This window comes from Mauremys mutica, chromosome 7 (genome assembly GCF_020497125.1).
Source record: "Mauremys mutica isolate MM-2020 ecotype Southern chromosome 7, ASM2049712v1, whole genome shotgun sequence".
Taxonomy (NCBI): domain Eukaryota; kingdom Metazoa; phylum Chordata; order Testudines; family Geoemydidae; genus Mauremys; species Mauremys mutica.
The window spans coordinates 117691250-117835428 of NC_059078.1; the positions used below are offsets into that span (position 1 = coordinate 117691250).

At 43.1% G+C, this 144179-nt stretch overlaps 2 protein-coding genes across 4 annotated transcripts in view; one reads left to right on the plus strand and one right to left on the minus strand.

Moving 5' to 3' along the window:
* Nucleotides 1–10105: 10105 nt before the first annotated feature.
* Nucleotides 10106–69546, minus strand: TDRD1 (tudor domain containing 1). 2 transcript variants are annotated; one of them, XM_045025325.1, is made up of 26 exons: nucleotides 69445–69546; nucleotides 68145–68495; nucleotides 66734–66804; nucleotides 65921–65944; nucleotides 61762–61909; nucleotides 60981–61086; nucleotides 58734–58797; nucleotides 52908–53012; nucleotides 52327–52509; nucleotides 51233–51376; nucleotides 44728–44902; nucleotides 41947–42033; nucleotides 41527–41706; nucleotides 29863–29970; nucleotides 28394–28564; nucleotides 26172–26423; nucleotides 25838–25963; nucleotides 24821–24931; nucleotides 23910–24080; nucleotides 21964–22218; nucleotides 21304–21420; nucleotides 20655–20768; nucleotides 17535–17702; nucleotides 16911–17126; nucleotides 16683–16729; nucleotides 10106–14905 (listed from the first exon to the last, which is right to left on the minus strand). In XM_045025325.1, the coding sequence occupies exons 2-26, from the start codon at nucleotides 68461–68463 to the stop codon at nucleotides 14813–14815; spliced, it is 3555 nt and encodes a 1184-aa protein (XP_044881260.1). In that variant the 5' UTR covers nucleotides 68464–68495; nucleotides 69445–69546; the 3' UTR covers nucleotides 10106–14812. The 2 variants fall into 2 exon arrangements, with proteins under 2 accessions (XP_044881260.1, XP_044881262.1); XM_045025327.1 differs by lacking the exons at nucleotides 20655–20768; nucleotides 21304–21420; nucleotides 21964–22218; nucleotides 23910–24080 and having other exon boundaries at nucleotides 10111–14905.
* A 26465-nt stretch (nucleotides 69547–96011) lies between these two features.
* The window catches only part of CCDC186 (coiled-coil domain containing 186), a 57308-nt gene continuing 9140 nt past the window's right edge, over nucleotides 96012–144179 (plus strand). Inside the window, exons 1-13 of one of the 2 annotated variants that reach the window (XM_045024644.1) lie at nucleotides 96012–96139; nucleotides 118317–119031; nucleotides 121806–121932; nucleotides 125979–126107; nucleotides 127107–127319; nucleotides 129543–129662; nucleotides 130996–131121; nucleotides 131481–131579; nucleotides 132897–132983; nucleotides 133660–133802; nucleotides 140930–141185; nucleotides 142310–142499; nucleotides 144027–144107. In XM_045024644.1, the coding sequence (XP_044880579.1) occupies nucleotides 118334–119031; nucleotides 121806–121932; nucleotides 125979–126107; nucleotides 127107–127319; nucleotides 129543–129662; nucleotides 130996–131121; nucleotides 131481–131579; nucleotides 132897–132983; nucleotides 133660–133802; nucleotides 140930–141185; nucleotides 142310–142499; nucleotides 144027–144107 (2269 nt within the window). In that variant the 5' untranslated portion in view covers nucleotides 96012–96139; nucleotides 118317–118333. The remainder of the gene's footprint in view (nucleotides 96140–118316; nucleotides 119032–121805; nucleotides 121933–125978; nucleotides 126108–127106; nucleotides 127320–129542; nucleotides 129663–130995; nucleotides 131122–131480; nucleotides 131580–132896; nucleotides 132984–133659; nucleotides 133803–140929; nucleotides 141186–142309; nucleotides 142500–144026; nucleotides 144108–144179) is intronic. The other variant, XM_045024645.1, reaches the window with a different exon arrangement.

The following is a 144179-nucleotide window of genomic DNA, read 5'->3' on the forward strand; positions in this document are numbered from 1 at the left end:
AGCAGTCAGCTGTGTCAAAGCAGACTGAGACTACAGCAAAAGCAGCAAAGAGTCCTGTGGCACCTGAGAATACAGCATCGATCCGACGAGCAGTATTTCCCCCTTGGGCACTGAGTTGCCCCATTTACCCAGTTGAACCTGCAACCTCTGCAGCTCAGGGACACTATGTCAGATGAAGAGGGCATACTGAAGGGATAAGGAAATTTAGAGCATGACAGCACAGAAAGAAACAGATGGGGTACGAAAGAAAGTATGTTACCTCACATTAATAAAAAAAAGGAGTCCTGCTACAGCGAGGATGAATTCCAGTATCAAAATAAAGGCAAGATGTCATCTAGAGAAGAAATAACGCACTGTCCTGGGAGTCAGAAAATCCCTGAATGAAATTTTTTGGATAAAACTTGGCCAAAAATGCAGTGTCAGGTCAACTGGAACATTTGGCAACTTTGTACTGAATTCACAACCGTTTTGGTCAAAACAAAATCAGAATACTCAAAAGGTTTAATTTTTCCAATTCCTATCTGTGAAGGGGATTTGTATATTATATGGAGATATACGTATCTCATAGAACAGGAAGGGACTTTGAAAGGTCATCGAGTCCAGTCCCCTGCCTTCACAGCAGGACCAAGTACCATCCCTGACAAATTTTTGCTCCAGATCTCTAAATGGCCCCCTCAAGGATTGAACTCACAACCCTGGGTTTAGCAGGCCAATGCTCAAACTTTTCATTTACTTTGTTTTATATAAAAAAGGCAAAGAAATAACCTAAAAAATTCAACAAAACTTTTTTTTAACCCAAAACAATTGTAAAATTATTTTTGGTTTGGCCACTGAACAGAAAAATTGGTTATTCGCATACCCTTAGTCCAGGTTCTTTTGCTAAACTATGCTACTCACTTGTTTTGTGGCTTTGACCAAGTCACTTCATCTCATCCTCATTTTGTCTATGGGTTAAAATGGGGTTAACACCTACGTAGTAAACAAAGAAACTATGTGGATTCATTAGTTAATATCTGCAGAGCACAGTAAGCCCATCTAAAGTGCTCTTATTGTTCCATTGGGTAACAATGAATCAAGAAAGAACCAAAGGATGTGCATTATATAAAGCTTTTTCACTATCACAAATGTCTTCCTTTTAAGTGTCCCACAGTCTAGTATGGCCTGACTGCAAAATGTATTGAGAAGATGTAGCAATGTTAATTCTTGTGTTCCAGAGCTGTTGAAATTGAGTGAGACTTGGCTGTGCTCTTCTTTACATTCACAAGCAACGTACAATCTACTTTTTAACAGGAGTTTGTTTGCTTCACGTAGGAACAGTTAACTATTCTACTTCTAGCTGCCAATTCTCACTTTAATAAAATACCCAAAGGAAAATGCTCCAAAATAGAGCTGATTGGACAAAAGTGTATTTTCCATGAACATTTTCAAATGAAATCAAAGTCTTAATCTGTTGGATTTTAGTGGAGTTTTTCAGCTTATTAACAAAAGATGAATAATTCTCTATTTTCTCCTCTCTTCTCTCTCCCCTCTTCATTCCCCTGCAAAAAAAAAAAAGAGGAAGAGAAGGGAGAGAAAATATTTTTTGTTTTCTATAATTAAAACTGAAAATTGACCAAAATGGCAGTTTCAGTTGAAAAGCTACTTTTCATCCAGAGCCGGCTCTAGGCACCAGCAAAGCAAGCACATGCTTGGGGCGGCACAATTCCAGGGCGGCATTTCAGGAACTTTTGCTTTTTTTTTTCTTTTGCTTGGACAGTTGCACTCTTGGAGCCGGCCCTGTTTTCATCAATAAATAAATAAATAAAAACACATTTCAAATAAAATTTCAACCAACACTACTCTAGAAATCAGATCAGATCTAGAGTCTGTATTTAAAGCTTTCACATCCCTGCAAAGGGTGCTTCATTTGATGAAGGGTAGTGTGTCTACTCCCACAAGTAATTTCAGACAATCACCATGCCCATCTCTTTAATAATGGAGGTCTGATTATAGCTTCTCCTGGACAATATGCCGCTGCTCTTGGATCAGCCGATTGTGGTCACCAATAGTAGACTGTTTTTAATTGACTTAATTCAAACGATTGATTACTTTTCACCTCCTGGATCTATTTAATACCTTACCCTACACAGGCTGCATCTTTGGAGTTACTTTTATTGCAGTAATACCTACAGGACCGGGTGCCTATTGTGCTAGACAATGTCCCCGCCTCAAAGAGCTTACAATCTAAACATGAAATAACAGATGGATACAACCACAGACAGGGAAAGCACAAGGAAACAGTGACATGATCAGTGCAATAACCAGTAGTCCCAGCACACCAGTTGCTAACCCAGTGTTAAGCAGTTTGTAGGCAACATGGCATACATGAGTTAAGATTTGAAGTATAGTGTAATAACTAGTTCAGGGGTAGGCACAGGGCCACCCAGAGGATTCTGGGGGCCTGGGGTCTTCGGTGGCGGGGGGCCCCCGCTTCGGCGGTAATTCGGCAGCAGGGGGTCCTTCCATTTCAGGACCCACTGCCAAAGTGCCCTGAAGACCCACGGCGGGGACCCCCCGCAACCGAATTACCACCGAAGCGGGACCCACCGCCAAAGTGCAGCCAGGTCTTCGGCAGTAATTCGGAGGCAGGGGGCCCCCCGCCGCTGGTCGTCAGGGCACTTCAGCGGTGGGTTCCAGAATGGAAGGGCTCCCCGCCGCCGAATTACCGCCAAAGACCCAGCTGCACTGGGACCCCGCTCCAGGGGCCCCGAAAAACTCTTGTGGGGGCCCCTGCGGGGCCCGGGGCAAATTGCTCCTCTTGCCCCCCCTCTGGGCAGCCATGGGTAGGCAACCTATGGCACGGGTGCTGAAGGCGGCACATGAGCTGATTTTCAGTGTCACTCACACTGCCCGGGTCCTGGCCACCAGTCCAGGGGGCTCTGCATTTTAATTTAATTTTAAATGAAGCTTCTTAAACATTCTGAAACCTTATTTACTTTACATACAACTATAGTTTAGTTATATATTATAGACTTATAGAAAGAGACCTTCTAAAAAGGTTAAAATGTACCAGTATTACTGGCACGCAAAACCTTAAATTAGAGTGAATAAATGCAGACTCGGCACACCACAACTGAAATGTTGTTGACCCCTGGACTAGTCTCTCCTGTCCCACTTCCCCCAAAGAATTTTCTCCCATGGATAAGGGGTATCAGTTTACATCAACCTAATTATGTCAGTGTACACACTACAGCCTTGTCCCACCGATGTAAGTGTCCTGCTACACCAACATAACTCCACCCTCACAAGAGGCATAGGGCTTATGTTGGTGTAGTTAGGGTGATGCAGTATCTATGTAGACACTGCCTTACTTCCTTTGGCTGATGGCTGTCTTGTCAATGTCAGGGCTCTATGTTGGAGCAGTGAAATTGTCAAGAAAGCCGGGCAGCTAAAACCAGGCTAGCCACCCAGCTTCCAACTCCCTGCAGGGAGGTGAGAAGGCCAAATGGCTGGCCCCACTCCCTGCAAGCTGGTAAGAAGCCTGAATGGCTGCCGAGAGACTTGGCTCCTGGCAGAGAGCTACACGGAGCTGAGAGCCCTGGGTCTCAGCCCCCAACACTGCTCCTCTTCAGTCAGATGTACACTCAATTAGATCAGAAGTTCTGTATAGAAAAACTCATCTCACAGTGGAGGGAAACTGATTTTAGTTTTAGGAATAGGTTTCAGTGCTCACTGTATTCTTTGTTTAGGAGAAAGGGGAAAAAAAGGGGACGAGAGGAGGAGTTTAATAAAGAATTAAGTTTATTGCAAAAGGAAAAAAACCCTTAGTGAACAACCAGACACTACAAAAATAATGCACAAGAAAATAATGAAAAGAAAAGAAAACAGATTGTTTAAGGGAGGAAGAAACTGGAGAGGAAGAAAATATGGAGGCAAGATAAAAAGGCTTAAGAAAAGCTGTGCGACATTTAAACAAAAACTGTGAAGCAAATAACACTTAAGGGCCACTCCATTAACTGCTGAAATGCAATTACTTCAGTTGCAACTGTTTGACAGTACACAATACTGCGCAGTTTAGAATTGAAGCAGTGACTATCTTCCTCCATTTGAATTAGGAGGGGAAAATACACATAAGTGGAAAGCAATTACCTGAGTTATTTGCCCCAAACACTAGAGTTAACATCCGTGCTTTTCAAAAGAAGATATTGCTATGGAAACTCTAGTAAGCACAAGTGTCCAGGACCTTGGTTTTGAGTCTAACAGGGCACATACTTCCACAGTGCCCCAGTGGTAAGAATGTAGATGGCACCTTCCCCTAAGTCACAAGTGAAGTAACACCACTTATTGGTGACAGGTTTCAGACGGGTAGCCATGTTAGTTTGTATCAGCAAAAACAATGAGGAGTCCTTGTGGCACATTAGAGACTAACAAATTTATTTGAGCATAAGCTTTCGTGGGCTATTGTATTTTCCACTCCATGCATCTGATGAAGTAGGTTATAGCCCATAAAAGCTTATGCCCAAATAAATTTGTTAGTCTCTAAGGTGCTGCAAAGATGCCTCGTTTTTACCATTTATTGGAAATTTCCTATTCAGATATTGACATGACACTGGTCTGGTTGCAAGATCCAATGAAAACAGCACAAGGTGTCACAGCGCAGGCAAGGTTTAAGACAAGAAAAGTAAAAGCCTGTTGAAAGAAAATATGGTCTCATGATTTTTGTTTAAGACACTTGACTGGGACTCGGGTGTCCACAACTGTTACTTAAAACATTGGCATCTTCTCTGATTTTAGATGGAGACTCTGCTAGCTAGCTTAATAGAAATTTGAAGATTGTATTGCCCTTTTTTCTCCTCCTCCGCAGTAGAACTGGTTTTATTTTTGTTTTCTAATGAGTCTGATATTGTTCACCTGTGTATTAAAGGTAGAAACTTATAAATGCATAAATAGTAATAACATACGATTGGATACATTATGCCTTGCAACATCAAGATAACAACTCACTCCAATTCCACAAATGTACGAGACAGCCTAACATTTTCAAATACTGTACAGTAGGAAACATTAACTTTTACAAAAAACACCACAGCATACAGTTTACCTCAGTCATTGCCTAACAACCAAATGCCATCCATGAGTTGCTTATTGATAGCCTACCAGTTGACCAAAATCAAAGTCATGGAATCTGTGACCTGTGATACCCCACATTTTTCTCACTTTCTGGAAACAGGCATTGTTTGGTATCTGGAGTTCATACAATAATACCAGGAGCAGGGCCGGCTTTAGGAAGTGCGGGGCCCAATTCGAACATTTTCGTCGGGGCCCCGGCAGGGATGACTAAAAAATAAAAAAAAAACGTAAAAAAAAGCCTTTCATTTCTTAGCAACCGGTTCCCTGTAAAAAGTTCTCCTTTAAGGGATGTGCCACAGTATGTATTTTTTGTACCAATAGGGTTACCATACGTCCGTATTTTTAAAAATTCCTCCCGGATGGCGATTTAAGAAGCAAAAAGCTGGACATGTCTGGGAAAATACGGATGTACGTTAACCCTACCTAAAGTTCTTTTTTAAAAAAATGAGCCTGAACTAGAAATGAGCTCTGTTTCACATGTGTGGGTCCCCACCACTCCCTGGGGGTGTGCTAGAGTGACCAGATGTCCAGATTTTATAGGGACAGTCCCGATTTGGGGGTCTTTTTCTTATATAGGATCCTACTACCCCCCACCCCTGTTCCAATTTTTCACACTTGCTGTCTGGTCACCCTAGGGTGTGCACAGGTGTGGGTCCAAGCTGTTCCCTGCCCCTCTCATTGAAGCAGGTGTGCAGGATTACTGCCCTGGGAACTGCAGGGCACCAGTGGACATGGGGCTGGCTGGAGGCAGAGCAGGGGCTGACTGGAGGTAGGGTCTGGCTGCAAGCAGGGCAAGGGGTGTGGGGCTGGCTGGAGACAGGGGGATGTGGGGTGGGCTGGCTGGCTTCAGGCAGGGCCGCAGGGGGGTGCGGCAAGGGTTGGCAGGCCTGGAGACAGAGGAGTGCTGGACTGGCTGGCTTCAGGCAGGGGGGTGCAGCAGGGGTTGTCTGGAGACAGGGCAGGAGGTGCGGGGCTGGTGCGGGCAGGGGCGGGCTGCAGGCAGGGCAGGGAGTGCGGGGCTGGCTGCAGGCAGGGGGTGTGGGTACAGGGGGTACAGCCCACCCTGTACGGTGAGTGCCTCCTCCTCCTTCCTCCCCCACCTGGGTAGCAGCAGCAGCCCGGGGCTCGAGGGTTATTTAAAGGGCCCGTGGCTCCCCTGCTTCCACCGCCCCAGCCCTTTAAATAGCCATGGGAGCCCTGGGGAAGCGGCAGGGCTCCGGGGGCTATTTAAAGGACCGGGGCAGCAGAGGCAGCTGGAGCCCCCCGCTACCCCAGGACTCTGGGGGTTATTTAAAGGGCCTGGGGCTCCCCTGCTTCTACCACCCCGGCCCTTTAAATAGCCACAGGAGCCCTGGGGAAGCAGCGGGGTTCCAGGGGCTATTTAAAGGGCCGGGTCTGTAGAAGCAAGGGGAGCCCCAGACTTTTTAAATAGCCCCCAGGGCTCCAGCAGTGGGGCTCTGGTGGCAATTTAAAGGGCCTGAGACTCCAGTCCCGGGAGCCCCAGGCCCTTTAAATTGCCCCTGGGGAAGCTGGGCCACCCCGGGTACAGCGCACTGGCAGGGTTTGGGTGCGAGGCCCTCTTAGGCGCGGGGCCCGATTCGGGGGAATTGGTTGAATTGGCCTAAAGCCGGCCCTGACCAGGAGACTTTAGATTGTAACTACTGCAACTCAACAGCAGCTCAACTTTGATCTCCCATTTTATTTGGTAACTATCCTTGTGGGTGTTTTCATATTGTTGCGTTGGACAATACATTAGTACCCAGAGGGAGACAGAGGTCCATTTGTGATTCACTACTCTGTCATTAACTTTTGTCAGGCCTGACGTGCTACTGCACCTAACACACTCTTGTCATGATATATGTCATGTAGCATATCACTGAAAAACCAACACTACACTGGTCTCTAATATTCTTGCATGGTGTATGTACGAAGTGTGTACAAAAGAGCTATGGATATATTCTTAATATGTTTGGCAAGCAATGCATAACCACAGGGCAGGTCTACACTACAGCGGGGATTGACCCTCTGAGACTGATCCATCCACCGGTGGTCGATTTAGTGGGTTTAGTAAAGACCTGCCAAATCGACTGCAGATCTCTCTCCAGTCGACCCCTGTACTCTACCCCCGATGACAAGAGTAAGGTAAGTCAACAAGAGATTTTCTCCTGTCAACCCCCTGTGGTGTAGACCCCACGGTAACTTGTAGCATAGGTCGACTTACCACAGTAGTGTAGACATAGCCACAGTCTGCTCTAGACAAAGAAATGTATTTGTTAATCTGTACAACATGGTCGGCAGGAAGACATAATGAAGGTCTATTTATATATAAGATAAGCAAAGCTATCAAGCTAATAATCAGGGGAGATGACAACATGGTGTCAACACCCTAGCAGGAAAGGGTAACTTTATTTGGGCTATAAAGACGAGGGTCTGGAATTCAAATACAATAATATTGCATACAATTGGTTGTATTATAAAAGTGCATCAAGTAAGGTCTATTATGAAAGACTCACACACTGGTGATTATCATCACTGTGAAATGTATGCACTAAGACTACCTGAGAAATGATGAATACTCACTAATATTATGGTTTGAAGTCTGTGAATGAAAAGTATTTGAACCATGCAGGTCACGTGTAGTAGATATACAGGTACTATCCCAGACAGAGGGAAGGCAGTTATCTGTCTCCAACAAAATTCAGCAAGGTGACAAAAAACAGAAAACCTATTTACATATGAATCAGCAAGAGGATGGGTTCACAGGAAGGGAAGAACAGCATGGGATGATCTTGAGTCTAGGGACAAAGCAGTGAATTAAGGGAAATATAAAGAGAGAGAAGCAGCCATCTTGGCATCCATCACTGGACAGACACAAGGGGCCAGAGCTTTCGCAAGCTGAGAAAGATGGGTCCTTCAGCCAAGGGGGTTGTAGTTTCTGGGTACTGAATATGGGTGAGAAATCTGCTGATGCAAAGATCTTTCACTTAGGAAGACAAGGGAAAGTAGTACCTTGCATTTCTGTGGAATGTCCAGACAGAGAAAGTCAGTATGGCTGTAAAAAGAAAGACTGGTAAGAAATCTACCGCCATCTACCTTGAACCAAGGCCGTATCTTGATAAGTCTTAGCAACTAGCAAGCGTATTTTTACTTTTGTTGGTTTGTAACCCATTTTAACTTTATTCCTTCCATTTAGGTTAAGTGAGACTACGTCCTTTGTTAATTAACCTGTTTTATTTCTTACAATCAACAACCTCAGTGCTGTGCTTGAAGGGAAGGGTGCATTTACCCCAGTTAAGTTAATAAGCTGTCATATGCTTTTGTCTCTTTAGAAGAACAAACCATCCTTATTAATCTTCTGAATGTTTCTGGAGAGGGCTGGACATTTTCAGGCAGACAGTTTTGAGGAAATTCAGGACAGGTGGGGTGCACTGGGGTCGCTTGCTTAATAGTAACCAAAGCTGGTGGAGACAAAAGTGTTGCAGTGGTGTTGTAAGCGGGCTGCTGGATTCAGAGTTGCTGAAGGGAGAGACAGACACTCAGTGCCTGCTTGCATGTTGGTTGGGAGTGTCCAGCTTGGGAGCTACAGCAGCAGAGCATTTTAAAGCACTCAGGGTTATAGGACAAGTGGCGACAACTTCTCATTGGGCTGGGTCACCCTCAAAATGTGACACCCATATTTGTAGCACACACACGGTATTAACTTAAAAAAATAAAATAGATTTACACTTATTTTAAATCTCCTGAGTCTTTCTATACTGTGCCATCAGCAATACTGAACTTAGATGAGCCTGGGTGATCACAACATGAAAGCAGCAGAGTCCTGTGGCACCTTATTGACTAACAGATGTATTGGAGCATGAGCTTTGGTGGGTGAATACCCACTTCGTCGGATGTATCTGACGAAGTGGGTATTCACCCATGAAAGCTCATGCTCCAATACGTCTGTTAGTCTATAAGGTGCCACAGGACTCTTTGCCGCTTTTACAGATCCAGACTTACACGGCTACCCCTCTGATACTTCACAACATGAAAGTATCACAATCTGCTATTAACTGAGGTCCTATTTTGTGACAAGCCCTTTCTACACAGCAGCTTGCACCAGCAGTTTAACAAATATTTTTTAAAGTCAGTTTTGTTAAACGCATGCAAACCCCTATGTGGATACATTTAAACTGAGTTACAACTGACTTATGGTCAATTTAGCTTTTATCAATAAGTCAACTGATTATGTCCACACAGGAGTTTGCATCTGTAACTAAAATTACTTAAAATAATTTTGGCTAAACATATACAACTTGTGTTTAGATAAGGCCTTCAATTTTGGAACTTATGCTGTTCTGCCAGTATACTGTGTTTTAGCTATATAGCTTAATTCAGTCTCCAAGGGACAGAGATAACATCTTCCTTTATAATATGTCTAGTACCGAGCACATTGATAGCTCAAATAATTTTGGGGATTCCATTACAAACACTACCATGGGATTATATTAAAACCTGACATCTATACATAAATGAAATTTTAGAGATTGCAACAGAAACCTATTGATTTCTTTTCTATATTAATATTCTTAGCAATCACTAATAGGGTTCTCTTTTCCCAGAAAAGGGAAAATAGGGGCTTTTCAGCATTTCAACATGGAACCCGGAATATAAAAGCCACAACCTCTTCATTTCGCTTCAGACAATATGGTAAAATTCAGATAGATACAAATCTAAAAATTGAAGATGGACAGTTTCAAATTTTGAAGGAGACATAGGCTGCATTTAAAAGACAAAATGATAGTTGTAATATACTCTCAACAATGGCATTCGGGTTAACTCCATTCTGTCTCAATTTCCAAACAACCCATTTGTGATATGAAAATTTGTTGGCAAAAATAAAAATAAAAATAAAGAATTCAGAGACACTTTGGATGTGTGCATATAAATTCCTATGGACTTCAAAGAGAATTGCATATATGCATTCAATGGCAAAATTTAGCCCTTAATGATGTAAACATCAATTTTGGAGAGAAAAAGGAAAGGCCTTAATTTTTAACAGATTAACTCAATGCAAATGAAAAGAAATTTAGACCGTGAAATAGCTTTATTACTCCTGGTAACATACAGAGTATATACAGCATTTCAAAATTGGTCTTTGAAATACAACAAAAATAGCATCCTCAAATTTAAAGCTGAATAAAGTTTAAATAAGGTTACAACTGTTTGAAATTTACAATTCTTTCACACCATGCTTACATACTACCTGCATCCAGCAGCTCAATAAATGCAAAATCATGTGAAGAACAAGCTTAAGTTTGCACTGGTGCCACAAAATCGTGAAAGGGGCAAACAGACTGTTTTTAACCTTTGAAAAGCCTTCATGGATAAAACTATGATGCTTCAGCAAATGAGATTTTACATAAAAAAGCACTAGAACAGAACCATTTACTAGGAAAGACTAATTCAAAACTTTCATATTCAGTATTATTTGTACCATCTCTCTGTATGCAGCCCCATACATTTCAAAATGAACTTGCAATTATCTTTGTACGGTACAAAAGAGAAATAGAAAAACAAACTTCAGTGCCAGAGGGACCTCACAGTACTGGAGAGTCTATAACGTGCTTGAGAAAATGTGAACTAACAGATATTCGGATTGTTAAACGAACAAAAAGGATGGAGAGAGTGAGCACTGTAAATCTGAACCGAATGGTCTACCATGTCTTCAATCTGTTGTAGGAGGGAAGTAGTGGTTAGAACACAACTATGAGTCAGGAGACCTGGATTCTAGCCCTAATTTTGCCCCAGACTAGCTGTGTGATCTTGGGCAAGTTACAATCTCTCTAAGTATCAGTTTCCCATCTAGAAAATGGAAATAGTGCCTATCCCCCACCTTTGTAAAGTCATTTAATATCATTGGATGAAAAGTGCTATATAAGTGCAAAGTATTTTCTGAAGTTAGCTGAAGTTTTATTCACTTCTGAGAAGATGTTAAAACTCATGTGCCCACTTTAATCTTTATGCAAGTGGGTCTTTGCCCAGCTAGTTGGTAAAAAGGGACATTGCCCATTTAAAGGCTCCATTGCAGCAGATAGGGAAGTGTACAGGGATAGATCGGAAGGGCGGGAAGCCATTGGAGCTAGGTTAGAGTGAGCATTGACCTGGTCCTTTCTGCTGACTGCAAAAAAGTGAGGTTTCATGGGGTATTTATACCCCATACAGCCATGGAGAGTTACCTCTTTACCAGCTGGGCTGGCAGCATCAGCAACCTCTTCATTTGCAACCAGCCAGCTCTGTGTAATAGAAGGGGCGCCAGAGGGAAGAGGATTCCCTCTTTCCCAGCATGTTGGGCCCAATCGAGAGGGGGAGAAAGTGGGGCACACATCTGTGCTCCTGTGGGCAGCATGGGGGATGAAGTGGGTGGGAGGAATCATTTGGGGATCCTTTCCTCCCATGAGTAGCCGGGGGGGATGGGGGGGACACTGCTGGTGCTGGGCAACAAGCATTGAAGACTGGGGAAGCAGCCAAGAATTAATTGAAGCTACGCATACTGTTGTGGCAGAAGCTCTTTCTGTAGCAATTCTGAAGTTACAGGGTGCTTACAGAACAAGTAGAACCAGACTAAGGGGATGAACAACCTCTAGGACCAAAGAAGCAGAGCATTATAACCGCAAGAGACAGAGTCATTGTTGGTGAGTTGGACTGACACCAAGAGATGGTTGAAGGGTAGGAAAATTTGAGGGAGAGAAGCTTAATGGGCATGGCTGGGGACAGCAGGGTGCTGCACCCAGGGACTGGGCCTTCCAGTGTGTGGGGGGGGGACGCAATATGGGATTGGTAATTTTAACCACTTCTCCTACAATGCTGCATTTGGGGATCTTAGCGGGGAGAGTGGCACAGCACATGGATATGGCCTACTGCTTCCTACTGAGGCTAAAAACAAGACGCAGGGGAGCGGCCACTTTCTGCAGCACCCCAAGGCTTTAGCTACTGAAACTTGTGCGGCAACAGATTTACCCACACACAGCTTGAGAAGGTGGTGGGGGACACATGGGGACCTACGGTATTGGGGGAGGGTCCGGAGTTGCTGGGTTAGCTCAGTGGCCTCAGAGATCAACAGCTTTTTATATCTGTCACAGGCTAACTTACAACTGTTTAATAGGTTGGGTGCTTACCTCAGAGGGAGGTCTAGCAAAACCCCACATTGGGATACAAGAGATAACCAGATGGTACAGATGCCACTCACTGAAGTGGGAGTCATTAACACAGGGTGATGGGGGAGACAGGGAATGTTAATTCATGGGATAGGGACTGTGGGCTCTCTCAGGACATTGAGGTTAGTTAAGAATATGGTCATGTTTCTGAGAAGATGTTAAAACTGAAGATCTTAACACATTAAGAAAATTGTTTCCTACTTTACTTATCCACCAAGATTTAAAAACAACTTCAGCGTACACATGCATACACCACTTCCTATTGCCATAAATGGGAACCATGTAGAGAGACAGAATTTGTCCTTAATGCCATACAGGAACTGTTGCTCCCTTCTGTTTTTGTTATTGGTGAGGTCAGTAACTGTTGCCGCAAAAAATATGGGAAGCTAACTTGTATCTTGGCTGTAAAAAAGCCTTTTAGTTCCTCTCCAAATACTTAGGTTGAACTCCTTCAAAGCTGAACTTTTTATTGACTATTAATAGTTCAACTGTAACACATTTGGTTCTGAATGTTTGTAAAGTGCTTTGAAAATATGAAAGAGCTATACAAGTGCTACATACAAAAAATTCCTTTGGAAGCCAAGGTTAGCAAGACTATATTGTATTATCTTCTTATTCGTCTGAACGCCCATAGCATATTATTTTCTTGCCATTTTTGGATTTTGCAGGGCATATCATACTCAGAGTCTCATAACCAGAAGCCAAATGTTTTTAAAGGAAGAGAGGGGAGCTGGAAGTGATAACAGTAACATGCAAAAATGCACTTATTCCTTGATAATGCGTAAGTTAATGCCATTAAAATAGGGTCCAGTTCTGTCTGCTAGTCCATATAAGTATTTCACACAAAAAAAACTACAGAGAGGGGGATAACCTAGGGTATGTTTTCCATATCTGACATCCAGCAAAGGAGAATGCTATAAAGCAGTTTCAAATCAAAGCCAACTGTCTGTCTGGATATGACAAGTGTTCAAATGGAATTTCGGAGTGAAAGATTCACCCTGTGCTTAGGGAAAAACACAAACTTGTGAACATTGCTGATTCACCATTTAGTGAAACACTGGAAGTTCCCAACCGTCTGTATAACTACTTATACACACCAAGAGTTTTTATATCATTGAGGTGTGTTAAAGGATCAGGTTTCTGATAGTGTAGTCCAATTCCATCCAGTCTGATTCTTTCAAGGGTAAGGAATAGTTTACCACCATACACAAAGTGGTAAAAAAAATCCCCTATTTTAAGGCAATCAAAACTTTGCTCAAAGTTTATCATCAAGAGGAATGAAAACTAAGTCTGGTAGCACAAGCAAAAGTAACAGTTTAAAAATTCCAACTCCTTCAAGTTAGCTGTAGTGCTCCTGAAAAGTATCAAATTGGCAGCACTATAAACTGAAGTCTTATGTCTCTACAAAACAGATGCACATGACCAATGGAAATATACATTTCCATCCAAACATGGAAACTAGTTCTAAAGTTGAGAGCAATTCAATCTCCATGTCTATGGACCCCTTGATTTGTCTACTGAGACTGTCAATAAAGGTGCCAAATTGTGAATGTGATGTATGCTTTCAAATGAAAGAGGTAAATACTATGCACTGATACAGCATTTGAGCATATACAGGAACTTTATCCATTAATAAAATAAGGATGCATAAACAGATGGAGAGGTTAAGGTACTTGTCTAAATTTAGCAGCAAAGTCTGATGGGGAACCCAAGAGTTCTGAGAGCCCATTCCTTGCTCTAACCATTAAACAATGCCTAGCAGAACTGCTGAATAACTGTCTGAAAAAAGGGATGATTTTGCAGATACCTTACATGCAATTAAAAATCAAGTTTGGCTGTTCACATTACCTCACGCAGCTGGAGGAAACAGTAAGGAAAAATAAAAGGCTGAAAATATGGTTTTAAACAAATCTAACCGTAAGTTAGACACAGAACATTAAGCAGACCAAATGAAAAAAGTAGTATCTGTACTGTTATTCTTCATGACAGATCATTTACCTAAAACTTCACATGAACTTTTATTTCAAACTTAAATTTTATGTTTGCTATACATTAAATGTAAAAATGAACTAAAGTTTTCTAAGACAACAATCCAATTTTTCCTTCTTGCAAGTGAAAACTGAATAGTTTTCACTAAGTTCTCTTACAATACTTTTGGTCTGCAAGTGAAGAGTTTTCTTATAGAAAACAGTTGCTTAAGAAAAAGTATTGCCTTTGTTCAAAAGAACTGCACTAACAGCCAGAGGCTTCACATTTTAACTTTGCTCCATTTAGCTTTGCTCTGATCCAGACAGTGTAAATGTACAATTTCTTATTTCACATATGTACAGATACATTCCAACAGTATTTAACAGCAAAACAATTTCTACAAAGGAAATCAAGCTTTTTTTGCTCCTGAACACAGCCACTATTCTAGGAATAAGGGCAGAGAGCAGTAACAATTGCATTAACATTGGCAACATAGTGTTACAGGTATAAGCATATAACACACATCATGCCTACAAGTTTTAGTGTTGTAATAATTTTTTCATTTCACTACACTTATCTTGAGCCTCGTGTTTATTTAAAAGAAAGAGGAGGATCTCTTCATGTTTTTCAATCTGTGGGGGAAGGACAGAGAGATTATATAGTAACACGCTTGCTGCTAAAGGATTATGTAAATGTTCATTTTTTAAATTAATCAAATCAACTTGAGAGCCACTTTTAAAAAGTAGTTTTAGGTACCACAAATGAACCTGGGCTCCCATTCTAGTTTAGCAAACGTGCAACTACCTTTCCCTATTTTGTGAAAAAATACAGCACAGTGCATCAAATGATCTTGGCTGGCGCTCAATTTTTTTTTTTTTTTTTTTAAAGACAACCCCCAAGGAGAGCTCTGATGAGGTGCTAGAGATGATGTCATCAGCAGATCAATGGCTCAGGCCAACAGGAAGTGAACCTAGCCCTGTCACCAAGTTCTCTCCTTGCTCCCATTCAGTGGCGTGCTACCTACCTCTAGAGTTACTTCCTGGAAGCCCTTTGAAATGTATTAAGTCTGTCTTTCCTCCATCTGTCTCAGGGGATTCAGAGCCAGACCCCTTCCATGTCTTGTCCCCCACTCTCCCTCTCCCCTCCCCCTCAACATTCATAGGGCTGGATGCAGAAATTTGGTTGGATTCTTCATGGCTACAGTTCAAAGGGCTACCCAGGAGAAAATGATTTTGCTTCACTCTGTAGTGGGCAGGGAAGGAGCAAGAGTAAGCTCAGTAACAAGATGGTTTTACTCTCTACCAGCCTCTAAATGCCTGGCATCAGCATTCCCTCTCTGGACTTCCCCGGCTTCCGTGACAACCACTGTTCAGTAGAAACACTCTCCTTTCTCCCCAAAGTCACCAGAGCAGTCAGAACCCACGAATGCTTCTGGTTCTACCTCTCGCTCAAAGATAGTAACGCTCACTAAATGTAGGGCTTCTCCTTAAAAATGAGAATGGGCCTTTGAGACTCCAAAGGTAAGATTTTAACACTGATTTTTATGAAAATCAAACAAAATCTAAGTTTGCTTATTACCTGCAAAAGACTTCATAAGATTCCTTTAAAAATACAAGCGTGGAGGCATTACGAATGCCAAGTTGCACTCACAGTTAATTTTTTCATAGGCACATTATTAACCCTTAGTTATATGAAAAGGCTGGTAGTCCCTTGGCCATATAATAGTGCTGTCATAATATTCTAATAAATGATCTTTTCTTTAAAGGTTGCAGGTTCTGCCAGCTTTACATAGCCTTAATTCCTATGCAACAGTCCCTAGAATTTTAATTAAATTCATTTTAATGATCATACAGACATAACTGAATATTGTTTTCATGGTCAGCAAGTCAGTTCTATAAAACTAGTAATGGTACTGTACTATAATTTTTCTTACAGATACAAAGTAAGCAATTTCAGTGCTGGGGATAAATATTTTGTGGTTTTCTTTTAAAAAGATAAAAATTAGTCCAACTCCAATGTCTTAATATCAGCAGCAAATTCTGGCTAGCTACTTCAAGTACTTGATGTATAACACATTGAAGAATATTCACAGTAACTTCTCATAGCATTCATATATACCCTGAACATTCATTTTTACATGCATCTGTGATAAACTAGGAATTGACCAAGACTATAAAGCCAACGTATATTTTCCATGTTGCATGAAGTTCTGAATTATTTGACCATGTAAAACATAAAATAGGAAAGTTCATATTTTTTAGAACGCTACTTTTTTCAATTTTATAGCCAGCCACAAATTACAAAATACAAACAAAACCAACCCCCCCACACCTTTTCCATGCTTGTTTTAAAAAAAATTAATCAGTATTTGGAAGAGAAAAATGTAAGTTTAGGCTGAATCTTTCTTACTTGCTTCTTTAATTCTGTGCAACAGCAACTCGCCTCATTTGCATGGGCTACAAGGAAAAAAAATGAACAGGAAACTGATCAGTAAAACATTATTATTGCCTCATTAATTGGCTGAATACAATGAGATTTTAGAAGTACAAAGGACATTAGTTATGGATGCACACAACTCATTTTTGAACACTAGAATAAATTTAAGAATCAGAATATTTTAAGTGAAAAAACAGTTACCTTGGTGTAGCATACTTTGATTTCCAGAGTTGCTATATTTGGCTAAACCTTCCATTACAAATTTGTCGGCTATACTTAGACTACTGTTTAGAAAACATTTCTCCACAGATACTGCATGAATATTCTCATTGATCCCTTTCACTGTGATCTTGATACACTTATTCAATATTAATGTTTTTAGCAAATCTATTATCAATGGAGACCATTCCATGATTCCTGGAAAAAATAAAATGAGACAACTGAGTTCTAGTTTAGATTGTAAATAGTTAAGCTACATCCTCTAGACCATCATTTAAATCTTAAATTATGTAATGCCACTAAAACCTAGAAAACGTTACAAAAACTTTAAAAAAAAAAAAAGCTTTATCATTAAATTAGGAGCAACCCAGTTTTCTAGTTGTCTATAGTTTTTTTCCTGCAGTACCTAAACTAATTCCGAAAATTTTCAAATTAGTCTTTCTGGGTTTGAAAATAGACTTTACGATACTAATCTGTGCACAGTTTTGTTGAGTCCTCATCTAGATGGACAATATAACAGAGGGGTTAATGGTAACAACCTAAAAAAATTATGACCAAACAGTATCTCTGCTAAATAGCCAACATAGTGTTTGGTTGTGTTTCTACCTGCAAGCGAACACTTTATTATCTGAAAAGGGAGCTTCAAGTAACGTGCAGTGATCGGCAGCACTCTAGAGAATGGTAGAGTTTCAGTGCATCCATAGTCTGCATACGCTACCTTCACCTCAGACTGAGAAACTCCCAGAACGATAGCTCTGTACCAATGGCCATCACCTGAAAAAAAAATTGGAACAAAACATTTGAAGTGCTTTACTTTCAGACTAGGATCCAGAGTTACATAATAATCCATCTAATCCACATAGTTTACCAGAATTTAAAGGAGATTATTCAGAATACATGGATACTGTAAAAACAAACAGAAAACGAAACACTACCATTTAGAAGTACACCTCTACCTCGATACAACGCTGTCCTCAGGAGCCAAAATACCTTACTGCGTTATAGGTGAAACCGCGTTATATTGAACTTGATTTGATCCGCGAGAGCGCGCAGCGTATCTATGCTCAATCCACGCAAGGTCGGGTCTGCCCGCAACTGGCCAGCCCTCAGCAACATGCATGATCGAGGATATTTTTAAAGTTCACAAACTTTTAGCAGAGGTTCATTTTGAATTTTTACAAAAAAAAAAAAAATAAACAAAAAAAAAATAAACAAACACCCTACTCTGGAAAAATGCTCCCCCACAGGTCAACCGAGGCCCAACGTGCATTTGAGCAGCTAAAGCTTGCCTTCACTACTGCTCCTGTATCGGCGCTCCCAGACATGATGCAAGTTTTGTTGTAGAAGTTGACATGTCTAGCACAGTGATTGGGGCAATCCTCTCTCAGAGGCATGGAATCAAGCAAATACGGCACCCCATCACCTACTACTGGAGGATGCTTATCCTCGCTAAATGAAACTATGAGATCTTGGACAAAAAGCTCTTGGCAATTAAGACTGCCTTCAAAGAGTGGTGACAGTATTTGGATGCGGGCTCTGGAGTGGGTCCAGGGATGAGGGATTGGGGGTCAGGCTTCCCCAGGGCTGTGGCGGGAAAAGAGGATCCCCCCCCAGCAGCCCGGGGGCCGGGGTTGAGGCACCTCTCCCTGGCCGTGGCTGCTCCGGTGGGGCTGGGTCAGAGGCATCTCTCCCCACTGCCTGCCTGCCTATGCAGCCCCTAATGGCCGCGCAGGTTAGAGGGAACTTAGGTTCACAAAGTCCTCAACTTTAAGATTAAGCTGGGCAAATTATGGAACTGATTGACTGGGAAGGTTACAGCCTGGAGGAACACACTTGGGAGCCAGCTGAAAACATTCATGCTCTCACCCTGGTTCAGGCCTTCCATAGGAGTCATCCTGAGAAACTAAGACCCATGTTGCCCAAAGGGTGCCGCTAGGGGAAGGGGTGATGTCATGACCCATGTGTCTCAAACCCAGTCCACAGGCTCCATGGGAGCAACCATACTCCAACCCTCTACATCAGTGGTCTCCAACTTTTTTGATTGTGCACCCCTATCAGTAAAAAATTTTTTGATTGTGCACCCCCTGCAGCGCTGAATAATAAGTAATAATAATAACAATAATAAAAGCGCCACTCGGACTCCCGTCTGACCGAAAAAATAAATTAAAAAAAGCAATCCTCCTGCCGTGGACCCCCAAAGATCCTCTTGCACACACCCCTGGGGTCCGTGCACCTCACTTTGGAGACTACTGCTGTACATGGCAGCTCACTCACAATGGCTTATCTAGGACTCATGAAGCCCTACCCCAAGACAAGGTTCTGTCCCGAGGTTCAATTGGTCAAGCCCCTGGGCAGTTGATTGGCCCACTGGCCCTATTTAAGCCAGCAGGAAGCACAGAAAAGTATCCAAAACAACTGAGCTCCACCCTGCTCTGGACTGTGCACCTTATGCTTCTTGATTTCCTGGCATCCTTACCCGGCTTGACTCCTGGCATCTGACTTGTGGTTCTGGATCTCCAGTTTGTTCCCTGGCTCTGACCTCCTGGTATCCTGATCTGGCTTAACTCTGGTTCCAATTTCTTGTTTGTCTTCTGATCTCCCGGTATCCTGACTCAGCTGACTCCTAACTGCTGTTGCATGACTGTGGACTCTGGCTGCAACTACTAAAATCTAACTACCCATGACCTGGCCTTGACAAGGAGAGTTCTTCGCATCCCAGCACAAAAAGAGGGGAAAGAGGGATCTTCACACAATTTAATGAAGCATCAACTGCACCACTTAAAGCAGCAATTAAATTTTATTAACTGCTGTCTCAGTCTTAACTATAGCATCTCTGCTCTAACATTAGTTGTGTTTTCTGCGTGTTTATACAAATGCTATGTATTTTTTTTTAAATTACCTACTCCTTTGACCTACCACAAGTGCTAGCTTCTATTTACTTCTAAGGGACACAAATTCCTCAATATCTCTTTTAACTCCTCAACTCATTCAAATAGTAAAGTAACTCAGAACTTCAACTCTGTTGGCCATCTTTTCATCTAGTACTTGACTTCAGTGCCTATATTTAACACTGTGTTTTGTAGTATTTCTGTCCATCTCTCTTGGAACCATTGACAGATCTGACACCCTTGTGCTTCACTTAACAGGAATGTTCTGTTGCTTGCAGCTATACCACTGTGTATAAGACTGTGATCTTGACACCAATGTCCAATTGCGTAAGCAGGTGCAGGCCTGGTCAATACTTGGATAGGAGACCTCCAAGGAAAATTCAAGTGCTACAGGAAGTGATGTTTATGGGTTTCTTTGGCAGAACTCTTCTTTGAAACAATACTGAAATAAATTACTCAGTCAAGCCTCCCCTCTGGGATGCTCCTGAAAAAAATTATTTTGGATAACATATAAAACTGCTTAGGAATAGGGGAGTTCACTCAAGTAGCCTCACTGAATTCCAGTTTAGATCATTATATTGCCCTCCTAAAACTCCATGGATTTTCAGATGCATGAGCCATTCCTTACTTTCTAGCTTAGACTGTCACATATTGTTTGTAACTAAACAGAACCCATACACAAAATGAAATATGGCAATGTTTTGCAGCATATAAAGGATTTTACAAATCTCTCTTTTCTTAAAGGTTTGGACATTGCCATCTATCCTTTATAACATGCCCAAGTTTTGCAATTCAGATCACTTTTCCTTTTTTAAAATTAACAAGAATTCTCTCTCACCTGCAAACTTGGCACAACAGGCTTCACCGACTTTTGGTCTAAAGGAGTGATTGTTCTGAGTGTTGCAATATTCTACCAGTTCAGTCATCAACCTACACAACTTCTCTTGATCTACTAAAAATAAGAGAACAGAATCTGTTAGTACTGCATGATGTTTCAAGCATAATAAATATACATACCATAGGAAAGCTTATTATTAGGCCTGATTTTACCAAAGTTACTGCAAAGCTTTTTTAATAAAAATATTTATATTTCTGCATTTTTCTTACTGTCTGAGATGTATTTTGGTAGTCTCTCAATCAGGGGCGGCTCCAGGCACCAAGAGCATCCCTGGGGCGGCCTGCCGGTCACCGTGAGTGCAGCAGTCAGGCTGACTTCAGTCCCACACCTTCGGCGGCAATTCGGCGGCGGGTACGCTGAAGGTGCGGGACCGGTGGACCACCCGCAGGCATGCCACCAAATCCGTGTTACCAGCAGACCTCCAGCAGGCATGCTGCCAAAAGCCGCCTGACTGCTGTGCTTGGGGCGGCAAAATACATAGAGCCGCCCCAGCTCTCAATTCATTATTATAATGTTAAACATCTTGCATCCGTCTTCCAAATATATTACTACCAACTAGATAAACCAAGAGATTTTCTTCATTTCTTACCTCTGGTTTCACTTGGTAGAGCATAAAACAAGTCTGGACTTATCACTTCCATTACACGGACCGATACAGTTTCATTGACAGGCAATTCTATTGTCTGCCACTGCTCAGAAGAGGTTTCTAAAGTAATTAAACACAAACTAGTAAAGCACAGAGCAAAGCACTTCTACACATTATATACAAGTTCATCACAGTTGCACATGTCTATTAACTTAAGTAACATCTCCAGTCTATCAACATGTTCCAGTCATTTTAGTGTGATTGCACTGAAATGAAAACTGAACACTGACACTAATACGCTGGATATTCTGTTCCTCAGAAAATATCTAATTTTCAATCAATGCTAGTTAATTTTAATATTGCTGAAAATAAGATCCTACAACCCACTATGCAATAGACTCTTTAGTCATACTTCAAGTTTGCTATAATTTGTTACAGTATATTTAAGTAATAGTTGTTTAACACACAACCCCAGTGACTTACACATTTACCTATCATGCCACCTGCAGGACAACTTGCACCCAATCACAAACTTCATGATGTATTTAAAACTGATACATTTATTACATTTTAGACATGGTCAAAAGGAGAGTCAGGTTGAGGGATACCCAATTTTCTTATCATTCCAATCCAGAAAGAAGTTAACAAGACTGCTTTAGTCACCTTGAGGCTCTATTTTCTCAGCAGACGTATCTGGTAGCCCATCTTTATTTGGCAGACCTTCCTTTAAAGCCAATTTTTCACTAATTAAAATTTCACTGATTATTCTTGGACAACCTGTGGAATTATCAATGAGCTCTAGTCCAGCACCACTTTTGTTGAAAGAAACTACTCTGGCTTGAAGTTTAATTCCTGCAGTGCACATCCGAAATCTTGCTGTGGCTTCTGGGAGCCATTCCTTGTTAACAGGTTTTACACCTAAGGAAACAAGACAAGACCTAAAAATATCTTCTCATTCACAATAAAAAAAACAAAACAAAGCTATATTAATTTTAACCAAATTTTTAAAATGTCCTGTTAGCTAGAAAGACCACTTTTGCTGCCATAAGGAATGTGTAATCTAAGTGTATCTAGTGCAAAATGAGTTGGGGCCCCCCAAGTTTATAATATCAAATTCCTCTTAAAAAATAGTCTTGAGTTTATTCCTGAATCCGTAATAGATTCTACATGCCTGTCAATGAGTCGATCTCCTCTGTACCTCTGTTCCCATCGGTATCTGTAAAAGGGGGTGATACTACATGGCAATACAGGGTTTGTAAAGCAGTTCAATATCCTTGTTTGCAAAATACTAAAAAGGCAGAGTATTAATTGACAGAAGTGAGCAGTTGTTTTTGAGTTCCAGTGCTCTTCCTAATCTAATATATATAATTGGAGTCATAGGTACCAACTCCGTGGGTGCTCCGGGGCTGGAGCACCCACCAGGAAAAATTGGTGGGTGCAGCAGCTCCCTGACCTACCCCCCCCAGCTCACCTCTGCCTCCACTCTGCCTCCTCCCCTGAGCACACCACCGCATCCTGCTTCTCCCCCCTCCCTCCCAGCGCTTGCGCCACGAAACAGCTGTTTCACGCGGCAAGCGCTGGGAGGGACGGGGAGGAGGAGGAACACGGTGCACTTGGGGAAGAGACGGGGCCGGGGATTTGGGGAGGGGTCCAAGTTGGGATGGGGCCGGAGGTGGCATGATCACCCACCAGTGCCAAGGAACGTTGGTGCCTGTGATTGGAGTGGTAGTTTGGGAATGTATCCCTGAGAGCCCAGATCTTCCGTTTGGGGAAAAGGTGGGTCAGGGAAAATGTCAAATTCCTTGCCAAATAAGTATTTCAATATTTATTAAACTAAAATGAGATCCTGAAACTTTCACTTTGAGCATGCTGGAGGACTTATTCCAGTTCAAGGCAGGGCAGGCAGAACCGTAGCTCCACATCCACTCTGTATACTGGTCTGTATCCAGGAGTGACTTGGCTCTGCATTGCCCTTAAGTAACAATAAGGGCAGGTCTACACTACGGGGGAAAATCGATATAAGATACGCAACTTCAGCTACGTGAATAACATAGCTGAAGTCGAAGTATCTTATATCGAATTACCTATCGTCCTCACGGCGTGGGATCAACGTCCGCGGCTCCCCATGTCGACTCCGCTACCGCCGTTCGGGTTGGTGGAGTTACAGAGTCGACAGGAGCGCGTTCGGGGATCGATATATCGCGTCTAGATGAGACGCGATATATTGATCCCCGAGAAATCGATTGCTACCCGCCGATACGGCGGGTAGTGAAGACGTACCTTAAGAAAAACTGGGATGGAGCTTAGAATGGGGTAAACTGTAGGAGATAAGAACAGAGATATAAATGGAGGTGTAATTGTGAAAAGTTTACAAGTGATGAGAAACTTTGCCATTCAGTTCACAAAGACAAATCACTTCTATTTAACAAAGAAGAAGAAAATATGGTTGATTTTTTTTTCCTTTTTTTACATTTAGTTAAAAACATGCTACATTAGAAGGTCTACCATGCCTGAAATGCCATCTGATTTCTAAATATAAAAGAGTAGTTATGACAGAATGTTTAGCAGGTGCAGAAATTATTTCCAAAAATCTTTAAATGAAGATTTACCTGATAACCAACACTTAACTCCTTGAAATGGAAGTTTTAGCAATGCTGATGAGATCTGTCGAAGTTTATCTGGAGTTACTGTCTCAACATTTCCATAATCCACAAATTGCACTTTAATAGCTCCATCTGAAGAGACTTTTTTTACCAAAGCACGGTACCAATTGCCATCACCTAGGATTTAAAAGAATTGTGATTTCCCACATTTACCTAAATCATAAGCAGAACTAATTTACTTTTCTTGGCAGAGAAAACTGGCCTTAATTTCTGTTGCTTTGCACAGTATGTAAATCAGTTACATGAATTCAAAGTAGGTGTAAAACACTGCCATTCTGATATAACATTTTATATTCATTCTGCACTGCTTTGAGTGACTACACAAGGTACAGGGCAATGGACAATCAAGCCCTTTCCACAATATCAATACAGTTTTCATCCAGAAATGGAAGTACATAAAAAACGTGATGCAAGTAACCTATTAACATCCCATACAAACTAGTCGAAAATCCAATATTTACTTCCTGGAAAAGCAGTATCTTTCTCTACAGTAATAATTAAACCTCTTTCTCTATACTGTTTATTTCTGTTCAATCAGACTATATAGTAACAATAACCAATATTATGATATATTTAAGTGTATATCAGATCTGAAAGGTTCCTAACTCTTCACTCACTGGAGTCACTATTCACATATACTTGGTTTATCATTGCCAACTGCAGATCTATTTTCTTTCCTTGTTCAACTTAGCAATACACCAAACACATCAAGACCATGCCCAAAATATCTGACAAGATTTAGAAAGCTATATATTAAACAGAACATTTGCGGAGTCAAAGATAAAGATGCATTTTCCATTTAAGGACATTTTTGTAAATGAAAAAAATGAACAAGAGTAAGTGGGAATATTACTTACCAGAGAAAAAAGCACAGCAAGGTTCTCCCTCTGAAGGCTTGAAAACACTAGTCGAAGTCTGCTGGCAGTATTCGGACAATGACTTGTTGAGTACATTTAGAGCAAGTAAGTCTAAGCAGAATGTAAAAAACAAAAAAAACAATCAAACTTAATACATCTTTAGAAGCAGCAGGTCAATGGTTTGGAGTTACCAGGCAAAAATAAGACTGTGTCCTGCAGAATGTCAATCTTATTTATTAGGTCCTATTAAGAGCATATTTAGAAAGATATTTAAATATCTAAAGGTGCCCCTGATTTAGGGTAAAACAGTATTAATAAATTAATGTATAAAATCTAATACTGTTATATTTGATTGACCAACTAAAACTTATCAGAAATCTCTTCCCCGTGCACGTACTTGCAGGCCATGTCACCTCTTAACTTTCTCTTGGATAAACTAAATAGACAGCTCAACCTAAGCTCAACAAGACTGTTTTTCCAGCATTTGAAATATTCTTGTGCCTCTTTTCTGAATCCTTTCCAATTTTTGAACATGTTTTTAGAGTACTGACACCAGAATTGGACACAGTATTCCAGTAATGGTTTTAATAATGCTGTATACAGCCCTACTCCTACTTGATATTCCCCTGCTTGGGCCTCTATAAGTTGTACAAGTCCTGCTAGCCACAGCATTGCACTGGGAGCTCATGTTCATCTAAAATTACCCTTAATTCCTTTTCAGTGTCACTGCAAACAGGATACGATCTCCCATCTTGTAAATCTGACCAACATTCTTTGTCCCTAGATATATGATCTTTGTCCTTATTAAAATGCATGTTCAAATTTAGACCTACAGGACTAGTATGAATTAATTAGGAAGCTGAGACGTAAGCTCTAAGCATGAAAAGTCCACTAGAAGCATTGGTGCATGAAAACTACATTGATCCCATTCCAAAATATTTTACAAGTTAATATGCAACAAGATTAAGGATGAGAAGACAGAGAGAGCACACAAAAATGAAGACTGAGACAACTTACCATCATCTAAGATCTGACAGAAGAACTCTCCAGGATTGTTCACTGTACACAGCAAGACATTTAATGTCTGTTTCAGAGTCAGCTTAACCCATGTCCAATCTGTTTTATTTATTGTTTCTCCTACAGCTATATAGGATGAATTGGAAAGAGAAGAAAGCAGGGTCAGAGAGACATAAAAGGCAGCATTATAGGGAAAGAAAATGTACATTCTAAATGCCTAGTCTTGGCCACATAACTGACCATACTCATTTCAATCACACAATAGATTACTGTACATCTATTGTACTGCATTATAGATAAAACCAACTTCTATAGCAACTTTTCATGTACTTACCACTTCCTTCCTTCACAGTGTTAACAGTTTCATTTGTTGTCAAGACATCCTTGGAATCTTTCACTGCATGGCCTGATTCTAAAAGATGTTTAGATACATTTATTATTGGAGTAACAGATTCATCTGCAATCTCTACCACGGAGCTATTCTCCTTTTTGTCCACCACTCTTATAGTGATCATTTTATTTTGCAATAGTTGTTTCATCAGAGCAATAGCTTCCGAGGACCAGGTTCCTGAAAGGGGCTTCACACCTGAAAGTGAAATTTAAAGGAAAGAATCATCTTATTTCAAGCTGGACTGTAGGTATTGGGAGTTGTTCTCCCCCCATTCTTGAACTAGTTCATTCTTCATTTTGTGAAGCTGTTTTATGAATAACATTGTCAATGCTTGAAATTACTTGTCATTTAAATATGCATCAAATCAATAGCAGCACATGCCAGTGATTTAATGTCAGGGTTACAAAATGCTGAAGGGAACTATTAAGGTAGTGTCAAGAGCAGTGGTTCTCAAACTTTTGTAGTGGTGACCCCTTTCATGTACCAAGCCTTTGAATGCGACCCCCCTTATAAATTAGAAACACTTTTTTGTATATTTAACACCATTATAAATGCTGGAGGTGAAGTGGGTTTTGGGGTGTAGGCTGACAGCTCGCGACTCCCCATGTAATAACCTTGCGACCCCCTAAAGGGTCCTGACCCCCATTTTGAGAACCCCTGGTCTAGAGCCTAGAGATCAGAGCTCCATTGTTACATATGGTAAGTGCTCCCCCAACACATCTCAATACTGGAGAGAGAGAGAGAGAGAGATTTTTGCATTCCCTAACACAGTTTTAATGATGGAAATCCTTAAAAAGAAAGGTTATTAAATAATTGTATCTCTTAGGACCGACTGACCCATGTTCAACTGCTGTTCACATGGAACCCTTCTCCACTTCGGCCTTCAAAGTTCTCGTTTGAATATTTAATTCAAGTAATTGTAGTCACAGATGATTGCCAGTATAGACATACTTGTGTTTTGCGATACATTGTAAGTGCCAAGTAAGAACCCCCTAGAAAAGCAGTAGTCATTGGGCTTAGGATGCAACGGCTGGACTCAGACATGTATTAAGATGGAATCCCCAACACTCCATGCACTATCGGAATCTTCAGCACCGCTTTCTACTTTGTTATTTCCTTGTGTTTTGTTTTAGATTTTTAGTGGTAGTTCTAAAAAGTTAACATTAGACTTCCCACTGTATGGTGTCAGATGGCTCAGTGCCAACTGTTGGGTCAATTCAAGCAAACATCTCCACATTTCATGTGGTATTAGTCAATTCTGTTCTTCGTTCTTATCAATGAACTGCTCCAGTTATAGGAACTGCACTGCAATACTGACATAGAAACAGTCAGATTCCAAAACATGCACCTCTTGCAATACCAAAATATCTATTGCTGATTCCATCCAGTGTGATTTGCAGGGCATGCCCCATATGCATGGATTCCATCCCTAAAGGAACAAGTCATCCTTTAAGGTTTTCTTCTTTTACAAAGCTTTAGAGCCTGAGCAGCATCTCAGCCTTGTCCTTTAGACAGGATTAAATTGAATATTCCTTATTGGTAATGTTAAGAAAATGCTCAGAGGCTTCAAAAAAGCCACTGTGTTCCAAGGGAGCCTCTGATCCAGAGTTTGCCAAAAAGTACCATTCAAGTATTCTGTGCTGTCAAATTTAACAAAAAGTGGTTTCGTTCAATTTGTCCAAGAAGAAGAAGATGAGGTTTTGCAGATTACACTCTATCAGAAAATTGCACTTTGAACAGCTGTGTGTCTGCCTCTTCAGTTCAAAGAAAGCACTGCCTCCAAGAAAGAATTGGTGCCTAAGAAAGTCATTGCAGCCAGTGCAACACATTAGACTCAAGGGCATATGCACAGTGCCCAAGTACATATCTGAGGACAGTACAGCTCTTACAGTATATTTTATTCCTTTTTACTAGATATCTTTATTATGTACATTTGAAAGGATTTTAGCTTTATGAATTTTAATGTTCCTGTTATCACTATGAAGTGCTAATTTGATTTTCTGCAGGTAGCTTTCCACCATTAACCTCACCCTCCCTCCCTTCCTCCATCACACAGTAGCTGTATATGGTCTTAAATTAGGCAAATTCTGAGAAAATTTTCCCCAAAATCTGTTTTGAACTTTATTTTTCATCCCACCTGCAACAGCTTGTAGTTCATTTCATACCTGCTAATGTACACTTTATAGCTTGCACTGGCAACTCCAATAATTTTGGAATCATAGGGCGAAGTCTAGCCGCTTGGAGAACTTCAAAGTTACCATAATCTATGTAGCCCACTAAAGCAGTATCTTCAGAAGTATATGCTAGAACAGAGGCACGATACCACTGATTGTCTTCTGGAAGGAAAGATGCAGATACAAACATTCTGTGAATAATTAATTCCTAAGCACCAAAACAATGTATTGGCAATACATTAATACAAAATGCAATGGTTCTGAACTATAATACTGTCATGAGTTGAGTTAAATCTTGTTGAAGCCTGTTAAGTATAACAGCCACCCTTCATTCAAAATAAATATGACAAAAATATAAGCTCCTTAATGGAACCAGACAGCTGAAACAGATGATTCCACCCAAAACATGGACACATCACTGCCCAAAATAAAGGCACACGTAAGTCCCACCAGAAACAGAGCTATGTGGTCAAAGGGGTTTCATTGGGTAGTGCTTGATGGAGAGTCGTCTGTCAGAAACAGCAGAAAGATGACAGAAGCAGACAGAAAAGGCAACAAGAAAGTGAAGGAGACAGCCAGAAAAAGCACTAGGAGCATGGCCCTGAGAAGAAGCTAAGTTAGAACATTTTAGGGCTAAGTGCTAGCTAGAAAGGGACTTAGGAAAGTGGGAAAATAACCATCTCCTACTGCACTCAGGGAAACAGGACTTCAATGCAATCCTGTTTATTGATAAAGAAATACCCGATCAATTTTTCATCCTCCTGGAAACAATCTGCAGGGTCAATCATTCAGGTCAAAAAAGGGATAGCAATAGGTTTAGATTGTGTTAAGGCATTTGGAAACTTAAAGTGAGATATTAGCTAACATTACTCCACTATCACAACCATGTTCACTGAAACAGATGAGCAAAGACCAAATCCCCCTGCCAATATCAAAGTAATCATTACTGGATGTTGCACTGCTTCTCTGTTCCCCATTTTCTTGTTTCTTGTATTATGTATTCCACATTGTTTCTGGACACAAGAAAAACTGTTTATTTAGCACATCGGTAGTACTCTCTTCCTCCGGCCTAAGGGCTTTTCCCTCAAAGTCAGCTAGCAATTTCTTCAGGATTTCCCTAAAAGTATTTCTACCCAAGAATTTAGCCAATGCTACTGTTTCCTTGGTGAAAGTACACTTTCCAGGCTCTTAATCACAGCTGGTGGCTGGTCACAACACTGGTTACCATAGATGTGGCTGAAAATTCTGTGTCCACATGTAAACTGGGTCCAAGTAAAATGATAAAAGCCCTGTCTACATACAGAAATATCTTTGAATTAAATATATGTCTAAAAAAGTTTAATTGGTGCAACTCTCTAATGTAGACACTCAAATCTATTTAAGAGTGCTTTACAGAGATTTAGTTTAATTGAGTAAGAAATTAAACATAATAGTGATTAGCCATTTAGAGCCTCCTTTACCTGTAAACTGGGCACAACAGACATCTCCAACAGCTGGACAGAAATTTGGGATAGTAGGGATTTTGTTACAGTATTCACCCAAGGATACTTGAAGCTCAGCAAGCTGGCCTGTTGACAATAAATGTTTTTGAAAAATACTCATTAACAAGACTTCTTTAAGCAAGCATTACAAGACAACCCCTTTTAACTCAAGGCACAAAATTAAGGTAATAGGTAATAAAGGTAATAATTGGAGATACACCAATCTCCTAGAACTGGAAGGGACCTTGAAAGGTCATCGAGTCCAGCCCCCTGCCTTCACTAGCAGGACCAATTTTTGCACCAGATCCTTAAGTGGCCTCCTCAAGGATTGAACTCACAACCCTGATTACTCTATTACATAAAAATCAGTGTTAGACTCCTTTTTGTGTCAAGAGAAGGATTTTCCAAAAGCCTGAAAGAATAGAGGTTTCCTATAATCAATGGTATTCCTCCAGTGGACAAAAATCAACTTCTTTCTGTATAACTGGGTGGGATGGTTTTTCAGTCTCAGTGCTAGAAAAGATTGGTCAAAACTTGTGACAGCAAAGGCACATCAGCTCTGTAAAAATCTAACTCAGAGACAAACTTCATTAATGCAGAGTTAAAGTTGGCTGCTGGTTCCTAGTGCCCTTCCAGGACATTCCAGGAGTTCAGCAAAATTCAAACCTCTGAAAACCAAAGAATAAGGAATTAAGGGACAATTCTAACTGACCCCTAGAGCTGGCAATAGGCACCGGGAATTATCAGCATGCACTCCTGCTGCATTCACTGTTAGGTATAGCATAATCAAAGGAAAGAGATACGTATGTACCTTGAGAGATCTAGTATGCCTTATTTCAGCAATGAGAACTGTAGGCTGTGTCAATAGCGGTACAAAGGGATCTTCTTGCCAGGGGGACTGGCAGTAGTGAGGTAGGATACGAGTGGTCTGTGGGTTTAATGATGGCTAAATGAAAGAACAGTGTTAAATACCATCCTGTGCCTAATGATGATGGGGTTGTAAAATTTAGCAGGTGTATGCTGTTTCTGTGGAGTAAACTATGTTTGAGTGAAGGTCAGGTGTAAAAGCAGCAAAGAATCCTGTGGCACCTTATAGACTAACAGACGTTTTGCAGCATGAGCTTTCGTGGGTGAATACCCACTTCTTCGGATGCAAGCAGGTGTAAGTAACTCCTGTTCTGTACAGCTCATCTAACCATATGTTTTGCCTAAAGAGGTAGTGTTAGGGTAGGTGATCACTGTTGGACTGTCTATTCCCTAAATTCCTCTGCAGATAGTGCTGAAAAGTGAGTGAGTGTTATGGATCTTATTGAGGCATTGCTCAAAGAGATCGGAGTTAAGGTTGGGCTGGTGTGTATCTTTGTTCTATTTCCTGGTTTTCAGAGGTCTGAGTTCTGCTTAAAATGCAGGCCAGGCCAGGCCTTCCCCCACCCTGTCAGCCTCCCACCCTGCATAGGAGTGATAGGTACTTTAGGTTTGTATTTCCCAAGTTTTCAGAGGTGTAAATCAGCATTACTTTCAGCACTCCTGCTCTTCCCCTCCCTCCCCCACCGATCCCAGCTCACATGGGAGGCAGGGAGAGAGGCTCAGAGCCCCTGAGAGGAATAGGGCTCCACCAACTCCTAATCCCTCCAAATCCTCCTCCCCACATCATCCCACCCTAAATCTTTACACCTATTCCCTCCCCCATCTGTTTGCTCTCTCAACTCTCATGCCCCCAAGCACTGTATAGCAAATATAAGTATGTCATTTTCCCCCTGTCAATCATTTGAGCCCCTTCTGAATTATCTGCTTTACTCAGATTATATTAAAAACTCCCACAACCCTTGACATAAGTGGATAGTAGCATCAGGACAGAGCGCTAAGATTTCTGCCAAAAGGTAAGATTCAAACTTACAGTGCCTTGGTATAACTCAGGTTTTGACGGCCACAGCATGTCCCCTTAAACCAGGGGTCCCCAACCTTTTCAGGACCAGGGACCGGTCATGCCTGCGGAGGGAGCGCTCGTCCCGCGGCTCGGGTAGACCTCCCGCAGGCGTGCCTGCGGGAGGTCCACCGGCTCCGGTTGAGCTGCCGCAGGCATGACTGCGGACAGTTCGCTGGTCGCGCGGCTCAGCTGGACCGCCCGCAGGCATGCCTGCGGCAGCTCAACCAGAGCCGGTGGACCTCCCGCAGGCGTGCCTGCGGGCGGTCCAGCTGAGCCGCGCGACCAGCGAACCGTCCGCAGTCATGCCTGCGGGAGGTCCACCGGAGCCCCGGGAGCAGCGGACCTCCCGCAGGCATGACTGCGGAGGGAGCGCTCGTCCCGCGGCTCGGGTAGTCCACTGGGTCGGTTCGCGGCCCGGTTTGTAAGAGGCCGCGGTCCGGTACTGGGCCGCGGACCGGGGGTTGGGGACCCCTGCCTTAAACCACCAATGGATATGTGAAACTTGGTTGGGCGGAAACAGTTTTCCCTAGTCTTTTTGCACATGCACATTATAATGTGATGTGTGAGTGTTTAGCATATACCAGTGGTCCCCAACCTTTTTGTGACCAGTAGCACATTCATGTTTTCAGAAGAGCGTGGCGGGTGCCAACAATTTTTCAAGGCTTATTTTGTATTTGTACATTAAATAATACAAAACACATATTTAATATTACGTAACATATGAATCCAGGGAGAAGAGAGAAACTGGAGAAAAGCCGCAAGGACAGAACACCGGTGCCCGCAGCCCAGAGTTCTCTGTCCCCGGCAGGCACGAGGACGCGGCTTCTCTCCGGCTTAAGCCGCAGCCCCGCACCTGCCAGGGACCTAGAACACTGGTGCTCGCAGCCTGAAGCCCTAGAGTTCTCTGTCCCTTGCAGGCCTGGGGCGCAGCTTCTCTCCCCTGCTGGGACCTAGGCAGGCCCCACGCCTGCCGGGAACAGAGAACACCGCACCCACAGCCTGAGTTCTCTGTCCCCGGCAGGTCCCCGGCTGGGCACTAGGCAGGCGCACATAAATGCCCCGGCGGGCGCCATGGCCCCCACGGGCACCATGTTGGGGACCACTGGCATATACCATCTTAGAGAACTACATACATCCTTTAATAATGTTTTCAATACTGCTTCCTCAAAGGAGCTGTGAGTGCCACGCACTAGCTGTGCTAAAACGTCAAACAACAGATTAGGTGGGGGATGATCCAAGCGCAAAAATATGGTAGTTTGTGGATTATATGAAATGGTTGAGGGACGGGGGGTTCCTCAGCAACCACTTGCTGAAATGACCCCAAATTTGGATCACTAACCTTACCCCACACTCCCGTAAGCCACAAGACAATCTAAGCACACCTGACAACAACAGATTTTTAGAACACAATTCAACCTTAACTAAAGCAGAACTTGACTCCATTACAATAAAACTTTGCACATCTGTTCTACAAAATCTTTTACTTCGGCTCTAGATGAGAGAATTCAAGGCTTTATAGAATTTAAAGAGATTCAAGGACCCCTCATAAGACTGTACAATGCAATCTGCTTCCTTATGGTATGGTTTGCCATGTCTGGAACAAAAAGCAGGCTTTTTTTCCCTCATCAAGATAACCTTTGGTCTCAAATCACAGGACAGAGCTCTTCGTTCTTTTGGTTCAACAACTGGGCCATCAGAAATGGATTTAATATAAGAAAGAAAGTCTTATGAGCTTCAAATGGAGGAAGTCTAGTATATTTTTGACTGTCTTCTGGGAGACTTGTCCCGGACCAGCCAGTCACCAAGACAGGAAATCTTTAAGATTCTCCATTTCTGAGATTTATTAAACTTATCGGTGGTAGCTGCCAACTTCCAGAAGCTCCTTCCCAGATGAAAGGCAAAGTGAAGTATTGCAATTACAGGTTTTCAATAGAATCAGGTATTTTTTGTGCTACGGACAAGACCTATGAAATCCAAGAATTTCTTCAGAGTACCAGCTAAATGACTAATCATCTTGAATCTCTGGAGATGACAAAAGTCTAACTATCAGGTCCAAGACTGTTCAGAGATGAAAACAAGTGGGAAAAAAAACGAAAACACACTGTTCTGTTTTGGTATGTACAGCCAATCTTCACAAGAGTGATGAATTCTATTCAGTGATCTAGAGGATGAATTCCTGTTAGAAAATTCCCAGCCAGCTCTAGTATATATTTTTCAATCAAAATTATTCTTCAACACAAAATAGTTTTTGTAAAATCAAAATTCTAAAATGAGAAAATTTTGATTTACTAAAATGTTTGATTTTTCCATTGGGAAAACTGAAAAATTCAGCTACTTACCCTATAGCAACTGGGTCTCCAAATGTGTTGTCCGCTCAGATTCCACTCTTGATACACAAGTGCCTTACACGCACAAGATCAGATTTTTTAATAGATTCCCCTCATATCCTTTTGCTCACTGCCACCAAACAGGACATGCAACTGCTACTCAGTTCCTTTGCAAATAAAAATCCCACATAGTGGGACTCCGATTAGTGAGGATGCAAGGTGGGTAGTGGAATCTGTGTGGACAACACATCTCAAAGAACCACACCTACCACAACATCCGTTTCCTCCTTCCTGATCTTCTGTATTACGCTTGTGATGATGGGCACTGGGGAAAAGCATAAAGTAAGCTCTTTTGAAACTTGAGTGACAAGGCATGTATACCTAGGGCTCCTGGCTCCCTTCTTCTTGCAAATTATTAGTGAACCTACTGGTGTGTCTTGGACGGAAAGATTAAAATCAGAACTCCAAAAAGGATTGATTGTGAAGACTCCAATCTGCCTCATCAATTTTTCTACTGCTCAGCCAGTCAGTCTTCACATTATTGGTGATCTATGGTGTATCAGGGCCCTGTATATCAAGATGGACTTCCATCCACTGCATCACAGATGCTGCTTCCTTTTGTAGATCCCTCGACCTCATACCCTCCTGATGGTTCATGTATTCCATTGCTGCCATGTGAGAGAGTACCAAAATATGACCATTCAGCAACGCTGGGGCCAGTTGTTGGGCCCAGCCTCAGCTCTAGGAAAATTTGTTTTTCTTTCATGCTGAGAAGGACCATATCCGTTGAGCCACCAACTTCTCAGAGAATGTTCCCCATGTTCCCCACCCTTCCAGACTGGCATCTGTGATGATATACTGCTTTGATTCTGCCATGGCCAAACCATCCTGAAATCTCTCTGGACTCATCCACTAACCCTGGGATTTCCAAGATTTGGAGAGTGGGGGGGGGGCAGGAGAGAGAGAGAGAGAGAGAGATATCAGAAAATGGTGGGGAAGGGACAACAGGAACCTGGAGAATCCTCACAGGCATTCTTGCCCAGGGCACTATCCCAATGCAGGACATGCATCCCTACAACACTCAGAGTGCCTACCCATGTCCTCTGGTACCTCCTGAGGAGGGCTACTTGCTGAATTTATCTTGTCCCATTTTTCAGCTGACAAAGATTTTGTGGGCCTCTGTGTCCATCAACACACCAAGATTAATTAGGTGCTGAGAAGGCTAAAGAGACCTCATTTTTGAAACTTTTCTATAAACCCATGCTGTTGCAACGTTTGGATTTTTGTTTGAGCCACCAAAATAGACCCCTCCTCAGAGGAGGCTCTGACTAGAATAATGTCCAGGGAAGGGTATATCTGTATCCTGTTCTGCCTGAGAAAAACCACCAGAATGAGGACTTTTGTGAGATATAGATGACTGTCTGAAAGCAGCATTTTGTATAGAAAACAACTGATCTCATGAACAAAGCACAGAAATCTCTTGTGTACTTGGTGAACTTGCATATGAAGTTAGGCCTCCTTCAAACTGATTGCTGTAAGGTAATCCCTCTGTCAGATCGCCACCACTATGGACTTTCAGATCTCCATCTTGACTCTGGCCCTTCTTATGGACTTGTTCAGTTTTAGTCCAACAATGCTCTGTCCTCCCTGGATCTCTTGGGTACAAAACCAAGACTGAGTAGTGTTCAGAGAACATCTCCACCTTGGTAATTATCTTGCTGATTTGCAGAAGATGATTTATGGCCTTTGGAATATTTTGCCTTGTTTGTGGATTTAAGGATACTGGAGAAGGGAGAAAACAAAGAATTTTCAAATAGTCTGAATCTTCAATGTACCCTTGTCAAAAGGCATCCAGGATCCATCAGTCTGATATGGAGAAAGATCACTGGTCCTTGAATTTTAATAGTCTCCCCACAGCTGTCGCTCATTGGAATTCTCCAGACTTAGTCAGGCATTGTTTTTAAGTGTTGGAATTTTCATTGCAGGAAGACTGATGATATCTACCCTTTCAAGGCTTAGATTTGCTGTAATCTTAACTTCCATACTTTCAGTAGCCAAGAAAACAAGATTCATACTCATAATAAGGTCAGCTATCCCTTTCCCCAGATTTGGAGTAAGGATGGTTCTGTAAGATCTTTTTTGATTTATTTGAGGATTCCAGCATTACTTTGTCTCGAACAGCTCTCCAAATAAGCCACCTCCTGAATATTTTGAAGACACTAAATATGCTGGAGGTCATGGCATGTGCTGAAAACACCAAGCATCCCTGGTTTCATTGAGATTTTCTTTAATTTTGAACCTAACCAAAACAATTTCTTAACCTTTTTTTTTGGGGGGGGGGGGGGGGGAGGGCAGTCTGGCTGCCAAACTGTCAGTCCAGGCCAGGCCAGGCCTGTCCTGCACAACAGAAAGGAAGATGCAGCCTCAAACGTACAGAACAATGGTCTTTCCATTCTGCAATTATTGGGTTCTTTCAGGAAAAAAATCCTCTTGCATTAGGATAGCAGCATCTTAGACTATCCTATTACTCTGACACTTTGGGAAGAGACAAAATCTCCTTTGCTACAGTGTTAGTTGTAGAATTTTTTGATATACCTGGATACTCTGAGGTTTTGACAGTGTTTCCCATTTGGCCTTAATTACTTTTTCCAAAAAGATGTGAAGGATAATGTATAATTCAGAATATGAATCGACTAGAAAATATTTTGTCATCATTTCTGGACCAAACACCTTTTCTTCCTTGGAGTATTTGCTAATGGGCTCATCCATTAAAATACCTGAAGTATCTAATCACCTTTTGTAACATCTTCTCAAATCACAGTTTGAAAAAGATCCTCTTGCTTTGCTTCATCCTGCTATTTAGATTTTGACTTTAGAGTTCACCTTCCTTCTTGAAGAAAATCCTGATTTTTCTTTTGACTATTCTCCTCTCCGGGACTTGCATTGAACATACTTCCTAGTCTTCTTTTTCTTTGGTGATACACATAAAGATGAGGATGAAAATGAATTAAATGGATGATGAAGATAAAGAAAAATCAGACGCAAAAATTTCTATTCCTTTTATTAATTTTTTTCTTGTGTAAGAGTCCGGTAAGGGGCTCGTCCTTCTCAGGCGCGGCGGGGAGCCAGGGCGCCTCACTACAGGCAGCAATCCGTCTCGGACTCAGACCCCTCAGCAGGGGCTGAGCAAACCAACAGTCTCTAAACAAGGCAGAGTCCCGGCCCTTTAGCAGGGCCTGAGTAAACACAGTGTCTAGAAGCCCAGCCCTGGAGTAGGGCGGGGCAACAAGCAGTCCCAGCTCAGGCCTTTCAACAGGGCTGAGCGCAAACAGTATCTAAGCCCAGGCCCTTGGGCAGGGCAGGGCAGTAGCAGTTCAGGCTCAGGCCTTTCAGCAGGGCTGAGCAAACACAGTATCTAAGGCCTCCTCAGGCCAGGGGGAGGGGGAGTCTGCCACCCTTAGAAGGGTGACAGGGGGAACGCAGGCCCTCCCACTCCACTGCGTTCCAGCCGGGGCCCTAGCAGCGGCAAAGATTCGCTGCAGTCAGTGGGGATCCTGGCCGCAACACACTGACATTGGCTCGGGGTCCCCTGGAGCCAGACTTGGGTCAGCTACCCCCGGGCCAGCTACCCCCGGGCCGCTTCCAGTCTCCCCCTCCCTAGGTACCTGTCTTTCGCCGGCGTCATCCGGTGGGTCCCAGACCATGGGCTCCTCAGGATACCGGGTGGAGGGGAGCTCAGGCGACTCCTCTGCAGGGCCGGCTTTAGGCCTATTCCACCAATTCCCCCGAATCGGGCCCCGTGCCTAAGAGGGCCCCGCGCCCAGTGAGAATCCCTTCCCTGGCTAGAGGTGCCTTTTTAATTTTTACTCACCTGGCGGCGCTCCGGGTCTTCAGCGGCACTTCAGCAGCGGGTCCTTCGCTTACTCTGGGTCTTCAGCGACACTTTGGCAGCGGGTCCTTCAGTGCCGCTGAAGACCTGGAGCGAGTGAAGGACCCACCGCCGAAGGCCACCAAAGACTCAGAGCACCACCCGGTGAGTACAAGCCACACGTGTTTTTCACATGTGTTTTTTTTTTTAAGTCATCCCTGCCAGGGCCCGTCGAAACTGTTGGAATTGGGCCCCGCACTTCCTAAAGCCGGCCCTGCTCCTCTGGATGCCAGGCGGAGGGGAAGCTCAGGCCAGCACTCCTCTGGATACCGGGCCCAGGGAAGCTCAGGCCAGCACTCCTCTGGAAGGCTGGGCCCGGCGGAAGCTCGAGCACCAGCGTCTGTCCTCTCTGGCAGCCACAGCCTAACTGAGCTCTGGGGCCGGGCTTTTATACTTCCTGTCCCGCCCTTTGACTTCCAGGGGGCAGGGACAGGCGGTGGTGGCTCCGCCCACCTCGGTGCCTGGTCTGGCTCATCCTTCTCAGGCTCGGCAGGGAGCCAGAGCACCTCACTACACTTTTCATGGATCAAAACCTTGTAAGCAGAGTTTTTGATGAGTCAAAGAAAATGGTTCTCTCAGAAGAACAGGCCAAAGTTTTTTTCCTATATTTCTGTGGAATTTTTTTGAACCTCTTCCCCCCCTTTTTTAAATTTTACTCTTTAGGGGAGGTTGGGATTGGGAATCTGAGTCAGGTGAGGAGTCCCATGAACCTCCTCTGCTAAATGCATCTCTTTATCATACCCTTTTGAGAGTAGACCATATGCTAGTAAGGGGACACTGAGCGGGTGCCCAGGGCTCCAAGACAGCAGACTTTGAGGTAACAATGCTTTTCATACCAAACCCAAGAGCTACCTAGACCAAGGGATAATTTCTTCCTGATGAGATTCCCTTCTTCTTCCCTATATATGCAGAATTCCTGACTTTCCTGGAGGCTAATGGAAGGAGACAATTTCCTGACTTGGATTGGGGGGGAAGGAGGTGGGAATGATGTGACCTGCATTGCAGGAGGGCATGTCCCTGAAACAGTCTTACTAGTCACTTCTTGTTCTGCGTCTGGCAGATTCAGCTGGGCCCGCCTACAGTTTCCCTGTGCCAGGATGCTGTCTTTTGATGTGTCTGCCTCTGGTGGCCAAAGAGCTCTCCATTTTTCCTCCATCCTTCAAGACATTTGCAGTCTGGCTGTCAAACTCCCTGCTAGTGGGGAACTAGCTCCTGGGTCAGAATAAGGCCACCAAAGCGAAACAATTTCCAACCCAGAGGATGAGGCAGCTGGAAAACAAGGCACAAACTTATTGCAGGGATGCAGAACAGGCGTAGCCTTGGTCTCCTGTCTGGACCTCTCCCCATCATTCTCATAGCCCGTTACTTGAGCAGTTGGGAGTGGCACTGTATGAGAAACTGCATCTTCATATTTTGGGTTTTGTTTTCCCAGTCTCTCTTGCAGCAGGTGCTGGATTCCACTTCCCTGCCAATAGCTACTGGAGGCAGAACAAACCCAAAACTGAGGGGAGGGGTCTCTGGAAAGTGGGGGCTAGTTTCTTGTCTGCCATCCAATAAGCTTTGATTCTGTAGCAGTAAGGGGCAGACAGGCAATGACCCATACTGACAATCTGTGGATTTAGCCATGAGAGAGAATAGGGGCATCAAGCACTCAAACTGCAACTGCTATAAGGAAATATTGCACTGTAAGTATTAGTTTAGAATCAGTTCAGCATTAAACAATATATTTTGGGTCAGTTCAACAAATAAAAAAAAATCACTTTTTTTGTTCACACAAGGCAGAAAAAAATAATTCTGTCAAGTGGCCACACAAGAAAGCTAAACTCTGTGCCATAGGATCCTGCTGTTTTCAGCCTCTTCCAGACTCACAGATATTCACCAGTCTTCACCAGGTATTGTAAGCTTCAAGTTGCATGCAGCCCTTATTCTGGGGGAATAAACTAGGAGCCCTAACTCAATTTCCCCTCCTTCTGGTCCCACCTTCTTCCACTGGAACCAGTGGTGAGCTTGAGCCGGTTCGCACCGGTTCACATAAACCGGTTGTTAAATTTAGCAGCCCTTTTAGAACCGGTTGTTCCAGGACAACCGGTTCTATAAGGGCTTTATTTAACAAAAGCTCAGGCCCAAGCTCACTTCCCCATCCTCTCCTGCTCCGCCCCCCTTCTCCTCCTCCTCCCCTGCTTCCCGCGAATCAGATGTTCGCAGGAAGCCTGAACAGGCAAGCAGGCAGGCAAGTATGCTGGGGCGCGGGGGGGGGAGGGGAGGTGTGGCTGGCTCAACAGCTCCCTCCAGCACAGCTCCTGGTCCCGGAGCGCGGCTCCCTCCAGCCTGGCACCCCCCCAGCCGAGCGCCCCCAGCCCCAGCCTGGTCCCGGCCCCCGCCGAGAGCCCCCAGCTTCGGCTCCACAGCTCCAGCCCGGCCCCCGCGGTTGTGGCTCCAGCCCGGCTTGGGCCTTGCGGCGCCGGCGCTGGTCCTGGCGCTGCAGCTCCGGCCGGTCCCGGGCTCCAGTGCTTGCTCCGGCCCAGCCGATCCCGGACGCCGGTGCTGGGCCCGGCCCCGCGGTTGCGGCTCCGGCCTGGCTGGTCCTGGGCACTGGTGCTGGGTCCGGCCCTGCGGTTGTGGCTCCAGCCCGGCCGGTCCCAGGCACTGGTGCTGGGCCCGTGCCCGCGGCTCCAGCCCGCGGCTCCAGCCCAGGCCCCGCAGCGCTGGCACCAGTGTTGGCTCCGGCCTGGCCGGCCCCGGGCACCGGTGCTAGTCCCGGCCCCCGCGGTTGCGGCTCCGGCCCAGCTCAGGCCCCGCAGCGCCAGTGCCAGTGCTGGCCCTGGTGCCGTAGCTCCGGCCCAGCCCAGCTCGGGCCCCACAGTGCCGGTGCTGGTCCCGCCGGAGCGGCTCCAGGCAGCGCTGTAAGAGAGCAGGGAGAGGGTGTTGGAAGAGGGCAGGGGAGTTTGGGGGGGGGGGGGGGGGAGGGTCGATAGGGGTGGGGCAGTCAGAGGGAAGGGAACAGGGGGACTGAATGGGGGCAAGGGTCCTGGGGAGACAGTCAGGAAGGAGCAGGGGTTGGATGAGGGGGCAGTCAGGGACAGGGAGAAGGGGTGGTTGGATGGGGCAGGGGTCTCAGGGGGCAATCAGGAATGAGAGGAGGGGTTGGATGGGGCAGCAGGGGGTAGTCAGGGGGTCAGGGAAGGGGGGTGGATGGGGCAGGGATCCCAGGGTGCATCAAAGAACGCGGAGGGTTGGATTGGGTATGAGGCCCGGGGGGAGGGGGCGGCCACAACCCCCCCCTCCCCCGGGGTGAGGAGGAGGGAACCTGTTGTTAATATTTTGGCAGCTCATCACTGCCTGGAACCTTCAGGTGCTTTTTGTTAAAAAGAAAATAGTATATATAATTGTAACTTCCTATTTTTGCATAAACGATTATGTTAACACTTTTACTTTAGAATGACCTGTATATATTCACTTACGGCCATTATGCATCTGTTGACAGAAAAAGTCTTCTGGCGTTTGAATATGGGCAACTACACCAGAAAATGTATCTCCCACGGATACGGAAACAACCTTTATGGCTAAATCACTATTCTGAACCAGTTCATCTTCAGCTGTTTTTTCTCTTTCTCCCTCAGAATCCTTTTGTAACACAGTACCTGAGGAAATACAAACATAATAGGAGAAGCTATTTTACTGAGTGAATATTCTAATAAGAAAACACACCACATCACCGTCAACGGTGAACTGAAGCTAGTTCCACTGTCCAACATCTTAAGTAACAGTTTGAAACAGAGGGCAACCTAACTTCACCATTATCTCCACACCATCCAAAATAGGAAAAGATATCATTCCCAAATTTCAGATCAATTTGTCAAAAGCATGACTGGTTTACTCACCTGTATCTGGGTTAATTTTCTTAGTTTCTTTCCTCTTCGGACTCAATTCATGCCCCATTTCGAGAAGTATTTTATCTAGGTGTTTCCCTAAAACACATATTTATGAAAATTAAACTAATTTAACATACAAAGGCAGTCTCAGACTAGTTTTTTAAATCGTGTTTTCTGAACACACTCTCTAAACTACTAACCCTGGAAAATCTGACCTAGAATATTTCTATTTTACTTGTTGGTCAAGCATCTAGCATGCCATGGGTGTTGAACAACATTTTTATATAGATATATATATATATATATATATATACACACACACACACACACACACACACAAGTCTCTGAGTAGTACGACTACTCAGAAGCTTCCTAAAAACACCCATTTCTCAAATATTATTGCCTTGCTAATTTCACTTGACCAAAATATCTATAACAATCGTTACTGAATTTATCATCATGCCAGGACTCTATAGTTAAGGCAGGATTCAGCCTCTCCAGATCTTCCCCAAACTTACAGAACTTTGAGTACAGAATGAGGTCTGAGAATTTACAAGTAAATCCATTAGCTTATGAGTTAATTAAAAAGTGGGTCCTTTAAGCTCTTCAGTGTCTGACAGTCTCTTCTCTTTGTCCCAAATGAGAAGAACACTACAAATACTTCAAACTCTCAAATAGACAAAATTAATTTTATCTCATGCACAACTTATATTTGAAGAAGTTGGGTTATAATTAAGCTAAGTTATTAACAATCGTATCTGTTATGATTATACGGGCTACTGCCAGGCTCAGATAACTTAAGTGGGACCACTGTAATTCAATCAGCATTCTTCCTTTATAGCTAACAATTCTATTTGCTATCGTTATTCAATAGCATGCAGGAAACTAGCTGCATGTCAAAAGTTCTCATTGTTAAGTTAACTGGCTCAAATATCACTACTCTTTAAAGGCTCTGTGGCTGCAGGCATAGTATGGACATCAGTGACTAAAAGACTAGATCGGGGTGGCTAACCTGAGCCTGAGAACGAGCCAGAATTTACCAATGTACATTGCCAAAGAGCCAAGTAATGTGTCAGCAGGCCCCCATCAGCTCCCCCCGCCCCCACTCCCCGCGCCTCCCTCCCACTGGCAGCTCCGCCGATCAGCACGTCCCCATCCCTGCACCTCCTGATCAGCTGTTTCATGGCGTGCAGGAGGCTCAGGGGGAAAGAGCGAGGGTGTGACAGGTTCAGGGGAGGGGACGGGAAATGATGGAGTGGGGGCAGGGCCTGTGGCAGAGCTGGGGGTTGAAGAGTGAGCAACCCCCCCCCACTCAGCACATTGGAAAGTTGGAGCCTATAGCTCCAGTCCCAGAATCGGTGCCTATACAAGAAGCCGCATATTAACTTCTGAATAACCTCATGTGGCTCTGGAGCCACAGGTTGGCCACCTCTGGACTAGATGGTACCACTGCCTTAACTTCATGGCACACCAGCACAGCACTGCACACCAAAGCAGCAGCACAACAGGGACCCTAAAAGAGCGGGTACAATAGACCTGAGCTCTCCCTGCCTCCCCTCTTCACATAGCACTGGTTTCACAAAGAGCTCTCAAAACCAATAAATTAATTGCAAACCTAGGTCCAGATCCACTAGTATATCTCAGCTGTTATAGCAATGCAAGGCTGGGTTTACAGCTGCTTAACTGGCCAATACACTCGGGCTGCTTCATGCTACTCTTCTCTACGGAGGACTACGTCCTTAACATGTAAAGATTTAAGGCTGGTATTATGTCTTCAAATAATTAGAAATATCATGTAGTAGCATTGGGTGGGGGGGATTCTTGTTTAGTTTAGTATGTAATCTTAAATAAATTTTTAAAAAATAAGTAGTCTCCCAGGAGGGGAAAACAAAATCTCTTAGAAGCTGGGTTTAAGGTTGAGAGTATGTATCCGTAATTTAAGGATTTTTAAAAAAAAAAATTTCAAGCCATGCATTAAAAACTCAATAATTAAAAGAAATCCAAACATGTTAAGCTAAGCAATGCAGAGTTTAGGGATTCAAACAACCTTAAGTCTGCCCTGTAGCGATGGCTTGAGGGGAAACATAAAATCAGATATGTCTTTGAGAATTCATTTAATGTACACTAGGACCACAGAAACTAAGACACATTAGTCACAGCCATATTATTACTATATAACATCACTACAGGACAGAGTTACAGTTGTTCCTGGAAAAGGCAACTACCTCTAAGTAAACAGAGTGAAAATTTTTTTTACTATTACAGTAAGAAAAAAAATGTAAGGAAATAACCCCAAGTCACTACATGCCAGTATACAAGAGCACTATAAAAACTAGCACCATATAGGAAGAAAATTAACAAGATAATTTAGAAAGTCTGGATAATAAAAAAAAAAAGTTCACTGTTGAAGCATTTAAGTTTATAAAAGGTAGTCAAAGCATGAGACTAAGCCAATCAAGACACACAACTTCTGAAAACAAAGATCTCTATTGCAGCAATTCAAATGTCTAAAACTAGAAAACTAAACATTTTAGGTAAAAAGTGTGAGATCTCATTTCTGTAGAGCGCTTTAAGGCAGTGTTTCCCAAACTTGGGATGCCGCTTGTTTAGGGAAAGCCCCTGGTGGGCCGGGCTGGTTTGTTTACCTGCCGCGTCCACTGGGAGCCGCAATCAGCCGAACCTAAACAAGCGGCGTCCCAAGTTTGGGAAACACTGCTTTAAGGGAACAGAAATGAGAATCACAACAGACAATTTTGAAGATATTTCCCTGAACAATCAAACCTATCTTACCAGAACCTGGCAGGACAACATCTACAGCGAAACAAGTCATCATCTCCTCCTGTAATAGGTCAACAACAGTCACCGAACAGTACTGTCCCACGAGCAGAGGGGTAATAATGCTAACACAGTCTTTGTTCCATTCGCCTTGTTTTGGAGCAACATTAGCAACACAACACTTAATGGCCTGAAAGAGAGGACCATAAAGAATACATTTTTTAAGAAAATAAAATTAGGGCTTGCAAAATTTTTGGTTTGCAAGCAACAGTCACTGGTTCTTATTTTTGTTTTTGCACTCAAGTCAATGAGGTCCATATTAACGATTCAAGCTCTTTACATAAGGTACTACGGTTACTGGGGAACTAAGTGACAATATATTGTAATTCTTGTTCCTGTTCTTTCCCTGCCTCCACTGTTATCCTCATTCATTGTGCTATACACATTGTGCCAGACCCTACAATAAGTGCAGACGTGTCTTCAAGACCTAGTGTGCACACCAGAAGTGGAGTATATATGGACATGTACCCCATGTAAAAGACTGCCCTTGCGCCTCCCCTTCCCCTCCGTCCTTCAGTTCTTTCACAGGAACAGAATCCAGGTGCTATAGAACTTCACAGGAGAAGGCGGGAGGGCAGTGGAATAACATCTCAAAGGGCCAGTTACTGTGGAGCACGTAACTGTTCTCTCTAAAATGACTGTCGATATGTATTCCACTTTTGGTGACTAACAAGCAGTGATCCCAGAGTAGCCACTCTGAGGATTTAAGATAGGTATGCATCTCAGGGAAGCCTGAGTTCCAATCGAGTTGGCTCTTACCTGCATGGGTGGATCTGATCTTGTTAGCTCATAGCATACCTTAGTACAATTAGATACCCACACATTTAGCTTTTGGGTAAATCTTGCCTGAACTTTCATTCTATCTGCAAATGCTACAAATAGTCTCAAGGAGTCTGAAAGGCTTGATCCTGTCAAGGTAAAATGAAAGAGCCCTACAAACACCAAATGTGTACTTTCTAGCTTCTCTTTGTAGTGGACCTTAAAAAACAGGCAGATAAATCATCTGATTTAAATGGAAGGCTACCACTGACAGGGAAAAAAATGTAGCACGAGGCCTTAGGGTACTGTGTCCTAACGGAATATGGTAAGACGGAAAAGACATAAAAGAGCCTGAATTTCAAACTTTTGAGTTGATGTTATAGCCACTTCAGTTATGTCTGCACAGCAGCTAGCAGGTGCAAATCCTTTCACATGCAAGCTCTACTCAAGTTAGCATGCTAAAAATAGCAGTGTGGCTGTGTTGGCACAGGTGCTGGCTTGGGCTAGCTGCCAGAGTACATATCCACGGGGTCGTGGATTGTATGCGGGCAGCTAGCCTAAGTCACCACCCAGGTTGCTACAGTCACACTGGGTTTTTACATCTCCTAGCTACTATGTAGACATATAAGGCCCTCTTCAGAGATGGATGATAGAGTGAGCAAGAGTGACCATGATGAGAGGGACTCAAAAAGGAAAACCCATTAACCCAGTTAAGACTACACTGGGATCTCAGGAAGGAGAGGGCTCTGGGACTGGGGGAAAATAAGAGCCTTAAGGAACCTAGCTACTGTGGGGAAGGAGAATATGGCGTGACTCCCGGGTGAGGGGATGGTGAGCTGATATTGCTCAGTGTACTCCCATTGAACAGACTGATAGCCCTAAGATAGTGAGAGTGCATTGTCCACAATGGCAAGAACAGAAGTCTTTAGAGGACATAAATGGCATTGCTCTGCCCAAACAAGGCATCTTTTCCACTTGGCTGCATATATTAGACTAGTAGAGTCTTTTCTGAACTAGTATGCTCTGACCTCTTTAGCAAGCCAGCATCCACCCCATCAAGCGCAACAAAGCTGGCTCCAGATGTAGAAAGTGTCCTTCATTCTGGGAGATTATAATAGTTAAAAGATGAGGATATCTGTGGCTGAGTGGACAAGTTCATGAGGTCCCAGTACTGGAACTGACTGTGCTGGTTTTAATGATCACCACCGCTGAATCCTACAATGCGGTTTCTGAAAACCCTTGGTATTAATGGTATCAGTAGATAAGCCTAGATTATTCCTGAAGTCCCCAAGTTGAGGAAAGCACTTGTCACAGAACCTGGCTCAGACCTTCCCCTTTGAGCAAAACAGCTGACATTAATCCTTGAGGCGAATAGATCTACAGTCAGGTGATCCCACTTACAGAAAAATGTTCTGGATGACAGAGTCCATGACAGTCCATCTGTGGTTTGCTTGTGAACTGTCTGTGGAGATGGTCCTAGGACATTTTATAATTCTGGCAGAAGCAGAGCTACTGAAATGATTTGGTGACAAATGCACCGGTTCCAAAAACAGATTCCTGGTAAAGAGGAAATGATCATGTTCCTCCCTGTCTTACAAAACATTACTACATTGCTGTTGTATTGAGTGCTGTGACCTGGACTGTTAAACCTCACAGAGTGGGAAGGGATAGCTGTGAATGCTAGACCAATAGCTCTGATTTTTGATCTATATAATAAGATTCCAACATTTTAACTCTGAAACCTACGTCTTGAGTCAGCATGAAGTGATGAACAGCGACAGCATACTTGAGAGCTTTTTGTTTAGAATATCATAAGGTGCAATCATTACTGGGATTCACTGTCTGTTACCATCTACTCTAAGTTCTCAGTCATTTTTGGCTTTTTAAAAAACAAAACAAAACATGGCTTTATGAATGACAATTGTATGACAGGATAGGTTATCAGCAAGTATATTTATATGAAGGTGAGTCTCATGGGAAATCCAGAGGTCTTGGGTCTGAAGATGTCCCAGGGGAGTTCCCCACCCAAAACACGGAAGCATGTGTCATGAGCATCTTGGTAGGAAGCTATGGGCAAAACAGTACTCCCCCCTTGCACATCTGGAAAGGGTGCTTCCCCCAATTTAAATGAGAGCTTCTCAAGAAACCTATACTTGAAGTTTTGAGGGGAAGGAAGGAAGGAGAGGCCTTTGTATTTAGGGGTGCATATTTTGCCATCCCTGTGAAAAACTGCCCAAATGTGGCCAAGTTTTAAGTCTCTGGGGGGGGGGGGGGAAAAGAGTCACAGCTCCTCATACATGTCCAGAAGAAACTTCAGATTTTTGCAGCTAAAATCCCCACAATTTCATCCACATTGGGTATGCTCAACAGTGTTGATGAACCACATGGGTATCAATATGATGCCAAGAGATGGAATTTGTTTTTCAAGTTTGCTTTTTAAAAATCTGGGAAATTACACACACACAAAGCCATTTAAAAAGAACATTAAGGTTGCAAAGTCAAGTGCCCAAAAGAAAGGAAACACCAGAATTAAAGGTGGCTTTTGCAATTTAAATTTAGTCCTGTTGTATATATGTATTGTAACAGTCCTTATTTATGATCACATATCATTTTGCCTCACAGGATTCTTTCTTCATCCAATGCACAGAGTGGACCTGCTCTAAGGATACAGAGCTGCATAGTAAAGGAGACTGTCTTGTCCATGAAACCATCTCTGTGCAGAAGACCCAGGAGCTTTGGGCAAAGACTGACTGATGTCTCCTGGTTCCACGACACTGTGGAAGTCAGTCTCCGCAGCTTGTCACAGCTTTCCTTAAATTAGCTCCAAAGGCTGGGATGCCAGCAGCGAACACCACACAGAAGAAATCTGGCACAAGGGTAGAAGAGGCATAGCTAAAACCCAGAGCTTCATGGGCAAGTCAGAACTACCTCAATTTTCAGGAAGAGAACCAGCCCAAATGTCATGGAAATGGGAGAAGACAAGGTCCAAAATACAGCTTAAATAGCCCATGGTGTATATGTTAGGTAAGAAGAGAATTTTTTATTGCCGTCATTCTTTACCTAATTGCTGGGAAGTTTACAGCTGGCATTGAAATCATTTACAGAATGGATGGAAAGCTGTTCAGGCTTAGCAGGCTGAAAGCCAAGAGTAAGATTTCTACATCTATTGTGGAACTTCAGCATGCTGATGACAACGCAATCTTTCCCCCACTCTGAGAAAGATCTTCAAACTATCTTGAATGTGATTGCTGATGCTTACGCATGTCTTAGTTTCACTCTTAATATCAAGAAGACTAAATTACTCTATCAGCCCTCTCCAAAAGAGGTATTACATGCCTCATCTATCAAAAAAATCAATGGAGTAGCACAGGAGACTGTCGATCACTTCCTCTACCTTGGAAGTATCTTTCATCCCAGGCAGATATTGATGCAGAAACTCAACATTGCCTGAGCTGTGCCAGTGTAGCTTTTTCTCATTTACGGCACAGGGTTTTTGAAGATCACAACATTCAAACAGACATCAAGCTTCTTGTTTATCAAGCCATTATTCTCCCAACCCTGTTGTCTGGTCCGAAAATTGGACAACTGATAGACACCTCTTGAAAGTCCTTGAGAGGCACCATCAATGCTGCCTTCGTAAGATCCTGAAGATCAAATGGGAAGAGGGGTGCACCAATATTAGTGTTCTGGAAGAGGCAAAGACCACCAGTATCAAGCCAATGGTTATCCATCAGCAATTCCACTGGACTGGTCACATTGTCCAGATGACAGACCATCGCCTCCCAAAACAGGTCCTTTTCTCTCAGCTGAAAGAAGGATACAGTAACATGGGTGGACAATGGAAGCGTTATAAGGACTTGCTGAAGGAAAACCTAAAAAAGCGTAATATTGACATTGACACGTGGGAGACACTTGCCAGGATCACTTAAAATGGAGTGAAATCCTACGTGATGGTCCCCTGCATTTTGAACTTGATCGCCGACAAGTTGAACAGGACAAGAGATGCAGGAGGAAGGAGAGACTGGCTCCCAGTCATGGTCAACAGCTTTCAGGCTCAGCAGGAGGCATCTGCCCTCATTGTAATAGAACTGGTGGTTCAAGGATTGGCCTTATTAGCCACCTGAGGACCCATAACTCCCATGGAAAATGATCATACTCGGTAATGAGTGACTGCCCATCATATGTTAGGTGTATGGGGATAGAGCACCAGTTTGAGATCTCAGTATAAATTTTCAAGTGAAAATGAATTTGGTGGACTCATTCCAGATAGCAAATTAACATTTGTCCAAACACTACAGCCACCAAGCAGTCTAAAATGATTAGCAATCTGTAAAGGTTCAAAGAAAAAATATTTCACGAATGCTTCAGCATTAGGTGAGATGTGTGGGTGACAGTATGTTAGATGATGGGCAAATTAGCTGGTGTTATTTGAGCTTTAACAAGCACTGCTTGGAGAAGGTTCTATTGTCTAGCCTGCTCTGGGTGGCACATCTGCCATGAACGGAAATATGCAGAGGCCAAAATTCTCTAATAATTTTTGACAAATTTTTAATTACCACATTTACTTACTCATGCTAACACTTTCAACACTTGCATATTTTTCTATCACAAGCTTCACAAAATCAAAACTTTGAATTACTAATAGTAATTGAATCATTAGTAGGCATACAATTCTGTCATGGTGGTCACCATCATCATGGAATCCAGGAATTTTGCCATTTACTTCAACTCCACCATGAAAGCTCACCACCATCACAGAACCACGAATTATGACATTTATCCAGCTGCCATGCATTAACACCTCATTAGTTCACTTTGATCTAGTCCTCTTTGAATGCCACTGCCCCCAGTAATCTCCCCCCAACTCACTCAATCCCATTATCCCTCAACCCCCTCGATCCCTGACCCCACTCTGGGCCCAGTCCCCCACACCCCAGCTTGTCACCGGGGGAAGAGTGATCAGGATGAGATGCAGCGGGCTTGAGCTGATCTCTGCAGAGCAACTGGCCAGAGCCATGCTTTTCCTGCTAGGACGAAGGGGCTTCTCCAGACTAGGCTCTTGGAGACTGGGACCTGCCAAGTGAAGCACCAAGCATGGGTAGCAGGTCCCAGCAACCAGCTAGGGAGGGAGATAGGAAAAGGGGGGAGAAATTGAGGTCCACGGGACCTACAAAAAGGAAGAAATGGGAGCTGCCACCACAGGGAACCCAGCCCTGCCCTTCTAGGAGATCTACATTGAGTGGAAGAGAGGTCAGGGTATCTCCCTCCCCCGCATTCAAGCACTGATTAAGTTAGCTGGTTCAATTTGATCTAGTCCTGTTTCAAAGAGGAAACAGGACTAGATCAAATTGAACCAACTAACTGTTAATCATAGACTCTTTGAATTTTCAAAACAAGCTAACTGCTAATGCATGGCAGCTGGGTGCACAAGGTTGCCATGATCATATGGTGAAGTCATCTATTTTTTTACTGTGACTATGCCATGAATTATGTGTAATTGTACCATGACAACATCATATCCCTAATCATTATAAAAGGAACGATACCAAACTACCCTTGCAATATTATCTTTTTACAAAATGTTGTAGTAACTGCAATTATAGCATGTCACTAGAAACAGTGATTTAATTGACAACTGTTCATTTTAAATACAACTTTTGCTCACCCAACTAGCTGTTAGAAGTTAAAAAGAAATACTCACACAGGGAGGAAACAGTTCAATGTCTTTGTGGAGTGGTTTAATCCAATCTAGTGGAGCATTTTCTCCATTGCCATAATCGATATATAACACTTGTGCTTTCTTCTGCAAGATATCCACCTTTTTTACCAGTACTCTGTTCCAGGTCTACACGTGAACAAATGATATTCTGGATGTAAAAACACAACTACACACTCATTATATTCTCCACAAAAGGAATAAGTTCAGGAATTACTTTTATTCCACCACGTTGGCAACAAACTAAAAAATATTGATCAGTTCTGAAGAACAAAAGACTCATCGTATAGCAATCGTTTTAGGCAAAAAGCCATCTGAAAAAGAATTAGTTCTGTCACTAAGACAAGGTTCATTTCAAAGCAAAAAAACATTCAGGATTCACAGCAAGTCTGCACCAAAGAAATTTCCACCTCCTTCCCCCAAGACAGACACCACGTATCATTACAGTGCTTCTAACAGCTTAAGAGTCTGGTAGCACTGAGAGAAAGAAGAAGAAGAAGGAGGAAAGAAGAAAGTGTAGGAGATGAAGAAGGGGAGGAATAAGTTGTTTTACTAACAACAAAACTGCTGTCAGGCAAGTCAGGCCACACACCAGGTAAGACTCAGAAGTAAATGGGGAGGGTCAAATGACCTGCACAAAGGTTAAAAAAATTGAGGTATAGCCCTTATTTGCAGGTTGTCCCTTTGTACCAATAGCAAGATAGTCCATCCTGGTAAGTATTTTGACTTGCTTAGGGTCTGTTTGAAAAAAAAACAAAACAACAAAAACTTAAAAAAAAATTACATGAAAATGATCTGCTCTTGGACAAAGAAAACTCTCTCAAAAGACAAGAATTTCTACAAAGCTGGAATTCAGAATGTGCAAGAGTACAGTATAAGCTACACCCACTTTCCAAATGCTACAACAGATTCATCACTCAATGCAAGTGCTGATAACAATGGGAGTTACATGCAACACAAAACAGAATATATAAAACTGAGTGAACACACACAATTTATAAGTATTTAAAACATTTAGATATTTACAATCCCACATTCTTTTAAAAATGTTTACCAGGCCCCAAATAAAAGAAAGTTACCTGATCCAGAGAATATTTTGCAACACAAACTTCCCCTTTGATAGGAATATATTCCTCTTGGTTAACAATATTTGCATAACAATCTTTCAGTTTCACAGTAAGTTTGTTGATATGTTCTAAAACTTCTGAAGAATAGACCTGTATGTAAAATTCACTTGGGTTCCTGAATTCCGTGACTGTACCCTAAAAAGAAAAGCCATGGTACTGAAGTATCTAACATTAATACTTATCAATAACTTACCATGTTTACTATTTAATGGACACACGAAGAGCGTCTATATACTATAAATATTCTCTATCAGTTAGAGCTGATAGATGTATACTACTGATGCCAGGAATACCCAATTCTAGAATACCATCCACACCCCTTTTATAGCAGTTCCATCTACAGATGGAACAACTTTTAAAAAGATGGGCCAGGATTGCTATCCACATTTCACAGGTGAGGAAACAGGCATACAGTGATAAAGTGACTTGTCCAAGAAATAGATATGAACAACACAGAAGATGCTGACAGTGAAATGTATCAGTATTTTCCAAAAATAAATTTAATCATGCAATGAGTGGCAAGGAGAAAGTACCTGTATTTCCATATCTTTTTTGAGCCCTAGATTTTGCAGGTCAGAAAGCATTATTTTCTTGAAATCATCTTCTATCTTGTGTGCATCAACAGGTGTCACCCTGCCCTATTTAGAAACAAATATAGGTGACTTCTAAATTGGAATTGTCTACATATTACCCACTTGAGGGCAAGCCTTTAAAGCATTTATGCTTAATTAATTTTCAAAAGTACCCAAGTCCAACTTTCAAAAGTGACTTAGGTACTGAAGATTTTAAGTCTCCAAGAAAGTGAACTTAGGTGCTTTTGAAAATTTTATGCCTAAACACTATAAAGAGCACAAAGACACTACCTTCCTTCAACTCTTCACCGCTTGCTCAGAATAGCAACTCTTCTGACAAAAGCGAGCACTGTTCTATACAGAGTTGTTTGAAAGCACCAGGTACAGGCATACAGTTTTGAAGTCTAAGCCCTGGTCTATACTACGAGTTTAGGTCAAATTTAGCAGCATTAGAACGATTTAACTCTGCACCCGTCCACATGACGAAGCCATTTTTGTTCACTTAGAGGGATCTTCAAATCTATTTCTGTACTCCTCCCCAACAAGGGGATTAGCGCTGAAATCAACATTGCCGGGTCAAATTTGGGGTAGTATGGACACAATTCGATGGTATTGGCCTCCGGGAGCTATCCCAGAGTGCTCCATTGTGACCGCTCTGGACAGCAATCTCAACTCAGATGCACTGGCCAGGTAGACAGGAAAAGCCCCATGAACTTTTGAATTTCATTTCCTGTTTGACCAGCATGGCAAGCTGATCAGCACAGGTGACGATGCAGAGCTCATCAGCACAGGTGACTATGCAGTCCCAGAATCACAAAAGAGCTCCAGCATGGTCCAAACGGGAGGCATTGGATCTGATCGCTGTTTGGGGAGACAAATCCATGCTATCAGAACTCCATTCCAAAAGACGAAATGCCAAAATATTTGAAAAAATCTCCAAGGGCATAATGGACACAGACTACAACAGGGACCCACAGCAGTGCCGTGTGAAAATTAAGGAGCTCAGGCAAGCCTACCAAAAAACCAAAGAGGCAAACGGCCGCTCCATGTCAGACCCCCAGATAATGCTGCTTCTATGATGAGCTGCATGCAATCTGGGGGTGGGGGAGCCCTATCACTACCTCCACCCCTGTCCGTGGACACCTGCAAGGAGGGAGTCTCATGCAACAGAGATGAGGATTTTGGGGATGCAGAAGATGAGGATAGTGCATAGCACACAAGTGGAGAAACCATTCTCCCCAACAGCCAGGAACTGTTTATCACCCTGGAGCCAATATGCCCCCAACCCTCCCAAGGCAGGCTCACGTACCATGAAGCCAGAGAAGGCACCTCTGGTGAGTGTACCTTTGTAAATATAATGCATGGTTTAAAAGCAAGCATGTTTAATGATTCATTTGCCCTGAAGACTTGGGATGCATTCGCAGCCAGTATAGCCCCTCCTTTTAAATGGCAAACCCAACGGGTGCTTGGTATGGGAAAGGAGGGCGCTGCTTTTGAAACCAATCCCACATGTAATGAAGGTTGAAGAAGCCGAAAAACTATGGCTTACCATGGCTGCCAGCAAGCTAAATTCTGTTGCCTGGCCCCCTGTGTGTGTGATCTCTCACACCAAACCAGCAGGCCCTCAATATAAGAGGCAAAATGCCACTTGTACCAAAAGTACATGTGCTATGTAATGTTAACAGCTTGGTTCACCATGAAAGTGTCTACCCATTGTTCTCTAAAATCTGTCTTTTTAAATACTACTCTCCCTTTTTTCCTCCCGCAGCTGCAAATGTTTCAACGCTCCCCCTATCATCTCCGTCCCAGAGGCTAGTGCAGATAAGACAGCAAAAAAACCTGCACTCGTGATGAAATGTTCTCTGAGCTCATGCAGTCCTCCTGCACTGAAAGAGCTCAGAAGAATGCGTGGAGGCAACCAATGTCAGAGTCCAAGAAAGCAAAAATGAACGCGAGGACAGGAGGGATAAGCGAGATGAGAGGTGCAGGATGCAACGCTGAGGCTACTGGGGGATCAAACTGATATGCTCCGGCGTCTGGTGGAGCTGCAGGAAAGGCAGCAGCACAGACCGCCGCTGCTGTCCCTGTGTAACCGCCCACCCTCCTCAAGTTCCATAGCTTCCTCACCCAGATGCCCAAGAATGCGGGGGGAAGGGGGGCTCCATGCACCCAACTACTCCACCCCAGAGGATTGCCCAAGCAACAGAAGGCTGGCATTCAATAAGTTTTGAAGTGCAGTGTGACCTTGTCCTTCCCTCCTCCACCACCCCACCTGGTGCTGCCCTCCTCCCCCACCCCTCCCGGGCTACCTTGGGAGTTCCCCCCACCCATTTGTATGATGAATTAATAAAGAATGCATGAATTTGAAACAATAATGATTTTATTGCCTCTGCAAGCGGTGATCGAAGGGGGGAGGGGAGGGGAGGGCAGTTGGCTTACAGGGAAGTAGAGTGAACCAAGGGGGCAGGTTTTCATCAAGGAGAAACAAACAGAATTTTCACACCGTAGCCTGGCTAGTCATGAAACTGGTTTTCAAAGCGTCTGCGATGTGCAGCATGCCCTACTGTGCTCTTCTAATCGCCCTGGTGTCTGGCTACGCATAATCAGCGGCCAGGCGATTTGCCTCAACCTCTCACCCTGCCATAAACGTCTCCACTTTACTCTCAGATATTGTGGAGCACACAGCAAGCGGCAATAACAATTGGAATATTAGTTTCACTGAGGTCTAAACGAGTTAGTAAACTGCGCCATCGCACTTTTAAGCATCCAAATGCACATTCTACCACCATTCAGTTGAACAGCTCCTTACTACTGTCCAGGCTGCCTGTGTATGGCTTCATGAGCCCTGGCATTAAGGGGTTAGCTGGGTCCCAGAGGATAACTATAGGCATTTCAACATCTCCAACAGTTATTTTCTGGTCTGGGAAGAAAGTCCCTTCATGCAGCTGTTCAAACAGACCAGAGTTCCTGAAGATGCGAGCATCATGGACCTTTCCCGGCCATCCCACGTTGATGTTGGTGAAATGTCCCTTATGATCCGCCAGTGCTTGCAGCACCATTGAGAAGTACCCCTTGCAGTTTATGCACTGGCTGCCAAGGTGGTCCAGTCTCAAGATAGGGATATGCGTTCCGTCTGTCGCCCCACCACACTTAGGGAATCCCATTGCAGCAAAGCCACCCACTATGACCTGCACATTTCCCAGAGTCACTACCCTTGATAGCAGCAGCCCAGTGATTGCGTTGGCTACTTGGATCACAGCAGCCCCCTCAGTAGACTTACCCACTCCAAATTGATTCCCGACTGACCGGTAGCTGTCTGGCATTGCAAGCTTCCAGAGGGCTATCGCCACTTATTTGTGAACTGTGAGGCCTGCTCTCATCTTGGTATTCTTGCGCTTCAGGGCAGGGGAAAGCAAGTCACAAAGTTCCATGGAAGTGCCCTTACGCATGCAAAAGTTTCGCAGCCACTGGGAATCATACCAGACCTGCAACACTATGCGGTCACACCAGTCTGTGCTTGTTTCCCGGGCCCAGAACCAGCATTCCATGGCATGAACCTACCCCATTACCACCATAATGTTCAAATTGCCAGGGACCGCACTTTGAGAGAAGTATGTGTCCATGTCCTCATGACTATCGTGATCGCATTGTCGTCATCTCCTCACCTGCTTTTGCAGGTTCTGGTTCTGCACATAACGCACGAGGTGTTTACAATGCTCACAACAGCAGTGGTGAGCTGAGCGGGCTCCATGCTCGCCATGGTATGGCATCTGCAGGAGAGCAGAGTTGCAGCAGAAGCGGTGGATGACAACAGATGCCACAAGAATAGATATTTATACCAAACAACAAGAGGACCTGCGAGGTGGATTCATGGCACCAGGAGAGCAGCGGAAGCAGTGGTTGGATGACAACGATTAGCAGGCTTACTGCACCGTCTGCTGAAAGCAGTATGGCATCTGCACGGAAAAAAGACGCGAAACAATTGTCTTCCTTTGCTTTCATGGAGGGAGGGGCGGCTGACGACATGTACCCAAAACCACCCACAACAATGTTTTTGCCCCATCAGGCATTGGGAGCTCAACCCAGAATTCCAATGGGCAGTGGAGACTGTGGGATAGCTACCCACAGCACAATGCTCTGAAAGTCGACTCTAGCCATGGTACTGTGGATGCACTCCGCCAACTTAATGCGCTTAGTGGGGACACACACAATCGACTGTATAAAAATCGCTTCCTAAAAATCGACTTCTATAAATTCGACCTAATTTCGCAGTGTAGACATACCCTAAAAGAGCAGCAATTGCCTTTGGTATTGGATAACTTACCAATTAAAAAAAAAAAAGGTAGGGCTGCTTTGCTTAAGAATTTAACATGACCTGCAAATCTAAATGAAATTAAATACGACTTGGTCTTCCTGCAGCATTAGAAATAACAAAAATAGGACTCAGAAGCTGCTACAGCTCTAATACAGTATGACCACATATGCCTTCTTTCCAAGTAGTTCCAAAAGCCCACATCCTCAAAAAGGTATTTAGGCACTTACTCCCACTGATTTCAATATATATCTAATTTGCTCAGACCATAACAAAATGGCATCATATCTAATTTGTACCTTACTATAATATCATAAAATACTCTCTCTTCTGTACACGAGAAAAGGGATTCCAATAATAGCTTATAAGCCTACCCGTATACTGGGATCCACATCTACTACAGCTTTTCTTTGACATCCTATGTTGTAAGATGCATTTTTCAATGCAAGAATAAAATGTATTAAATTTCCTTCGCTGTATTAGTTGGCAGTGCAGGTAGGATTTAAAGTAGAAAAAGTAAACAGAAAACTAATTACTGGAAAGCTCAGATATATTTATACCCAATAGTTTGTACAGACTAGTTTCCCTCCATTTACCTTCCAAAAAGGAAAAAGTTATGATGGAAGTTGGGTGAAACCTTGATGAAGCTGATGGCCATGACAGTGCCCTTCATTAAGGATAAACGTAAGAAACAGTTAAGCTACTTTTTTGGAGTAAGATAACTGAAATAATAGGAGCAACTGCCCAAAACACAGACAATATGCAAGGCCAGTTGAAATCTGAAATACTGGAGATGGAATACAAACACAAGGGCTGGGTATTGTCTGCTGACAGAAGCAGCAGAAGAGAAAGCTAAGAGAGGGCTTTTTGACAAGAGTGCTAGCTGGAAAGAATCCTGAAACTGCAAGCAAAGAAAATGCCTCTCATTTTCTTACTCTGGGAAGCAGGACTATGTGTACATTCTAAAGCAACAGTATTGCATCAAAGAAATACTGGACTCATCAATTTCTCTTCCTAGTGGAAACAACGCACACGTTCCCGCCTCGGCTAAAAAGGGTAACAATATACACTGTGTTAGGAAACATCAGCATGTACGTAATGTTTTAGATTTAGACATGTTTATATTTATGTCTCCCCTCCAATCAGAACCTCCACTACCTATGCCATCTATCATACTCTCTCCTGACACAGGTAAGATCCAGCAATAATTGAACTCTACTTTTGTAAAAAACTTCAGTTTTAACAAACATTTTGGAATGCTGCTTAGACTAGCTCGTTTGATTTGAAACAGTGTATTTTGAAGCGATCAAAATTTCTTAACTTCCTATTCTCTTCACTGTAGTGAGCTGAGCATTACAATGTTTAAAACATGTTACAGTAACACATTAAATTTAAATACATCATTATTATATCCAGCCTGCAATGGGCTTCTCCAAAAACCAGAGCCAATTAAGATAAAAGTTAACATTCTGTACCTTAAAATCAATGTCATTCTTAATTTCACCAGGCAACTTGGCATTATCTTCACTTTTCTTTAAACTGAAATAAAGCAGCTGATGAATACTGTTGTGACATTCTTTAATAGTTTAAAGAACAAGCAAATAAAGAATCAAACCATTTTAGTAACAGGTACTTATAGCAATATGAGTGTCAATCTGCATCCTAGATCCTCAATAAAGACTGCTTAATAAAGTAAGGTAAAGGCCGTCTTACTTTATTTTTTTAAACCATACTGCACAGCTGGTATCTAGCAGTAACAGTTCTTGCATCTGAAGACAACTGGGGGAGGTTTTTAAACGTACATTTAATATACACGCATGCTGAGGTGTGTCTCTCTTTTTGTAGTGATCAGATTTTTTAAAAAAATCCGATTAAGAGTTTTTTACTTTCTTGACATGAAAATTAATGCAACTTCACTGCTAATTATTACAGAACTTAAAACAAATAATCTGGGCCAAAAAGTTCTCACACTATGCTGAACAGCAGCAGTGTGGTGTACCAGCTCCTCTATGAAACTTGTCTTCTCCAGAATCTCTGCTCTCTTTCTTCTTTAAGTCTCTAGTTATGGTTCTGACAAAAACCTCAAACACTAAATGAGAGTTTAGACTTGACCTCAAGTTAATTGGCAATTAACAGGTTTGTAAAGGCTGGTGTGGATGCTCACCAAAGGTCTGTTCCAGGGTACAAATGTTTGTTCTTTACCTTGACTGAATCCCAAGGTAAAGGGCAAAATGTTTGTATCCATGGAACCCAGTGGTGAGCTGGAGCCGGTTTGCAGGAACTGGTTGTTAAATTTAGAAGCCCTTTTAGAACCGGTTGTCCTGCGCAGGACAACTGGTTCTAAAAGGGCTTCTTACTTTAACAACTGGTTTGTTGAAGCGATCCAGAAGCGTAGCTAGGCGGGGAGCAGGTGGAGCGGCCACTCCGCATGAGCACATTATCCAAAAGTGGCACCTTAGGCACCAACCCCATGGGTGCTCCAGCTCCCCGCCCCACTTCTCCCCCTCCTCCCCGGATGCTCCGCCGTGCTTCTCCCACTCCCCCGACTTCCCACGAATCAGCTGTTCACACGGGAAGCCTGGGAGGGCTGAGAAGCAGTGTGGCGACTTCGTGTTCAGACCCAGGGAGGAAGAGACAGAGCAGAGGTGAGCTGGGGTGGGGGGGGGGCCACCCACGCCGCAGCAGATAACCCGGGGGCATGCAGGGGAACTGCTCCCCGTCCCAGCTCATCTCCGCTCTGCCGCCGCCTCCCTGGGTCTGAGCGTGAAGCCACCACTTGCTTCTCAGCCCTCCCAGGCTTCCCATGCGAACAGCTAATTTGCAGGAAGCGGGGGAGGCCTGTGAGCTCAGCCTGACCCAGTGCTCCAGGTGCTGTGCGGCAGCAGGGCAGGGGTTCCAGGGAGCCATCAGGAATGAGAGGAGGGGTTGGATGGGGCAGTGGGGGGCAATCAGGGGACAGGGAAGGGAGGTGGATGGGGCAGGAGTCCCGGGGGGCGGGCCATGACCCCCTTGTGGGGTGAGGAAGGAACCGGTTGTTAAGATTTTGGCAACTCATCACTGATGGAACCCCTCCTCTCTCACTAGAGAGCACACATCATTGGATGAAATTCTGTCCCTACTGAAGTCAATGGCAAAACTCCCACTGATTTAAATACGGCAGGATTTCATTCCATGTAACCACAGTTATTGCACATATGGAAGAGTAGAATAAAGCAAGCATGTAATAGATTTGAACTTCTTCTAACACTATGTAGCAGCTGAAAATAGAGGTAGCACCACAGTGACATGTAGGCTCTGGCTGCAAAAATCTATATTATTAGTCAGGTAACAAGAGGCAGAAAAAAAAATCAGCTTGACTTTTCCCACCCCAAATTCATTTGCAGTGTTGTAACTTATAAGAGAGATGTTTTCACTTGTAAACTCAGCAAATTTTATATTTAGCCATTCAGGGACAGTATAAAGCTGTAAGAGGTCATTTTCAGTCACCTTTCTGAGCCTTTTTTTTTTTTTTAATTTCCAGCCCTCTCCTGCCTCATTTTCTTATGATGTTCAGATTTACAATTATGTGGAATATCTTTCAGTATAAGACCAAGCAACATACATCATCTAAAAGTATCTCAATTATAGCTAAAAAAATTAGAATTAAATCAAGAGTAATTCTCATTTGCCTATTTTTAAGATTCTCTGAGTTACAAGATATTGCTTTAACATCCTAAACTTACTTTTGTTTAATTGGCTTGCATACAATACCATGCACAGACCAATCTTTCTTCTGGCAGTCTGTAGAGCAATAATATGTCTGTTTACATTGAGAACATCTCAGGTCTCCTAAAATTAACAACAACAACAACAACAAAAAGTCAGTACTGTGCCTAACCTAAGGAAGGGAAGAGGCACAATCTCAATAAAAAAAAAAAAAGTAATTTGCAGTGCTGTATCTGTGCTGGACCCAGAATGTGAGAGGGACAAGATACGTGAGGTAATATCTTTTATTGAACCAACTTGTGATGGTGAAAGGGACAAGCTTTCAAGGCTCGAAAGCCTGTCCCTTTCATCCACACAAGTTGGTCCAATAAAAGATATTATCTCATCCACCTTCTCTCTCTCAAAAAGAGCTGTCAAGTTATGGAATACATATTTATTATTAACTTAATATACCATTATCTTTTTGTTTTAGAAGGCCAGTCTGTACTGCATTAATTTTTCACTTACGCATTTGCTTTTTTCATCTGTGTGGTATCACTGTGGATTTTCAAAGCATGGACTCATTGATTGATTTGCCTGATTAATAGTTTTGTCTGATGCTTTTGAAATCCTTGCTATTTATATGTTTGACAGAATTACTATGCCAATTTAAATATCACTTTCTTTCAAAGTGAAAGTCTGGGGAAGATGGCTTAATATCTACATTTTTATAAGAGCCTTTTGCACATATATACTTGAAAGCCTAGTCCAACTTGAGTACTGTGTGTGCAGGCCTAAAGGATAGTAATACAGGCTTACCATACAGACCACAATGATGGCAAGTAGTCATCCGAGGGGTCAGCATTAACGAATTAAATAGTTTTGAATCATAGCTTATAGATAAAATATTCTCAGGGGAATTCTGTATCTTTTTCTGCTTTGTGTGAAGCAAGTCAGAATTGGAGCTCTGTAAGAGAACACAAATCTCAATATTTTTAAACAGGAACTCAAAGCCCTAAAGCAGTAATATTCCAATACGGAATACCTACAATTCTAGAACTGCTTACCCCAGTATAGAAAAGTAGCAGATAAAGCTACCAAATTAAGTTTTCAGTATTGAGCAAGTTTTATTCAATTAAGGTCCTGACCACACTTTAAAATTGCTATGAAAATTGAGACATTTAAAGCAGATTTCTTAATTTTTTAAAACTAACAGAGCTGTTTCACTTAAGCAAACTGTGGATCATGATCATTTAGGGGTACCATTTGATTAACAAGAGAAGATGCCAGGATCAACAGAGAGATTGAACAATTCTTTTCATAGTACAAATTTGTCTAGCTCCTAAATGCTTTAATCCAGTAAGAAATCTCAACCTTTAAAATGTAAACAGTTTTATTCCTTCAGTGAAACAATTTATCTGTTTATAAACTTAAATAATTATGCCAGAACATCTGTTATGCTGCAATTGGGTTACAGCAATATTTTGGATTACCTATATAATAAGATTCACCCATTTTGACTCTAAGGGATATACACTTACAATAAGGGGCGAACAGTAACTCCTCACTTAATGTTTATTTTCCACTACATGCATCTGATGAAGTGGGCTATAGCCCATGAAAGCTTATGCTCTAATAAATTTGTTAGTCTCTAAGGTGCCATAAGTACTTCTGTCCTTTTCACTTAACGTTGTAGTTATGTTACTGAAAAATGCAACTTTAAGTGAAACGATGTTAAACGAATCCAATTTTCCCATAAGATTTAATGGGAAAGCAGGGGGTTAGGTTCCAAGGAAATTTTTTGGGGGCAAACAAAAGGCATTATATACTGTACAGTACTGTACTGTGGTTAGGGAGTGCCCCTGGCTTACCCCACACAGGCACAACCGAATGCAAGCAAGGATGCTAGGAATCACCTTTGCAGCTGCAGCAGCAGCAGCTTCCCCAGAGAAGAACAGGCACCGACTTTGCCAGGGGATGCTCTCCCCGTCCCCGCTCCACTCCAGGCCCACCTCTTCCTGTCCCCGCTCCACTCCAGGCCCACCTCTTCCCAAGGCCGCCCAGAGGATTCCGGGGGCCCGGGGTCTTCGGCGGCGGGGGGCCCTTCCGTTCCGGGACCCGCCGCCGAAGTGCCCCGAAGACCCGCGGCGGGAGCCCCCCGCCGCCGAATTACCGCCGAAGCGGGACCCGCCGCCGAAGTGCAGCCCGGTCTTCGGCGGTAATTCGGCGGGGGGGAGGGTCCCCGCCGCGGGTCTTCGGGGCACTTCGGCGGCGGGTCCCGGAACGGAAGGGGCCCCCCGCCGCCGAAGACCGGGCTGCGCTTCGGCGGCGGGTCCCGCTTCCCCCCCGCCCCAGCCTCTTACCCCCGGATCCCTCCTCACCCGGAGTCTCAGCGCCTCGCCGGAACAGCCGCAGCGTGCAGCCGGCGGGGCCCGAGCTCCGCCCCGCTCCGAGCCGCGTGGTGAGGGGGCGGGGCTGGGAGCTCCACGCCGAGCGGAGGGAGCTGAGCTCAGCCTGGAGCTCCCAGCCCTGCCCCCTGACCACGCGGCTCTGAGCGGGGCGGGGCTCAGGGGCCCCGGCAGAGACTCGGCGCTTGATGCGCTGAGGCTCCAGGAGAGGGGTGGAGGCGGGAGCCTCCGCTGTTCTCTTGGGGGCCCCTGCGGAGCCCGGGGCCCGGGGCAAATTGCCCCCTTTGACCCCCTCTGGGCGGCCGTACCTCTTCCCGTCCCCGCTCCATCTCCTCTCCTGAGCACACCGCATCCCCGCTCCTCCCTCGCCCTAAAGTTCTAACTGCCACCAAACAGCTGTTTGGCGACAGTTAGGACTTTCTGGGAGGGAGGGGGAGGAGCAGGGAAGCACTGCGTCTCCACTCCTCTCCCTCCCTCCCAGAAAGTCCAAAGCATTGGTAGGGAGGGTGAGGAGCAGGTAAGTGCCGCATCCCCGCTCCTCCCCCGCCCTAAAGTTCTAACTGCCACCAAACAGCTGTTTGGCAGTGGTTAGGACTTTCTGGGAGGGAGGGGGAGGAACGGGGAAGCGCTGCGTCTCCACTCCTCTCCCCTCCCTCCCAGAAAGCCCTAAGCGCCGCCAAACAGCTGTTGGTGGTGGGGGAAGCGCTGGGAGGGAGGGGGAAGAGGCAGAGAAGAGGAACTTGTGCAATACTCTCTTGTAAAGTCACTGATTTTTCACAGAATCTTACAAGCAGTGGACAGAGCAGGCAGCCAAACAATGTTATAAGGGAGCACTGCACTTTAAACAATCATGTTCCTTAATTGAGCAGCGATGTAACTTTGAAACAACGTTAAGCGGGAGGACATTAAATAAGGAGTTACTGTATCTGTGCCATGCCAAGAGTCCTACATTATTGTGATATCAGAGATAACAACTAATCACCACCCTTAATCTATAATTAATTTTCATGCTCTCATACAACCAATAATATTGTTGCATGAGAGAGAGACTACACAGATGGTAGTCTGTCCTAACTACCACATGCACAAAACACAACCCCCAGACACGAGTCTACACAAATAATATACACAATAACCCCAAATACACGCAGGCCCCCACTGCAGCAAACTCTCTTGTGTACGTGGAGAATGAAAACTCCTACCACAACCCTGCCCCAGATACAAAACAACTCCAAACATCACTCTGAAGCCAAGAATGCCTGTTGAGTCAGTATGCAGTGATAGAAACAGCTACAAGCATGTTTGAAAACTTTTTTTAATTTGGAATATCACTGGGATTCACAGTCTGTTACTGTCCAATTTTTAAGTTCTCAACCATTTTTGGCTCCCCCTGCCCCAAAAAAAAAATTATGCCTATGCAACAGCACGGCTTTCATCTACTAGTTTTATTTACGATTCTGTAATTAGACCATTTAATGAATAATGTATCAGCAAATTATTTTACATTTGATTCTTACATCTAATTAGATAACAATTCAAACAAAATAGAGAGTAACAATAAGGGTCATGCAAAAGCAAAGAAGTTCTGAAACTGCAACTTTGCCAGCTACTATCAGTATTGCGACAGAGTAAAGAGTAGGAGATTTCAGCTATGTCTACACTACAGACCTTACAGCTGCACCACTGTAAGTTCTCCCGTGTAACTGCTCTATGCCGACAGAAGAGCTCTCTCCCGTCGGCATAATTAAACCATCCCCAACAAGCAGTGGTAGCTATGTTGGCAGCAGAGTGTCTCCTGCCGACATAGGGCTGTCCTCGCTGGTACTTCTGTCAGTGAAGTGTTTTTTTCACACCCTGACCGACAAAAGTTTTAGCGAGAAAAGTGCTATTGTAGACACAGCTTTCATATGCTATTTAGTAACTCTTTATGAAAAAGGTACACAGCATTAGTTCTGAAAAAATGTCAGTTTCAGGTCTCACATGTGCAGGCCTCATACAGATTTTAGACATTTAAAATCAAAGACCTTACCTCACTGTAGCATGAAGGCTGGCCTACATACAGTTTTTTCAACAATGTAACTAAAATAGGTTGGCGGCAGTTTAACTTAAATCAGTGCAAACCCTAGTGTGAACACTCAGATCAGTGAAGAACCAAATTAAGCTAAATCGAATAAAGACATTTTAAAAATCTTATTGAGAAAATGCTTTTAGCAAATTGATATTTGTCAATAAGTTAGGGAATGCTGTTTGTTCAGTGTGCCAGTGACTGTGGAGAGAAAAAATATATATATTATAGGGAGAAGACGACCAACAAAAAGCAGAGCAAGACAACAGCTAGAAAAGAAAAAAAGACCTACAAACAGAGCACAAATTTTGAAAAATTAATAGAAGTGAGAAATAACATAACTAGCCCAGAAAGAAGGAATTTACAACAGACATGTACATTTAAAAGTAGGTATATCAACACTTCTAACATTAGTCAGTTTTTCTTTTTTCAAAATTTCTACACTTTATTTCATGTGAATACAATAGTCATCTGACTGAATGGCCAAATGTTAATTTTTACTCACCTGGGTTAAGTTTGGACCAGCAACCTAGAGAGAAAACAGGATAGAGAAACTGGGTAATTCAGTTTTCCTACATTTCATGCACCTCAAAAACATTTATGATCTCTCCGAGAGTATGAACATCATTTTAGGACTCACATCAGTCTTACATTCTTACAAATTCAAAGATAATATTTGGTCCAGGATCTTTCTAGACCACTAGCCAGTGAAGAAGTCAATTTATTGTCTTAGTGGAGAACAGATGGCCTTTAACAAAACAAGGGTCTTTTAAATTTCCATCTTTGTCAAGTCAGTGATTTTCAGAGGCATATTCAAGAAGCTACATTATAAGATAAATATGGATGGGGAGGGAGTTTAAGTGCATCTCTCAAATTATGGCTTTAATTTTGACCAGCACACTGTATCTCTGATACTGTTAGAGAATCACTGTTCCAATGCCATTTTTTAAATTTGAGCCAGAGGTACCTTCTCATTAAAACCCTTAATATTTTTTCTGATATTTACTTGGCAGTTTATAGACTACCTGTAAAGAACAGTGAAAATTTTGCTGAGCTACTGGGCATTTATGTTTAAAAATAAGTTAAATGTGAGTTTAAGTTTATATTTTATAAAGTACACAAATAAGGTCACTTGTAAGCAAGAATATTGCATCTGCAAACAACAACAAACAAATGGTTAATTGTAATGTGATGCCAGCAGGAAAAAAATGAAGCAAAAATAAACACAAATGCAAATATTCTAGAAAGGCATAAAATATATGGTGATCATTTGTTAGCATTATACAAGTTACCAATTTGGCACAAAACCCCAACTCACAGCATTTTCCTCCTTAGTTGAAGGTTTTAACAGCAAACTACTTCTGTCGCTTATGCTTTCCACTGAGTTTCCTAAAAACAAAGAATTGTTTACAAAATGGTCTGATTTCATAAAACCAAAGACAGGTGTAGTATTAACAGATTGTTTACAAAAAGCATGAGAAAGTTTCAAATAATATTTTGTCTAAGAAAACTGAAGATCTTCCATTTCTACAAATTAAGAGCAAAGGAATATGAAAACACAAGTGCCACAGCTTTTTGTTTTACAGTTGACTAACAATTTTTGACACAAATCAAAAATTACCAAAGATATCACTGAAACTCCTCATGTAATAAAAACGAGATCAGTCTATCACTTGATACAAGACTTTGGATGAGTAATTAACAAAATCATGCACCCTTATCAATACAAATTATACCACTTAAGTCCATGGGTGTGACTTTAAAAGAGTATGACCCAAACACAAGATTTAAAGAGAGACCAACTAAACATTCTGAAATGCCATTAGATGACCCATTACGGGAATAGAAATATTAGCTAAAATAACTGTTTCTAGTTTTACTGCACAGTTAACCTAGGTGATTGGCACCCAGGTCTGAACATCCAGGTTAGCCTAATCTGGATGTGAATGTCCCCACAGCAAAGCCATATCTGCATTACCGTTTCACACTATTTCTGCACTCACCCATATGCCTAGCAGGGGCATATCCCATGGTTCTTTGTGTTGAGAAATTAAGAATTATTTCCTAGGGCTTTCAATTATGGGAGAAGCTGTTTATCCTTGCGGCCCGGGGGAGTGGGGTGAGAGAAGAAGACTGAAGGAAAAGCACTGGAAGACTATCAGCACTCAAATGATTTTGCGTGCATCCTCACTGCTCTGCCAGGTCTAGAAGCCCCCAGCAACTCTGCAGGGCCAATTTTGCAGGGGAAAAATAAAATTCTGCACAAAACATTCCGTGCAAATTCTGAATTACGCAGTGGTGCAGAATTCTCCCAGGAGTATTGTATGCTTGTTGCTGTTTGAAAGACTTACACAAGCAAGGGGAAACCTTTAGTTATCAAGACATAAGCAGTCCCTGAAATTAACAACTTTTTAAAGTGACTAGATAACAATTTGATAGTTTCCCTTTAATGGATTTTATTCCTAAGTCATATACATTTACAATTGTTATGCATAATTTTTTACATATACACATGCGTATGGCAAATTAATGTTATCCCATTACCAGGTACTCTATCTGTATTCAGATTGATGACCTTTATCAAACTGGAATTTCAGATTAGTGAGGAAGTTTATTAAATTAGTCTTTTCCCTCCCACCTGCACACTACATGTATGGGCATGTTGTATAGTGCTACAAAAAGGTAACCCTTCACATAGCTTACCCTATTTAAAAGATGTTTTCTCTCACCTGTTAGTGTTCCCTTGCTCATCTTGGATCCAAACTCTTCCTTGTTGAAGTCATTTGCCACTCCACTCTTGCAATGAGAGCTAGCATCTCCTAAACCATTCTCACGACTATTAAAGAACTGTTTAGTTTGCTCACAAAATAAAAAGTTTTTGTTGGATAATCCAGAAGTTCTACCTCCAAGCTTCTGGGTGAAAAGCCCTGAGTTGGGGTAGGTGTGAGGGCCTCTTAAGGATTCATTTGGGGCTTTGCTCTCCTTGCTCTTTATATGAAATCGTCGGTTTATCTTGTAAACATTCACACCCAAATCATTCCCTGACATCCTACAAAGTTACTATTTTGTAATTACAAAACCTAGAGGAAAAAAAAGTAGTTGAAACATGTGTTAAACTGGATATAGCATTCAACTCTGACTTTTAAAATACTTAAATATAGCTTAATTTTAAGGAAAGTTTTAACAATGCTTATTAAACTAATGAAGAAAATAAAGTATAAATGATTATCCTAAAAGAAAGGTGTATTAAGTTTCTTCCTTAAAATTTCAACCATTTTTGTCATTCCTGACCGAGAATTCGTTAGTAAAGAACTCTCAAAGGGGTAGTGATGGTAGACGGAAATAAATCTCTCTCTCATTGAGCTGTCCATATTTTTAGTAAACCCGTGTCTATGTTGAGCTAATACTAACAGCATAATTCTGAGAAAAAAATGGAGATGTAACACTTAATTGTTATACTCCCCTGTTCTTAAAGGACTAGAGATAAGCAACTGAAGGCAAGGGTTCTGAAGTATTACAAGTTGAAATATTAGGAAGAAAATCCAAATTTGATTTGGCAAGGATCATCTTGGGAGTATATTGTACCAGGCTCTGCTTTTCAATGATTTTTTTTGGCATTTGGGGCTGGTCTCCACTAGAAAATTAGGCTGACATAAGTCACCTTAAATGACCCTAAAAGTGCACGTGTCTGCACTCAAATTTATCTCCAGACGCCATAACCACCCCGTCACAGTGACACAGTAACACCACCTCCCCAAATGGCATTGAGCCATGGCCAACATACTGAGATTGACACAGAACAAGTGTAGACACTGCATGACCTAGGTCGACCCTTACAGGCCTCCAGCAGCTGTCCCACAACGCCCGCCAGTGACTGCTCTGGTCACAACTGTGAACTCCACTGCTCTGGGGCCATGGAGACCAGAACCCTCCCCCTCAAATGTTTATTTTTGAAATGCCTTTTCCCAACTGCCCAGCTAGCAGCTCTCCCTTGTTGTGTGCAACTGCCCAACTGGTCATGGCACTTACACATCCTAGACACTCCTGTCCGGAGGTACTATGGCCTGAGGAAAAGAGGTTGTGCAGCCATAGCCACAGAGCAGTTGTAGAAATGTGGTCATCTATGAAAAACTGAAAAGGAGAGGCAGGCAAAGGGAAACAACAGGGATCAGCAACAGTACTACATGAAAATGAAGGAACTGTGGCAGGCATCCCACAAGGCCAGGAAGGCCAACAGTTAATCTAGTGCCTAGCCGCAAACTTGCTTTTACAACTAGCTGCTTGCCATACTTAGTGGAAACCCCACCAGCACCCTGCACAGCACTGCTAATACCTCGGAGGAGCCCAATGGAGACATCTGGCGCTAACAGCAAGCAGGAGGAGGATGGGGAGGGATCTGCAATGTGGCATTGTAGGCATCCAGCTATGTCCCAAGCCAGGACATGTTTGAGACTACACTACAGTCTAGCCCAGGGGTCGGCAACCTTTCAGAAGTGGTGTGCAGAGTCTTCATTTACTCACTCTAATTTAAGGTTTCGTGTGCAAGTAATATATTTTAATGTTTTTAGAAGGTCTCTTTCTACAAGTTTATAATATATAACTAAACTATTGTTTATGTAAAGTAAATAAGGTTTTTAAAATGTTTAAGAAGCTTCATTTAAAATTAAATTTAAATGCAGAGCCCCCCGGACCAGTGGCCAGGACCCGGACAGTGTGAGTGCCACTGAAAATCAGCTCATATGCCGCCTTCTGCATGTGTGCCATTGGCTAGACCAGGGGTAGGCAACCTGTCTCGCCAGCTGAGCCTGATGCACGGGAAGGAACCTTGGGTAAATATGTGAATGCCTTTTCCATTACAATGTTTAAAAGTACAGATGGTGCCAGACACCAACTTCACAGGACAAAGGTATGTACTTTTCGTTGTTTTACTTGTACTAGAAGAGGTAGCAGTCCAACATTGACAAGGGGGGGGGGGTCGGAGAGAAAGAGATGTGGAAATGTTTATGTACACAGGGATGTCCCCTGAATCCTCCTGAGAGATCTCAATCAAACTTCCACGGACGTACTCTGATATCCTCTCCTGAAGATTTCTGGAGATGGCAGTCTTATTTCTTCCTCTGCAATAGGACACTTTCCTGTGCCAGTCACAATGACTTTGGCAGGCACCATTGCTTTAAACAGGCTAACAGCAGGCAGGCCCAGGAGGCTTTGGAATGCCAGCAGCAGCTGTGCTCTCTGTGCCTTTGTTACCCTCAGGAGCGAAATATCAGCTAAAAAATCACCACCACCTGTGGAAAACAGTGGCACTACTCAGTGCCATTGCCCTGCACTCATACATGGAAACAAGGACCAAAGTTTTATTGTTTCAGGCAATCAAACAATTCCCTCCTTCTCTCCCCCCCACCCCATTTCCCTCACAGGGTATACTCACTATGCCTGGGACCAGAGGGTGGTGCTGTGCCAAAGTGCTCCAAAGCTGGTGTCAATAAGAATGTCTTGTTTAAAACTTTTATGGGATGAGTTCTGAACATTAACTTCCACCTTCTGTTGTAACTAAATACAGTGACGAGTCTTTGTGTTTTATCTGTGGCTATTGCCATTGCAGCCTTGAGGGATGTCCCCTCCTTATCTGTGAAACACCTGGCTCTGATGAGGAAGAGAAAGTAAAGAACATGGAAGGATAAGCTCAACAAGATCCTGCAAGTCAGTGCTGCATCGAATTGTGAACAGAAGGCTCGGAGGGCAAATACTGCTGACAGTATGGAGAAAGAAAGAATGGATAGCAGAAAGGCCCAGGAATCACAGCAGGAAAAGTAGAGGGAAATGCACCCAGACAAAATGGGACTTCTCCAACAGCAAGCACTAATACTGCGGACACTTGCTGACCTAAAAGTTCAACAAGCATGGGCTCTCCTCCCTCTGTAGTCAATGGAGAACTCCATTTTAGCACCTCCCTACAACCTCAATGTTTCATGTGGCATCAGAGGCTGTGTTCCTACCCCCACCACTCCATGCCAGGGGACAGTACAAACAGCCACAGCTTCACGTACACTGGCCACGGTTGCTGGATGTGTAGCAAAAATAGACTGAAATGGAGATGAATGTTCTTTTCCCTTGTTAAATCAATAGAGCAGAACTTATTTCATAAGTTTTCATTGCATTTGTTTTTTAATCAGTTTTTGTTGCAAGTGGTTTTGATATACAAAACATTTTTTTAAATATCTGCCCAAGGCTACTCAAAGCACCCACTATTTGTGATTGTACAGGGCAAAGGCTCTCATAGGATCAGTGACAAACAGTGTAATACACCTCTACCCCGATATAACACTGTCCTCTAGTGCCAAAAGAATCATACTGTGTTATAGGTGAAACCGCATTATATCGAACTGGCTTTGATCCGCCGGAGTGCCTCCCCCCCCCTGCAGAGTGCTGCTTTACTGCGTTATACCCGAATTCATGTTATATCGGGGTAGAGGTGTAATTATAAATGTGCAGCAAGCACTGTATAATTAACAGATGCACTAACTGTATTAGTCATATAAATGCACACCAAGCATCACATAATTCCTAACAGGCCCCAAAACTTCATGTCCAGGTAGAGCACAATTCGCCACACTACATTATGGTGGCTGACAGTTAAAGTGCTCTTTCAAGGCCTCCCTCAGTCTCATAGATCTATGTTGTGCTCTTCTAATACCACTTGTACCTGCCTGTTCAAACTCATCAGAAAGCTGCTCCACCTCTGCCCTCCACCCAAGCAGCAACTTCTACCCCTTTGCCTCACAGATATTATACAGGACACGACAGGCAGCTATAATCATTGGGATATTATTTTCGCTGAGATCCAGTCTTGGAAGTAAACACCAGAATCACTTCTCTCTACCAAAAGCACATTCAACTGTCATTCTGTTCCTGCTGAGATGGTAGTTGACTCTTTCCATGGTGCTGTCGAGATGGCTGGTGTATGGCTTCATGAACCAGGGAAGCAAGGGATAAACTGGGTCTCCCAGGATCAGTACTGGCATTTCAACATGGCCAGTGGTAATCTGTCGGTAGGAAAATAATGTTCCTACTTGTAGTTTTCTGAACAGTTCTATGTTCTAAAGATGTTTGTGTCACGCACCTTCCTTGACCAGCCAACACTGATGTCAGTTGGTGCTGATCCACTAACACGTCCATAACTATAAAAAAGTAGCTCTTTCTATTGACGTACTCTGTGGCAAGGTGGGCTGGAGCCAAAATAGGAATGTGTGCGCCTTCTATCACCCCACTGCCGTTTGGGAACCTCATTGCAGAAAATCCATTCATTGTATCATGCACATTACCAAGAGCCACACTCCTGTGCAACATAAGTTTATCAACAGCCCCCACTGTGGATTTTCAAACTCCAAAATGATTGCCCACTGACTGGTAGGAAACTTGCATTACAAGCCTTCACAGTCCAATTGCCAACTGCTTCTCAACTGCTTGCAGCTCTTTTTCCGTTGTCCACGAGTTGGAGCGAGATCAGCACACAGACAGAGGATGAGCCACTGCTTGTCATCCCAAACCTGCATTATGATCCAATCCCACTGGTCAGTGCCCATTTCTTGTGCCCAGAAGTGGTGTTCAACAATCTGCAGCTGTTTCGTGAATGTCACCAACAACCTTGAATTAGTATTTACTATGTCCCACAGCAAACTGTCCTCCTTGAAATGATTATGTCTCCCCATTGCTGCAGTTCTTCCTGTGGCTCTGAAATTACTGGAGGATCCTGTCATGTGTGTTGCAAACAAAGTAGTGCATAACTGTGAGGGCTCCATGCTTCTATCAGAGATGGCAGACAGCAAGAAGTGCCACGTGGATTTACAGAATTTTTTTTTTAAAGATACAAAATGTATGGGATCTGGATAGTAATATGGGATGGAAAAAACTGCATAATGGGAACTTGACCCCTTGCTCCCAGTCATCCCTGCATGACTCATTTCTATCCCACCATGCCTTGTCAAAATTTTCCAAAAGACAGTGGATGGAGGCAAGTGGCACAGTGCAATACCTAACCATAGTACACTGCGCATCAACACCAGCACTCCTGGTGAGTACACACAGTGCTGATGCAAAGAGTCAGGTATGAACACACACACGTGATGTGCTAACAGATGTAGAAGTTCTCCAACAGAACTTATATTAACCAAACTTTGTAATATACACCTGGCCTTGGGTTCCAGAAGTTAAAGTACAATGCAGTACTGCATTATTGTATATGTTAAAGAATCTGCTAGTTGGAAATAAATTTGCAAGAAAGCCATGTACTGTATCTCAGGATATATACAATCAACTACCAACACATGCTACATACAGTCCATACTGTAATTAGGTCTTCAAATAAGTAGTTTCTGAGCAGTAGCTACTGAAAAACCCTTGTCTCTGTAAGAAGCAAGCTGCCCATACTATTTTAGCTCACCCTTCTTGTACAGAAGTAAAACTAAACCTATTACCCAAAGTGAGAAGCAAACTGAGCTCAATGGAATCCTAACAAACCAACATAAATTTATTCCTCAAGTATACACTGTAATGAGACTAAGAACTTGTCAAAAGCCTTGACGGAAGCTCCAGAACATTGATAAGTACATGCAGAATTATTCATTCTTGTCCCTCTTAATACAGCCTTCAACTTAAGTTTCAAAAAGTGTTGCAGTTATGCAAAGCTGAGTTGAACTAGTCTGAGAAATAGCCAATTAACTCATGATGAAATGTAAGAATAAAAATTCTCTCCTTATCACCTCACAAACCCAGCCCCTTAGTGTGTGGCAGTTGAATTTTATTATCAAAAAGGATCTCAGACAGTGACAAAGTTTCCATAGAAGCAGAAAATCTACAAATTTCAAGGACCTTATTTTTTAAATAAGGTATGTTATGGCAGAGAAGTTACAGTTATTGCTAAAGCTAGCACTCTAGCTAGTAAAGTACCTTGGAGAGAAAGTTTTCCGTATTTGGACTCAGATCAAAAGTGAACTGTTCTGGAAAGTTCTGAAGAGCAATAAATGGCCACGATTATGTTAGGCCTGGTCTACACTAGGACTTTAATTCGAATTTAGCAGCGTTAATTCGAATTAACCGCGCACCCGTCCACACCAGGAAGCCATTTAATTCGACATAGAGGGCTCTTTAGTTCAAATTCTGTACTCCTCCCCGATGAGGGGAGTAGCGCTAAATTCGACATGGCCATGTCGAATTAGGCTAGGTGTGGATGCAAATCGAACTTAGTAGCTCCGGGAGCTATCCCACACTGCACCACTCTGTTGACGCTCTGGACAGCAGTCCGAGCTTGGATGCTCTGACCAGCCACACAGGAAACGACCCGGGAAAATTTGAATTCCTTTTCCTGTCTGGGCACTTTGAATCTCATGTCCTGGTTGGACATCGGGGCGAGCTCAGCAGCACCGGCAACGATGCAGAGCTCTCCAGCAGAGGAGTCCAGGCAATCCCAGAATAGAAAGAGGTCCCCAGCATAGACTGACCGGGAAGTCTTGGATCTGATCAGTGTGTGGGGCGATGAGTCTGTGTTTTCGGAGCTGCGCTCCAACAAACGGAATGCGAAGACCTACGAGAAGGTCTCCAAAGCCATGACAGACAGAGGATACAGCCGGGATGCAATGCAGTGCCGCGTGAAAGTCAAGGAGCTGAGACAAGGCTACCATAAAATCAAAGCGGCAAACGGATGCTCCGGAGCCCAGCCCCAGACATGCCGTTTCTATGAGGCACTGCATGCCATTCTCGGTGGGTCTGCCACCACTGCCCCACCAGTGTGCGTGGACTCTGACGAAGGGATAGTGTCGACGGCCAGTTCCTCGTTGACGTTCGCAGATGGGGGAAGATGAGGAAGGAGATGAGGAGGGGGAGGCAGTCGACAGCGCTTACAATGCTGATTTCCCCGACAGCCAGGATCTCTTCATCACCCTCACTGAGATCCCCTACCAACCCTCCGCAGTCGTTACCACGGACCCTGAATCAGGAGAAGGATCAGTCGGTAAGTGCTTTAAACATGTAAACTTTTATTATTAATGGAACAGGAAAATAGACTAGGCGAACAGAAGGTCTACATGCAGGGGAATGGAACAGGAATCTTCTGCGGAGATCTCCACGAAGCTCTCCTGGAGGTAGTCGAAAAGCCTATGGAGGAGGTTCCTGGGGAGAGCTGGCTTATTGGGTGCTCCGAGGTAGCACACTTTTCCGCGCCACGCTCTCAGCTGGTACTCCGGGACCTGTGCCTTGACGAGCATCGCAGCATAGGGCCCTGGCTTGTGCTGGCTTTCATTCAGCATGCGCTCCCTGTCTCTCCGTGACACCCTCCTCAGGGTGATCTCGCGCGCAGACTCCTGCATGGAAGTAGAGTGATTTGTGTACTATTACTATTGGTAGTGCTTCACTGTTCCTTAGAACAACAAGAAGCGTCACTTTAGAGCCACGTGCTGGAGGCTACAGAGTGGCAGCATACAGGGATCTTTTCCAAGGAAAAACCGCGAAGGGGTGGAACAGGGGCAGAGTTTATGCTTTCAGGATTGCCTGCAGCAAGAGGACAGAGCTGGACATTGACTTTTAAGCAGCCAAAAGCCTTTGGCTTACCATGCCTGGCTGCTCCACAGATTCAGCTTTCCTGCCCCGCTTGTCTGGTCTGCAGTGCAATACCCCAGGCAATGAAAGCAAATGCAGAGAAATCGAACTTTCCCTGAGTGAGTGCTCAGGAGATAGGTGCCGTCCATGGTCTGGTTCACAGGCAATGAGTAGACTATGTTTCATTTTTAAGAAAAGGCATCTTTGTAAGCAATTCACTCCCTTTTCCCCCTCACACAGCTGCAACAGTATCCCGACCTGCTCCACCATGCCCCTCACAGAGGCTGGCGCAGATTAGGCGTCGTAAGAAAAGGACACGGGACGAGATGTTTGCAGAACTTATGGGCTGCTCCAAAGCAGAAGCGGACCAGCAGAGCCAGTGGAGGGAGAACCTTACACAGCAGCAGCGCTCACACAGCGAACGGGAGGACAGATGGCGTAAGGAGGACCAGCAGGCGACTCAAACACTGCTTGGACTACTGAGGGAGCAAACGGACACGCTCAGGCGCCTTGTCGATGTTCTGCAGGACCGCAGGCAGGCAGGACAGAGCCCCCCTGCACTGTGTCTGCAACCGCCCTCCCCCGCCACACACTCCAATACCCACCTCACCCAGAATAACAAGAAGGAGGGGTACCAAGGGCCGTGAAAACTGTCACTGCACCACAGCGGACTGCTAAATTACCCAAAAGTTCTCAGTCCCTAGATTTTGAAAAGTTCTCACCTTTACTGTGTTGTCGAGTATTAAAAGTAGTTTGCCGTTAATTACTGTTTCTGTCATGTTTGTTTGCTGAAGACTTTCTGTGAAGGGGGGAGAGGGGTTTGGTAATTGCATAGGACAGTCACCATGAACAGGGTACAGACATGGGAGCAGGATCAACAGCAGGTTACTCACTGAGTGCAGTCACTAGGCACCCTGGTCAGTCTGTGAGGTGTTTTTAATGTTCTGTTCATAGGCGGCAGGTGCCCTGCTCCAGGTATACTTGGAGGTGGGTCTCTCCCCCGGCCCAGCCTGGATCGGGCCCTGGCCCACGCAGGTCTCCCCCCGCCCCGTCAGTTCCCTGCCTGGAGCAGGTCCCAGCGCCCACCTGCCACCCCTCCCCCGGCGTGTCGTCTCCCTCCCCCCCCCCCCGCGCTGCGTCCATACCTGACAGTAGAGCGGCTACCGGCACAAATGCTGTCTGCTGCCCCAGGGTACTAGCGCCTGCCATCCACAAATGGCAAGGCAGGTTGCCATCACCCTGCCCTTCTACCATTGCCCTGAGCCTCCACAATGCCCCAAACCCTCAGCCCCAGCCACAGCCCGCAACCCCCTACGCCTCCTCCCCCTTCCCACACACCCCTCACCCCTTCCTACGCCCCCCCCCAGCCCTGAGGCTGCACTCAAACTCCGTCCCAAAGCCTACACCCCTCACCCCTTCCTGCACACCCACCTGTAACCATCCTCCCCCCAGAGACCGCTGTAGGAGCAGTCGGCTATCATTCCTAGAGTCTAGAAGCGGTCTCTACATCACTGCACACCCTACCCACCACAGTCCGCGTCCCTGTTTCAACCCTTTGACGCGAAATCATTATTAAAGAAAAGGTTTTTAAATAACAATGCTCCATTACCTTTATTTTTACACATGTGTTGGAAGGGGGCAAACGGGGTATGAGACTGCAGAGGAGAGTCAACAGTAAATGGGTAAAGAAACAGGGGCAGGTTCAGCTTCTCTGTAAAGCAACTGGACAGTCATAGGTTACCCTGCTCTCTGAGGAACCTAGCTTTCAAAGCCTCCCGGATGCACAGCGCTTCCCGCTGGGATCTTCTAATGGCACAGGTGTCTGGCTGAGCATAATCTGCAGCCAAGCGATTTGCCTCAACCTCCCATCCCGCCATAAAGGTCTCCCCCTTGCTCTCACAGAGATTGTGGAGCACACAGCAAGCTGCAACAACAATGGGGATATTATTTTCGCTGAGATCCGAGCGAGTCAGTAAGCTCCGCCATCTCCCCTTGAGACGTCCGAAAGCACACTCCACCACCATTCTGCACTTGCTCAGCCGGTAGTTGAAGAGTTCCTTCTCACTGTCCAAGGTGCCTGTATAGGGCTTCATGAGCCAGGGCATTAGCGGGTAGGCTGGGTCCCCGAGGATCACTGTAGGCATCTGCACATCCCCAACAGTTATTTTGTGGTCCGGGAAGAAACTACCTGCCTGGAGGCGTTTAAACAGACCAGAGATCCTGAACACACACGCGTCATGAACCTTGCCCGGCCACCCGACGTTGATGTTGGTAAAGCGTCCCCTATGGTCCACCAGTGCTTGCAGCACCATTGAAAAGTAGCCCTTTCGGTTAATGTACTGGCTGGCCTGGTGGTCCGGTCCCAGGATAGGGATGTGAGTCCCATCTATAGCCCCACCGCAGTTTGGGAATCCCATCGCGGCGAAGCCAGCTATGACGACCTGGACGTTTCCCAGGGTCACTACCTTCGAGAGCAGGAGTTCAGTGATTGCGTTGGCTACTTGCATCACAGCAACCTCCACGGTAGATTTGCCCACGCCAAAGTGGTTCGCTACTGACTGGTAGCTGTCTGGCATGGCAAGTTTCCAGAGGGCTATGGCCACTCGCTTCTGCACTGTCAGGGCTGCTCGCATCCTGGTGTCCTTGCGCTTCAGGGCAGAGGACAGCAAGTCAAACAGTTCAAGGAAAGTGCCCTTACGCATCCTGAAGTTTTGCAGCCACTGTGATTCATCCCAGACCTGCAGCACTATGCGGTCCCACCAGTCCGTGCCTGTTTCCCGGGCCCAGAATCGCCGTCCCATAGCATGAACATGACCCAGTGCCACCATGATCTTCACGGCGCGGCGTCCCGTGCTTTCTGTCAGGTCTGTGCCAGTCTGAGACTTCATGTCCTCACCGCGCTGCCGTTGCCTCCTCGCCCGATTTCTCAGCACTGTTGAAGAGGTGTACGATAAGGTGCGAGGAGTTGACAACGGCCATAAGTGCAGCGATGATCGCAGCGGGCTCCATGATCGCAGTGGAGTGCTGTGGCATCCGCGCTGTCACTTATAACAGGAAAAGTGCGCGAACTGATTTCCTGCCGGTGGGAGTGACGGTTGAATGCTGACAGTTACCAAGGACCACCCTCGACACAATTTTCACCCCCAGCATGCATTGGGGGGAAATCCCAGAATTCCAATGGGCAGCGGGGAGTGCGGGAACTGTGGGATAGCTTCCCACAGTGCACCGCTTCCAAAGTCGACGTTTGCCCCGTTACTGTGGACTCACACAGTCGAATTAGTGTATTTAGTGTGGATACACAAATTCGATTTCATAAGGTCGATTCCACAAATTCGACTTAAGTTGATTCGAAATAGTCTTGTAGTGTAGACATACCCTTAGTGTGTTTTTCACTTTGAAAGTTACTCAGACACTTGTTTGATTTAAAATCAAACATGTATTTTTAAGACTTCTACCTTGCCAATGATTTAATGAGGATTAAGTACTGCATCTTGGATTAAGAAACTTGGAATATAAAAAAAAATTAAAGTATTAGATAATTACAAACCCCTGCTTCTATACACTACATATCACTAAATTAACATAGCAAGGTGAGATGTTATAAATAACAAATATAGCAGCACTGAACAAGTTGTCTGGTTCACTGAAGCTAACATATTATACACAATTCAAATATTTGATCTAGTTATATTACTGACAATTCCTGAAAAGTTGTTTCTCCTACTTAGCTCAATGGTTTCTACCGCTTCATGCGCCTCCAACAAGAATGATATAAGCAAAACACTCCTCCTGCTAAGCATTAACATCCAGCACTCTAAATAAAACTGCCTGGCTTAATATGCACTGAATAGATTACAACACCTCAATTTAACCTAAATAGAGCACACCCAAGGAAATCATTCAGTTGACTTTAACTATAAAACTTTCCACTTCTAGAGCAGGGGTAATCAATAGGTAGACCACAGGCCAAATCCAGGCCACCAGATGTTTTTGGATGGACTGCAAAATCTTATTTTATCTAGAGTCTAAACCTTGACCAAAAACTTTAGCCATTGACAAAAAGATAATTGATTACCCCTGTTCTAGAGCATCTTTCATCAGAAGCTCAGGAAGCCCTGAAATGCTAAAGAATGAAGTCTCACACCACCAAGAGATAAAAGTAAATCACCATTTTATAGGTGGGAAAGGAATAACAGGAAAACCAACTTGACCAAGTTTACACAGGGTCAGTGGCAAAGCCAGAAACAACATTTCCATCAGTAGGAAATAGACACAATACTAGTCTAAAATCTAAAACAGTGTTCTTGATATTTGGCAACAGCACTGAGGGGAAGAGGCTGGTTTCTGGGGCAATGCATGCAAATGGGAGACAGCTCTGTGTTCTATTACCACCTTTACAATTAGCTCTCTGTAACTCTTTAGGCAAATCACCTAAACTGGGATTTTCAGAAGGGCCTCAGAGTTTATCTCTGGGGAAAACTGACCAAGACAGCTATCATTACAGTGACCAGACAGCAAGTGTGAAAAATCAGGACAAGGAGTGGGGGGTAATAGGAGTCTATATAACAGGGGTAGGCAACCGGTAGCATGCAAGCTGATTTTCAGTGGCACTCACGCTGCCTGGGTCCTGGCCATCAGTCTGGGGGGCACTGCATTTTAATTTAATTTTAAATGAAGCGTCTTAAACATTTAAAAAACCTTATTTACTTTACATACAACAATAGTTCAGTTATATATATTATAGACTTATAGAAAGAGACCTTCTAAAAATGTTAAAATGTATGACTGGCACGTGAAACCTTAAATTAGAGTGAATAAATGAAGACTCGGCACACCACTTCTGAAAGGTTGCCGACCCCTGCAATATAAGAAAAAGACTCAAAAATCAGGACTGTCCCTATAAAATTGGGACATCTGGTCACCCTAGCAATCACAGAATAAAGCATTCTGCCATAGTGCCCCATATGGAGGCTCTTATGCTGGAATAAGAGCGCCTTTTCCCAATTTACCTTAATCCAGAAATTGACAAAAGGCACTTTTATTCTGGAACCCACATAGTCGGTTACTCCATATTAGCCAAAACGCTTTAAATCCGCACACCCTCCTTGCACCCGAATAACTGCCAGGTAAGCCCTAAGCAAGTACACGCCTCCTAAGGATTTTCAATGGGAGAAGCATCCCTAACTCCATTAGGCCCCTGGGAAGTCCCAGCCTCGCCCACGGGCCTCAGTTCCCAGACTGTACAATGGGAAGAACCATGCCCCTGATTCACAGGGTGCTACAACTGGGGGGGGGGGTTGGTGCCCCTGTGCCTACTTCCTCCCCCAGGGCCCCAGAGGGGAAACTGAGCCACGGAGCAGCGACCCAAGGGCCCCGCCCGGCCGCATCCCCACAGCCCTGGGAAGGGCTCCCGCTCCCACACCCCGCTCCCGGCCCTACAGCGCGCCCGAAGCCCGGGCCGCCCCGGCCCTCTGCTCACAGCGTCTCTCCTCGCGCCGGGCCGGCAGACAGGGCAGGGCAGGCCCCGCGCAGCGCAGCGCCGCCACCGTTAGCCAGGCCGGGGGCAAGGTCTCCTCCTTCCCGCCCGCGCCCAGCCCACCACGTGCCGCTCCCCTACCGGGCCCCGCCCACGCGCCGGCCTCGCCCAGCCCCGACCCTGCCCGCCGGAGGCTGCCGCGGAGCTCCGGGATCCGGCCCCGGGCTCCCGGCTCAGGCCCCTAGCGCGCGGCGGCGGCGACGGGCTCCGGCCTCGGGCTCACCCCGGTGCCTGCTCCCAGGCTTCGGCCGCGTGCTCCGTCTCCCGGCCACAGGGCTTCGGCCCCCGGGATCCGGCCGCGGGGCTTCGGGGTCCAGCCCCCAGCGTGGCTCCGCAGCTAGTCCAGGGAGTGACACTGGGTTAAAAGTGGTGCAAGGGGCGAAGGCAACAGGAGATGCCTTTGATGGAGAGATTAGATCATCATAAGCGACAGCCTGTGGAAGAACCTCTGGACTCAATTACTCTAGCTCATGTTTTTTAAAAATATTTCCCTCACCGTCACCCTTGGCCTCACGGTAGCCCTAACTCAGCATGTGTTGCCTTGTCAATAAATTGCTGTTCTTTGATGGCATCAAATGTAAGGTGATCTAATGAGCATGGAAGCTGTCTGCATGTAAAAGTGGCCCTGGTTTAACTGAAGGGGTGAATTTAAACTGATTGAGTTAAACCAGTGCAAATCCCAGTGTGGCTGCTCTGATTTCAGTTAAAGGCTATGTGTGCACTGCAAAAATGGTGTGTTTCGAATCCAGGATCAGTCTTGTGATATAAAATTGAGTGTGGGGAAGGCACAGGTAGTTCTGACCTTAATGTAGCTAGTAGGGCTAAACCCCAGTTAGATATAGGGGTGACATCAATTAACTACACTGAGGTATAAACTACAGTGCTTTGTTTCCACTAGGATTTTACATTGAGATAGCAATCTCAAATTCACCACATCTGTGTAAAGCCACAACTTTTTTGCAGTGAAAACATCTGAGAGTGGCTTTTTCAGTTTAGTTTAAATTGCCTGGGAACAAGCTGAAATTCAACCAAAATAGGCTGCTCAAACTGAAATCAGATTGTCCACAGAGAACAGCTCATGGCTCCGCCCACAGTGGCTTGGGTCCCTGGGCAGCAGCTCTGGCTTCTGGCCTGGCCAGGCCCTCAGGGGATAGGAGAAGCAGGGGGCCCAAATGTTCTTTGTGCCCAGTGTCCTAATGAATCTTAATTTACCTCTAGGCATGCACAGACTGAGCCTAGTGGCTTTCCTACTTGGAGTGGCATGGTGCAGTGGGTTTGGTGACTGGGTTCACATGAGGCCTGGCTCTATTATCAAAGCAAACTGATTATTTTACAGCTGATCATAGGTTTGATTTATAATGGGTTCAGATGCAGTTAATAACACTGATGATGGCACCCTCCATTCATTGTCCCGGCTGCAGTGCAAAAGTACTGGCATTTGCACTTTTGGTGCCCTTTGTAATGCAACCATTTCTGCACTTTGCACCCTGAACGATACCCAAGACTGCACTTGCATATTTAGTCTGCATCCTATCCTATGCTGAATACTGCACACTACACTAGATTGTTGTATAAACTCACTGCATGTTGCTGAATCTTTCGCACTACCACATTCGCTCTGCAATCACATAACTGTCCTTACAACAGCACCCATCAACACAACATCTCAGTGCCTTGCAAGAGTCAGCCAAGATCTCAATAGGCCATTGGACCAATTTACCTGCTTACTTGCCCCATGATAAATCAGTTTGCAATTTGCACTCTGCAACTTCAAAGTCCTGTATGCAAATTAATTAATTGCACCTTCTAATTTATCACATCGCAAATTGTGATATACTGTCCTTGAAACAAGTGCTGGGCAATTTGGTCAAACAGCACTTTACCTTATTTTTTTAACGTATTATTTATTTTGCAGAAGAGTCCAGAGGCCCCAGTCAAGATCAGAGCCCTATTGTGCTACATGCTGTACAACCGCATACCAACGCATGGTCCCTGCCCCATAAAGTTTACCGTCTAAGAAGACAAAAATGTGTCTTCATTTTATATGGCACAATTAATATCATTAGGATGCCTAACTTCCTGGTGCATTTTCACTGCAGCAGTTAGGCATCAAAATAACAATCATGCACATACAATTGATTGTGGAATCACAACTCCATCCACCATTACATGCATCTGCAAAAGTGAGGGCACAAAAGGGAGAATTGGGCTGAAAATCAGGTCCATAAAACTTACTTTTTAATGAGGCTTACACAGGTAGCTTTTCTACTGTGCTCCAAATAAAATCTGTACATACTGTATAAGGTCATATTTAAACCGTAATTATAACAGCAGAACATAAATATTGACCTAAATTTTCCCTACAAGCCTGGATGTTCCTAAGGTTTTCCACATTGTTAACTGTTTCATTTCTCATGTAAGAAAGAAATGGGTGAATCACAGATGTGCATCAACTCTCATTGTGGTGCCACAAGCCAGGGTGGGGTGTATGGGAGCGTGCTTGGAAGTTACCTCCATGTATTTTTGTCCCTCTGTCAAGAAGGAGCCAAACCCAACAACTGAAGGGCCCCCCGCCACCAAAATGCCCCATGAGCCTTGGCCCGGCGGCAGTCTGTGTCTTCAGCGGCATTTCAGCGGCGTGGGAGCCTTCAGTGCTGCCGAAGACGCGGAGTGACTGAAGGGCCCCCCGCTGCCGAAATGCCGCCGAAGACACAGACCGCCGGTGGGTGAGTACAAGCGCTGTAGCTCCCCGGCTTTGTCCCAGGCCCCCTGAATCCTCTGGGCAGCCTTGGTCAGTGCAGCTCTCATTTTGGTGTCACTGAGCTGAAGGGTAGGGGTGAACTCCACACACACATCCAGGAATGTTGCCTTGTGCATCCAAAACTCCTGCAGCCGCTACTCATCATTCCATATCTGCATAATGATGTGATCCCACCAGTCAGTGCTTGTTTCTTGGGCCCAAAGCTGGCACTCCACCATCTGCAGCAGCTTTGTGAATGATAACAAAAACCATGAATTGTTTCTTTCTATGCCACACATCAAGATAGCCTCCACAGAATCGTCATGTTCCCTGCGGTGGCTCTGCAGATAGTGCAGAATTAGGCACTCATGCTCACTGTGCTCATCACAATAATGCAGAGGTATGCAGGATCCAAGCTTCTCACACAGATGGCGGACCTGTGGGGTTTGCAGGGCTTTTGAAAAGAGGTGCAAAACGTTATAGGATGCAGATAAAATTATGGGATTGAGAAAACTGCATCATGGGGCTTTGAAACCAGTGACTCCCGTGTAACCCTTTTGCCCCCATGAAGCATTGCAAAACCTTCCGAAAACACCTTGTGCCATCGGCCACCAGTAGGGTGACCAGATGTTAAGGGGAAAATATCAGGATTGCCTCGGGGGGGGGGGGGGGGGGTTCGTTTTTTTTTTTTTTTTTACACTCACCCGTCCAGGAGTTTGGTGGCAATTCGGCGGAGAGCCCGTCAGTTGCGGACGGTCTTCGGCGATATTTCAGTGCGGGGGGTAATAAACTTTGCCACCAAAGACAGAAGCACCTGCTGCCGAAATGCCACCGAAGACCGTCCGCGACTGAAGGACTCTCCGCCAAATTGCTGCTGAAGACCAGGAAACAAAATATCGGGACAAATGGCACGAAACATCCTTGCACCCGTCCTGATCATGCTCCATGAGACCTCACCCATTTGTTCAACAAAATTATTGCAGTTGTTTTCACTCTGTCCCTCCAGAACATTAACTGAGTTCTATGAAGGCTAAGGACATTCACTAGCTTCACTATTAGCCTCTTAAGTGCCACACAAAGTGCAGTTGGGATCACACAGGTGCTCTTGACTTTATTGCCAATGGAAGATCAAAGTGATTGCTTTTTCTCAGATGTTGGCTACAGAGAACTTTTGTACCTGCTTCCCCTCAGGCATTAGATTTCAGTTGAATCTACAAAAGGTGCTGTCTCGCTCAAAACATGTTTGGGCAACTTTGTGTTTCTCTTAAATTGGGTTTAACGGGCTACACTCCACAGCTGGCAACCCTGTCAGCCGAAGGTGCTAAATGTCACATTTCAGCAGCAGGCTGCAAGCAAGGATGTTCCAATAACAAGTGTTTTGTCTGATAGCACCAATAAAATAAAAAGTGTCTGTCAGCATTCCAGGTGCCAACCTCATTTTATATGAATTCAGAACTTTGCTGTAAAAATATGTTTGCAGCATGAAACTTAGGACACAGCATTTGACCTAGGAGCACATTTTGTTCTGAAACATTTTAAATGGGTTTTGCACTGTGCCCTAGAAAATGTCCTGTTTTGTCTTCTATTTTCAGTTCATTTCCTCTCTTTCCCCCATTTCCTTTCTTCTTTCCCCCTTCCTTTTACTATGCAGTATATTTTTTCCAGTTCAGTTTTTGTTTCCCTTTCTCTAGGCTGTGTCTACACAAGATAATGTTGTACCCGTTTTCCAGCCCCATTGCAGCTTCGCAACGAAAGTGGTGTTAATGAAGAAAGGCTGCAGGTGTTTTCAGCACAGTGTCCTGAAATCCAGGTCTACACATAGTGCTAAGAATGCTTCTATTCTTAGCATGGTCTATTTTAGTGTTTACACTCTTTATCTTATATGGCACTCTTCACCATAGTATCTGAGCACCTTCCAGTCCTTAATAGATTTTATCCTCACAATACCCCTCTGAGTTGGGAGGTATAATCCCCTTTTACAGACAGGGGATTGAGGCACAGGCTGAATTAAATGATTTGCCTAAAGTCACAGGAAGTCTGTGGCTGAGCCAGAAATTGAATCCAGGTCTTCCAAGTCCTAGTGCAATGTCTACTCTACTAGTACATTCCTCCTTCTCCTCAGTACCTCTATCACGAGTAGATGGCCTAATCCATTCGTGGCTCTGTGGGAACTCAAAAGAAGAAGAAGCTTGTGCTGGTAAGCTTCTGCCTGGGGAGTTGATCAAACACAGACTGAAATCAATGGAAAGACTCTCACTAACTTCAGTGAAGGCTGGATTGCAGCCCTGAATATATGAGCTGCAACCATAGCTGGGCTATGGAACAGGGAGGGAAATTGCATATTATCCAAAGTTGTGGTGAGGGGAAATGGCAGGGTCATTCCAGGGTCCCCTTACCCCAGGACAAACCTAGTGCCCTGAGTGTTTGGGAAGTGCTAACATCACTGAGGCTTTTAAAAATATTTTTATTTCATACAAGCCTTCACAAACACAAATACTAACCTGAAAATCTTCATTTATGGCCTAAAAAGTACAGGATCTTATCAGTACATCCAGAAGATTAATCATTTCTATCTCCAAGATTTGTATTAATAAAAACAAAGCTGTCAACTGAACAGCCTTTAAAACTACACTAATTAACACTATAGACTCTAAACTGGAAACATCTGAGAGGAAGCAATTAACAGGAAAATTAAGTTCCCCATTGGGGACATGGAGTTTTATTGGTATGTGAACTAATGCAAAGGTCTTTCAGAGAATTCCAAGAGAATAAGGACAGGGCAAGAGGGTTTTTAAAGTGTTGTTAGTTGCTAGGGGACTTTCCATAAATTGGATATTAAAGCTGGAAAAGGCAGGAAATGACAGTAATAAAGAGTAATGTTAAAAAGAAAACAGAGTTGGCTGTTGCAATAAAAAGAGATGTTTGTAAAAGAGTGGGTCAGAGGTTCTCTGGGGGAGTAGTACAGTGAGAGTACTGGAAAAAAATAAGGGTGATCCAAACAGTATCAGAGTAGCTGCAGGAAACAGAAAAAAACTGTGAAGGCCTGCTGTCTCTCTGGGCCTGTCTACACACGTAGTTTGCACTTCTCACTATATCCATTTATTATTTGTATTACATTACTGCCTAGGAACCCCAGCCATGGACCAGGATCCCATTGCGCTAAGTCAGTGGTTCTCAACCCACAGGCTGCTCGCAGCACAGAGCTGCGGCCCATGTGATATCCTCAGGCTATCTAGGTAGTGTGTTATATATAGGACCTCCCACCAAAGTGCCGCCGAAGACCCGGAGCGAGTGAAGGACCTGCCGCCAAATTGCCGCTGAAGACCCAGTAGGGAACTGGTTATTAAGATTTTGGCAGCTCATCACTGTTCGGAGGTGCTGTGGACCCAGAGGTAGTTGTGGGTGGAAATCCATCGGTGGCTATGTGGGAGCGCTGAGAAGAAAAAGCTTGTGCTGGTAAGCTTCTGCCTGGGAGGATTGATCCAATGCCATGTCTCGATCAATTTCCTCATCAGTAAAATAGCGATAATACTTCACTGTAGTTCAAGAAGAGTTTTGAGACGTAGGCTATGTCTACACTATAAATAAAAGGTGTTAACTTAGCTTATAACTTGGGTTAAGTATCAGAGGGGTAGCTGTGTTAGTCTGGATCTGTAAAAGCAGCAAAGAGTCCTGTGGCACCTTATAGACTAACAGACGTTTTGGAGCATGAGCTTTCGTGGGTGAAGTGGAGCTCATGCTCCAAAATGTCTGTTAGTCTATAAGGTGCCACAGGACTCTTTGCAACTTGGGTTAGTAGCTTGAGTTCAACCACAGGCTGCCCTGTAGGTCTCAATGAGTTAAAAGCTATTTTAACCTGAGTTAGCTAACCCAGGTGACATAATCTGATTTAAGAACACATCTCTTTTACTTTTTGCAGTGTAGATATATCCCTATTTGTAATGTACTTTGAGTTCCTCTGATAGAAAGGTCTGTAGAAACGCAACGTATTATTAACAGTTGTTAGGTAGAGAATGGAACTATTGTGTAAACATCTTTTTGGCCTAACCTTTTTTGTTTGTTTGTTTGTTTCCTTTTGATAATGAAACAATATCCCTGAGCCAAAACCAGCATCATTCAAAAATGATTAAGGGGTAAATCCTGCCCCCTTCCTGCAATGCAGAGGGCCCTTATGTGCTGCAAAACAGATGTGGTTTCATTGCACAGGGAGAGAGCACATGAGTCTTTTACACTGTAAATTCTCTCTATAACTGTTTGTACAGCACCAAGCATAAGCAGTGCTATCATATAAATGTTTATTAATAGTAATAACCTATTGTCCCCTAGTCTAAGGTTTTCACAGGTCATTTGGGAGTTATTCTAGCCCTAAAGATGGAGTAGAAGCCAGAGGGAGAAGCTAGGGTAGGAAGAGAATCCTTTCTGCCCAGTAATCCTACAAGGTGTCTTACTTTGTGCTATATCAGTAAAGGGTCCTAAAGTAATTTTGTTCTAAATATCCTTACTTATGCTACAAATGGATCTTGGGATTACTGCAATTTAATAATTTAGGCAAATGTTCTCCTAAACTAAAGGCACTGGCATCCCAATGAAGGCAGAGTTGAGAGAGGTGTGAGAGTGGGGGTACGTCTACACTACGGGATTATTCCGATTTTACATAAACCGGTTTAGTAAAACAGATTGTATAAAATCGAGTGCACGTGGCCACACTAAGCACATTAATTTGGTGGTGTGCGTCCACAGTCCAAGGCTAGCATCAATTTCTGGAGCGTTGCACTGTGGGTAGCTATTCCGTAGCTATCCCATAGTTCCCGCAGTCTCCCCCGCCCCTTGGAATTCTGGGTTGAGATCCCAGTGCCTGATGGGGCAAAAATCATTGTCGCGGGTGGTTCTGGGTAAATGTCATCAGTTACTCCTTCCTCTGGGAAAGAAATGGCAGACAATCATTTCACGCCCTTTTTCCCTGGATTGCCCTGGCAGATGCCATAGCATGGCAACCATGGAGCCTGTTTTGCCTTTTGTCACTGTCACCGTATACGTACTAGATGCCGCTGACAGAGGCGATTCAGCAGCGCTACACAGCAGTATTCATTTGCTTTTGCATGATAGCAGAGATGGTTATCAGCCATTCTGTACCGTCTACCATGCCATTGTAAATTGGCAATGAGATGACGGTTACCAGTCCTTCTGTGCTGTACTGTCTGCTGCTGTCATGGGTGCCCCTGGCTGAGATCGGCCGGGGGTGCAAAAGACAAAAATGGGAATGACTCCCCGAGTTTAGAAACCTTTATGGTATCTAAAAATAGAATCAGTCCTGCCTAGAATATGGGGCAAGTGTACTAGAGAACCAGTGTATCAGAGAACCAGAGAGCACAGCCGCTCCATGTCAGATCCTGCAGAAATGATGAGCTGCATGCCATTCACAGGGGGTGCCCCTGCAACAACCCCACCTGTTGCTTCCCTCCTCCCCCAGCCTTCCTGGGCTACCGTTGCAGTGTCCCCCCATTTGTGTGATGAAGTAATAAAGAATGCAGGAATAAGAAACAGTGACTTGTTAGTGAGATATGAGGGGAAGGCAGCCTCCAGCTGCTATGATAGTCCAGACAGGACATTAAGCAGTGTGGAGGAGAGCAGCCCAGCATCCCGCTGCTATGATAGTCCAGGCAGTACAGAATCTTTTCTTTACACATGAAGGGCGGGGGCTGATGGAGCACAGCATCCTGTTGCTATGATGAAGACGGTTACCAGCCGTTCTGAACCATCTACTGGGAATGACCGGGAGGCCAGCCAGGAGCACTCATGGGCTGATGATGAGGACAGATACCAGTCCTTCTGTACTGTACTATCTGCCACAAGACTGATGATGACGATGGATATCAGTCATATTGTACCATCAGCCACCAAGGAGGGGGGGGGGGGCAAGGATGCTACAGTTCACTGCCGCAGCATCGCGTCTACCAGCAGCATTCAGTAGACATAGGGTGACATTTAAAAGAGTCAAGAAATGATTTTTTTCCCTTTTCCTTCTGGGGGTAGGTGTGGGGGAGGGGGGTAAATTGACGAGCTATGCCCTGAACCACCCCGGACAATGTGTTTGACCCTACAGGCATTGGGAGCTCAGCCAAGAATGCAAATGCTTTTCGGAGACTGCAGGAACTGTGGGATAGCTGGAGTCCTCAGTCCCCCCTCCCTCCCTCCATGAGCATCCATTTGATTCTTTGGCTTTCTGTTACGCTCGTCACGCAGCAGTGTGCTGAGTCCCTGCTGTGGCCTCTGTCTGGAGATTTTTTAAAAATGCTTTGGAATTTCGTCTTCTGTAATGGAGCTCTGATAGAACAGATTTGTCTGCTCATACAGCGATCACATCCGTATGGTCCATGCTGGAGCTCTTTTTGGATTTGGGACTGCATCACCACCCGTGCTGATCGGAGCTTCACGCTGGGCAAGCAGGAAATGATATTCAAAAGTTCGCGGGGCTTTTCCTGTCTACCTGGCCACTGCATCCGAGTTCTGATTGCTGTCCAGAGCGGTCACAGTGGTGCACTGTGGGATACCGCCCGGAGGCCAATACCATCGATTTGCGGCCACACTAACCCTAATCCGATATGGTAATACCGATATTAGCGCTACTCCTCTCATTAGGGAGGAGTACAGAAACCGGTTTAAAGAGCCCTTTATATCGATATAAAGGGCCTCTTAGTGTGGACGGGTATGGCGTTAAATCGGTTTAACGCTCCTAAAATTGGTTTAAACGCGTAGTGTAGACCAGGCCTGGGAAGCGGAACTTAATGGAGCATTTCCTGGTTTCTAGAAGCTTGTGGGTAGAGTTTCTGATAAAGCCAATTTTCAGAGTAGCAGCCGTGTTAGTCTATATCTGCAAAAAGAACAGGAGTACTTGTGGCACCTTAGAGACTAACAAATTTGTTTGAGCATAAGCTTTCGTGGGCTACAGCCTACTTCATCGGATGCACACAAGTACTCCTGTTCTTTTTATAAAGCCAATGTTCTTCTCAGGGATCTGTAAGGAGACCTTTATAGAGCATTTCCTGGTTTTCTAACATTTGAGTTGGGTGTTTTGAAATCCCACTTTCCAGAAAAATATGGAGAGGAAAAAAACCCAGTTCTACCACAGTAACTTTAAGTCTACCCTAATTAATTTTTTTAAAGAAAATGTATATGGTACATTTAATTCCAAAGATTCCTAAAATTGTTCATTTCAGCTTTGAATTACACGACCTGAAGAGAACCACTGACTTCATAGGTATCTAAAAAACGAAGGAACCATCTGTTTTCCTACAAAATTGTGGCAATTTTGCAACAAAAAAACTTCAAAAACAGACTTCAAAGAGAGACTGCTGAACTCAACTTAATATGCAAATTAGATACAATTAACTTAGGTTTAAACAGAGACTGGGAATGGTTGGGTCATTACACTAATTGAATCTATTTCCCTATGTTAAGTTCTCCTTACATCTTCTATGGGTCATCTCAATTATCACTTCAAAGTTTTTTTTTCTCCTGCTGACGATAGTTCATCTCTATTGATTAGACTCTTCCAGTTGGTATGCATACTTCCACCTTTTCATAGCCCCCCTGAAATCAGTGGCATACTGTCATTGACTTCAATAGGGCCAGGATTTTACCCATTAACTTCAATTGATTTACACTTGATTGTCATCAATGTGTGAATCAGGCCTAGAGACCAATGAGGGCATAGGGACTGATTGTGGGGAGTGAATATAATTCTCTTTTCGGGTGAGGATAAGCTACTTTTATTATTTATTACTTGGCACTGATCCTGCAAGGACTTTTGCATGGGTGCCCATGTAGCATCACATCTAAGTAAATGAGTGTCTACTCATGCAAAGCTTCTTGCAAGACTGGGGCTTTATACAACACAATAAGTATTTCACACTTTATAGAGAACGATCACTTGCCCCAGAAATACAAGTTAAAATGTGAAAAAAGGAAATAATGATGTAACACAGAGGAGCCCTGGTAAGAGACTGATCTTTGCTTTTTAACTCCAGGCACCTGACATGGGCTAGGACTACAAAAAGGTTAAATATGCCAATAGCCACTGACCAGTTACACTTGGTACTTCAAAATACTACTTCTAATTTTTTTTTAAAAAGCCTTATGCAAAATTTCTGTAAGCGTGCATACCTCTATATGAACAATGTTATCAATACTTGCTATTTAGTGCTTTTCCTAAAGCCCCCATTGCTTGAATAAAAATAATTGCATGCAAATCTCAGATTTCTTTATTTTTTTCAAGTAAGTTTCTAGCCCTTATGGTTGCAGAGAAAATCTTGATAATGTGAAGTGAGGGTACCCTAATGGCTCAGAAATCAGAAGGCAAATAAAAAGAGCTCTGAATAGTTTAAAAAGCATGAGATTTTCTTTAAAAAATCATACAATCTTTCAATGATTGAAGTTGGCAATACTGTACACACACAGGCTTAGCTTTCCTAATGGGAGTAGTCCAGACAGTGGCGGCTCCAGGCATCAGCGCTCCAAGCGTGTGCCTGGAGCGGCAAGCCGTAGGGGGCGCCCTGCCAGTCCCTGCAAGGGCAGCAGTCAGGCAGCCTTTGGTGGCTTGCCTGCGGGAGGTCCGCCGGTCCCGCAGATTCGGCGACAATTCGGTGGCGGGTATGCCAAAGCTGCAGGACCGGCGGACCTCCCACAGGCAAGCCGCCAAGTCTACAGGACCAGGGACCTCCCACAGGCAAGCTGCCGAAGGCTGCTTACCTGCCTGCTGTGCTTGGGGTGGCAAAAAAGCTAGAGCCGCCCCTGGTTCTAGAAAACCCAGTATGACACTGGCAGACCAGGTGTCAGCTCATGCCAAAGCCCAGGTCAATTCCCTTGTGTATTAGTACAGATCAAACTAATTCTTAAATATATATGAATGTTTTTGTCTTTTAAATGTCATGAAAACTAAGGGGATGTTACTTGCATTGTTTGCACTTATCTGTATTCTGTTATGTAATAGCAAACTTTTGCAGTGTGTATACCCCTGTAACTAAATAACCCATCAAACAAGCCATCAAATGAAAAAAAAGTCTTGTGAAATGCAAATTAAGAACTTTTACAGAAAAATGTCAATTTCAAAGCAAGTGGTCACGGTGAATGATGATCGGCAATCAACGACTCAAAATCATCAGTCAAAATTCCTCACTCTCCATCATCAAAGGAAAAGCCCACATGGGGAGTGACACTGTCAGCTTGTTTTCTGTGAGGGAAGCTATAAGAATGGATTCAAGGAAAGATCCCTCATTTCTGGATTACAACTAGGAGTCCAGGGGCACCTCAAATACTAACAGATTTATTTGGGCATAAGCTTTCGTGGGTAAAAAACCCCACTTCTTCAGGTGCATGGAGTGAAAATTACAGATACAGGCATAAATATATTGCACATATATCACTAATGTGATACATGCCATAATGTGCCAGCAATGCCCCTCTGCCATGTATATTGGAATTGACCTGGGCTTTGGCAGGAGCTGACACCTGGTCTGCCAGTGTCATACTGGGTTTTCTGGAACCAGGGGCGGCTCTAGCTTTTTTGCCACCCCAAGCACAGCAGACAGATTTCAGAAAATAAAAAGGGATGCGGACCCAGGGACTCAAAGGGTTTCTAGTCAAGGGCTCAAATCCTGAGAATGTTGGCACACTTGCTTGATTTTATGCACATACGTAGTTCCACTGGATAAAATTAAGCATGTGTGTAAATGTTTGCAGTATCAGGACCTAAAATACAGACAAAGACAACTAGTGACAGCAACAATTGGGTAGGAATATAAATATAATATCATGCAGATACTTAAGGCTAGCTAGTACACCTCTACCTCAATATAACTCCTTGGGAGCCAAAAAATCTTACCCTGTTATAGGTGAAACCGTGTTACACTGAACTTGCTTTGATCCATTGGAGTCCCTGGGTCCGCATCCCTTTTTATTTTCTGAAATCTGTCTGCATGGTGTTAGCTCATCTTTGAGCAATGAGTGTATAAATAATATAAAAAATAATAATCGTAACATGCAGAAAAGACAGGGAGGATGAGGACTGAAGGCAAGATGACCATACAGGCACTTGGGAAGCTAATGAAGGTGACTTGATGGATAAATTTATCTTTAATGTTGTAGTTATAGAATATATGTATTTTTTTTTAAATTCTGGGCACAAATTTGCAACCCTAAGCAGGTGAGTATTCCTTGAAGCCAGTGTGATCGCTGTTTACTTAAGAGTTGCAGGTTTGGAATCTTAGTGATCTTGATTATAAATAATTAGTGGTTAGGGCACTAATTTAGGACTTGGGAGACCTGGGTTAAAGTCCATACGTGCTATCTGGGAAACTCACTTAGTCTTTCTCAGTTCCCTATCTATAAAATAGGGATAATAATATTTCCCCATGTCACAGGGGTGTTGTGAGGATTAATTAATTAAACATTGTGAAGTGCTTTGAGATTGACTGATCTATATAAGAGCCAGATATTATTATTCTAACTAATTTTAGAATGGATATTAAACCTCATGCTTCAGGGCTCATGCCAATCTCTAATCTTAAGACGCAAGGGTGAGACCTAATGTATGGGGGCAGGTTTTCCCACATCTGCCTACTGCTGGGTTCTCACACCTTCCTCTGAAGCACCTAGCACTGGACTGGACTAGACTTTAGGTCTGATCTAGTCTGGCAATTCCTATGTTCCTAATACATTTTGTATACTTTTTAGGCCCCGATTCTGCAAAATACTTTGTATCTGCCCAACACTGAAGTCAATGGGCTTACTTATAGTTAGGTATCGGAGGGGTAGCTGTGTTAGTCTGGATCTGTAAAAAGTGACAAAGAGTCTTGTGGCACCTTACAGACTAACAGACGTATTGGAGCATAAGCTTTCGTGGGTGAATACCCACTTCGTCAGATGCATGTGATTCACCCACGGAAGCTTATGCTCCAATACGTCTGTTAGTTTATAAGGTGCCACAGGACTCTTTGTCGCTTTTTATAGTTAGGTGTACACTTAAGTAGTTTGCTGAAGCGGGGCCTTAGTTTTCATGAGTGCACGTTGGGACTGTGAGATCATATAAATCAATAACGCAGCAAAGGGGTCTGAGATACTCAACAGCAATAATGAATAACGCAGTAAAGGAGTATTAAGAATATACTAAGGCTCGGTCTATGATACCAACTTATGTCAGTGTAACTGCGTCAGTCAGGGGTGTAGATTTTCCACACCCCAAGCAACATCCTTACACTGACCTAACCCCCAGCGCAGACAGCCCTGTGTTGACAGGAGCGCTCCTCCCATACCTACGGCCTCTCCGGAAGGTGGCTAAACTCCACTGCCAGGAGAAGCGATCCTGCAGTGCTGTAAATGTAGACAAGCCCTGAGGGGGAGTTGGGGTTCCTCCTTCATAAGGCACTGGAGCCTGAAACAGGTGCCAGTGGGAGGCATCCCCCAGTCGGATTCGTGCTGCAGTTCAGCACCCCCCTAGGCCTTTGCTAGCCTCAGGGCTTGTGACTAAGAGCGGGGGAAGTGCAATGCAGAAAGGTGGGGCAGGGAAACAGGCGAACCCTTCCCACACACCCCGCACTGTCAACAAGCGTCTCCCCGGCTGCCAGAGACGCTCAGGCCAGGCCCACTGCGGGCAGCGCGCCAGCACTAGCCCCGCCTCCCGCCCGGCGGAGGCGGGTTGGCTGTCTGCGGCAGCCATCTTTGTTGATGTGTCAGCTCTTAGCTGCGCCCGGGAGCTGCCGCAGGAGGAGGAAAAACGGGGGGGGACCCCGCCGCGGCCATGGGGGAGCTGCTGCCGCCGCCGCTGCTGCCGCCCTGGCTCCCACCCTCCTAACCGGCTGGTAAGAGGCCGCTGGCCGGGGCTGCTTTCAAGTCAGAATCGGGAGGCTTTGGTCATAATCAGTGGGACTGGGGCAGGGAGGGTTGAAATGTAGCTTGGCTCGGTGCATTTCAGCCCCCTGTCTCCCTCCCCAGCTCTCCGTAGGGGGCCGGCCCTGCCTGATCGCTGCACCCCACGTTGTACTTGCTTCGCTGGTTCACCTCCCTAGTTTGCTGCTGGAGAGTTTTAATCCCTGATGTTTAGGGCACTGCCCCCCCCTCCCGCCCCCTTGCAGGAAGTGTTCGCTGGGGATGCCTGGTGTGGGCAAGGGAGATAGGGTCATACGGATGTTTTATGGTTCTCCAGCTTCTCTTGTCTAAGGATCTCGCAGCGCTTTATTCCCGGGCTGGTTGTAGAAGTTCCCCCTCTGCCTGGGAGTTAGGGAAACCTGACTCTAGCAACTGATCCAGGGACGCCTACAAATAGAGGTCAAACAGTGACTGAGGAAGAGGGAACCCAGGAGTCCTGACTTTCTTGCTAGTCAGCATTCTAGAGATGCCTCTGCAAATGATCTTGAATAGGCTCGTCACCGATGATGCCGGTGTGCAGCTGCCTACGGGGTTGTCTCACAGCTTAGTACTTTTATTTCCTTCTCCAAAGTACCTAAAGTTATTAGGTAATAAAACCCTAAGGAGCTTTGATGTTTCTCTAAATACTGACAGCCAGAGCTGCCCCTAAATGCGCATTGAAAACCAATCATAAAATGGCAAGATTTAATTATTGCTTTAATATAATAAAATATTAACTGGTTATTCTGTACAGTGGAAACTACAGCAGACAACATTTACTTTGAGCTTTTGTGTGTGGTCTTTTCAATTGCTACCTCCTATGAGATTTCAGTGAATCTGTTACAAAGGAATCCAGGTAGCTGTAGTTGGAGTGATATCAGTAACTTGTGGCCTCTGTGGGCGAGGATCAAGTTTAGGAGAGGGAAAAAAAGCAAAATGAAATTGAATACAAGGAGGTTAAAGTCCTGACTAGGCAGCTTCATACCATTTCCTCATTCAGAAGCTTTAAATTGTATAGCTCCTGCTGTGTATTGTCTGATTTCCCCCCCCCCCCCCAATTTGTTTTTTTTCCCTCTGTGGAAAATGTTGATTATATTTTTACTGTCCTAATGCATAGAGTGTACAAAGCCTTCCCATTGTTTCTGCATTTGGAGCCTCTACTATACAATTGCAGTTTTTGTGGTAAAACTATGTGAAGGCCATGGGATAGCTTACATGAAGGGATTTTTTTTTTTTACCTTGCAGGTTTACTGCAGTACAATATGTATTTTCCACTTTTACTTATAAGAGCTGTCTGAAGTTCCAAGTTTAAAAATGGGAGGTTTTACTGCAACGCAGGCAAGAGGAAAAATTCTGTTTGCATAGTCCATATTTTTAGCTCTGATCCTGAGAAAGCAATCTACACAGGTGGACCCTTTAAACCCACACAGAGTTCCAGTAACCTCAGAGAGACATTGTGAAGACCTGGGCAGGTTGCTTTGCGGGATTGATTTTACACATGAAGACCCCAATCTGCCCTTTTATTTATTTTTAGTACAGTACTCTTATTTTTGTTGTCTCATTTACTTTTTCTTATAGTAGAATTTCCTTTATGAAAGGTAAAATAATACAGTATAATACTAATAATGCAGCACTCATTACAAAAATCCCTGAGTGCTTCATAATATCAAATTTAGAGATGCTAACTATAAAGGGACATTATTCAGATGAAATCTAGTTGGCTTTATAAAAATAAAGAATTTTAAAAAGTAGTTTCATTTCCTTTGAGTCTTCCCTGCTAACTTCTGGAATAGAATACAGTCACATTTTCCTGCTTTATTTTAAAAAACAATGTATATTTCTGTGCCGTTGCTCGTTGGAAGACATGAACAGGGGAAACTGATAAACTGACTATACAGGGGGAACAGTGAAACTGGCTATACAGAAGTGTGGACAAGTGTGCACTCAGTAATTGCTTTTAAAATGTAAAATCTCATGTGCTCGTGGGAATTGAGATCTTGTTTTCTTGCATAGGTTCTTATAGTTCCTAACTCCTGGGAGCACATGAGATTTATATTTTAAAAGTGAATATTGTGTGCCCACTATACTATTCATCTTTAACAGACCTCTGTTAATGAATTTACCTTTAAAGCTTATTCACTTATCTGGGTCTCCTGAGCACTGATATTTTGGTCTCAGCCGCACTTTTAAAAGTTTGCAGGGGGGCCTTGTTATAATATAGTAATGCTCCAGCACAGATAACACATGAGTCTGACTGATCAGTATATATGGAACAGTACTATATTTCAACTGTTCTATAACTTTGGACTTGCAGGGTTGTAGCAACTTTTGGAAACTCCTTTAATTAAAAATCCATTTTAGTACACAGTGTCTCAAGCCATGACTTAGTCCAGTGGTTTTCAACCTGTGGTCTGCACGCCCTTGGGAGTCTGCAGACTATGTCTAAGATTTCCAAAGGGGTCTGGCACCTCTGTTCAAAAATATTTAGGGGTCTGCAAATGAAAAAAGGTTGAAAACCCACTGACCTAGCCAACTCAGGATGCTACAGTGTTGTAACTAGCAATGGTTGGAGGTGGGAGGGGGTGAGCTCTCACATAGACAGGTTACTAGGGGTTAATTGGCACTTCAACAACTGTGTCATTCACCCCTGCCCAGAGCAGGTCTGGATGACATGGTAGCTAAAATGCTGCTACTGCAGCAAGGCTATACTAGGGCTGTTGCCAGTGGGGTGGCACTGGTTTCAGACATGGGTGGCTGAACAGTATAGAAAAGACCAGATTGGGTTAGGAGTGTGTCAGTTTAGCTAGGAGGGTGCTAGGTCTTTTCTACACTGGGAAAATTAAGAAATATGTTTCTGCACTGCTGCAACTCCCCCAGTGAAGGATTATTTATCTGATTGTCCCTCCCCTCCCTTTTGTATGCAAGCCCTTAGAGCTTAAAGGCTGTTTCCAAACCCTGTTTAAAGATTACTGTTTTGGGGCCTCAGGCCAGCCCCCTTGCTAGGATTGTAGGATACCCCCCCCAACAATTATGAATAGATCCACTTTGACCATCACATGTACACTAACCTTGGAACCAGATAGACTAAATATTAACAGACTCTGGTTGCCCAGTGCCACTTGCATTGTAATTGTAACAAATCCAGCCCCAATGGTAAACCTAAATATGTTAGTTTATCTTCACTGCCAAAACATCAATCAGATCACAATATGAAGCCTTTGCAAGATATGGAGAAAAACTCAGAGGTACCTCAAAGGAATCATGTTAAAAATATACACTAAGATAATGCACAAATTGTGACACAAGGAAAGAAAACCCGGTTAAAAGAGCATATCTTGTTTTCCAATTCCTTTAGAATGAGTCATAGTGCTTTGAAGATATATAGTACTGAGTTTTGCACCTCAGCACTGAAATGGAGCAACCTGCAACCATTAAAATATAAGGATTAAAAACAATTCAATAAAAATGATAATTGAGAATATCAGACTTCCTTGCTTTTATGTACGCTGCCAGTCTACCCTTATCCCTCCCATCTGCTGAAGCTTAGTGCTCATAGCACAGTGAGGCCTTGTCTACACAGAGAGCTGTGTCAACTTATACTTGTGTTTAGAGCACTATTACAGCCTTAATATACAATAGACTTTTCTATTCCTGTTACAGACAGAATTGTGCCCTGACCATGGTTACAATCCTCTTTGACTTTCCCTGTGTAGACAGGCAGCCTGTAACAGAGTTTAGTTCTACCTCCATGAGCCAAGTAAGTGATGTTTGGAGTAACCATGATTAGGACTAGTGTCTTACAGTAGCAAATTTTGAGAAATCTCCTACTTTTGCCTTACCACTGAAGGGAGTGCTAGTGTATACAGAGCTCAGGTGGTTTTACTGCCAATTTGCCTAGACCTGCGCTGTCTAAATAGTAATAACGGTAATAAACTACTTATCTCAATCAAAAAGGGAAATAGAAAGTTATACTATATTAAGTAAAGACCTTTAAAACACAGATTTTAAACATGGTTTAGTTGAAGCCAAACCATGTTAGAAACCATCTTATCTGTAATCATGTTGAGCTCAAGCACTTTTCCTTAATGGTGCTTAAATACACGTATACCAGCACGGAGAGGCATATTCTACTCTTGTTCCGTGCATGGAATATATCATTCTTATCTTATTTAGTACACACAACTAAACTACAACTTTATTTTACATGGTGTCTTTCATACATACTCTGTTCTGAAACAATGGGATGGAACTTAGTACAGGATTGCTGGCTTTATGTTGGAAATCAGCAAGCAAAGTGAACGCTGCCAAGTGGTACAATAATATGATCAAACTAGCTGTCCTGGGAAGAATTGCATGCAGTACAAGAGGTGGCAGAAACAATTCTTTATTTTAAACACACAGGTTCTCAGACTGCTGTTTGTGGACCAGTGACTGCCAGCTAGTTGATCACAGGGTGATGTCTCTTTATCTTGTTTTGAGCTTTTAAATTCCATTAAAACATCACTAAAATACATTAAAGACTTTTCCCATATTATCCTTCTGTGTGAGCAATCGCTGCAATTGCCACAGGGATGTTACACAATTAGGGCTAGGAATAAGTGGTCCATGCAGTTTTTGAGTGAGCAGGGGAAGTGGTCCATGTGGTTATAAATGGGAAAGAATAATCATGGGGAAATTCTGCGCCAAAAAAATAAATTCTGTGCACAATACAGTATTTTAAAATTTTGCATATTTTATTTGTCCAAATAACACTATATAATCATTCCAGTTTCAATTTTTATAATTTATTTAAAAATAAAGTCAGCAACTATGTCTGTAACAATACAGACACAAAAGACATTTGTCCCCCCTGGAGTAGAGAGTTAAAGAAACCCATATAACAACCCAGTTTCCTGTTTCTCTGCCACCTCTCCCCCGGAGTGCAGCTTGGGGGCCAGACACTTGCACCCCTCTTGCCTCAGAGTCCAGCGGTTGGTTCCCAGCCCACTCAGACACTCACACCCCCCAAAGCCCACCTGTGAGCCCCTTCTCCCCAGCCCAGATACTTGCATGCACCTCCTACACCCCTAGAGCTCAGGGAGCCAGAGGGAGAAACAGCCTGATGCTGGGTCCCAGGCTTGTAGCTCTTACCCCATCCCTCTGGCAGTGTCTTCTATTTGTGGGTTGGGGAGCTGGGCTCTGCCACGTCCAGCGGCCCTTAGTGGCAGCCATCCCGCCAGCAGCTCATTTCCAGGGTTGAGGGGAGTAAATTCTGCACAGAACATTAATTTCTGTGCAAATTCTGCATTGTGCAGTGGCACAGAATTCTCCCAGCAGTAAGAGGAGGAGTGCATGAGACTCTCTGTATTATTAAGCTGTCCATGCTACAAAATAATTGGTGTGTCTAGAGCTTTATGATTTAATGAAGTTCTCAGTCAGAAATGGGTGGCTCAATCATATCTATAATAAAAATATTATGCATTATTAGGTTAGCATATTTTATTATGTCTAGTATGTTTGGAGTTCATTATATTTGCTATAGAGCTCACTATTGTGATATCATTGGTAGCTGCATAATTGGGGTCACAGCAACTGATCTGCACTAACAGTATTACTGAGTAGGGTTTTGTGCTTGTTTTATAAAGGGCGGAAGTGTGTGGGAGGGAGGGGGAATCTTGAACCTATAAGGGAAATTTTAGACTGACAGAACATAATTTCCCCAAGATGACAATTGGCTAGAACCCTAGGAATCTGTACAGCTAAAAAGGCAGTTACTACTATAACTTAGGTATCTCTCTAGAATCATTCATCTATCATACCAACCAAAATCAGTGTTGAGACAGGAGCAGATGCAAAAGTGCATGATTTTGCTGCTGAAAACATGCAGAAAATTGAGCCATCGAGCTGATGGGAGTTGCTGGCCAGTCTAGATGCAGAGTTTATTGATTTGATCGTTAACAGGTTACTGAAGCCAGTCTAACTCTTGAGAAGCCAGTTGGCAATCGAGCATAACTCTCCTTGACTCTGACTGTCAATTTGCTTACACTTCTGTAACCTCATTGCTGTTTGGTGTCTATCACCGCTGCAACCACAATGATGCCTATACGAGTCACTGACTCAATTCCATCATATCTGAAAGTATCCCTTTTTACTCCCCTCTTCTTGACTATTGCACAGTCCTTTGCCCTGGCCTCTCTGCGTCCCATCTCTCCAGATTCCACCTGCCCTTTCACATGTACCAAAACCCTCATGATTATATGAGCATCATCTTCAAACAGCACCCACGGGCCCAATATTTATTTAAGGATGTGATTCCAACCCTCCCTTTGTTGTTAAAATCCTCCATAGACTTGCTGTAACTGACTTCATGGACCTTTGTTTCTTCTTTGAACTCCTGGTAGCAGTCTCTTCTCTGTCAATTCTGCACATGCTCTGACCATAATTGTCATAATTGTCAACTCGTGTGTGTGTGTGTGTGTGTGTGTGTGTGTGTGTACACACCTAGCAGCAAGCATATTAGAGAGAGAATAAAATATGCTAACCCAGGGGTCAGCAACCTTTCAGAAGTGGTGTGTCGAGTCTTCATTTATTCACTCGAATTTAAGGTTTTGCATGCCATTAATACATTTTAATGTTGTTTTTAGAAGGTCTCTTTCTATAAGTCTATAATATATAACTAAACTATTGTTGTATGTAAAGTAAGGTTTTTAAAATGTTTAAGAAACTTCATTTAAAATTAAATTAAAATGCAGAGCCCCCAGACCGGTGGCCAGGACCTGGGCAGTGTGAGTGCCACTGAAAATCAGCTTGTGTGCCGCAGGTTGCCTACCCCTGTGCTAACCTAATAATGCACAATATTAATTATAGCCATAACTGATGGACCTGTATGAGAGGCTCTCCTCTGTAATTCTTGTCACGTAGAACACAATTTCTTTATTTCTCCAGTTAATTGATTCCTCATCTCCTTATGAATCTTGGTTTAAAAACACATTTTTCTCCCTTGCCTTTACCACTTAAATTCTCTCTCATTTACCTCTGGTAGTATTGTTTAATTCAATAAAGTGTGTTGAGATGCAGCTTGTATGAAAGACATCATGCAAATTAAAGATGTGATGTATTATTGACTTGGAAATCGAACAGGAAATCTAGTTGTCTTGATCTATGCAATGAACATAAAACAGTAACTGAAGATATCCTGTTCTACTAAAAAACAACACTCCCCCCCCCCCCCACCAACTGGTGGAACTACTGAAGTACAAAGATGTGTTCAGTCCTTTTACTGAGGGAATGCTTTGAGATTTGGGGTAATAATGTAGCTGTCTTATAGTCCAAGCTGCAAGAGCTCTCTGTTCAATTTTAATTGTTAGACTGTAGTACGTGTACAGTACATGTGTCATAAAGCCTGCTCTGATGACAAATGCATATCTATACATTTCATAGACACTGATTGGACATGCTGACCTGTTTCTTTTCCTAATTAAATACCAGTAATTATAGTTAGTGACCTTGGCCCATGAAACCCAAATTAAAGTTTAATTTTTTTTACCACAAATCACATAATTGTATAAAATTCAGAATATTTTGTAGTATCAAATCATTAACCCTTTTAATACTACCCTAGTGTAAAACTACTACTGTGTGATGAAGTGTAGACCATGCCACATCGCATCAACATCATGTGGGTTTGTTTTTCTAATAGTTAGTAACTAAGTATAATAGATTGAATTAGTAACAAAGTGACAGTTGTAATTACAAGTTTCCTTGTTTCTATCAGTTGTCAGATCCTTGATAATATTTTAATTCTGTTTTTGTGTATTGTAGTAGAGTAACTTTTTAAAGGATAGTGGAAAATATATTTTTAATTTTACAATAGCCTTTCTAAGGTGTTGATAAACAGGATGATGTAAAGGACATGGAATGATATTCGGTACTATGGTATTACTAGGAGAAAATTTCTACATAGAGCTAATTTATCTGAACAGTTATGGGCTTGCTAATAATACTTAGTGCTGTTAATGAAGGTCTTTTCACATAATCATTTCCAGTCTTATTTTGAATTTGCTAGCTACTGTGTATGTTCATCAAGAAAATTCTAAACAATCTTATACACTCTGAATACTTTCCGTCCAATTAACCTTAACAATTAACACTTCCTCCCCCTCTCCCCCAAATAAACAAATCCTTCACCCTATTCTATATTAGGCCTGGTCTACGCTGGGTGTGGGGGGAGTGGAATCGATCTAAGTTATGTAATTTCAGCTACGTGAATAATGTCGCTGAAGTTAACATACTTAGATTGACTTACCGTGTTGTCTTCACCATGGTGGATCGACTGCTTCCGCTCCCCCATTGACTCTGCCTGCGCCTCGTGGCGGTGGAGTATAGGAATTGATGGAAGAGAGCTCGAGGGTTGATTTATTGCGTCTAGATTAGACGCGACAAATCGATCCTTGCTGGAGTGATCGCTGCCTGCCGATCCGGCGGGTAGTGTAGATATACCCTTACAAAGACTAAATTATCTTGTCATTTTTTTTTTTTGTATTTCCATTTGGAGTAGGGGGTTGATTGCTCAGAATCCTTGAACACAGAAACAGCTTTATAAATAAATTATCCCGTAGATACTTATACGCAGCTTTTATTTTTGGAGGAGTTGGAAACTACATTGATAGGTTTTCCTGGTGATGGAAGCTGTAGTGTAGACAGGTCATAGGAGCTGGATGATCTGATATGGTAAATACCTGAACCCTGTTGTCTGAAACCGATCCGGGTTCGAATAGCTTTGGTATTGGGAGAGGAAAAACAGGCTGGACCAGAATAAAGTTTAAAGCCAAGTGGCTGCGTTTATTTGGGGGAGAGTTACAAATTGGGCCGAGGGAGGGGGCAATTCTTAGCTGGGATGTTATCAAAAATACAAACACACCCAAAAAATCATTAACATACAAATCTATACTGCTCACTGCTTCACACTGAGTGGACAGACATGCACCAGTTACACAAGGAGGAAATTCGGGTTCGTCAGAGCGGTGCCCGGTGCAACACAGAAAAGGGACCCACGGGCCACTGCCTCAACCGCCCTTGCTTTCACACTAAGGGTTTTACCCAGAGTGTGGTGCGGCTGCGATTGTGCAGATTCCACTCACTCAGACCGCGGGGACAGAAACCCCTTGGTCAGCTAATGCCCAGATGGAGACAGCACCCAGCACCAAGCACTCCACACAAAGACAGAGCAGTAACTTACACAACTTAAAACAGTCTATAGTTAACTATCTACTAAGAACCCAGAACAGATTTACAAACTAAACAACTGAGCAATCATTAGCCAAATACTATAAAATACAACAATTTAACTTTCATATACTATATACACACTTGGTACCGAGTTAGGGAGGGGGAAAAAAGATAGGAAGCTAGGTAAGCAAAATGTCAGAAATTAGAATGCAAATACCGCACTCCAGGCGCAGCTGACCAGCAGGACAGACACCAAAAGCATGACGAGCTGATAGAAATAAATCCAAAATGACAAATCCAAAGCGACACAACACGAGCTAGCTATAACCGGAGGAGACCCTGGCTGAAAGGTTGATCAGGCCCTTCAGCTAACACGTGGACACTCCACAAAGATTTTGGGGGGAAACCTAGTTTTATTCGAAGGGTCTCGCTCACTCGTGTCAGCATCTGATTGGTCCCTAGCTCCTACACCCTTCAGGCTCCGAACTGTTGCCCCCCACGCCAATAGGATCTGCACACGGCACACAGGCATTTCTGCACAAGGCACTAGCCTGACCCCTAGATGACCAAGCAAAAAGAGCGGGAAAATGCACACAGCACTAGAATGTTGCACACCGCATCTCAGGGTTGCACACGACACCACGGTGTTGCTGGGCAGAATTAGGTCTCTGCCCTCTCCTGTGGAACAAGAACCTGGTCCAAGATGGAGGCTGCCTTGTCCTTTTAGCAGAGCAAGGTGGCCACGGACCGACAATTGGCCATACAGAACTATAACTATGTATAGGGTTGCGACACCTGTCTACCCTGTAACATCCACTCTAGATTGTACTACAGCAGAAAAATGCTTACAAATGTTCCCAGTGTAACTAAGATCACTGTTGTTTCATTAGCTTTAACAATTGTTTCCTTGGCAGAAAAGTGCTTCTATGTAGGGGGCCCATTTGTGCAGATCATCTTGCAAGATTGAGGCCTACTATCAGAATGGAAGAAACGAGTGACGGTAGCAAATGATAGGAAAAAAGAAGGTGGGAGGAAAGTAAAGGGTTAGTTATAGCAATAAGACCAGTTACTCAGTTTAGGCATGTGCACATCATAATGGGGCAAAAAAGAATTAATAAAATAATTTATAACTGGCTCTCGTTGCAGACATCACAGTGAAGAATAATTTTAAGGAGAGTTTGCAGGTTCATATAGACTTATAAAACTGACATATTTTAACATGAGTTTTGGAGAATTAAGTCAGTAAATGTACAGATAAAATATTTTCTTAGTGGAACAATATCTTGATAAAATTCAAAGTGCAGCTTGCAGACATAGATAAACTACATTCCATTTTAACAAAAAGAGGTTGAATTTCAGCTGAGGATGCATTTGGAATCTTGTGGCCTGACTTTCAGAGGTACCGAGCCAACCATAACACACTGTGAAGTCAATGGGAGCACCGGGTGCTTAGTACTTTTGAAAATCAGGCCACTTAGTTCTTTTCTCTAATTAACAAAGGTGATGTTTTGTTTATAACAGGTGGAGCAGAATACGTCAAACACATCTGGTATGCTTTGTGAGTGGAGTTCTCCCTCTTATTTTTTTTTTCATTTGGATTAGGAAATTGTGTTGCAACACTATATGACCTGTAACCACAAGTTTTCAAAGTAAGTGCAGTAATGCATGCAATTTACTCATAGAAATAGAAGTCATATTGCTTATATTTGCTAATGGAAGAGTCAGGAAAAGCCATGGATTCTTTTTGGACCATTTGCCCACAGATGAGTTCCTGTAAGAGTGAAACCAGTGACAATTGGCTTCAACTGCTTTGAAGGGTGTACTAGTCCTGCCGTACTGTGTCAGAAGCAACGACGCTGGAAAAATATAGAGAAAAGTATTCTAAAGTGTGGTGAACTGTACCATAGCCTACACATAATGCAGCTGATTTTCCTTCTTGATTCAAGTTTGCCATCTGGCTTCAGGACCAGCTTCTATAAGTCCCATCCAAAGCAGAATTTTACCATTAATTTTACATCACAAGCCTGCCTTAAAGAATGAGTAACTTTAATTTTTTGTTGGTGTGTGCATCCGACGAAGTGGGTATTCACCCACGAAAGCTCATGCTCCAAAACGTCTGTTAGTCTATAAGGTGCCACAGGATTCTTTGCTGCTTTTACAGATCCAGACTAACACGGCTACCCCTCTGATACTTGATATGTAGAGATTCCCAAGTATATCTAATAAAAGAAATCATGCAACCCATGCTCCAAGAGGGACTCTGGCTTCTGTTCTTCAGCTCAATAAGGCTAGGTCTAGGCTAGAATTTCTATATATTTCCTTTCACCACTGTTGCAGCTCTGCCAGTAATAGTAACAGCTGGAAGCACTAGCAAGGACCAGGCACATGTCTTTTAACCACCTTCTTGTCTAACCACGAAGGGCTGATGATATACTTTTTATACTTTATCCCAGTAGCTTGTTTTCTTTTCCATATGGGAATGGCTATATCAATATAAAAGTGTTTTATGCGATAACTACATCCATGTTGGGGGCGAGGGGTGGAGGTTTGTACCAGTTTAAGTGCCCTGGTGTACTTAAAGTGCTACAACTCCTGTGGTTAGAGAACTGTGTTCTGGATTCAGCTTCGACAGTACCTCTATCTTGATATAACGCTGTCCTCGGGAGCCAAAAAATCTTACTGCGTTATAGGTGAAACTGCGTTATATCGAACTTGCTTTGATCCACCGGTGTGTGCAGCCTGCCCCTCCTGGAGCGCTGCTTTACCATGTTATATCTGAATTTGTGTTATATCGGGTCACGTTATATCGGGGTAGAGGTGTATTTGAATGATATGCAGGTGCCATGCACCTAACATCTTTGAGTACCATTCATGATTCCCGTAAGCAGCATGAAGATGCTATTCTTTCCCTCTTGGTGATATGGGGAAAAGTGAATAACAATAACCTTATTATTGGGTTCTGCTGGCCATGTGTGCTGATGGGCAGTCTGCCTGAGCGAGTGTTATGCAGACCAAATGAGCATTACTTGAGTTGGAGGAGCAAGTGGACCTGACTTTATGGGGGTCTTTGCACAGAAAGGAGAGAGAGTCTGCACCATGTAGAACAGGCAACCAGTTCTTTGCTGTGGAGAAGACAGCTGCCCCACAGTCCTGGCCACTAATAATAGAGAAAGAGAAGAAAAAGTAGATCTTTCTTCCACTCATCAGTAGGAGGGAGAGGAAGAGAAAAACAGATGCCAATAGAGGGGAATGACCCTACCAACCAGGAGGGAGAGACGATGAATAGTCCCCTCTCCCAGAGACCAGCAGAGCAAGCTACACATTAATTTACTTTTATCTATTTTATGTGCAATTCAGGTTTAAAAAAAATCTTCTAGTATGTCCTCTAATTTCTGAGCTTGTGGGGTTGGCAATATGGAGGATTAGTGGAAGTTGCGGAGCATTTGAAGGATTACTGCTTAGAGGTGGTTGCTTCTGTATTCTATGATGATTTTTAAGGGAATTGACGTTGACAAAATGCAATCTTTAAAAGTCACAGGAGCAGTAGGTTGTTGGTCAACACAGGTTTTGAGAAGGGACTATGAATATAAACAAAGGATCTAAATAGTTTAAGGACTTTGCTGTTTAAAATTGGAGGGTATAAATGAGTCCCTCTGAAGAAATCTTAAGATAAGGTCTGGTCTGCGCAGTTACCATTGCAAGTTAAAGTTGAATCTCTCACAGCCTAGTATGTCATGCATTATTTTGGTTCTAGAATAATAAGTTAATCAGAGTTTAATTTTGAAAATGTGTTAAACAAATGCTATCTGCGTCCTCTAGTTTTCAGTGAGTGAATTTTCTTAAGCTTATTATTATTTTCGGCAGACTTGAAAAATATTTTTTAGTTCAGGTACTGACATTTAACATGTAATCACAGATACTTTCCTCATGTAGTAATTCAGCATGATAAACTTATTACTATGATCCGTCACATGGTTGTGCAAGCATAAACTTACTCTTGAGCTCTTCCTTATTATTTAATTTCTCACTACAAAATAACATTAAAAATCAGTGTCTGACAGACATTGTATTAAAAAACCCACCAAATCCTTTGCTTATTACATTTCTTAAAGTGAAGTTAACAGGGTGCTGTAAAGTTGGTTGTCAGTTTGCAAGAGTATGGGAGTGAACCTTGGATAAGAATCAAAGTTGAATAATTGCCATGGGGTAGATCAGACATAAATGCATAAACAAGTTAAGGGCTTAATTCTGCAGACCAGTAGGGCTACCAACATGAGAGACTTTGCAGATCGGGTCCATACTGTGCAGATCAGGCCACTACTGTGTTAAATGATTCCAATAAATATATTAAACTTTTTAAAAAATTCCCAAGTGGATTTGAGGGCACTTCAATCTCAGCAAAAGTGCTCTGGGTCAGACAAAAGACTAGCAGAAAAATAAATATTTTTACTTAAGTATTTTCTAAATTGACACCTTCAACTTGAAATGATATTATCTGAAATTTTATACTTGGAAAAGGCCATGGTCCTGCAAATGCAGAGATGCTTAACTTTAAAGATATTGATAGTCTAGTTAACTGTGGAAGCAGGGCCATCGTTACAACACACCTCTAAGATTGTGGACACTGAAAGACACTAGCAAAACAGTTTCAGTTTGTGCATTTGACAGTATTTTGTGTATCATCAGCTTCACTGTTTTCCCATTTATATAATCAGTTTCTTGTTTGCTGAAAAGACCATGATAAACATTAAAGGGGGCGCTGAAAAACCCTTTTACTTTTTTTAAAGGAAACTTAAAAAAATATTCAGCATACACTCTGCAAAAGGAAAAAAATGCATTATTTAAATATTTATTTCCAAAATATTTAAGTTGACAGTTTTCCAGCTTTAAAAGCCTTAAAAGTTTTCCAGCTGAAGATCAAAATGTGACCCAAAGATTTTAAACCAGTTTACTCTGAATATTGTGATAAATGCTGAATTTTAAGAGGCTACATAAGTGGTAATCATAACATTAGTCTGTATTTTTAAGATCCAATTTAAAAGGAAATAATGAAAAACAAGGTTCCTCTTCATCAACCTTCAGAGCAGAATTAATAATACGCATCCTTCAGCTTTCTAAGACCTTGTCAGTGTCTAGATCCATCTTCCCTCCACCCACTTCCAGGTCTGCTTTCCCCCTAACATTCCTACAGCAGAGTGTGTCATGCACACCAAAAAAGTGTTACTCATTTTAGCAGACAGTACAGAACTTATAAACGTAGACATGATTCTTGTCTCGTGGGTGTGCATTGCTGTGTGTATTGAAAAATTCAGTCCTGCACAGACTTGTGTGTAGCAGAAATTCATATAGACCCATTTATCAGAAAACACGTCAATGAAATACAGGACTCAGTATAAACCCCTAAACTGCTAAATCTAAACGATGAGATTAAACCAAATTAGTACCTCATTTCCTCCCCTTGCTTCCCACTCTTTGTACCCACAAGGAGTTCAGATGTCATTGTCCTTCTTGCTGCCCTCACCACGTTGCTCCTGCTGGCACTTTTTATGTTGGACGATAATACCTGGGATTACTATCAGTAACAAAAATTGTCACGTTCTTAACAGGCCATCCTCTGGTACTAACAAAACAAAAACAAAAAAAACTACATGTCTCCCACCTGCTGCTGAAACTGCAGTTTTACTGACTCAAAGTACTAAGGCAATATTTAAAACATAACTGAATTGTGCTGCCCTGCAAAATTAAATTTTGGAAATACCATCAAGTGGCAGAGGAAAAATATTTGCAAGTCATCTCTGGTGCATGCAAAAGATGTTGTAGCATCCCCACGAAAGTAGTAGTTTGCAGCGCTGAGTTAGTAGTGTTACCAACCCTTTCGGTGGTTTGTGGGTTTTTTCCCCTTAAAGCTCGAGCTCCTGGAGTCATGTGATTTTGAGACTCTCTGCTTTCATTTATACAAAATAGGCCAGTTTCTAGCCCTTATGCTTAGAGAGAAAAGCTTTCAATGTGAACCCTAAAATCTCAAAAACCAGAAAGCAAAATAGAAACTTAAAAATGATTAAATCATGATTTTGAAGGCCCGACTTATGGTTTTTGACTGCTTGGATTTGGGAATATGGAGTTAGTACTTATGGCTGTGCTATCGTCTGCCAGTATGATGGAGAGAGGGGTGTTTTACTCCTGTGCAAATCTTATTCATTCTCTCTCTTGTCCTGTGCCAAACTGGTGACTATTACTTTATCAGCAGGGCTATGGTTTTGAAGTGGAAGGCTTAGACTTGTCCGCACTCCACGTACCACTTGGTTTTTTGTTTTTTTTTTATTTTATTTATTTATTTGTAATTAGTGTCTGAAATTCTCATCTGGTCCGTTTACATCAAGTCTGGTTGAACTGTGTCCATGCAATGGTCTCCTCTCCTCCCTCCCCCACTGTGCAGCTCCTTTGCAAACCACATTTGTTTATCTCCACCATCCATGCTGCTTAACCCCCGTATGGGCTGCGACACAGAGGCAAAAGTGCTGGGAGGATATGCATGGAAAATGAAATGTTGAGACAATGCACTTTGGAATGCCCTACCCTGTAGAGACCTGGGAGGAAGGAGAACTGGTCATACTAGTGGTACAGACATGCTTGGAGGGTTCTGCCAGAGCACCGAAGTGCCATGGACTAGTTACAGGATCTAGGTATCTGGCAAAGTCAAAACATGGTTAGCTGCCATGGTTACTAATAGACTATTAATCATGTCGTGTGCTGACAACAGCTAGAGATTAACCACGCCACTTGCTTACACAATATATAAATAAATGCCACCTCTATAGCGGTCGATAAAATACTTTATCTTGTCATAAGTTTGTGTCAGTGTTCCATAACCACGCTGACATCTGACAACCTACATTAGGGCACAGTAGACAGCATCATAGATATTAGCCAAAATGTCAGGTTTGTTTTCAGAAAACTGCTACTGCTAGGCTAAGTTTTATTGAAATTTTACACGCTGTATCATTACCAACACACTTTAGTTGACAAAATGGTGACTATCTCTTTCCTTAATTTATAAGACCTGTAGCAAGTAATTGCTTCAATAATTGAAAGAGTATCTGGTGTATTCTGCTGTATACATGTTCAAATTTGTTGCCTTGTTCTATTCATTTGCAAAGGCTATTTTACATAAATATCAAAATAGAGGTGGGATGGCCATCCATGCTTATGTAAACATATTGGATGGAAGTTTCTGATATGAAGCTAAGCAGTGAAATGATGAAAAATGTTGGCATTTGTTTCCATTTAAATGTTAGCAGTTGAAATGAAAAAATTAGTTACCACATCCTATTGAGATGAATTTCAGCCCCACTCCTGTCCCAAATTCAGTCTGTTTATAAACTTAAAAGGATGAAGATTCAGTACAGTCTTCACTATCAGGAAGGCTAGAAACATTTGTATTTTTTAATGTTATGTTTTGGGAAACAATTACATTTGCAGGAAACCCTAAAATGTCAGAATTTGCTGGTTTTTCTCCTTTAGCATGTTTGTGTTTGTCTCTGTATAGTTTCCCTATATGTTTAATTGTCGTTAAACATACACATTATCCATGGTTACCATTATTCCTGGGGGAATTCTGCGCCACTGCGCATGTGCAGAATTTGTCCCCTGCAGATTTCTTTGCTTCCCCGCAGAAAATTGACTTTCTGATGGGGAAGCAAAGGGAAGCTACAAGAGTGATCGTACGACCCTTCCCAGCAGTATGTTTCGGGTGACCAGGGCAGCCAGCAGAAAGGTAAATCACTTTGGGACAGGAGGCAGGACTGGGGAAGACCTGACTGGTAGCTCTTATCCTGCGCCATGCTCATCTGCTAGTCCTGGCTGGGTTGGGGAGGACGGGACTTCCTCTTCCCCTGCATGGCATCTGGGACTGTGTCAGACCCACCCCCAGATTTCTCCCCTGGCTGTAGGAAGCTCTGCAAACTGCCTCCCTCTCCCCGCACTTCCTACGCCTATCGCTCCTCAGCTGCAGGCGGAGGGATCACTGTACAGGGAGCTGCTCCCCCATCCGCCCTACCCTCATGCATCCAAACCCCCTCATACCCAGACCCTCTTGCCGAGCCTCACTCCCCCTGCACCCAGAACCCCCCTTAACAAACTCCATTCCCCCTGCACCTGGACCACCCCAACAAGCCAGCTGGATCCCCACCCTACCAAGCCCCAACCAGCTGCACCTGGATCCCCACCCCACTGAGCCCCATTCCACCAGCATCTGAGCTCCCCACACCCAAACCATCACCTGCTGAGCCCCAACCACCTTCACCTGGACTCCCCTGCAGAGTACAATTACCATTGCAGCCAGAACCCCCCAACAAGTCCCTGTGCATCCAGATCCCCCTCACACACACCCAGATCCCCCACTGAGCTGCCCGCATCCAGATTGCCCCACACAGAACCCTCTCAACCTACACCTGGATTCCCCCCCACACTAAGCCCCTCCACACTTGGATCCTGCCTGCCCATGTCTGGTACACCTGGCATCGAGGGGCAGGGCGCCGGGGTGTTTCTGGGGCAGGCCCGGTCCTTGCGCTGTGTCAGGGTTGGGTGCAGCCTCACCGCTGAGTCTGTGTCCCAGGCGGGAGCTACACAGTGATCTCCCACCTCCGTGCAGCCAGTGTCCTGTGCTCCCTAATGCTATGCTGGAGCCTCCACATTTATTTAACAGATAAAATATGCAGAATTTTGAAATCCTATGTGCAGAATTTTAATTTTTTTTGGCACAGAATGCCCTCAGGAGTACACCATGAGGCATAGAATAGGAGACCAAAGTTATGTGCCAAGGTGGTGGTATTTTGTTGCTCTTATTAACAAATGGATATTATTAGTCTCTCTCTTGCTTCCATTTTTTTTTGTAAAATAAGGTCACAGACTAATGTTAAGAGAAAGTGACCCCAACAAGAGAATGAGAATCTAGAGTGAGTGTGTGTGTGTGTGTGTGTGTGTGTGTGTGTGTGAGGAAAGCTGTAGTAGCTGGAGAGTGGATATTGTGGTGTTTTCACGTGAGGGGTGTGTGTGTGCATGTGCACATTGACCCTGCAAGTGTGTGCTGAATGCACTAAATAGCAGGTGTCATTAGGAACACAAATTATTCTAAACCTTTTCTGTTATTTTTGCAAATGTTAAAAGCAAGACAATAAAATGAGAAAAATGGAAAAGAAATTCAGTTTGTACCGACACTAAATTCAAAAACATTTCAGTTAAATGAAGAAGTTGACAAATTTCAGGACATACTAAATGGTTTGTTTGACTCGAAATGAAAAATCAAATAAAATGAGGGGTTAGAGATTCACAAAAAGAGTGGGACTGCCAGTGCTTAGGGCACTCACCTAAGATATGGGAGATGCAAGTTCAGTTCTTCCATCCCCCTCCCCCCTGCCTGATGTGGAGCAGAGATTTGAACTTGGGGGTATGTCTACACTGCAGAAAACAAAAAGAAAAAAGCCCTGGCAGCAAATTTCAGAGCCTCAGTCTGCAGACTTGGGCTTGCACTCAAAATAGCAATGTAGATATTCCCACTTGGGCTCTGAGACCACCCCCCTCACCAGGATTCAGAGCCTGAACGGGAATGTCTTACATTTGCTATTTTTAGCCCTGTAGTGCAAGGCCTGCAAGCCTGAGTCTATAGACCTGGGTTCTGAGACTCACTCACACCTTTTTTTTAATTGAAATGTTTCCCCCCCCCGCCAGTGTAGACGTATCCACAGTTTCATACACTGCAGGAGAGTTCTTTAGCCACAGGGCTGTAGAATATTCTGATGTGGGGCCTCTATCTCTCCTGTTGAAGGTGTTCTATTAGTCACTGGGCCAGAGAAAGTGACTCCGTTGCCTGATAGTTAGGGCACTAATCTGGAAGGTGGGAGACCCAAGTTCATGTCCCTTCTCCAGTGACTGACTACACACACACACCCCTAAAAATTATAAGTCACTCTGGGCAGCAGCAGCAACGCCACCTTCTGTTTTGTGAATAGCGCCTAAGTCCCAAAATCTTTCTCCTGTAAGTATTTAGCAAATTTGTGTCAAATTCACAAATAGTTTCTAGCTGACTGAAACTGCATTTTTTGGGGAGGGGGGACAAAAATGCAATTTGTGTGAAAAATTGTTGCCAGTTCAAATCTGAGTACACCAGATTTTCCGCATACACAATGTACAACAACATAAAATTGCCTCAGAAGTAAAACCAATGATGATGTATCCGTGCAGACTTAGAGGTAGATTTTGTGTTCAGATGCTGTAATGCAAGATTAATAGAAATGCAAGTGTGTTACTTTGAACACGTGGCTCTGATTCATGTTCTTTTTGTTATCTCAGGACAGAAAGCATTGATAATGTTGTCTAGCAAGATGTTGCTTTCATAAAGCCAACTGTTGCACCATAAAGATGTTCCCCAGTGCAAAAGTGTGCTGAGAAAGACAGCTGAAACACATTTGTTTCTGGAGTTCATATTAAGATGTACATCAAAATGAAGAGTTCCATAGGTCTTGGGCTTTCTAACAGGTCACTTGCTGGCTTGAACTAGAATAAATGGTGGATACTCTGAAACTTGAAGTATTTAAATCAACATTTGAGGACTTAAATAACTGAGCCAGAGGTTGTGGGCCTATTGCAGGGGTGGGTGGGTGAGGTTCTGTGGCCTGTGATGTTCAGGAAGTCAGACTAGATGATCATGATGGTCCCTTCTGGTGTTAGTCTATGACTCTGAGACTTGGATCAAGGTGGGACAGTAAAACTCCTTATGTAGACTGTTATTTTGGTATGACTTCCTTTTTTAGGCCTGGTCTAAACTACCAAATTAGATTCACGCAAGGTGACTTATGTCAACCTATTTGTTCTATGCTCAAATTTGTCACTCCCTGATGTAAACACCTTGCTACAGCGATGCAGTAACACACCTCCCCAAACAGCGTTGAGCCATGGTCAACCTATTGAGGTCAATGTAATGTGAGTGTAGACACTGTGTGACCTATGTCGACCGTAACAGTCCTCCAGCATTTGTCCCACAGTGCCTGACAGTGACCACTCTGGCCACAGTTGTGAACACCAAGCCAGGGTCATGGAGATCAGAAGTCATCCCCCTCCCCTCCCACATGTTAATGTTTATTTTTTAAATACTTTTTCCTGATTGCCCACCTAAGTGAACGCACTGTGCAGCTCTCCCTTGTGAGCAACTGACCATGGCAGTTACATGCTCTAGATGTGCAGTTGCCTGGAGTAGACAGAGGTCCTGGGTCTGTGGAGAGACAAGACTGTGCAGACAGAGCTGCAGCCAGTCACAGAAACATGAACATCTGTGAAGAGATTGCACAGGGGATACTGGGGGAAGAGTACAACAGGAATTGGCCCCAGTGCTGTGTGAAAGCAAAGGAGCTGCAGCAGGCATGGTTCACTTTTTCATAGTGCAGACTACATGGTAATAGTGTCTTGTACGCCACCCCCATTCAGTTGTGACGGCACAGACTATCTACTCGCCTGGTCCCGATGATTTTAATCTTCAGCAGCTTCAGCACATTGCATCTTGCGTTGAAAGTGACGAGAGGACAGTGTTTTGCGTCTCTTTTAAAGGGTCTGAAAAGTGAGTTGTCCTTTTTGAAAACAGCTGATTGCTGTTGTCTTCAGTATATCTTTCTCCTATGTGTTCTGTTTCTGTAACTTCCTATTCTCCACAGGCTTCCCTGTCCATGTTGCCCGGGCATCTAATGCTCTCCCTGGCATGCTCCTCCTCCGATAAATTGTCTCCTGTCTGTCTCACTCTCTGCTCTCCTGTACGTTTTCCTCTTGTTGATGGCTGGGAGCTCCTGTGCAGCTGCTGGCTACCATCCCTGGGTGTAGTTCCTGTCTCCTCCTAGTAGAGACAGCTGGCCAGGTGGCTCCTCATTGTTTCCAGCTGCATTTACATATTATAGTGGAAAGCATTAAGGGTGGCTATGGATCACAGACCTGATAAAGTTGATGGGTGTATTAAGCACCCTTAATTCAAGCTAAAAGAGAAACCAACTAGATGTCCTTTTGTTTAGTGATAGCTGAAGCCATACAAGCTGCTGCTCAAGGTGCTGGCCAGCATGGCAAGGGCTGAGCAGAAGCTAAGCCATGTGTAGCCTGAGGGAGTTCCTTGGAGACTGACTGACTGAAAATACAGTAGCTGGGCATTGATCGGTTGCAGCTGCATGTGAGGAAGAAGGTGAAAAGAACCCCTCCAGTTTGCTGGGTCTAGAGACCTCCATACGGTCTCAAGGGTCACAACAAGCAAAGAACTGATTGGTCAGTACCTGGTGATGAGAAACTAGTGTATGTATGTGCGCTCACTGACTGTGAAAGAGGAAAAACCTGTGGACTACCTGAAGGATTGTTATGGATGGCTGGTGGTTTCCAGTCTATAGCAAGAAACCTTGTACTCTAAGGAATCATTGTTGTGAGTTTTTAAATCACCTTCATTGGCAAGCTTAAAGTGAAACCTTTACAGTATTTTATTCTTTGGAAGCATTGTTTTTGCTATTTTTATCTGAAAGCAGGAAGTGCTTCATTTTTTTTTTTTTTTTTTAAAAACACCGTAGAATGAAAAAAACATTTGCCACCTCTACAGTTTCCTGCAAGAGTTATTGAACGGGAGAAAAAAAAACTCCACTACATAAAAATTAAGTTAAATTTCAGTGTCTGATATCCTTCCCTGTCCCCTGAACATCTTCTTTTTTTAAATAAGAGATTTATAATTGTTGAAACAGTGAATGTTCAAATGTTTAGCAGACAAAAACATTGGCTAATCATTGGCAATGTAAAACCAAATTCTTCTCCTTCCTTCAGTGTCTGAACTTCCAACCAAGTATTTTTTCCTCTCCCGCATTTTAATCTTGACTTTTTGAATGTAATATATTGTCCAAATTTTCTTTCTAGATTCCTAAAACGGAAGGATGGAAGAGCGTTTACCGGGAATGCAGAGCATACTGGAGCCGGTCAATCTATCAAAGGAAGACAATACACCTTCTGGCTCATCAGGTAATGAGAGCACAAGCAAGACGTCTGAAGTGAAGGACTGCTCAGATGTTGGTTATACTGGTGATGAGGATTCCAGCTTGGAAAGGGAACCTAAATCGTTGGCATCAAACTACAATGTAACAGCTACTGACATAAGAGGGGATGGAGCCATAACTGAAGCGCAGGAGTTGCCGCTTTCACCTGATTGTGGTGAAGGTGGGGACTGCTGTGCTAATACATGTTCTGAAAGACAAGTAGAAGACTCTGTGAATGCAGAACATTTGCCTGGTGAAGGTTTTGAACAACAGGTTTCAAGAAGTAATGGCACAGAACAATCCCTAATGGAAATACTGCAGGAGCTAAGGGAGGAGTCTGACTTCACGAAAAAATCTAGCCATAGAATCTATTCAGAAAGCCCCTATGACACAGACTGCACCAAGAAACTTATTTCCACAATACAACAATCATCATCACAGGAGGCTTTGCTAGAAGAAATAGAATCTGAACTATTATCTACAGATTTTACGAAAGAGCGTAAGCTCCCAAATGGAATGAGGAAGGGTGAACATGCCTTGGCAACGTTTGAAAAATGTGTGCAAGATAAATACCTCCAACAGGAGCAAACTATAAAGAAGTGAGTATCTAGATTAACCGCAGGACAAATAAGTGTGTGCAAGAGTAACCTTACTAGGCTGACCAGATGAGAGGAAGAAAATATCGGGACACGTGGGGGGGGAGGGGGAGTTGTTTGCTGGCGGAGCAAACAAACAAAAAAAAAAGCTGGGTGCTGCCGGCGGAGCAAAAACTCTATAAAGATTCTAAATTTAATTCACAAATATGTACAATGAGTACAGCAAGACCTCTAACATTCTTGTTGAATGTGGCAGGAACTGAACAGACATTTGTTAATCCTTAATCTGAAATCCTTGGTCAGTTAGCCTACCATTAGTTAGAATTCCTTTTTAAGTCCATCAAAGTACTGGTGACATGAATCCTTTGTCAAATACAATAAATTAATCCACTCTAATTGTTATTCAGTTTCATGCTTATATCTCCTCCAGAAGAATTTCATCAGCTATTCCAATTGTTAAACCAGTTATGATGGTTAACTTGAAAAAAGCAACAGAGTCCTGTGGCACCTTTAGGACTAACAGATGTATTGCAGCATAAGCGAGCATAAGCTTTTGTGGGTGAATACTGAAGAAGTGGGTATTCACCCACAAAAGCTTATGCTCCAATACATCTGTTAGTCTTAAAGGTGCCACAGGACTCTCTGTTGCTTTTTACAGATCCACACTAACATGGCTACCCCTCTGATACTTGTTAACTTGAAGTTTCCTCTGCCAGTTTGTGATGGCCAAGTTTGGATTTTAAAAAGAAGGCTTGAAAAGGAAATCTTTAAGCAATTAAGGGCTTTTATTTTTATGCATACATCTTCAAGCATCAAATAACATTGAAATAATATCTGGTAACACAGTAATTAATAAGTTACAGGAAAGCTTTTGAAATTTATAATTTACTGTATATGTACAAAGTTTGTTACAAGAAATTTTTGTATTAGAATTGTTAACTCAGTTTTACTGAATGAAGATTGTTCAAACTCTCTCTCGGCTCACTGCTTGAATTCTTGGTTCCCCTTTTATCTTTCATATTGCTTTCTCTGTATAACACGAGGGGTATTTGCTCACTAGAAAAACCTAACCTTCCTCTTCAAACTCTTTTCTGCTGACAGGGCTGGAAGTGAAAGTGGCTTTTATTTATATATTTATTAACTTCTTCTGGGAGGAACTGTGTGACCACAGTAATAGCTGACCACATTTAAAAAAAAAAAAAATCTCCCAGAGAGAACTTCCATTCAGAGCATGGGATTCTGGAGAGATCTGCTATGATTTTGGTAACCTTGCTTCACTAAGTGGGGGGGGGGGGAAAAACTGTGACTTTGTGAGTCTGGCATGTGTACATTATGCATAAAGCAATTACAAAGAATTTGGGAGTGTTTCGGGGAGTGGGAGTTGAAGGCAGTGGGTGTCTAGATGGCAGTAATTCCAGGGTATTGTGTACAAACAAGTTAGCTGGGTTTTACCTGTTTGTTTACTCTGCCCCTCGTTTGTAAATACTTGATTACAGCAGATCAGTCTTGTGTACTGGTCACTATCTTAAAGAGATGCAGACAAACCAGTGCTGCTTGTCTTCTGCCTTTTTATACTCTTTCCAAAACAGTGAGCCCTGCAACTCCCTCCACTCCCTTAAGTGCCTTGGCGTTGGCTAACCTGTTTAGGTGCTTCTGAAAATTCCCCCCCCCCCCCCCCCCCCCGCGCCTGTCTGCATCTTTAGACTCCTACGTGCTTTGTAAATGGGGCCCTAGGGCGCTTTTGAAAACTTTACCCCTGAGTTATAGGTATAACTGTCTTCTGCATCACTTCTGGAATGCTACCGTATGCAGCCATAATCTCAGCACAAACATGCCATCATTTAGGCTACAGCTTTGATTCAGCCTTCAAGCTGCTATACTGTAAAGCAGGGGCTCTCAACCTTTCCAGACTGCTGTACCCCTTTCAGGAATCTGATTTGTCTTGCGTACCCCGCCCCCCACGTTACACCTCACTTAAACTACTTGCTTACAAAAAATCGGACCTAAAAATACACAAGTGTCACAGCACACTAGTACTGAAAAATTGCTGACTTTCTCATTGTTACCATATAATCAGAAAATAAAATCAAATTGAATACAAATATTGTACTTACATTTCAGTGTATAGTCTATAGAGCAGTATAAAGTCATTGTCTGTATGAAATTTTAGTTTGTACTGACTTCGCTAGTGCTTTTTATGTAACCTGTTGTAAAACTGGGCACATATTTAGATGAGCTGATGTGCCCCTGGAAGACCTCTGCATACCCTCAGGCTGGGCTACATGTACCCCTGGTTGAGAACCGCTGCTGTAAAGGAACAAACTGTTTTAAAACATTTGAACTACCTACGAGTGGGGGAGAGAAGACAATCTTGTGGTTAAGAGACCTGACTGGGTTTGATTTCTGGCTGTGTTGCAGGCTTCCTGTGTGACCTTGAGCAAGTCATATCACTCTACACAACCGTAACATGAAGATAATATCTGTATGTTCACATCCATTGTTGCGACTCTACGCTTACCCGTTGGAAGTACTCTGGTGTCATGGTGATGGAGACCATGCAAGTAATCACTGACATTACTGCCAGCCACATTGTTAGTGTAGCATCAATTGCTGCCATGTAGCTAAGGGTCTGTCTTCTTTTTGTAAAAGCGTTGCATATAGGGAAGTGCAACAAAGCTGTTCTGGGTTAAAAAGTACCGGTGCCCAATTGTTCGGATCACTTTTCCTTGTCTTCCACACAGACACCAAAGCAAAGCAATTTTATTTCATCTTTACAGATTGATTAAAGAAAACAAAAAGCATCAGGAACTGATTTTGGATATTTGTTCAGAAAAGGACAAGTTGAAAGATGAATTGAAAAAACGAACAGAAACAGAAAAGCAGCACCTCAACATTATTAAACAGGTACAGAAAACAAAAGAGCTGACTATGCTGTCTAACCTTTCATTGACCCGTACATTTAACTGTCACTGATGTTAGTAGGAGTTTCTAGCCAGCATTGTGTGCGAGGGAGGGAACAAACTCCCGATGCTAATGTAGCCCAGGCATTTATTGACTCATTCTTCCATCCCACGAAGCCTTATTAGTTTGTTGAAAGCACTTACTGCTATCTTTGGGTTCAAATCACTGAAATGTTAAGCATCCAAGTCTATTGAAGTCAATGGGAGTTGCACATGCTCAGCATCTCTGGGTATTGGGCTTTTTTGGGGGAGAGGGATAGCTCAGCAGTTTGAGCATTGGCCTGCTAAACCCAGGGTTGTGAGTTCAATTCTTAAGGGGGCCACTTAGGGATCTGGGGCAAAAGATCAGTACTTAGTCCTGCTAGGGAAGGCAGGGGGCTGGACTCAATGACCTTTTGGGGGTCCCTTCCAGCTCTATGAGATAGGTATATCTGATATATCCATATCCTGTAAGTGCCTTCAGTTCCCATTTGAGGATGACTGGATGACTAAATGGTAGCACCAGGATTCATACTCAAATTGCAAAACACAACCTTGGCATGCACTGTATACTGCATTTATCTGAAAATTATATTACTGTTTGGGCCTGCCAATTTTCTGTAGCATGTGTGTGAGGCCACCTTTTAAGGATTAAATACTGTACTATATACAAATTAATAAATAAACAAACTACCAGCTACAGATAACTATATATAATCTCAAGATTAAAGGCTAAAGTTATAATTGAATCTGGGAATGCTGCAGCTGTTGACCACTTAAAGCAGGGGTTCTCAAACTTCACTGCGCTGTGACCTCCTTCGGACAATAAAAATTACGACATGACCTGGGGGGCCAAAGCTGAAGCCCAAGGACTTCAGTTCCAGGCAGGAGGCCTGTAACCTGAGTCCCGAAGCCCTCAGGCTTTAGTCCCAGACCTGGGTAAGTCTAAGACAGCCCTGGCAACCCCATTAAAATGGGGTTGGGACCCACTTTGGGGTCCCGATCCACAGTTTGAGAACCACTGACTTAAGACATTGTTGCAATTGGTGACCTTAGAAGAATCTCTTAACATATTAAAGAGTTGCACTCCCTTTTAGGACAAGGTATTGTGTGTAGATAGACAGAAGGAGGAATTTTCTACAGATATCTCCACGAATAGCTTACAGAGATTCAGAAGAAATCTAAACAGTAATCTGTCCTCTTTCCTGTTTGTTAGTGAAAATGAAAAGAAACCCCTAAAGTTGAGAGATTAATTAGAAAAAGGGAGAAAATCTCTGATATATAAATATACTCTAGAATAGACACACACTTCAAAAGAATGCTATTTAGGGATGTATGCTCCATACAGATCATTATAAGAACAAATAATGTGTGATACTTCAAGTTACTGTATATGACCCAGGCATTTCCAATATAATAGTTATTGAGAACTGTGTCAAAGCAAAGAAATGTGTACTTGGTGTTTACTGGTGCAAAATATCACCAGTGTGGCATCCTACTGAATGTCATTACACATTTATAGGATTTGTTTGCTAGTGCTACTGCTGTAAGGGTTATTTAGGCATGTGTTTATAACTTGACATTGAACTTGTTCTGTGGTGAAATAGTGTCCAAACTAATTTTTATATTTTAAAATCAATGTTAACGTTTTAGTCATGTCATAGATCTGATTATTAATTTCTGTGCCACACAGATTGGCAGGGGACGTTCTCAAGAGCTGTGTCAAAGATTTATACAGTACTTGAATGCATTGAGGGTACAGAAGCTTTGTCTGTTTTCTGTGCATCTCAAAGCATTTTTGAAAGTACATAGCATGGATGGACTGGAAATGACATTTTAAAAACATTACAAGCTAAATGGAAACAAACTTCTGCATAAAGCAACAAATGCAGCTCTCTCACTGTCCCTTACTCATATTCCCCAATATCGCTCAGCGATTGCATGAGAATCTTGGATTTGCTATTTCATACCATATGTGCTGTAATGGAAAGTGCTAATGATAAGTGGGCCTTTCTGTTACTACTGTTTAATTCCATTTGTCAGTTAAGTCAGCTCTTCAATGCTTTTAATATTGCACACTACAGAAGAGATTACTTTAAAGATGTTATTCAAGTAGCTCTTTGATATTGCATCTTGAAATGAAACTTGGCAGCAACTAGATTCCTGGGTTGCAGTAACAGATTTAGGGGTGGGTTTTTGTTGCTGCTCAGTAAATTTGTGTACAGGAAGTCCTTAAGGTTTTTCCTTAGCTTGTCTGACAATCGGCAGAGTAAAATCATACAGCTCTAAAATGCGTTCACAACCGCAAGCAAAACCTGCTACCATATGTGCATGCTTACACAAGTGTATTACGTGTTTGTTTTCATGCTCCCAGCTTTAGAGGGCAGGATCAAGTCCTTGACATGGTGACAAAACTGTTTGGTCTGATTCTTGCCTTTTGGACATGTATATCTGTATAGGCAACTTCATAAAAATGTAAGACCTAATGCCGAGCTCTCAATTTTTATTCTGTCCTTGCTCAGTGAAACATTTACCTAAGCAAGGAAAGCTTTTCTAACTGGGGTGGCCAAACTTATTGGCCCACATATGACAATCTTAATCATAGAATCATAGAATCTCAGGGTTGGAAGGGACCTCAGGAGATCATCTAGTCCAACCCCCTGCTCAAAGCAGGACCAAACCCAACTAAATCTTCCCAGCCAGGGCTTTGTCAAGCCTGACCTTAAAAACCTCTAAGGAAGGAGATTCCACCACCTCCCTAGGTAACCCATGCCAGTTCTTCACCACCCTACTAGTGAAAAAGTTTTTCCTAATATCCAACCTAAACCTCCCCCTCTGCAACTTGAGACCATTACTCCTTGTTCTGTCATCTTCTACCACTGAGAACAGTCTAGATCCATCCTCTTTGGAACCCCCTTTCAGGTAGTTGAAAGCAGCTATCAAATCCCCCTCATTCTTCTCTTCTGCAGACTAAACAATCCCAGTTCCTTCAGCCTCTCCTCATAAGTCATGTGTTCCAGCCCCCTAATCATTTTTGTTGCCCTCCGCTGGACTCTCTCCAATTTATCCACATCCTTCTTGTAGTGTGGGGCCCAAAACTGGACACAGTACTCCAAATGAGGCCTCACCAGTGCTGAATAGAGGGGAATGATCACATCCCTCGATCTGCTGGAAATGCCCCTACTTATACAACCCAAAATGCCATTAGCCTTCTTGGCAACAAGGGCACACTGTTGACTCATATTCAGCTTTTCGTCCACCGTAACCCCGAGGTCCTTTTCAGAGAAGTTCTGAGAGCGGGGGCACACATGCCAGAACTTGGGGCTTCAGCCCCACTCCTGCTGAAGCCCTGAGCCCCAGTATACATGCCCTGTGGGGCTGAAGCCCCAAGACCCCCCTCCCGCTGGACAGAAGCCCCTACCACCCCACTGCTAGGAAGAGGTCCCAAGCTACCCCCTGCAGTCTGGTAGGTAGAGAATGGGGAGGGGTGTCTTTGCGAGCTGTACTTTAACTGTAAAAGAGCCGCATGTGGCTCATGAGCCATGGTGTGGCCACCCCTGGTTTATAGGAACCTCAGAATTTGACCCATTTCTCTTTACCTTTTCACATAGTAATTTATTCTAGTCCAGAGGTTATGCTTAATACAGATGCTCTCCGATTTACCCAAGGCGTTCTGGAACGGAACGCTTGTGTAAGTCGGGAATGTATCCCCAACAATTACGGGGGGGGGGGAAGCTTACGGAACTTTTTCTGTAAGTGCGGAAACCCAGGGAGCGTCTGTATGGTGCAATCAGCCCTTGACAGATGATGAGCTCAGTCCCTTTCATCTTTAGTATTGCAATACAAAAGCTGGGCTGTTACTAGTGATTGTTGCAGTTTGATTAGAGTTCGGCAAGTGCAGTATATATTTAAAAAATGCTGTAACATCTAATTTGTAAGAAATGTTTGTACAAAACTTAATGGAATCTTTACTGACTTTTCTATAATTATCTGCTAATGTTTGCTTTGCAGTTAGAATCAAGAATAGAAGAGCTTAAAAAAGAAGTTAAAACTGCTAAAGACAAGCTTGTAACACAAGATGCTGCAGTCAAAAATACTATTCAGCAATTGCATAAAGAGATGGCATTTCGTATGGACCAGGTAATCTCGAATTCCTTTGAAGTTTTAATAATTGAATCTCTCATTAAAGAATTAGCTTGCTGGAGGAAACATTCAGCAGCCTGAGCGTTGCAGTCAGTAGGTATGTTGAAAATTGATACACCGAGGCTTCCAAAATGTTTGTTTTTTAACTAATAGGATTCGATTATTCAGGCATTTTGATGGCTAGTGAGCTTTCAAGTATTTGTAACCTTTTGTAGAGCCACTAACACATATGCTTTGTCTGGCCATGCTCTTTCATTTGTGTATTTATATGTAAAATAATGAGCCCAGGAATGATTGGTTCCCTGTAAATTTTGATTTGATCAACATTTACATTACTTTTGAGTGGAGGAAGAAGTCCACAATTACGCACACTTACCTGATCTTTTCAAGCACAATTAAAAAGATACAAAAAAATAATATTTTCAACTCATTTTGTGTTGCTGGAAGGTCATCTGTTTTCTCCCTTAAGATTTTGCTAAGCCAAAGGCTTTCTCTGTGTTACAAGAATTTTTGAACATTTTTGTTTTCTTAATGAAACAAAATTAGCAATATCTGGACCACAGAGTTTCTGTGTGAGAAATGATGTACAGCTGAATAGTAATTGTTAAATTATTTACAATAACTGAGGAATGGAACTGGATAATCCACTTAGGAGTTATCAAATTATATATTCTCCATTTAGGAGTCATCAAATACATTCCAACTGCACCAGCCTGCTGATTATGCAGCTAAAGTAAAATATTTAGCTTTTAGCTTGCAAATACTTAAACACATACCTGTAGTTACAACTCTGAGTAGTCCCATTTAAATCAGCGGGACTGCTCATGGTAGTAATGTTAAGCCAGTGCGTACCTTGCTTGCAGAATTGGGGACTTTAAGACTTGCCTTCAGTTATGTTTTAATGACTGTGTTGGAGTACTGCGAGTATCCATTGTTCATGTATAAAAACTATCATCAGTGAAATGTAAACTTACGGTTGAATTAAAATTTTTAAAGGCAAACAAGAAATGTGAAGAGGCACGCCAAGAAAAGGAAACTATGGTGATGAAGTATGTTCGAGGAGAAAAAGAGTCTCTAGATCTCCGAAAGGAAAAGGAGTTACTGGAGAGAAGACTAAGAGATGCAAATAAAGAAATTGAAAAGCATGTGAATAAAATCAAGCAACTTTCTCAGGAAAAAGGAAGATTGCACCAGCTCTATGAAACCAAGGTACTTTTAAAGAAATGGTTAAAAGCACCATTTTAAATAATCAGAAAAGCACTTGTCACCTTTATTTAATAATTACGATACCTTATTAAGTTTCCTTTTACTGTGTGGCTGCAAAAGACCCATTTTATGTCAATATATATTTTGGGGGGGGGGGAAATGAGATCCTATTGTCATCTTCCTGAGATTCCTATGGGTTCTTCTGAACTGAAGTTTGTAGCGTGCTAACAGCACCATTTTCTTTTTGCAGCCATTATATTACAGATAATCACTTTATAAATCTTCACTGCTTGTAAAAAAACACTGTAGAATTTTGTTATGCATTTTTTTTCTTCCCCTATGGCTGTCCATACTGTTTTTAAAAAACTGGTTTTTAGAGAATTAAGTAAATAAATAGGCCGAGTCATCAAAGCCTGCACTCCTTTTTGGAAGTCAATGAGAGCTCCACACATGCTGCAATAACTATATCAGTCCTTTTCTCTTGTACTCTTCCACGGGATTGTTTGAATTTGAGACATCTGTGCAGATATGTTCCTTACAGTACTAAGGTTCAGCAAATTCTCATTACAAGTGCAGTGTCAAGGCAAGAGACAAACATTTAAACTATCAGCAGTCTCAAAATTTTAAAATGTAATAATTGTTTAAACTATTAAAAAAAACCCCAACAACTGATTTTTGTGCTCCTGAAAGGTCCAGTATTCTCCCCAAAACAGAGAGGGTTCAGACTACTCTGATGGATTTGATCATGATCATTGGTTCAAGCAATTATTGTTCACAAGAGGAAGATCAAAAAAACCCATCTTATTGAAATTTGAGAACTTTGGTTCCTGGAGCATAGTTTTTATGTATGTCATTGCCATTCCTGCTCCTAAGAATTAAACAGATTGGAATAGACAGCATGACCTGTTCAGGTCGGCAAAACAGACCCACCAGCTACGTTTTAACTTCTGGCTTAACAGTCAGGACAACATTGCTTGGAGACTTATATTATAGTTCAGAGTGGTAGCCATGTTTGTCTGTATCAGCAAAAAGAACGAGGCGTGCTTGTGGCACCTTAGAGACTAACAAATGTATTTGGGCATAAGCTTTCGTGGGCTAAAACCCACTTCATCGGGTGCATGCAGTGGAAAATACAGTAGGAAGCTTTTGCCCAAATACATTTGTTAGTCTCTAAGGTGCCACAGGTACTCCTGTTCTTTATATTAGAGTGATTCTGCTGCCCTCACATGGTGCTTTTGTAAACCTGTTTCAGTTAAGGTAGATCTGTTACTTCAGAAATACTATTTGGCTGCTGGGATTGTATTATAATGCACAGGTTTTTTAATTGAAAATATTAGTTTGTAGCTGTGGGTATCTAAGGTTATCTCAGTAATATGCTTAGCTGATTAATACCACTTGATGCTCACTTGAAGAAAAATAGAGTAGTGGTTTGTGTGGTGTACATTTATTGGCCAACAATCACTGTTGCCCTTCACCTTGTGTAGTCATTTACATCAGTGCAAAGTGTGTCAAACAATAGCAGTCTGATTCAATAGTGTTTTACACCCACTTTGGACTGATGTAAATGACTATATTTAGGTGCAGCCTAATGATACCCGACCCATTATATCTGGGCAGTTGGCATTTTGTTATTCGAACAATTTACACTTTTTCCCCCCCAATAATTGTCCATTTAGTCACATATCCAATTTACACAATGCTTCTGTCAGACTACCCACAAAAGTTAGTAAACCTCACATTTTCTGCTATATCCTCCTACAGTTTGACTCCCTTCCAGCCCCAAAACCTGCATCTTTCCCTTAAGCCTGCAAAAAGAAAAAGGGGCTTTGCCACTTGTCCATGTCTACTCTGTCATGGATCTATGCAATTCCAGTCAAAAGAGTCTTCCTGGAAAACAGTCTGCTAGAAACTGTCTCAGAATTAATCAAGGTTGCTTCAGCTAGAACATCTCCTCTGATCACAAGTGTGGCAATACCACACGTGGACAGAGAGGCAGTCTCCCTGGGAGTCCAGACATAGATAATTAAGGCTTTAAGACCCAGTCCTGTAAACCCTTAATGTGGCTAACAGTATGCAGTTTTATGCAGGTTCGGGGCCTTATAGATGAAAAGCTGTACTTATCACTCATGTCTGAGTCTAATTCTATAGCTGTATAAAAATCGGGATTTTAAATCAATAAAATGTAATCTGTGGATGTTTGTTGTTGTTGTTTTTTTCTTTTTTTAGGAAGGTGAAGCCACTAGATTCAACCGAGAAATAGAAAAATTGAAAGAAGAAATCAGTTCTCATGCCATCAAAGTAAAATGGGCCCAAAACAAATTGAAAACTGAAATGGATTCACACAAGGTTAGTAAAGCAATACCATGAAGTAAGATTGTAATGAGTCCAATATAGTTACTACGCCATTTTCTTGCTTAGTAGTACTAAAATTGATAAAAAAATCGTTTATTTTTTAACTTGGCAATCTACAGATGGATTTTGGAATAGTACTTTAAAGATAGTGATATTGAAGTGGAAAATGTGAAAGGATGATAGAATATATCAGTGTTTCTCAACCTGGGATGAGTTTAGGGTGCAAGTGCAGGGCCAATGTTAGGTGGTGGCAAGCCAGGCAATTGCCTGGAGCCTCACGCCACAAGGAACCCCGTGAAGCTAAGATACATGCTTCAGTCCCAGGAAGCAGGGTTTGGGCTTGGTCTTAAGCCCACCACCCAGGGCTGAAGCATGTAATTTAGCTTTGCAGGGCTCCCTGTGGTGTCCTAATGCTGGTTCTGAGTATTATTAATTATTTACTTAATTATATTTAAGGTAAGGAGTTACAATTTTTTAAAGTTTTAATAGTGAGGCAGCTTTTATTTTATTTATTTATTTTTAAATCCAAGGGGGTTTGCCAGCACAAAAGATTGAGAAACACTGGAATATATCCAAGGTGATTTATGCTTTACTCTGATTTGCAAAAGTGCTTTGAATTCAGTCTGTCATAACACAGTGTGAGTGACACACCCTACAATCCTTGCTAAGAATTTCTTCTCTCACTTTTCCTGAACAAGTCAGTTCAGAATGTGTGCACGGTCTAAATCACAAACTGTAACAGTCTGATTGGAAAAGAGGAAAGCAACTGGACAGGGTTCCTTGCACTTGGTTCTCTTTAAATATGTATATTGCAGAAACAGAGAGAGCTGAATTGCCATAAGGACAGAAAGATATGACAACGAGATCCTCGTTCTGAAGAGCTTACAACTGTGTTAGTGAATGAAGGATGGGATGGGAAGTAATAAATTGTTGTGATTGAACAGTGAAGTTTTCAGTTATATGATTTTTGTTTGGAGATAATGAGTCAGCCACTACAAGCCACTTGTTTTTTCAGTGTTACCAAAGGGAGCCTTCAATTTGGCTCATGGTAATATGGCTATAGGAACACAGTGGGGAAAAGCAGATTTTCACTCGAAGTTTTTGAGATGTGGTGTTGCTGTTCTGGAGAGCCATAAACAGATGATTTAACAGTTGGTGGTGCAGCACTTTCTAAGCAAATATTATGACTCTCAATAAAATCATGAGTTGGAAACTCTATTAGAATTGAAAACGTTTTGGTGATCACTCCCTTTTTTTCCCTCTAATTCAGAATCTTGCTCTGTGATACTCTGTAGGTTCAAATAGTTATTCATGGTTTATTTTCTAGGAAACCAAAGATCGACTCAAAGATGCAACCACAAAGTTAACTCAAGCAAAAGAGGAGGGAGACCAAATACGGAAAAACTGCCAAGAAATGATAAAAACATATCAAGTAGGCATACTTTCTCATGAGGTGAAATTAACATGTTTAACATCTGATTTTTTTTTTCTTATTTTCATCTTAAACTGTAATAAAGTAAAAAATTATTGCATGCATGCATGTTACGTGAGCTGTCATGCCATTAAATTTATAAATGTCAATGATTAGAGATAACTTAAAAAAAAATTAGGAAAAAAGTGAAATCTTGAGTCAGGTTTCACTGGAGTGCAATGTGTTTTTATATGTTTAAAACTCTACTATCTGTGGTAGTACAAATTACAGATAGTGAAAAAAATGTGTGTCTTCTGTGTTCATAAAATAGATAAAGAGCTTTTTTTTAAGCTCAAATTAATTTTTATTTATTTATTTTGCATTTCTTCCAATTGAACTAGGAGTCAGAAGAAATTAAATCAAATGAATTGGATGCAAAGCTCCGAGTAACAAAGGGAGAACTAGAAAAACAAATGCAGGAAAAGTCTGAGCAGCTGGAGGTAAACTGTTGATGATGATAATAATAATATTATTTATTATAGGCAGTACGACTAGGATCTGTTAACACTAGAGTACACTCCCTTTCAGAACCTGGCATTAAACCTAGGATTCCACAGGCCTTGTCTACACTTACCAGGGATCGATGCTGCTGCGATCGATTCAGCGGGGGGTTGATTTAGCGGGTCTAGTGAAGACCTGTTAAATAGATTGCAGAGCGCTCTCTGGTCAACTCCAGTGCTCCACCGGAATGAGAAGAATAAGGTAAATCAATGGGAGACTGTCTCCTGTCAATGCAGCATGGTGCAGATACCGCAATAGGTCGACCTAAGCTATGTCAACTCTAGCTATGTTATTCGCATAGCTGGAGTAGTGTAACTTGGGTCGACTTACCTCAGTATTGTAGACAAGGCCCAAGTCTTAACATTCCTTTTCTGTCTAACAAATAGCTATGGAACCCTCTGGCAAAATGTCTCATCCCCCTCTAGTGGCTGGTCCACCAAGCCTAACAGCTTTCAGCTGCTACCATTTACTGTTAGCTCAAGTGGTAGAGGACTGTTTGTGGATGAAGATATCCCAGTCCTATCTGATGATCCATCTTGGAGTTCAATGAGATTCAACATGATGAAACATCTGGGTTTTTTTTAGTTTTCCTTTTGAAAAAACCCTAAGAAATTACATCCCCAAAAAATGATGTTAAGAGAACATTAAGGTTGCAAAGTCAAGCACAAAAATTAGGAAATGCCAGAATTAAGGTTGTCTGTGCAATTTTAATTTGGCCTCTGGTGCACATGTATTATGATGCAGTCATTAGTTACGTGATCACATACAATTTTTTGCACAGGTCTCTGGGCTGATATTTATTAACTTTTGAGTGCTTGCTTTTGTAACTTTAAAGTTCTTTTAACAGAGTTAATTTGCCTAGAATATTAACTCCAACTGAATAAGAAGTTACATCCACAAAATAACTAAGGATAAATACTTCTCTCCGTGTGTGAGTGTGTGTATAATGTCTTATTATTAGGGTGACCAGATGTCCTGATTTTATAGGGACAGTCCCAGTATTTGGGGCTTTGTCTTATATAGGAGCCTATTACCTTCCACCCCGTCCCGATTTTCCACACTTGCTATCTGATCACCCTACTAACTGTTATGAAGTATACATACTCTGATACCATGGTGATGGGCATGGTAGACCACCCAGGCAGTTAGGCAGGCAGCAAATAAGTTCTCTGTTGGTTGGTGTAGTCTTACAATGGATGAGAGGATCCTATGTCCCCTGAAATGACAGTGTTGTGATGCTTTCTCCCTTTAAAAAGGTACACTATGCCAAAATAAAAGAACTTGAGGACCTGAAGAGAACATTTAAAGAGGGTATGGATGAGCTGCGTACACTGAGAACAAAGGTAACTAAAGATAGATCACCACCATCTGTGTGGGAGTGTTTCTGTATGTACCTCAAAGTGCAATATACGGATCATTGCACACAGATTTTTTTTTCTTCCTAGTAGAGCTGGCCCAGAGGTGTTCTGCCAGCACAATATATTGCCATGTAAGAGATCAGAGTACAGCTGCATTTTGGGAGTGTACTAGAGGTGAGGAAGCGCCACTGATGAGCAACCTGTCTATCAATCTGTTGGCCAGTTCAAGAGCAGCATGGACTAGCTCTGTAGGGAGAAGCATTTAGTTCTTAGACAGCAGCATGGTGACAATGACATGGGTTGGCCTTGGTAACTGTAGGAAGATGAAACTGCAGCTTGGCTTGGGACCACCCATATGTGTGAGTTTATGAATCTTTTGAAGGGGATGGTATTATCCCTACTTAAAGCTTGTATGATGTGACCATTTTTAGAAGCTAATTCTTATAACTGTTATGTTTTTTTATGTGACTGAACTGCTATTTTAGTTTTTGATCTGTGAAATAGTTTTGCATCTGATTTTATACATTGTTCAAAACCAGGGAGGGAGTACTACCATAACTGTGGTTAGAGCTTTAGACCTCGTGGAAGAAACATACTATCTTCTGAAGTTTGACAGGAAAATAACCAATTTACAATTAAGATTATGTTCTTTTGCACTTAGGTAAAGTGTCTGGAGGATGAACGGTTGAGAACAGAAGATGAATTATCAAAGTACAAAGAAATTATTAATCGGCAGAAGGCCGAGATTCAGAATTTACTGGATAGAGTGAAAATTGTAGATAAGCTGCAGGAGCAACATCAAAGGTATAAACTAAAGTTTTTAAAGAATGTATTTGATGATACAGATTTCTGTTTTGGACCTGGAGCATTTCTGTGCTTTAAAAGTGTTGCTGCCTTTACAATGTATTGGACCTGGGGGTGTACTCAGAGAATCTGTATCCTCTCCCAGCTGTAGCGTGTTCCTTGTAGAATCTTTATAAATTATTTAGTCTTACAGGCATCCAAGAGCAATACTTTGAAACCTGACAGTTCTAGGGTTAACTGATAGCTGTAACAAATTACCTTTAAAATAGTACAGGGCAAAGTGTAATCTGTGTGGTAACTCCATTGACTTTGGTAGTGTTCCAATAGGGATGAATTCAGTCGCTAATAATTTAATAGATTTCAGTAAAAGTGACAGATAACGGTGGACAGGGCCGGCTCTAGGCACCAGCCCAGCAAGCAGGTGCTTGGGGCGGCCAATGGAGAGAGGCGGCACGTCCGGCTCTTTGGTGACAATTCGGCAGCGGGTCCCTCACTTCCTCTCAGAGCGATGGACCAGCCGCCAAATTGCTGCCGAAGACTGAAGCGGTGGCAGTAGAGCTGATCGCCATCGCAGCCTTTTTTTTGCTGCTTGGGGTGGCAAAAACTCTGGAGCTGGCCGTGATGGTGGATGGTAATAGATTGTGTAACACTGAGATTTACTGATAGGTGCTCGTTCTACTGTTGACTCTGGACAGTCTCCATTCAGGGAAATCAGCCAATGCTCATTTTATTGAAGGGATTCATGGACTCTAGGACTGGAAGGGACCTCGAGAGGTCATAGAGTCCAGTCCCTTGCCCTCATGGCAGGACCAAATACTGTCTAGACCATCCCTGATAGACATTTATCTAACCTACTGTTAAATATCTCCAGAGATGGAGATTCCACAACCTCCCTAGGCAATTTATTCCAGTGTTTAACCACCCTGACAGTTAGGAACTTTTTCCTAATGTCCAACCTAAACCTCCCTTGCTGCAGTTTAAGCCCATTGCTTCTTGCTCTATCCTTAGAGGCTAAGGTGAACAAGTTTTCTCCCTCCTCCTGATGACACCCTTTTAGATACCTGAAAATTGCTATCATGTCCCCTCTCAGTCTTCTCTTTTCCAAACTAAACAAACCCAATTCTTTCAGCCTTCCTTCGTAGGTCATGTTCTCAAGACCTTTAATCATTCTTGTTGCTCTTCTCTGGACCCTCTCCAATTTCTCCACATCGTTCTTGAAATGCGGTACCCAGAACTGGACACAATACTCCAGTTGAGGCCTAAGAGAGAAATGGAGCCAGTGTCCCCAGTATTTTGGCGGTAGGAAGGGGAGAGGTTGCTGAGCTGGGAAGATCAGCCCTCTCTGAATGTGATGGATAAATTAAAGTATTATAAAAATACAAACTTCTTTAACATATGATGCATTAAATTATTATATTAACTAATACTTATGAGCATTTGTGTCAATAAGAACCCTAGCATCAGTTCAGCTATAACAAATGCCATTGCTTCAAGGAAGTGAAGGAGCAGACAAGCTGATTCTCCTTTCACTTGCACCAGTTTGACAGTGGTGTAGTTTTATTTAACAACTATGTAGCTAATACAGATTTATACCCCTGTAAGTTAGAGGAGACTGTGGCTCACAGACATTCCAGAGCAATGTCTGAGCATAATCATATTTCCATACGGTGAACTAGAGCAAAAACACATACTATCCATTTTCATGGATTCTGACAATGTTGCATAAATGGAGGCAGATGACCATCGTTTAAACAGAAACACGCACATGTGCCTGCGGAATTTGTAAGCAATTTTCATTTGAAGTTGAACAGCATTTCATCAATTATCTGCTTCCTTACGGTTTATACAACTAAACGTTTTCAGTTCCTTATATAGACCTTGGCTCCCATTAACATCTTGGCATCAGTCTTTTCTAGAAAACTTCAGTCAGTCAGTCTGACACCTTCAATTTACACCTCGATCAATATCAGTTATTCCTCAACTACAGGAGAGCTAATACATTTTCCTCCTCCTCTGCTGATGTTTGAACAAATATTTGACTAAGAATTTCATTAGGTTAGATGGGAGGAAGAAGGGAAAGCAGGGCTTTCTAATTATTCACATTTAAATTTACATTAATATTTAGTGTATTTTATAGATACACAGGGCAAAATACACATTGGTCGGTGCTATTAGTGCTTGATCTAGAAGAGGCCAACCCTGCAGTGACAGAAATTGCAGGTGGGTGGCCAGTTGCAGGATAGGGGGCATCTGCTAGCATAAAAGTAGCTAGAGAAAGTTGTAGCCTTGCTCTGAATTTTGTTTTAATCACCTTTGCCGGTGTTTGTCTGAATGGAGGTTGTATAACCACTGCTCTGGTTTGCGAGGGTAGTGTTTTAAATAACACTTGCGTATTCTGTATAATGAAGTTGCTGGCTGCAGGGTATTCTACCCTAACATGCCCAGACTGCTTCATGCCGGCTTTGTGGCCTTTAGGCTTTTTGTTGTTGTTGTTGTTAAGCATAGTGAAACAACACCGTTAGAAATGTGCAGTGGGAAAACAGCCTCCTCCAAAGGGTATGGGAGGAACTGGAAATATAAATGGGTTAATGTAAGGAAAATAGCTGAGTTCAACCTAGTGTACTGCCATAATTCATTGTATGTTTTTCTAAAAGGGCAAACAAGATACTTGGCTGTATTAGCATAGAAGAGAATGAGACAAAAGAGGCAATAAATCATTAACATTCCCCAGCCAACCATACTTTTTGGGGCCACCAAACTAGCAATATGGTCACCATGCTACCAGTTACCATACTATGGCCATAGAGAGGGCGCAGCTTATAGCAGTGTGGATAATGCCAAGTTTGTTATCTAGTTTTATAAGAGTTGGGCTTCATTTTCAAAATTATGAATAGGTGTGGAGAATGCATTTGAGTTCATCCCAAAATGGATCTGCATGATGGCCTAGTGATTTTATTTCTTCTTTAAATGGAGTGTGACTTGGATATCTTAGTTACCTGCAGAGAAATTTCTCAAAACGGGCCTGCGCCTTTTTTGCGATATAATAAGTACATGTAACTTGGGTTGGGGTTTTGACTTGCTCTTTTCTCCCTTACTGGGGAGAGAGGTGGTATTTTTACATTAGTTCAGGTCTTGTCCAAGCTAGATTTCTCTATAGTGACTGGAGGACTCGGGGAAATAATATCACAAATGCAACTCAGAGGGGAAAGGGATATTTAGTATGTTCCTAAAACTTGTTTTTGGCATCACTTTAGCCTCAGTGTCTAACAGGACGTCTTCACTGAAGATTCAGCATCGTGCCCCTTCCATTTAAAGGGTGATTGCACGCAATGCACATGACCTACGGGACAGGGAGGACAGTGAAGTTCTCCATAAAAGGCAAGAAAGAGCAGGCGTGACATTATTCATATTTCTATGATAGAAAACAAACAAACAAAAAAATCCCAAACTCTCAGGCTGCCTTTTTGTATACTAAACAAACAAAAATAAAAAAGTAGTTTTTTAAAAAAATTAATTTAAAAAAAAAAGTAATTTAAAAAAAAAAATCGTTTTGAGGTGTTCTTTAACATGGTGGCTTAGATGCCAATCTCCTGTTGGGATTCTCCTGAACACCTGTATGTTGTAACCTTAGATCTAGTTTTGTAGAACTGAAAAAAAAATCATAAATTGTATTTAATCTGGTATGATAAGAAAAGCAGCGTGGTCAGAGAACATTCCTTAATGCTGAGATCCAATTCCTGGAGGCAGGGAGAAGAAACCAATACTCTGTTGCAGAAGTGTCATGTTGTAATTCTCTCAGTGCCAACCTCCTTCCTACCAGCAGAGGCCTTTAGTACTCTTGTGCTTGAGGGAGTCTTCATTGAGTATGGTGGAGGTTTCTTCCCTTCTTTTTGTAAGGGAAGTATGTGCTGCTGACTGATGAGAAAGCTGCTCTAGTAACCCAGAAAGACAACTCTGCCTTGTTTGAGGTAGCTACATCAGAAATAGAGGTCACATTTTACATTAAGATTCCATTTAGAAATATTTTTACGTATAGTACATACCGGAGTAATGTGTGTCATAGGTGGCTTTATAAATGCATCACTAGAAGGTATTAGATAGCTATAAGCACCCTTTTGGACTCTAAAACAGTCTGAGAATTAACCATATATTAACACATCTAATTATTCATTAACCCTCTGTAAACTATTTATAAATCAAACCTTTGTAGAAAAAAATGTGATCAGAATAGAAAAGTGACTTCTCCTGTGAGAAAGCAAAAGGTGTTTCTATTGAATATACCTCTTAAGAGCAAATTTTTTCATCCCCTTTATATCAAAGAAGAAAGAAGTTATAAATTTGGGACAGGATGATATATTGCTGTGACTTTTCTCCATAGAGGTTAACTGGAAACTCTTGACTAATGTACCGGATGGAAGGAAAGCTGTCTGCTTTGAAAAATCATAATTCACTGTTAGATTTTTGCTTTAGTTGGAATTAGAATGAAATGAAATACTTCACCATGTAATAGTCAGTGACCTAAAATTAGGTCTATCCTAATGTAGAGAACAGCTGATGTCTTAACTAGGTTATTGTGGAGGATTGTTATGGTAATACCTGGGTCTAAAAGAATTGTCAAATACCATATGAACGTGTGGCAACAAATCACTTAGGTAGGATTTAGGTGTATTTGTGGTAACAAAAAAAGCATGAAAAGATTAGGAGGTTTTAACTTACTGAGGATGCATTTATGTAGTTACTAATATTTCCCAAAAGTTTCTGGAAAAAGTTTCGTTACCTATTGATTACTGACATGGCAGGCGAAGTATTGAATTGATATAAATCAGAATGGTCCTGTTCATAATACAGATTCTCTGCTTCCATAAGGAGAAAGTATGAACATTCCTGTAGAAAATTCAAGCTAGTTAACTGGGAAAGACTGGCAAAAATAGTAGCTTATGGGGTTAATTCTGCAAGTTGCTAAATGCCTCCTGCAAAATTCGGAGTGGTTTCACTTCATATTGACTTTAGATCAAGCCCTCTGACTTCACGCAAGTTTTCAAATAGATCGTCTCATTCTATGCTTTCATTAATGGTGACTGATGAGTACTCAACCATCTAGCACAGTCAAGGAGCATATTGTAGTTGACATCTTAATTACAAATGAAAATTAAGGAAAAATGCACCACACCATAGTCCCCCAAAGACTCTAAAGTTAAGCCCAATAAATTGGTTAGAATTGAATTGAGCTACAAAATTTGGATCCAGATTTTTTTTGAACCCACCCTTCCAGACTTCACAAGACACTCGGATCTGGGATTTTGGCATAGTCTTTGTAAAGAATAGGGGTCAGTTGCAAAACTTGGATCTGAATTCAGATTCTAAATCTCCCCAAAGTTTGGGATATCACATTCTGAGGTTTTGGTTTAGACATGTGCATGCAAACCTTGCTGCGCTGTGGCCTACAGAATAGGCAAGGCTAGTCATGGGAGCTAGGCTAGGGGTCATGGAGAATGCACTGGATTCATCTTATCTTCCAGGCATCCTCTGCCACGTTTCTTATGGAGCCCCTGCGGTGCTTTGAAACTGGGAGAACACTTTGGCAGGGGGAGGCAGCCACTTGAACTCTGATGGGGTGAATCCCCCATCAGGGTCGACGTAGTATTGTATTACTGTTATGAAATGGAATTTTCAAATTCATATAGCATTCAGACTCCTACATTTACTAGTCGTTATCAGGGATATGATACTCCTGAGGGCATTCTGCACCAAAAAATTAAAAATTCTGTGCTCAATATTTTAAAATTCTGCAAAATTCTGCAAGTTTTATTTGTCAATAAATACATGCAGAGGCTCCAGCATGGCAGTGGGGAGTGCAGGCCACTGGCTGCACGAAGGTGGGAGATCACCCTGCAGCCTCTCCACCACCCACCCACCCACCCCGGGGACATGGACTCAGTGGTGAGGCTGCACCCGAGCCTGACACAGCACAAGGCCTAGGCCTGCCACCAAAACACCGTGGGGCCCTGGCCCTCTGCGCCAGGCGCACCAGCTGTGGGGCAGGCAGGCTCAACCAGACAGGATCTAAGTGTGGGGGGGCTCAGTGTGGGAGATCCAGGTGTGGAGTGAGAGGATTCTGTGTGGGACAATCTGGATGCAGGCAGCATAGTGGGGAGTCTAGGTGTGGGGGGGATCTGGATGCAAAGAGGCTCTGGGCGGGTTCCGAATGCAGGTACAATGGGACTCTGCAGGGGCTTCCAGGCAAAAGTGTTGGGGCTCAGTGGAGGGGTGTGGGTGTGGGGGTCTCAGCAGGGGAGGCTGGATGTGGGGGCGCAGGAGGGTGGGGCTCGTCAGGGTTGGGGTTTGAGTGCAGGGAGCTCAGTGGGGGGTGGTCTGGGTGCACGGGGCTCCAGATACAGGGGTTGAGGTTCAGTGTGGTGGGTTCGAGTATGGAGGGCTAAGGGGGTTCTGGGTGTACGGGGTGAGGCTTGGCAGGAGTGTCTGGGTATGGGAGGTCTGGATGCATGGGGATTGGGGAGCAGCTCCACGTACAGTGACCCCTCCCCCTGCAGCTGAGGAGTGATGGGGGCAGGAAGCATGGGAGGATGCTGAGCTTTCTGCAGCTGGGGGAGGTTTCTGGGGGTGGGTCTGACACAGGCCCAGCTGCTCCTTGCAGGGGAAGAGGAAGTCTCATCCTCTCCTGCCTCCAGCCCAGTCATGACTAGCAGCTGATCCCGGCTCAGGGTAAGAGCCACTGGCTGGGGTGCCCCAAACTTGCAGTGATTTACCTCTCCACTGGCTGCTCCGGGTGCCTGAAATGATGTACCTGTGCATCTAGGGAGTGGTGCGTGACTGCTCTTTCAGCTTCTCTTTGCTTCCCTGTTAGAAAATCATCTTTCTGCAGGAAAGCAAAGAAATTTGTGGGGGACATGAATTCTGTGCATGTGCAGTGGCACAGAATTCCCCCAGCAGTAATATGATTGGGATCACTAACAGCTTGGAGATAAGAAATACTTTTCAGATGTTGTTACAGATATGAAATGGCTGTAGTTAGAAAGCCATTTCATATCTGTGATAAATATTTAGTATTTTCACATTTGATGTATTTAAGCACAAGTCACCCCTAAAGCATACACTTGTTTTGGTAGAGATGAACAAGAAATCGACACCTTGAAGGAAGAACTGGATAGTCTGAACTCTCTGATTACTGATCTCCAAAAAGATATTGAAGGCAGTCGGAAAAGAGAATCTGAGCTGCTTGTATTCACTGAAAAACTAACTAGTAAGAATGCACAGCTGCAGTCTGAAACCAACTTCTTACAGACCCAGCTCGATAAGCTTACCTACAGTGAAAGAGAGTTACAGAGTCAGCTGGAACATGTGAGACAGACTAAAGATGATCTGGTGAGTATGACATGCAGATGGATTTTGTACTAATAGATTATCTGATCAGGGCTGGATTAATGCAAAGGCTCAAAGGTCTGTGCCAAGGCTCCAGCTCCTGCAGTGTCATAGTGAGTGCAGAATTTCAGCTTTCGTTTAAAAAGTTAGTTTCTAGCCCTTGTGGTTGTGAATAAAAGCTTGGAAATGTGATCTGAATGTAACCGAAAACTTCCGCCTGAGCCTGCAGACTCCACAGAACCATAGCTCTGATGTGTGAACTGCCCTGTATGTGTCAATGGAAGACCCATTGCTCTTGGAGAGGGACCCTGCTGCTTCTCCTGCCTTTCTAGGAGGCAAGAGTTGACTTCAGCTCTCGTCATTTAGGTAGATGAAGGATGGGGTCTCAGCACAGAAGTAGGGCAGTGGTGGTGGAGTCATAGCAGGGGGCCAATGTCACAGCATGCCCAGGGCCGTGGATTGCCTTAATCCAGTTTTTATACCCAGCAGGATTTAACTCCCACGTGAAACTGACTTCTGCAAATCATTCATGTTTAAAGAACTTGTTTGTCATATGGAAGACTAGAATTCTTTTAGGCTCCTCCCATTGTCCAGAGGTACTCCTGTAATATTTAGCCGTATAATTTAAATAGGCCCACTTTGACTTCAATCGGACTACACCCTTGTGTAAGCATTTGCAGGATTGCAGCTTGATTTTGTGTATCAAGTGTACCACAACTGGAGGTCCTTTCGTAAAATGACTTTTTAAAATCAACCTGGAGCAGCCTTTGTGCTTGTATCTGCATTCTCCCATCAACTGTAAGAATAATTTTGTGGCTATAATAAAAATTATTACTAATAGCCTCGTGATGATGATAGGTTGTTTTCACATATATTTTGAAAAGTTACAAACTGGATTATTTTTGGAGCTTAAATCGTATTCTGTACTGGGCTAAATTCTGGAATAAGTAGTATACCCTGTTTATTCCCTTGGGCTATCCCGCACTGGTGGTATTGGGCTTGCTTAATGGTTCATAAAATGTGAGCTTCTCAGATGAAGGGCAGGTGCAAAGCAGTGGTGATGTTGACGTTAAGCATATGGTTATGTCTAGTGATTTTAGATGATTTTTTTTTTATTGTAAATTCAGGCAAACAAACTGCAAAAGGAGGAAGAACTACGCAAACATGAAGTCCAGACCCTGCAGACAGAGTTGGCTTCTCAACAGAAAGAGCAAACAGCACTGAACACCCAAGTAGATGAATTAAAAGACGAGTTAGTTACTCAAAAGCGTAAACATGTGGCAAATCTTAAAGACCTCACCAAGCAACTTCAGCAAGGTTGAAACTTTTTCCCCCCCCCTCCTCAGATCTAGTCCTGTGTCCACTAGAGTAGTTGTTCTCAGTCAGGTGTCCGGGGGCACCCTGGGGGACCGCGAGGAGGTTTCAGGGGATCTGCCAATCAGGGCCAGTGTTAGACTCGCTGGAGCCCAGGGCAGAAAGCCGAAGCACCACCTCATGGGTCTGGAGCCCAGGACCCTGAGTCCTGCCACCCAGAGCTGAAGACGAAGCCTGAGCAACTTAGCTTTGCAGGCCCTCCCATGGCGTGCGACCCCAGGCAGTTGTCTTGCTTGCTACCTCCTAATGCCAGCCCTGGCTTTTATATGCAGAAAACTAGTTGTTGTGGCACAGGTGGGCCATGGAGTTCGTATAGCATGTTGGGGTGGGGAGCTCTGAAAAAGATTGAGAACCCCTGCGCTAGAGTGTACTAACAGTCCTCCTCACTCCCAGCATACACTGTTAGAGAAGGATTCCTGCCTGCATCCGTATATTCTCTTAGTGTGCAATCCTTGCAGGCCTTCTTTGTATCAAATAGGAGATTTGTGGATGGAGGGCTTGCCAGATTGGGTCATTAATTGAATCTCATAGGCAGTAAATTGCTTGCACGTTGCGTGTGTAATTTTCAAATTAAAAGGATTAAAATGTAAAAGTACTGGAAGGGATCTACACATTCTTGGTATTCAGCTAAAAGGATATTCTGTGAAGTCAAATGGCATGTGACAATTGAGACTTCATCCATGGTAACCAGATACATGTGATTCCTGATCACTATACAGAAGGCTATTTAAGATGCATCAGAAGCTTTCTAAATGCCTGCTGTAGCCAGAATTGTTGGTGGTGGCATTTGTTATTTAATTTTAAGGAAGTGATTTATCTGTTTAAATGTATAAATGCATAGAGACTGATTATTAATTTTGTAGTTTCGGGAAGTTAACATTTATAATTCAAAAGTGCACGTGCTCTGAATTTAGAGTGCAGTTTGGCTTAATGAGGTGTTTGGAATTTAGGTGAAACCATAACTGTTGTGTACTATTCATATATTGGGAGAGGACATTCTGTTTACCTTCTTATACAGGTATGAACACACGAGCTCATATTTCTTCTCCCAGCACTATTCAACATCTGGGCACAGACACTGCTGTCCGCTCCCAGTAGTGATAGCAGTCACGGAGTAACTGATTTCCAGAGAGCAGAGCTGTTACACATTACTCATTAGCTATTTAAATAGCATGCCATATCAATAATAAAGCATGGCTTAAATATTAGCTCAAGACAACCCAGCACATGTTCTGTGTTACCTCTTCACTTGAGGACTGGTCCAAAGCCCATGGACTTCAATGGGCATTAGACCAAGCACTTAGTAATGTTCGCATGGTTTGTTAGTCACTAGTATTCTCACATGTATGATTTGGCAATTAAAGAAAACTGTCTCAGCTCCTGGTGGATTGGGGTGGTGTGTATGTGTGGGATCCATTTCCTTAAGATTTTTTCCCCATTTTGGTAACCCTCATAATGCTCTCTTATTAGCACGAAGGAAATTGGATCAGATTGAAAATGGCGGCTGTGATAAAGAAGTTAGCAGTATGGGGAGTCGTTCCAGCTCATCAGGTAATATAACAACCAACAATTCTGCCTTCACTGTTCAGTTTTCAATAACTCAAACTTATTTTACTGGCACAG

What these genes read in the sequence shown, in the direction of transcription:
- TDRD1 (XM_045025325.1), bottom strand. Translation starts at nt 68,463, where the DNA reads ATGTCAGGGAATGATTTGGGTGTGAATGTTTACAAGATAAACCGACGA. An exon ending in AAAAAGATATGGAAATACAG is followed by an intron (nt 52,510 to 52,907) that starts GTACTTTCTCCT and finishes TTTTCTTTTTAG; the next exon opens with GGTACAGTCACGGAATTCAG. An exon ending in TGAGAAAATAGAGCCTCAAG is followed by an intron (nt 21,421 to 21,963) that starts GTGACTAAAGCA and finishes TAATTACTTTAG; the next exon opens with AAACCTCTTCTGAGCAGTGG.